The sequence below is a fragment of the Hordeum vulgare genome, chromosome 2H (assembly GCF_904849725.1).
Source record: "Hordeum vulgare subsp. vulgare chromosome 2H, MorexV3_pseudomolecules_assembly, whole genome shotgun sequence".
NCBI lineage: Eukaryota > Viridiplantae > Streptophyta > Magnoliopsida > Poales > Poaceae > Hordeum > Hordeum vulgare.
Genome location: NC_058519.1, coordinates 3,375,161 through 3,499,533, shown reverse-complemented (window position 1 = coordinate 3,499,533; position 124,373 = coordinate 3,375,161). Strand labels below are relative to the sequence as shown.

The 124,373-nt window shown below is 44.0% G+C and overlaps 2 protein-coding genes and 3 pseudogenes across 2 annotated transcripts in view; 1 reads left to right on the top strand and 4 right to left on the bottom strand.

Annotated features, from left to right (window-relative positions):
* Positions 1-66,564: 66,564 nt before the first annotated feature.
* LOC123431496 (sterol 3-beta-glucosyltransferase UGT80A2) lies at positions 66,565-76,047 on the top strand. Its single transcript, XM_045115313.1, has 14 exons — positions 66,565-66,984; positions 68,291-68,472; positions 68,840-69,082; positions 69,224-69,335; positions 69,423-69,593; positions 71,027-71,090; positions 71,179-71,236; positions 72,226-72,403; positions 73,085-73,215; positions 73,780-73,882; positions 73,987-74,063; positions 74,306-74,353; positions 74,809-74,958; positions 75,547-76,047. The coding sequence occupies exons 1-14, from the start codon at positions 66,831-66,833 to the stop codon at positions 75,721-75,723; spliced, it is 1,848 nt and encodes a 615-aa protein (XP_044971248.1). The 5' UTR covers positions 66,565-66,830; the 3' UTR covers positions 75,724-76,047.
* A 408-nt stretch (positions 76,048-76,455) lies between these two features.
* Positions 76,456-79,663, bottom strand: LOC123431495 (annotated as a pseudogene).
* Positions 79,664-93,467: 13,804 nt separating this feature from the next.
* On the bottom strand, positions 93,468-107,332 carry LOC123431408 (annotated as a pseudogene).
* A 6,976-nt stretch (positions 107,333-114,308) lies between these two features.
* LOC123431406 lies at positions 114,309-118,479 on the bottom strand (annotated as a pseudogene).
* Positions 118,480-122,503: 4,024 nt separating this feature from the next.
* LOC123429040 (probable LRR receptor-like serine/threonine-protein kinase At3g47570) overlaps positions 122,504-124,373 on the bottom strand; it is a 3,766-nt gene continuing 1,896 nt past the window's right edge. Inside the window, exons 1-2 of the mRNA XM_045113106.1 lie at positions 123,339-124,373; positions 122,504-123,212 (exon numbers count right to left, since the gene is read on the bottom strand). The exon at positions 123,339-124,373 is cut by the window's right edge and continues 1,896 nt beyond it. Of these exons, the coding sequence (XP_044969041.1) occupies positions 122,827-123,212; positions 123,339-124,373 (1,421 nt within the window). The 3' untranslated portion in view covers positions 122,504-122,826. The remainder of the gene's footprint in view (positions 123,213-123,338) is intronic.

The following is a 124,373-nucleotide window of genomic DNA, read 5'->3' as shown; positions in this document are numbered from 1 at the left end:
ACTAGTCACGTGTATATAGATATAAGATGGGTCTCTACCTCACCTATACAAGGAACTAGGAGGTGGGCCTATGACACAATATGCATGCATATATATATATTCAACACCCCGCAGTCGAAGCGTCGCCAGAGACACAGAGACTTGGAACGAAACTCCTCAAATGTGGAAGTGGGCAGTCCCTTAGTCATCACATCGGCAAACTGTTATGTGGTCGGAACATGAAGAACCCGGATGTGACCAAGGGGAACCTGTTCGCGCACAAATTGGATATCAAGCTCGATGTGCTTTGTCCGGCGATGATGAACGGGGTTGGCAGAAAGATACACAGCAAAGACGTTGTCACAGTAGACAACTGTGGCCTTGGTGACACCATGATGCAACTCGTGTAGAAGCTGTCGAAGCCAGGAACACTCGGCAACTGCGTTAGACACTGCTCAGTACTCGGCTTCCGTGTTAGAGCGCGAGACGGTGGGTTGTCATTTGGACGACCATGAGACGAGCGAAGGGCCAAGATAGACGCAGTAGCCGAACATGGAGCATTGTGTATCAGGACAGCCAGCCCAATCAGCATCAGAATAGGCCACCAGATTCAAAGAGGGAGATGCCGTGAGTGTGAGTCCGAGGGACATCGTGCCACGGATATACCGGAGAATCCGTTTCGCGAGCGTCCAGTGGGAATCACGAGGGGTGTGCATATGGAGGCACACCCTCTACACAACATACTGTAAGTCTGGTCTGGTGAGTGTTAGATACTGAAGAGCACCAACAATGAAGCGATAGAATGGAGCATCCGACGCCAGTAAACCCTCCTTAGCAGAAACCTTGGCTTTCGTGTCAATAGGACTAGCGACGGGATGATAGTTGAGCATACCAGCGCGCTCAAGCAGCTCATGCGCATACTTCTATTGATGGAGAAAGAAGTCGTGAGGTCACCGAATGACCTCAATCCTAAGGAAGTAATGAAGAGCACCCAAATCCTTGATGGCAAACTCTTTACGCAGTCACAGAGTAATCTGCTAAAGAAGACTTGCGGAAGAGGGCGTGAGGATGATGTCATCGACGTATAGTAGCAAGTAGGCAGTCGTGTCGCCGTGGTGGAGAACAAACAAGGAGGCATCTGAGCGAGTAACACAGAAGCCCAGTGTCTGTAGAAAACCTGTGATACGCCGATACCAAGCGTGTAGAGCTTGGTCCAGGTGCGGTTCCGCTGAAGGGCGTCAAACTCTTCCTGCATTGCGGCTAGCCAATGAGTATCACGGAGGGCTGCCCGCACGGAAACAGGAAGTGATGACAGCTCGGAGGTGTATGCTGCAAGAAGGTACTCGTCGCTGGAGTACCGCAGACATGGTCGGTGGACACCGGCCCTAGCCCGCGTCAGGGGGGCGGCTGCCGAGGGGCTGGCTGCTGAGGGGCCGGTGTTGGAAATATGTCCTAGAGGCAATAATAAAATGGTTATTATCATATTTCCTTGTTCATGATAATTGTCTATTGTTCATGATATAATTGTATTAACAGGAAACAGTAATACATGTGTGAATAAATAGATCACAATGTGTCCCTAGCAAGCCTCTAGTTGGCTAGCTCGTTGATCAATAGATGATCATGGTTTCCTGATCATGGGCATTATATGTCATTGATAACGGGATCACATCATTGGGAGAATGATGTGATGGACAAGACCTAATCCTAAGCATAGCACTAGATCGTATTGTTCGTATGCTAAAGCTTTTCTAATGTCAAGTGTCTTTTCCTTCGACCGTGAGATTGTGCAACTCCCGGATACCGTAGGAGTGCTTTGGGTGTATCAAACGTCACAACGTAACTGGGTGACTATAAAGGTGCACTACGGGTACCTCTAAAAGTGTGTGTTGGGTTGGTACAAATCGAGATCGGGATTTGTCACTCCGCGTGACGGAGAGGTATCTCTGGGCCCACTCGGTAGAACATCATCATGAGCTCAATGTGACTAAGAAGTTAGTCACACGATGACGTGCTACGGAACGAGTAAAAAGACTTACCGGTAACGAGATTGAACAAGGTATAGGTATACCGACGATTGAATCTCGGGCAAGTTCTATACCGACAGACAAAGAGAATTGTATACGGGATTGATCGAATCTTTGACATCGTGGTTCATCCGATGAGATCATCGTGGAGCAAGTGGAAGCCACCATGGGTATCCAGACCCCGCTGATGGTTATTGGCCGGAGAGGTGTCTCGGTCATGTCTGCCTGTCTCCCGAACCCGTGGGGTCTACACACTTAAGGTTCGATGACGCTAGGGTTATAGGGAATTGTTATACGAGATTATAGAAAGTTGTTCGGAGTCTCGATGAGATCCCGGACGTTACGAGGAGCTCCGGAATGGTCCGGAGGTAAATATTGATATATAGGATGGATGGTTTTGGACACCGGAAATGTTTCGGGCGTCACCGGTAATGTACCGGGACCACCGGTAATGGTCCCGGGGGTCTACCAGCCCAAGAGGTAGCATGGGCCAAAAGAGGGAGGGCAACCAGCCCAAAGTGGGCTGGTGCGCCTCCCACAAGGAGGCCCAAGGCACAGGAGGTGGAGAGGGGGGGACCCTAGGCGCTGGTGGGCATAAGGCCCACCTAGGGGTGCGCCAACCCCTCCCCGTGCCCTGGCTGCCGCACCTCCCATCTGGGGGGGCTGCCGCACCACCTAGGGTGGGAACCCTAGGGGTGGAACCCCCTCCCCTCCTCCTATATATAGTGGGGGTTTTGGGGCTGTTTTACACACCGTTTTCTATCTCCCTCGGCGCAGCCCTGCCCCCCTTCTTCCTCCTCTCCCACGGTGCTTGGCGAAGCCCTGCCGGGAGACCTCGTTTCTCCATCAACATCATGTTGTCGTGCTGCAGGATATCTTCCCCAACCTCTCCCTCCTCCTTCCTGGATCAAGGTGCGGGAGACGTCACCGGGCTGCACGTGTGTTGAACGCGGAGGCGCCGCGGTTCGGCACTAGATCAGAATCACACCGCAATCTGAATCGCCGCGAGTACGACTCCATCAACCGCGTTCTAGCAACGCTTCCGCTTAGCAATCTTCAAAGGTATGAAGATGCACTCACCCCTCTCTCTTTGCGTAGGAAGATCTGAATATGCGTAGGAAATTTTTTGAATTTATGCTACGTTACCCATCAGTGGCATCCGAGCCAGGTTTTCTATGCGTACATTCTATGCACGAGTAGAACACAAAAGGTTGTGGGCGATGATTTGTCAATTGCTTGCCGCTAATAGTCTTATTCTTTTCCGGCAGTATTGTGGGATGAAGCGGCCCGGACGGACCTTACACGTACGCTTACGTGAGACTGGTTCCACTGACAGACATGCACACCGTGCATAATGGTGGCTGCGGGTGTTTGTCTCTCCTACTCTAGTCGGATTGGATTTGATGAAAAGGGTCCTTATGAAGGGTAAATAGCTTTGGCATATCATCGTTGTGGCTGTCACGTAGGTAAGAAAGCGTTCTTACTAAAAACCCAAATCAGCCACGTAAAACTTGCAACAACAATTAGAGGACGTTTAACTTGTTTTTGCAGGGTTTGACATGTGATGTGATATGGCCAAAGTTGTGATGTTGCATGTATGATGTATGAGATGATCATGTTATTGTAATAGGTTTCACGACTTGCATGTCGATGAGTATGAAAACCGGCACGAGCCATAGGAGTTGTCTTAATTTATTGTATGAGATGCAACGCCATGTGCTTACTACTTTTACTTCATTGCTAATGGTTAGCTATAGTACTAGTGATAGTAGTAGTTGGCGTGACGACTTCACGGAGACACGAAGATGGAGATCATGATGATGGAGATCATGGTGTCACGCCGGTGACAATGATGATCATGCTGTTGGGGAACGTCACATGGGAAACAAAAAAATTCCTACGCGCACGAAGACCTATCATGGTGATGTCCATCTACGAGAGGGGATTTCCGATCTACGTACCCTTGTAGATCGCACAGCAAAAGCGTTAAGAAACGCGGTTGATGTAGTGGAACGTCCTCACGTCCCTTGATCCGCCCCGTGAACCGTCCCACGAACCGTCCCACGATCTGTCCCACGATCCGCTCCGATCTAGTGCCGAACGGACGACACCTCCGCGTTCAGCACACGTACAGCTCGACGATGATCTCAGCCTTCTTGATCCAGCAAGAGAGACGGAGAGTTAGATGAGTTCTTCGGCAGCGTGACAGCGCTCCGGAGGTTGGTGGTGATCTAATATCAGCAGGGCTCCGCCCGAGCTCCGCACAAACGCGATCTAGAGGAAAAACTGTGGAGGTATGTGGTCGGGCTGCCGTGAAAAAGTTGTCTCAAATCAGCCCTAAAACCTCCGTAAATATAGGTGGGAGGGGAGGGGCCTTGCCTTGGGGCTCAAGGAGCCCCAAGGGGTTCGGCCGAACCAAGGGGGAGAGTCCTCCCCTTCCAATCCTAGTCCAACTAGGATTGGAAGGTGGAGTCCTTCTCCACTTTCCCACTTCCCCTTTTTCTCTTTGATTTTTCTTTCTCCTGCACATAGGGCTTCTTGGGCTGTTCCACCAGCCCACTAAGGGCTGGTGTGGCACCCCTAAGGCCTATGGGCTTCCCCCGGGTGGGCTTGCCCCCCCCCACCCCGGTGAACATCCAGAACCCATTCGTCACTCCCGGTACATTCCCGGTAATGCCGAAAACTTTCCCGTAATCAAATGAGGTCATCCTATATATCAATCTTCGTCTTCGGACCATTCCGGAAACCCTCGTGACATCCGTGATCTCATCCGGGACTCCTAACAACATTCGGTAACCAACCATATAACTCAAATACCCATAAAACAATGTCGAACCTTAAGTGTGCAGACCGTGCGGGTTCGAGAACTATGTAGACATGACCCGAGGGATTCCTCGGTCAATATCCAATAGCGGGACCTGGATGCCCATATTGGATCCTACATATTCTACGAAGATCTTACAGTTTGAACCTCAGTGCCAAGGATTCATATAATCCCGTATGTCATTCCCTTTGTCCTTCGGTATGTTACTTGCCCAAGATTCGATCGTCAGTATCCGCATACTTATTTCAATCTCGTTTACTCGCAAGTCTCTTTACTCGTTCCATAATACAACATCCCGTGACTTATACTAAGTCACATTGCTTGCAAGGCTTGTGTGTGATGTTGTATTACCGAGTGGGCCCCGAGATACCTCTCTGTCACACGGAGTGACAAATCCCAGTCTTGATCCATACTAACTCAACGGACACCTTCGGAGATACTTGTAGAGCATCTTTATAGTCACCCAGTTACGTTGTGATGTTTGATACACACAAAGCATTCCTCCGGTGTCAGTAAGTTATATGATCTCATGGTCATAGGAATAAATACTTGACACGCAGAAAACAGTAGCAACAAAATGACACTATCAACATGCTACGTCTATTAGTTTGGGTCTAGTCCATCACATGATTCTCCTAATGATGTGATCCCGTTATCAAGTGACAACACTTGCCTATGGTCAGGAAACCTTGACCATCTTTGATCAACGAGCTAGTCAACTAGAGGCTTACTAGGGACAGTGTTTTGTCTATGTATCCACACAAGTATTGTGTTTCCAATCAATACAATTATAGCATGGATAATAAATGATTATCATGAACAAATAAATATAATAATAACTAATTTATTATGGCCTCTAGGGCATATTTCCAACAGTCTCCCACTTGCACTAGAGTCAATAATCTAGTTCACATCACCATGTGATTTCAACGAATCCAACACCCATATAGTTCTGGGGTCTGATCACGTCTTGCTCGTGAGAGAGGTTTTAGTCAACGATTCTGAAACTTTCAGATCCGTGTGTTCTTTACAAATCTTTATGTCATCTTATAGATGCTGCTACTACGTGCTATTCGGAAATACTCCAAATATCTACTCTACTATACGAATCCGTTTCACTACTCATAGTTATTTGGATTAGTGTCAAAGCTTGTATCGACGTAACCCTTTACGACGAACTCTTTAACAACCTCCATAATCGAGAAAAATTCCTTAGTCCATTTAGTTACTAATGATAACTTTGACCGCTGATCAGTGATTCAATCCTGGATCACTCTCTGTACCTCTTAACAGACTTGCTGCAAGGCACACATCAGGTGCGGTACTCAGCATGACATACTTTAGAGTCTACGGCTAAGGCATAGAAGACGACCTTCGTCTATTTTCTTTATTCTACCGTGGTCGAGTTTTGAGTCTTACTCAAATTCACACCTTACAACACAATCAAGAACTCCTTCTTTGCTGATCTATTTTGAACTCCTTCAAAAACTTGTCAAGGCATGCATCTTGTTGAAACTTCTATTAAGCATTCTGATCTGTCTCCATAGATCTTGATGCTCAACGTTCAAGTAGCTCAATCCAGGTATTCCTTTGAAAAACTCCTTTCAAACAACCTTGTATGCTTTACAGAAATTCTACATTACTTCTGATCAACAATATGTCAACCACATATACTTATCAGAAATTCTATAGTGCTCCCACTCACTTCTTTGGAAATACAAGTTTCTCATAAACCTTGTACAAACCCAAAATCTTTGATCATCTCATCAAAGTGTATATTCCAACTCCGAGATGCTTGCACCAGTCCATTGAAGGATCGCTGGAGCTTGCATACTTGTTAGTATCCTTAGGATCGACAAAACATTCTCATTGTATCACATACAATCTTTCCTCAAGGAAACCGTCGAGGAAACAATGTCCTGACTTCCTATGTGCAATATTTCACAAATAATGCAGCAACTACTAACATAATTCCAACAGACTTTTAGCATCTCTATGAGTGAGAAAGTCACATCACAGTCAACTCTTTGATCTTGTCGAAAACATCTTTGCGACAAGTTGAGCTTTTCTTAATAGTGACTTATCACCATCATCGTCTGTCTTCCTTTTAAAAATCCATCTTTACTTAATAGTCCTACGACCATCAAGTAGTTCTTCCAAAGTCTATACTTTGTTCTCACATATGGATTCTCTCTCGGATTTCATGGCCTCCAGCCATTTTGTCGGAATCCAAGTGTTGGAAATATGCCCTAGAGGCAATAATAAAATGGTTATTATCATATTTCCTTGTTCATGATAATCGTCTATCGTTCATGCTATAATTGTATTAACAGGAAACAGTAATACATGTGTGAATAAATAGATCACAAAGTGTCCCTAGCAAGCCTCTAGTTGGCTAGCTCGTTAGTCAATAGATGATCATGGTTTCCTGATCATGGGCATTAGATGTCATTGATAACGGGATCACATCATTGGGAGAATGATGTGATGGAGAAGACCCAATCCTAAGCATAGCACTAGATCGTATTGTTCGTATGCTAAAGCTTTTCTAATGTCAAGTACCTTTTCCTTCGACCATGAGATTGTGAAACTCCTGGATACCGTAGGAGTGCTTTGGGTGTATCAAACGTCACAACGTAACTGGGTGACTATAAAGGTGCACTACGGGTACCTCCGAAAATGTCTGTTGGGTTGGTACGAATCGAGATCGAGATTTCTCACTCCGTGTGACGAAGAGGTATCTCTGGGCCCACTCGGTAGAACATCATCATGAGCTCAATGTGACTAAGGAGTTAGTCACACGATGACGTGCTACGGAACGAGTAAAGAGACTTACCGGTAACGAGATTGAACAAGGTATTGGTATACCGACGATGGAATCTCGGGCAAGTTCTATACCGACAAAGGGAATTGTATACGGGATTGATTGAATCCTTGACATCGTGGTTCATCCGATGAGATCATCGTGGAGCAAGTGGAAGCCACCATGGGTATCCAGACCCCGCTGATGGTTATTGGCCAGAGAGGTGTCTCGGTCATGTCTGCCTGTCTCCCGAACCTGTAGGGTCTAAACACTTAAGGTTCGGTGACGCTAGGGTTTTAGGGAATTGTTATATGAGGTTACTGAAAGTTGTTCGGAGTCCCGGATGAGATCTCTGACGTCGTGAGGAGCTCCGGAATGGTCCGGAGGTAAAGATTGATATATAGGACGGATGGTTTCGGACACCGGAAGTGTTTCGGGCATCACCGGTAACGTACCGGGACCACCGGAGGTGGCCCCGAGGGTCCACCGAAGGGGGGCAACGACCCCGGGAGGTAAGGTGGGCCAAGTGGGGGAGGGAACCAGCCCCTAGGTGGGCTGGTGCGCCTCCTCACTCAGCCCAATGCGCAGGGGAGAGGGAAGGGGGGGCAAACTCTAGGCACAGGTGGGCCTTAGGCCCACCAGGTGGTGCGCCACCCCCTCCCACCCTAGCCGCCGCCCCCTTTCCCATCTGGTGGCTGCCGCACCACCAAGGGGGTAACCCTAGGGGTGGCGCACCCCCTCCCCCTCCTCCTATAAATAGAGAGGGGGTTTGGCCCTTGGGAGACATACTTCTCCCTTTCCCTCGGCGCATCCGTGCCCTTCTTCCTCCTCCTCTCTGCCGGTGCTTGGCGAAGCCCTGCCGGGAGACCTCGTCTCTCCATCGACACCACGCCGTCGTGCTGCTGGAGTTCTTCTCCAACCTCTCCCTCCTCCTTGCTGGATCAAGGTGCGGGAGACGTCACCGGACTGCACGTGTGTTGAACGTCGAGGTGTCGTAGTTCGGCACTAGATCGGTATCGCTGCGAGTACGACTCCATCAACCACGTTCTAGCAACGCTTCCGCTTAGCGATCTTCAAAGGTATGAAGATGCACTCACCCCTCTCTCGTTGCTGGTCTCTCCATAGGAAGACCTGAATATGCGTAGGAAAATTTTGAATTTATGCTACAAAACCCAAGAGTGGTATCAGAGCCAGATTTTCTATGCGTAGATTCTATGCATGAGTAGAACACAAAAGTTGTGGGCGATGATTTGTCAATTTTCTTGCCGCTACTAGTCTTATTCTTTTCTGACGGTATTGTGGGATGAAGCGTCCCGGACCGACTTTACACGTACGCTTACGTGAGACTAGTTCCACCGACAGACATGCACACCGTGCATAAAGGTGGCTAGCGGGTGTCTGTCTCTCCTACTCTAGTCGGATTGGATTTGATGAAAAGGGTCCTTATGAAGGGTAAATAGCTTTGGCATATCATCATTGTGGCTGTCACGTAGGTAAGAAGGCGTTCTTGCTAGAAACCCAAATCAGCCACGTAAAACTTGCAACTACAATTAGAGGACGTCTATCTTGTTTTTGCAGGGTTTGACATGTGATGTGATATGGCCAAAGTTGTGATGTTGCATGTATGATGTATGAGATGATCATGTTATTGTAATAGGTTTCACGACTTGCATGTCGATGAGTATGACAACCGGCAGGATCCATAGGAGTTGTCTTAATTTATTGTATGAGATGCAACGCCATGTGCTTACTACTTTTACTTCATTGCTAATGGTTAGCTATAGTAGTAGTGATAGTAGTAGTTTGCGTGACGACTTCACGGAGACACGATGATGGATATCATGGTGTCACGCCGGTGACGATGATGATCATGCGATGCCTGAAGATGGAGATCGAAAGAGCAAAGATGATAATGGCCATATCATGTCACTATATGATTGCATTGTGATGTTTATCATGTTTTACATCTTATTGCTTAGAACGACGGTAGCATAATAATATGATCCCTCTTAAAATTTCGAGAACGTATTCCCCTAAGTGTGCACTATTGCGAAGGTTCGTTGTCTCGAAGCACCACGTGATGATCGGGTGTGATAGATTCTAACGTTCGCATACAACGGGTGTAAGCCAGATTTACACATGCGAAACACCTAGGTTGACTCGACGAGCTTAGCATGTACAGACATGACCTCGAATACAAGAGACAGAAAGGTCGAACATGAGTCGTATGGTTGAATACGATCAGCATGAAGTTGCTCACCATGGTGACTAGTCCGTCTCACGTGATGATCGGACACGGGTTAGTCAACATGGATCATGTATCACTTAGATGACTAGAGGGATGTCGATTTATGTGGGAGTTCATACTTAATTTGATTAAATGAACTTAATTTTCATGAACTTAGTCTAAAAGTTGTCTTTATAAATATTGTAGATGGCCAACGTCAACCTCAATTTCAACGCATTCCTAGAGAAACACAAGCTGAAAGATGATGGTAGCAACTATGCGGACTGGGTTCGCAACTTGAAGCTCATCCTTGAAGCAGCTAAAAAGGCTTATGTCCTTGATGCGCCGCTAGGTGACCCTCCCGCTCCCATAGCAGCCCAGGACATTCTGAACGTCTGGCAAACGCGGAGTGATGACTACTCTCTGGTTAGGTGTGGCATGTTATACAGTTTAGAAACGGGGCTCCAAAGGCGTTTTGAGCAACACAGAGCATATGAGATGTTCCAGGAGCTGAAGCTAATTTTTCAAGCTCATGCTTGTGTCAAGAGATATGAAGTCTCCGACAAGTTCTTTAGCTATAAAATGGAGGAGAACAGTTCTGTCAGTGAGCACATACTCAAAATGTCTCGGTTACACGGTCGTCTGACTTCACTCGGAGTCGAACTTCCGGATGATGCTATAATTGACAGAATCATCTAGTCTCTCCTACCAAGCTACAAAGGCTTTGTGCTTAACTACAACATGCAAGGGATGGAAAAGACCATTCCCGAGTTGTACTCGATGCTCAAGTCTGCAGAAGTAGAAATCAAGAAAGAGCATCAAGTGTTGATGGTCAACAGGACCACTAGTTTCAAAAAAGGCAAGGGTAAGAAGAACTTCAAGAAAGACGGCAAAGTTGTTGCCGCGCCCGGTAAGCCAGATGTCGGGAAGAAGAAAAAGAATGGACCCAAGCCTGAGACTGAGTGCTTCTATTGCAAGGGAAAGGGTCACTGGAAGCGGAACTGCCCCAAATACTTAGCGGACAAGAAGGCCGACAACGTTAAAGGTATATGTGATATACATGTTATAGATGTGTACCTTACGAGCGCTCGTAGTAGCTCCTGGGTATTTGATACCGGTGTTGTTGCTCACATTTGCAACTCAAAGCAGGAACTGCGGAATAAGCGGAGACTCGCCAAGGACGAGGTGACGATGCGCCTCGGGAATGGTTCAAAGGTCGATGTGATCACCGTTGGCACGCTACGTCTACATCTATCGTCGGGATTAGTTTTAAACCTTAATAATTGTTATTTAGTACCAGCTTTAAGCATGAACATTGTATCAGGGTCTTGCTTAATGCGAGACGGCTACTCATTTAAGTCAGAGAATAATGGTTGTTCTATTTATATGAGTGATATGTTTTATGGTCATGCTCCGCTGGTGAATGGTTTATTATTGATGAATCTCGATCGTGATGTTACACATATTCATAGTGTGAGTACCAAAAGATCTAAAGTTGATAATGATAGTCCCACATACTTGTGGCACTGCCGCCTTGGTCATATCGGCGTTAAGCGCATGAAGAAGCTCCATACTGATGGACTATTAGAGTCTCTTGATTTTGAATCATTTGACACATGTGAACCGTGCCTCATGGGCAAGATGACTAAGACTCCATTCTCAGGAATAATGGAGAGAGCAACCGACTTATTGGAAATAATACATACTGATGTGTGTGGTCCAATGAACGTTGAAGCTCGCGGTGGCTATCGTTATGTTCTCACTCTCACCGATGATTTGAGTATAGGTATGGGTATATCTAGTTGACGAAACACAAATCTGAGACATTTGAAAAGTTCAAGGAATTTCAGAGTGAGGTCGAGAATCAACGTTACAGAAAAATCAAGTGTCTACGATCTGATCGTGGAGGAGAATATTTGAGTCACGAGTTTGGCACACACCTAAGAAAGTGTGGGATCGTTTCACAACTGACGCCGTCTGGCGCACCGCAACGCAACGGAGTGTCTGAACGTCGTAATCGCACCTTATTAGATATGGTACGATCTATGATGTCTCTTACCGACTTACCGCTATCATTTTGGGGATACGCATTAGAAACTGCAGCATTCACTTTAAATAGGGCACCGTCTAAATCCGTTGAGACGACACCGTATGAACTATGGTTTGGCAAGAAACCTAAGTTGTCGTTTCTTAAAGTTTGGGGTTGCAATGCTTATGTGAAGAAACTTCAACCAGAAAAGCTCGAACCCAAAGCGGAGAAATGCGTATTCATAGGATACCCTAAGGAAACTATTGGGTATACCTTCTATCTTAGATCCGAAGGTAAAACCTTTGTTGCCAAGAAGGGATCCTTTCTAGAGAAAGAGTTTCTCTCGAAAGAAGTAAGTGGGAGGAAGGTAGAACTTGATGAGGTAATTACACCCCCTCTCGAACAGGATAGTAGCACAGCGCGGGAAGTTGTTCCTATGGCGGCTACACCAATTGAAGAGGAAGTTAATGATGATGATCATGAAGCTTCGGATCAAGTTACTACTGAACCGCGAAGGTCCACAAGGGCACGCTCCGCACCAGAGTGGTACGGCAACCCTATGATGGAAATCATGTTGTTAGACAACGGTGAACCTTCGAACTATGAAGAAGCGATGGCGGGCCCGGATTCCAACAAATGGCTTGAAGCTATGAAATCCGAGATAGGATCCATGTATGAGAACAAAGTATGGACTTTGGTGGACATGCCCGATGACCGGCGAGCCATAGAAAATAAATGGATCTTCAAGAAGAAGACTGATGCAAATGGTAATGTAACAGTTTATAAAGCTCGACTTGTTGCAAAGGGTTTTTGACAAATTCAAGGACTTGACTACGAAGAGACTTTCTCTCCCGTAGCGAAGCTGAAATCACTCTGAATCATGTTAGCAATTGCCGCCTTTTATGATTATGAAATTTGGCAAATGGACGTCAAAACAGCGTTCCTTAACGGGAACCTCAAGGAAGAGTTGTATATGATGCAACCAGAAGGTTTTGTCGACCCTAAGGGTCCTAACAAAGTGTGCAAGCTCCAGTGCTCCGTCTATGGGCTGGTGCAAGCATCTCGGAGTTGGAACATTCGCTTTAATGAGGTGATTAAAGCGTTTGGGTTCATACAGGTTTACGGAGAAGCCTGTCTATACAAGAAAGTGAGTGGGAGCTCTGTAGCTTTCCTCATACTGTATATGTGGATGACATATTATTGATGGGGAATAATATAGAGATGTTGGAGAGCATAAAGGCCTATTTGAACAAAAGTTTTTCAATGAAGGACCTTGGAGAAGCTGCATACATATTAGGCATCAAGATCTATAGAGATAGATCAAGACGCCTCATAGGTCTTTCGCAAAGTACATACCTTGACAAGATATTGAAGAAGTTCAATATGGAAAACTCAAAGAAAGGGTTCTCGCCAGTTTTGCAAGGTATGAGATTGAGTAAGACTCAGTCGCCGACCACGGCAGGAGAGAAGATGAGTTATGTCCCCTATGCATCAGCCGTGGGCTCTCTAATGTATGCATGCTGTGTACCAGACCTGATATAAACCATGCCATAAGCTTGGTAGGGAGGTACCAAAGTGACCCCGGTGCAGAACACTGGACAGCGGTCAAGAATATCCTTAAGTACCTGAAAAGGACTAAGGAAATGTTTCTCGTTTATGGAGGTGACGAAGAGCTCGTCGTAAAGGGTTACGTCGACGCTAGCTTCGACACAGATCCGGATGACTCTAAGTCACAAACCGGATACGTATATGTGTTGAATGGTGGGGTAGTGAGCTCGTGCAGCAGCAAGCAAGAAGTCGTGGCAGCATCTACATGTGAAGCGGAGTACATAGCTGCTTCAGAAGCGGCTCATGAAGGAATTTGGATGAAGGAGCTCATCACCGACCTTGGAGTGGTTCCAAGCGCGTCGGGTCCAATGACACTCTTCTGTAATAACACTGGGGCCATTGCCATAGCCAAGGAGCCCAGGTTTCACCAGAAGACGAAGCACATCAAACACCGCTACAACTCCATCCAGGACCATGTCCAGAGTGGAGTGATAGATATTTGTAAAGTACACACGGATCTGAATATTGCAGACCCGTTGACTAAACCTCTTCCACGAGCAAAACATGATCAACACCATAATGCTATGGGTGTTCGATACATCACAATGTAACTAGATTATTGACTCTAGTGCAAGTGAGAGACTGTTGGAAATATGCCCTAGAGGCAATAATAAAATGGTTATTATCATATTTCCTTGTTCATGATAATCGTCTATTGTTCATGCTATAATTGTATTAACAGGAAACAATAATACATGTGTGAATAAATAGATCACAAAGTGTCCCTAGCAAGCCTCTAGTTGGCTAGCTCGTTAGTCAATAGATGATCATAGTTTCCTGATCATGGGCATTAGATGTCATTGATAACGGGATCACATCATTGGGAGAATGATGTGATGGACAAGACCCAACCCTAAGCATAGCACTAGATCGTATTGTTCGTATGCTAAAGCTTTTCTAATGTCAAGTATCTTTTCCTTCGACCGTGATATTGTGCAACTTCCGGATACCGTAGGAGTGCTTTGGGTGTATCAAACGTCACAATGTAACCGGGTGACTATAAAGGTCCACTACGGGTACCTCCGAAAGTGTCTGTTGGGTTGGTACGAATCGAGATCGGAATTTGCCACTCCGTGTGACGGAGAGGTATCTCTGGGCCCACTCGGTAGAACATCATCATGAGCTCAATGTGACTAAGGAGTTAGTCACACGATGACGTGCTACGGAACGAGTAAAGAGACTTAACGGAATGAGGTTGAACAAGGTATTGGTATACCGACGATCGAATCTCGGGCAAGTTCTATACCGACAGACAAAGGGAATTGTATATGGGATTGATTGAATCCTTGACATCGTGGTTCATCCGATGAGATCATCGTGGAGCAAGTGGGAGGCACCATGGGTATCCAGACCCCGCTGATGGTTATTGGCCAAAGAGGTGTCTCGGTCATGTCTGCCTGTCTCCCGAACCCGTAGGGTCTACACACTTAAGGTTCGGTGACGCTAGGGTTATAGGGAATTGTTATATGAGGTTACCAAAAGTCTTTCGGAGTCCCGGATGAGATCCCGGACGTCACAAGGAGCTCCGGAATGGTCTGGGGGTAAAGATTGATATATAGGACGGATGGTTTCGGACACCGGAAGTGTTTCGGGCATCACCGGTAACATACCGGGACCACCGGGACCACCAGAGGTGGCCCCGGGGGTCCATCGAAGGGGGGCAACGACCCTGGGAGGTAAGGTGGGCCAAGTGGGGGAGGAACCAGCCCCTAGGTGGGTTGGTGCGCCTCCCCACTCAGCCCAATGCGCAGGGGAGAGGGAAGGGGGGGCAAACCCTAGGCACAGGTGGGCCTTAGGCCCACCAGGTGGTGCGCCACCCCCTCCCACCCTAGCCGCTGCCCCCTTTCCCATCTGGTGGATGCCGCACCACCTAGGGGGAACCCTAGGGGTGGCGCAGCCCCTCTCCCTCCTCCTATAAATAGAGAGGGGTTTTGGCCCTTGGGAGACAGACTTCTCCCTTTCCCTCGGCGCAGCCCTGCCCTTCTTCCTCCTCCTCTCTGCCGGTGCTTGGCGAAGCCCTGCTCGGAGACCTCGTCTCTCCATCGACACCACGCCGTCGTGCTGCTGGAGTTCTTCCCCAACCTCTTGTTGGAAATATGCCCTAGAGGCAATAATAAATTAGTTATTATTATATTTCTTTGTTCATGATAATCGTTTATTATCCATGCTATAATTGTATTGATTGGAAACACGGTGCATGTGTGGATACATAGACACAACACAGTCCCTAGTAAGCCTCTAGTTGACTAGCTCGTTGATCAAAGGATGGTCAAGGTTTCCTGACCATAGGCAAGTGTTATCACTTGATAAGGGGATCACATCATTAGGAGAATCATGTGATGGACTAGACCCAAACTAATAGACGTAGCATGTTGATCGTGTCATTTTGTTGCTACTGTTTTTTGCGTGTCAAGTATTTGTTCCTATGACCATGAGATCATATAACTCACCGACACTGGAGGAATTCTTTGTGTGTATCAAACGTGGCAACGTAACTGGGTGACTATAAAGATGCTCTACACGTATCTCCGAAGGTGTTCGTTGAGTTAGTATGGATCGAGACTGGGATTTGTCACTCCGTATGACGGAGAGGTATCTCGGGGCCCACTCGGTAATACAACATCACACACAAGCCTTGCAAGCAATGTGACTTAGTGTAAGTTGCGGGATCTTGTATTACGGAACGAGTAAAGTGACTTGCCGGTAAACGAGATTGAAATAGGTATGCGGATACTGACGATCGAATCTCGGGCAAGTCACATACCGAAGGACAAAGGGAATGACATACGGGATTATATGAATCCTTGGCACCGAGGTTCAAATGATAAGATCTTCGTAGAATATGTAGGATCCAATATGGGCATCCAGGTCCCGCTATTGGATATTGACCGAGGAGTCACTCGGGTCATGTCTACATAGTTCTCGAGCCCGCAGGGTGTGCACACTTAAGGTTCGACGTTGTTTTATGCGTATTTGAGTTATATGGTTGGTTACCGAATGTTGTTCGGAGTCCCGGATGAGATCACGGACGTCACGAGGGTTTCCGGAATGGTCCGGAAACAAATATTGATATATAGGATGACCTCATTTGATTACCGGAAGGTTTTTGGAGTTACCGGGAATGTACCCAGAATGACGAATGGGTTCCGGGTGTTCACCGGGGGGGGGGGGGGGCAGCCCATCCCGGGGAAGACCATAGGCCTTGGGGGTGGTGCACCAGCCCTTGGTGGGCTGGTGGGACAGCCCAAGAAGGCCCTATGCGCCATAGATAGAAAATCAAAGAGAAAAGAAAAAAGGAGGTGGGAAGGGAGAGAAGGACTCCACCTTCCAATCCTAGTTGGACTAGGATTGGAGGAGGACTCCTCGTCCCCTTGGTGCGCAGCCCTTGGGGCTCCTTGAGCCTCAAGGCAAGCCTCCCCTCCCTCCTCCTATATATATGGAGCTATTAGGGCTGATTTGAGACAACTTTTTCAAGGCAGCCCGACCACATACCTCCATGGTTTTACCTCTAGATCGCGTTTCTGCGGAGCTCGGGCGGAGCCCTGCTGAGATTAGATCACCACCAACCTCCGGAGCGCCGTCATGCTGCCGGAGAACTCATCTACCTCTCCGTATCTCTTGCTGGATCAAGAAGGCCGAGATCATCGTCGAGCTGTACGTGTGCTGAACGCGGAGGTGCCGTCCGTTCGACACTAGATCGAAGCGGATCGTGGGACGGATCGCGGGACGGTTCGTGGGACGGTTCGCGGGGCGGATCGAGGGACGTGAGGATGTTCCACTACATCAACCGCGTTCACTAACGCTTCTGCTGTGCGATCTACAAGGGTACGTAGATCGGAAATCCCCTCTCGTAGATGGACATCACCATGATAGGTCTTCGTGCGTGTAGGAAATTTTTGTTCCCCATGCGACGTTCCCCAACACCTCTCCCTCCTCCTTGCTGGATCAAGGTGCGGGAGACATCACCGGGCTGCACGTGTGTTGAACGCGGAGGTGCCGTAGTTCGACACTAGATCGGAATCGCTGCGAGTACGACTCCATCAACCGCGTTCTAGCAACGCTTCCGCTTAGCGATCTTCAAAGGTATGAAGATGCACTCACCCCTCTCTCTTTGCTGGTCTCTCCATAGGAAGATCTGAATATGCGTAGGAAAATTTTGAATTTATGCTACGTAAGCCAACACCGAGCCCACCATCGCTTCTCCATAACTCGCAGGTTCTTTGTTGTTCAACAACATGACCTCCAAGACAGGGTTACCGTACCACTCTGTAGTAGTACGTGACCTTTGTCGACCTACGAGGTTTGTAGTAACTTGATCCGAAGCTCTAATGATCACCATCATCAGCTTCTACTTCAATTGGTGTAGGCGCCACAGGAACATCTTCCTGCGCCCTAGGGCATATTTCCAACACATGCGATGCCTGAAGATGGAGATCGAAAGAGCAAAGATGATAATGGCCATATCATGTCACTATATGATTCCATTGAGATGTTTATCATGTTTTTCATCTTATTGCTTAGAACGACGGTAGCATAATAATATGATCCCTCTTAAAATTTCGAGAACGTATTCCCCGAAGTGTGCACCGTTGCGAAGGATCGTTGTCTCGAAGCACCACGTGATGATAGAGTGTGATAGATTCTAACATTCGCATACAACGGGTGTAAGCCAGATTTACACACGCGAAACACCTAGGTTGACTCGACGAGCTTAGCATGTACAGACATGACCTCGAATACAAGAGACCGGAAGGTCGAACATGAGTCGTATGGTTGAATACGATCAGCATGAAGTTGCTCACCATGGTGACTAGCCCGTCTCACGTGATGATCGGACACGGGTTAGTCAACATGGATCATGTAACACTTAGATGATTAGAGGGATGTCGATTTAAGTGGGAGTTCATACTTAATTTGATTAAATGAACTTAATTGTCATGAACTTAGTCTAAAAGTTGTCTTTATAAATATTGTAGATGTCCAACGTCAACCTCAATTTCAACGCATTCCTAGAGAAAAACAAGCTGAAAGATGATGGTAGCAACTATGCGGACTGGGTTCGCAACTTGAAGCTCATCCTTGAAGCAGCTAAAAAGGCTTATGTCCTTGATGCGCCGCTAGGTGACCCTCCCGATCCTGCGGCAGCCCAGGACATTCTGAACGTCTGGCAAACGCGGAGTGATGACTACTCTCTGGTCAGGTGTGGCATGTTATACAATTTAGAAACGGGGCTCCAAAGGCGTTTTGAGCAACACGGGGCATATGAGATGTTCCAGGAGCTGAAGCTAGTTTTTCAAGCTCATGCCCGTGTCGAGAGATATGAAGTCTCCGACAAGTTCTTTAGCTGTAATATGGAGGAGAACAGTTCTGTCAGTGAGCACATACTCAAAATGTCTGGGTTACACGGTCGTCTGACTTCACTTGGAGTCGAACTTACGGATGATGCTATAATTGACAGAATCCTCCAATCTCTCCCACCAAGCTACAAAGGCTTTGTGCTTAACTACAACATGCAAGGGATGGAGAAGACCATTCCCGAGTTGTACTCGATGCTCAAGTCTGCAGAAGTAGAAATCAAGAAAGAGCATCAAGTGTTGATGGTCAACAAGACCACTAGTTTCAAGAAAGGCAAGGGTAAGAAGAACTTCAAGAAAGACGGCAAAGTTGTTGCCGCGCCCGGTAAGCCAGATGCCGGGAAGAAGAAAAAGAACGGACCCAAACCTGAGACTGAGTGCTTCTATTGCAAGGGAAAGGGTCACTGGAAGCGGAACTGCCCCAAATACTTAGCGGACAAGAAGGCCGGCAACGTTAAAGGTATATGTGATATACATGTTATTGATGTGTACCTCACCAGTGCTTGTAGTAGCTCGTGGGTATTTGATACCGGTGTTGTTGCTCACATTTGCAACTCAAAGCAGGAACTGCGCAATAAGCGGAGACTGTCCAAGGACGAGGTGACGATGCGCGTCGGGAATGGCTCCAAGGTCGATGTGATCGCCGTCGGCACGCTACCTCTACATCTACCGTCGGGATTAGTTTTTAACCTTAATAATTGTTATTTAGTACCAGCTTTGAGCATGAATATTGTATCAGGGTCTTGCTTAATGCGAGACGGCTACTCATTTAAGTCAGAGAATAATGGTTGTTCTATTTATATGAGTGATATGTTTTATGGTCTTGCTCCGCTGGTGAATGGTTTATTCTTGATGAATCTCGATCGTGATGTTACACATATTCATAGTGTGAGTACCAAAAGATGTAAAGTTGATAATGATAGTCCCACATACTTGTGGCACTGCCGCCCTGGTCATATCGGTGTTAAGCGCATGAAGAAGCTCCATACTGATGGACTATTAGAGTCTCTTGACTTTGAATCATTTAACACATGCGAACCGTGCCTCATGGGCAAGATGACTAAGACTCCATTCTCAGGAATGATGGAGAGAGCAACCGACTTATTGGAAATAATATATACTAATGTGTGTGGTCCAATGAACGTTGAAGCTCGCGGTGGCTATCATTATGTTCTCACTCTCACCGATGATTTGAGTAGGTATGGGTATATCTACTTGATGAAGCACAAATCTGAGACGTTTGAAAAGTTCAAGGAATTTCAGAGTGAGGTCGAGAATCAACGTGGCAGAAAAATTAAGTGTCTACGATCTGATCATGGAGGAGAATATTTTAGTCACGAGTTTGGCACACACCTAAGGAAGTGTGGAATCGTTTCACAACCGACGCCGCCTGGCACACCGCAACGCAATGGAGTGTCTGAACGTCGTAATCGCACTTTATTAGATATGGTACGATCTATGATGTCTCTTACCGACTTACCACTATCATTTTGGGGATACGCATTAGAAACTGCAACATTCACTTTAAATAGGGCACCGTCTAAATCCGTTGAGACGACACCGTATGAACTATGGTTTGGCAAGAAGCCTAAGTTGTCGTTTCTTAAAGTTTGGGGCTGCGATGCTTATGTGAAGAAACTTCAACCAGAACAGCTCGAACCCAAAGCGGAGAAATGCGTATTCATAGGATACCCTAAGGAAGCTATTGGGTATACCTTCTATCTTAGATCCGATGGTAAAACCTTTGTTGCCAAGAACGGATCCTTTCTAGAGAAAGAGTTTCTCTCGAAAGAAGTACGTGGGAGGAAGGTAGAATTTGATGAGGTAATTACACCCTCTCTCGAATAGGAAAGTAGCGCGGCGCGGGAAGTTGTTCCTGTGGCGCCTGCACCAACTGAAGATGAAGTTAATGATAATGATCATGAAGCTTTGGATCAAGTTACTACTGAACCGCGAAGGTCCACAAGGGCACGCTCCGCACGAGAGTGGTATGGCAACCCTGTGATGGAAATCATGTTGTTAGACAACGGTGAACCTTCGAACTATGAAGAAGCGATGGCGGGCCCGGATTCCAACAAATGGCTTGAAGCTATGAAATCCGAGATAGGATCCATGTATGAGAAAAAAGTATGGACTTTGGTGGACTTGCCCGATGGCCGGCGAGCCATAGAAAATAAATGGATCTTCAAGAAGAAGACTAACGCAAACGGTAATGTAACCGGTTGTAAAGCTCGACCTGTCGCAAAGGGTTTTCGATAAATTCAAGGAATTAACTACGAAGAGACTTTCTCTCCCGTAGCGAAGCTAAAATCAGTCCGAATCATGTTAGCAATTTCCGCCTTTTATGATTATGAAATTTGGCAAATGGACGTCAAAACAGTGTTCCTTAACGGGAACCTTAAGGAAGAGTTGTATATGATGCAACCAGAAGGTTTTGTCGACCCTAAGGGTGCTAACAAAGTGTGCAAGCTCCAGCGCTCCATCTATGTGCTGGTGCAAGCATCTCAGAGTTGGAACATTCGCTTTAATGAGGTGATTAAAGTGTTTGGGTTCATACAGGTTTACGGAGAAGCCTGTCTGTACAAGAAAGTGAGTGGGAGCTTTGTAACTTTCCTCATACTGTATGTGGATGACATATTATTGATGCGGAATAATATAGAGATGTTGGAGAGCATAAAGGCCTATTTGAACAAGAGTTTTTCAATGAAGGACCTTGGAGAAGGTGCATACATATTAGGCATCAAAATCTATAAAGATAGATCGAGGCGCCTCATAGGTCTTTCGCAAAATACATACCTTGACAAGATATTGAAGAAGTTCAATATGGAAAACTCAAAGAAAGGGTTCTTGCCAGTTTTGCAAGGTATGAGATTGAGTAAGACTCAGTCACCGACCACGGCAGCAGATAGAGAGAAGATGAGTAATGTCCCCTACGCTTCAGTCGTAGGCTCTCTAATGTATGCCATGCTGTGTACCAGACTGTTGAGGAACGTCGCATGGGAAACAAAAAATTTCCTACGCGCACGAAGACCTATCATGGTGATGTCCATCTACGAGAGGGGATGTGTGATCTACATACCCTTGTAGACCATACAACAGAAGCGTTAGTGAACGCGGTTGATGTAGTGGAACGTCCTCACGTCCCTCGATCCGCCCCGCGAACTATCCCGCGATCAGTCCCACGATCTAGTGCCGAACGGACGGCACCTCCGCGTTCAACACACGTATAGCTCGACGATGATCTCGGCCTTCTTGATCCAGCAAGAGAGACGAAGAGGTAGAAGAGTTCTCCGGCAGCATGACGGCGCTCCGGAGGTTGGTGATGAACTCGTCAGCAGGGCTCCGCCCGAGCTCCGCAGAAACGCGATCTAGAGGTAAAACCGTGGAGATATGTGGTCAGGCTACCGTGGCCAAGTTGTCTCAAATCAGCCCTAAAACCTCCGTATATATAGGGGGAAGAGGGGGAGCCTTGCCTTGGGGTCCAAGGACCCCTAAGGGCTTCGGCCGAGCCAAGGGGGAAGGTCTCCCCCCCCAAACCGAGTCCTACTTGGTTTGGAAGGTGGAGTCCTTCTTCCCTTTCCCACCACCTCCTTTTTTTCTTTTCTCTTTGATTTTTCTTCCAATGCGCATAGGGCTATTTTTCTTCCAACTCAAATACGCATAAAACAACGTCGAACCTTAAGTGTGCAGACCCTGCGGGTTCGAGAACTATGTAGACATGACCCGAGAGACTCCTCGGTCAATATCCAATAGCGGGACCTGGATGCCCATATTGGATCCTACATATTCTACGAAGATCTTATCGTTTGAACCTCAGTGCCAAGGATTCATATAATCTCGTATGTCATTCCCTTTGTCCTTCGGTATGTTACTTGCCCGAGATTCGATCGTCAGTATCCGCATACCTATTTCAATCTCGTTTACCGGCAAGTCTCTTTACTCGTTCCGTAATACAAGATCCCGCAACTTACACTAAGTCACATTGCTTGCAAGGCTTGTGTGTGATGTTGTATTACCAAGTGGGTCCCGAGATACCTCTCCGTCACACGGAGTGACAAATCCCAGGCTCGATCCATACTAACTCAACGAACACCTTCGGAGATACCTGTAGAGCATCTTTATAGTCACCCAGTTACGTTGCGACGTTTGATACACACAAAGTATTCCTCCGGTGTTAGTGAGTTATATGATCTCATGGTCATAGGAACAAATACTTGACACGCAGAAAACAGTAGCAATAAAATGACACGATCAACATGCTACGTCTATTAGTTTGGGTCTAGTCCATCACGTGATTCTCCTGATGACGTGATCCAGTTATCAAGCAACAACACCTTGTTCATAATCAGAAGACACTGACTATCGTTGATCAACTGGCTAGCCAACTAGAGGCTTGCTAGGGACAGTGTTTTGTCTATGTATCCACACATGTATATAAGTCTTCATTCAATACAATTATAGCATGGATAATAAACGATTATCTTGATACAGGAATTATAATAATAACTATATTTATTATTGCCTCTAGGGCATAATTCCAACACAGACCTGATATAAACCTTGCTATAATTTTGGTAGGGAGGTACCAAAGTGATCCCGGTATGGAACACTGGACAACGGTCAAGAATATCCTCAAGTACCTGAAGAGGACTAATGAGATGCTTCTCGTTTATGGTGGTGACGAAGAGCTCGTCGTAAAGGGTTACGTCGACGCTAGCTTCAACACAGATCCGGATGACTCTAAGTCACAGACCGGATACATATATGTTTTGAATGATGGGGCAATGAGCTGGTGCAGCAACAAGCAAGAAGTCGTGGCAACATCTACATGTGAAGCGGAGTACATAGCTGCTTCAGAAGCGGCTCATGAAGGAATTTGGATGAAGGAGCTCATCACTGACCTTGGAGTGGTTCCAAGCGCGTCGGGTCCAATGACGCTCTTCTGTGATAACACTGGGGCCATTGCCATAGCCAAGGAGCCCAGGTTTCACTGGAAGACCAAGCACATCAAACGCCGCTACAACTCCATCCAGGACCATGTCCAGAGTGGAGTAATAGTGATTTGTAGAGTACATACGGATCTGAATGTCGCAGACCCATTGACTAAACCTCTTCCTCGAGCAAAACATGATCAACACCATAATGCTATGGGTGTTCGATACATCACAATGTAACTAGATTATTGACTCTACTGCAAGTGGGAGACTGTTGGAAATATGCCCTAGAGGCAATAATAAAATGGTTATTATCATATTTCCTTGTTCATGATAATCGTCTATTGTTCATGCTATAATTGTATTAACAGGAAACAGTAATACATGTGTGAATAAATAGATCACAATGTGTCCCTAGCAAGCCTCTAGTTGGTAGCTCGTTGATCAATAGATGATCATGGTTTCCTGATCATGGGCATTAGATGTCATTGATAACGGGATCACATCATTGGGAGAATGATGTGATGGACAAGACCTAATCCTAAGCATAGCACTAGATCGTATTGTTCGTATGCTAAAGCTTTTCTAATGTCAAGTGTCTTTTCCTTCAACCGTGAGATTGTGCAACTCCCGGATACCGTAGGAGTGCTTTGGGTGTATCAAACGTCACAACGTAACTAGGTGACTATAAAGGTGCACTACGGGTACCTCTGAAAGTGTCTGTTGGGTTGGTATGAATCGAGATCGGGATTTGTCATTCCGCGTGACGGAGAGGTATCTCTAGGCCCACTCGGTAGAACATCATCATGAGCTCAATGTGACTAAGAAGTTAGTCACATGATGACGTGCTACGGAACGAGTAAAGAGACTTACCGGCAACGAGATTGAACACGGTATAGGTATACCGATCGAATCTCGGGCAAGTTCTATACCGAAAGACAAAGGGAATTGTATACGAGATTGATTGAATCTTTGACATCATGGTTCATCCGATGAGATCATCGTGGAGCAAATGGGAGCCACCATGGGTATCCAGACCCCGCTGATGGTTATTGGCCGGAGAGGTGTCTCGGTCATGTCTACTTGTCTCCCGAACCCGTGGGGTATACACACTTAAGGTTCGATGACGCTAGGGTTATAGGGAATTGTTATACGAGGTCATCGAAAGTTGTTGGGAGTCCCGGATGAGATCCCGGACGTCACGAGGAGCTCAGGAATGGTCCGGAGGTAAAGATTGATATATAGGATGGATGGTTTTGGACACCGGAAATGTTTCGGGCGTCACCGGTAATGTACCGGGACCATCGGTAATGGTCTCGGGGGTCCACCGGGAGGGCCACCAGCCCCAAGAGGTAGGATGGGCCAAAAGAGGGAGGGCAACCAGCCCAAAGTGGGCTGGTGCGCCTCCCACAAGGAGGCCCAAGGCGCAGGAGGTGGAGAGGGGGGGACCCTAGGCGCTGGTGGGCCTAAGGCCCACCTAGGGGTGCGCCAACCCCTCCCCCTGCCCTGGCCGCCGCACCTCCCATCTGGGGGGCTGCCGCACCACCTAGGGTGGGAACCCTAGGGGTGGCACCCCCTCCCCTCCTCTTATATATAGTGGCGGTTTTGGGGCCGTTTTACACACCGTTTTCTATCTCCCTCGACGCAGCCCTGTCCCCTTCTTCCTCCTCTCCCAGGGTGCTTGGCGAAGCCCTGCCGGGAGACCTCGTCTCTCCATCGACATCACGCCGTCGTGTTGCAGGAGATCTTCCCCAACCTCTCCCTCCTCCTTGTTGGATCAAGGTGCGGGAGACGTCACCGGGCTGCACGTGTGTTGAACGCGGAGGTGTCGTGGTTCTGCACTAGATCGGAATCACACCGCGATCTGAATCGCCGCGAGTACGACTCCATCAACCGCGTTCTAGCAACGCTTCCGCTTAGCGATCTTCAAAGCTATGCAGATGCACTCACCCATCTCTCGTTGCTGGTCTCTCCATAGGAACATCTGAATATGCGTAGGATTTTTTTGAATTTATGCTACGTTACCCATCAGCCGGCTGATGGGTGGCCGACTGCAGAGGGGGTGGCTGATGAGTGGTCGGTCGCAGAAGAACCGGGAGCAGAGGATCCGGCTGCAGAGGGGTCGCGTGGAGACGGACCGGCTGCAGATGTGCCAGCTGCAGAGGGACCGGTCGCAGAGGGGCAGGCTGTAGATGTACCGGCTGTGGAGGAGTCGGCGACAGATGGGCCGACTGCGGAGGAGCCGACCGTGGAGGAGTCGGTTACAGCTCCGGAGGAGCCGGCCGACCCGGAGTCTGAATCCATGGTCGGCAGTCTGGTCCACGACGCGAGTAGCGCCGAAACCTGGCGGTGGTCCAAGGGCCAACCGAGGCCGTCCACCAGAGGAAGGTGTCGAAGGGCCGTCGGTGGCCGACGGTGATGCGACAGCTACAGGTACGTGCTGAAATGGAAACACCTTCTCATCAAAGTAAATGTGCCGCGAGGTGATGACACGGTGGGAAACGGTATCATAACAGTGGTGTCCTTTTGGTGTTGGATGGGTAGCCAAGGAAGATGTAGGCGACGGAGCGAGGGACAAGCTTATGGGGTGCAGTAGAGACGATGCTAGGGTAGCAGAGACATCCGAAGATGCTAGAGAATTAGGTTTGGATTGTGCAACACTCAATATTGATTGTGTGCACTAGGAACGTATATATAGGTACAAGATGGGCCTCTATCTCACCTATAGAAGGAACTAGAAGGTGGGCCTATGACACAATATACATACATAAATATATATTCAACAAAGGCTATTGGTGTGACGGCTTCGACATCTTCTGCTGTGTTGGTTTGTGTCTTGATCCGGTTTTTCTGATCCTCTAAATAAGAAACGCAACTTCAATGACTTTGTGAAGTGAATTCATGCAGCGCCTTACACCCAACATCCACCACTCATTCTACATCCAACGTTCACGATTCATGCAAGTCAAAAAAAACAAACTTAATAGTTTCCGTCTTGCAAGGATGCATGGTGAAAGGATCGATATGGTTGACTAGAGGGGGGAGGGTGAATAGGCAACGACCACTTTTTAATTAATCTTAGCAAGTTAGGGCAAACAACATACGGGTTCACAAATATAACAACAATGGGCTGAACCGTAATGATGCTAACAACGAGAGCTACTAAGACAAGTAAGAGAAAGACAACAACATAAGCATACACAAAGTAAAGGTTAGAGATAACCACAAGTGGAACCAATGAAGACGAGGATGTGTTACCGAAGTTCCTTGCCTTTGACAGGAAGTACGTCTCCGTTGGAGCGGTGTGGAGGCACAATGCTCCCCAATAAGCCACTAAGGCCACCGTATTCTCCTCACGCCCTCACACGATGCAAGGTACCGTGATTCCACTATAGGTGCCCTTTGGAGGCGGAGATCGAACCTTTACAAACAAGGTTGGGGCAAACTCCACACAAAGCTTGGAGTCTCCCAACAAGACCACGAAGCTTCACCACAATGGAATGTGGCTTCGAGGTGACCTCAACCGTCTAGGATGCTCAAACACCCAAGAGTAACAAGATCCGCAAGGGATTGGTGGGGGAATCAACTTTTCTCTTGGCGGAAGTGTGGATCTAGGCTTCTCAACCAATCCCTAAAGAATCAACAAGTTTGATTGGCTAGGGAGAGAGATCGGACACTTTTGAGCTTAGGGAGCAACAATGGAGCTTGGGAGGGTAAGAGATAGGGTTCCACAGCTAGAAGAACCCTTTATATAGTGGAGGAGAAAATCCAACCGTTTTCCCACTCACGGCCCGTGCCTAGCGGTACTACCGCTAGCACTCCAGCGGTACTACCACTCGCTGCAGTGATACTACCGCTGGCTGCAGCGGTAGTACCGCCAAGAAAGTCTTCGCAAAAAGGTCCGTCCACGTACAACCACTAGGCATGCGGTACTAAGCTCCTGGAGCGGTACTACCGCTGGCGGCAGCAGTACTACCGCTAGCACTCCAGCGGTACTACCGCTAGGCCCAGCGGTACTACCGTTGGGGGATCATTTGCAAAGAAGAAAGAAACACCAAGGCGGGAGCCACTCCAAAGTTGCCGGCAAGGGGGAAAAGAGGTGAAGTTTGCGCGTGCAAGATTGATTCCACCCAAACCTTTCCACTACGGTTCCCCTCTTAATAGTACGGCTTTCCTATGACTCAAATAAAGAGAATCGTAGAGAACACCGTGCTTCTGTTCCACGAAAGAGGGGGGGCGAGTCGTCTTGTGTCGTTGACGTGTGTTATCTGAAATCTTAACACACATGATTAGTCCTTTGCGGTACTATCATCAATCACCAAAATTACTTAGGCATAAACTGTGTCCCAACACACGGGACACACCATCCTGAATATGTTCACACAGAAAATATTTGATCACCAGATATAATATGAAACGAAGAACTAAAACGGTTGTAAAATATAAAAACTAATTCCATTAGACAAGGAAAAAATGAACTTCAAGCATTTAAGTATCATCTATAGCATATCACTGGATTTTTTAAAGCATAAAACATTGACATTCTGAACCAACCAAGGAAGGAAAAAATGAACAACGTAACATTGAATTTTACAAACATTCAACATTCAGTGTACAATTTTTGACTGAAATTTTGTAAAGCATCAAATGAGGGCTCTTAAAAATCCTGAGTGTTGGTTGTGGAATGGGTGGTGGATGTTGGGGGCTAAGGCGCAACGTGACTTCACTTCATAAAGTTACTAAAGTTGCGTCCTTAAATAAGTGATGATGGGATGCAAACATGTGTCAGTGTGGGGCGATGCTCCAATGGTTGTTTCAACTTTTTATAGATCTCGTCTCAAGGGAACGGTGGCTATTATTGCCTTTAAAGTGTTCCTTTACTCTTGGGACACTACAATTTTGAATCAGCGACGTCGAAGGTAGAAGAAGACCAATATCCATTTCAATATACTTTTTTACTTTTTACTGATCATTTTACATTCAATTGTCCTATTGTCTTGGAAAATTTTAAGGAGAAGCGCCACATCATAACTCTCTCATGCAGTGCTCGTGCAACCCCGTTGCATTTTACATTCAATTGTCCTATTGTCTTGGAAAATTTTAAGGAGAAGCGCCACATCATAACTCTCTCATGCAGTGCTCGTGCAACCCCGTGCGCATGCAAGAATCTTCCACCTCATGCTTACATCATCGCATTAAATGCTTTAGTGAATTTTAAAAATGATTTATCTCACAGATTAATAATTTGATTCAATATTCGTTTTAACAGTTAGGTTCGTCTCGATGAGACCTTCAAAATAAGATTTCATGTTGACATGTTTCGTTGATTTTTTTTCATCGTTCCTAGTTACCATATTTATGTCATCATAGTTGTTATCTTACGAGTGTATAGTTGTCACAAAAATTATACATAGTTATCAGGACAATATTTTTATACTTTTAAAACATTGGAATGTTATGTCAATCTAAAAAGTGGGTATTAAAGCACTAACAATAGACAAGTGAATGCATGAACCAGCACAAATACAATGAATCAAGTTTTTTAGTGGGGTATATCAACATTCATACACCTGATAATCAAGTTGATTTAATGTCAGAACTATGTGACAAATAATGTGACAAGTGATAGTAATCTGTCAAGTACCGGCGAAAACTAAAGTTATCGTAACATGTCGACATGGGATCTAGTTTTGAAGATTTTGTCGCGAAAAAGTCAGTGTTGAAAGCGGATTATTAATTGAGATAATGGTTTAAGAGATAAATCTTTTTTAAATGCAAAATTAAAGATATATTTAATGACGCCATACTTGTGTAATGTTGCATGCATATAAGGAATGGATAGAAGTGAGCCGTCGCACAAAAAGACTAATATGCGGCGCCACTCCATAGTGAAGTCCTATTGTCTTTTGCTTTTCTAAATATTAATATTTAATGATGTCATACTTGCGTAATGTTGCATGCATATAAGGAATGGATAGAAGTGAGCCGTTGCACGGAAAGACTAATATGTGGCGCCACTCCATACTGAAGTCCTATTGTCTTTTGCTTTTCTAAATATTAATTTGTGTCTCTGTTATGTGCAAACCTGCGCTAGGCACGCAATAGTTGAAAGTAAAAAACCGAATAGGTACACAATTTTTCTTTCTAGTAAAAAGTATCTCATCGAACAAGACTAACACCTAGAGCATGTGTATTAGATGATGTACTTCTACATGAAAAAAAAATTACATTACATCTAGATTTTTGCTACAAGCGATGCACCGTGTTGCTCCTTACGAGCTGCTCGGGCGGACACAAGTGACCCTCGCAACCACACCACAAGCCGTGTTTGATACTAGTGTATTTTAGAAAATTAGTGGGGATTATTTCGGTCAAATTCCTAAATTCACATATATCCCATAACATCATTCGATTCTAGTGTATTTGACATGTTATATCCCCACATTTCCTTACAAATCCTCAAATTCTGATGCATTTTTCTTAATACCTAATACACCACCCCTACCTAATGGATTGGAGATAAATGGGGATTTGAATGGATTGGGTGAAGGTTGGGGTTTCATCAAATCCCTATGGGGATTATTTCCATCAATTCCCTCAAAAACCTAGTACCAAACAAGGCCTCACGGTCGTCAGTTCACGGCTTTCGGGAAAGCCCGCTGGTGGCAGGATCTGCGCAAGTGCTCGAGTGAGCACGTGGTGGTCCTCCCCGAGTGGGCGGTGTCCGGTGGTTGTACATGCGTGTCCACGCTGGAGGATGCGGAAGCGGGTTGTGCTTGTGGGCCCGGGCCATGGCAGCTCGACGGGGTTGAGGTGTCGACGTTGTGCCGTTTCCAGACCCCCTTTTTGTGATCGGGAATGCTACATCTACGTAAGGGTGCTACGTGATTTAATGTAAGAGCCGAGATGACAGTTTCTGTTTGGATGAAATTAGGGCGGGGGGTCCACTCCACTGAAATCAGGGGGGCGATGAGATTAGTTATGTGAAGATTACGTAAGGATTAGTAAAGCTTTACGTAGATGTAGCATTTTTGTTTTGTGATCGTTGATTTGCTCGCCCAGGCAGGGGTGGTGTTTGGCTGTTGTGTCAACGTCATGTATGGTGATGTGGAGCAGTGATGGTGGTGGTCACCAAAGGGGTGCCGCTCGGATGGAGTTTGTGATGGACGACATGTGTCGCATCGGTGTCGTCGAATCCAAGGGCGTGAGTGACACGTGATACGTATTAATAATTTATAAAGTATTCATGCCGTGTTTGTCTATATTTACAATGTTTTTATATGGTTTTGATGCATTTTATATGATTTATTTAGAAATAACCCGGACTGACGCTGTTTTCAGCAGAATTACCGTGGTGTTGTTTTTTTGCACAAGATGAAAGTTCTCGAAATCCTCCGAAACTTTTATATAATTTTTCTGGAGGAAATAAGCATTATTGGAGTGAATAACCATCGAAGGGGAGCCACCACTGGGCCACAAGCCAACAACCCCCCTAGGTCGTGGTGTGATGGCTTATGGGGCTCACGTGGATCCGTTTGGCGTGATTCCAACGCTGAAAAATCCTATATATACTAGAAACTCCAGAAATAAAGAGAGACCTTTCGCTTCACCGTCACAACTCTCTGTATCGACGAAAATCTAACTTGAAGAGAAAACAGTCGCAAAAACAGGAGAGAAATAGAGAGAGATCCAATCTCGGAGGGGCTCTTGCCCCTCCGGGATCCATGGTGGCCAAGGACCAGAGGGGAGGCTCTCTCCCCTCTCTTCCAGCGACGCCATAGTGTCGTCGGAGGAACCATCGTCGCGGTGATCGTCTTCATCAACATCACCGTCTCCGTCACCTTCCCTCATCTATCTATGGTGGTCCAATCTCCCGCACCCCGATGTAATCCCTTACTCGAACATGGTGTTTCATGCCACATATTATTAATCAATGATGTGTTGTCATCTGCTACAGCAACAAAAGACCTTCCAACAGCGTCAGAAACAGTGCTTACGGTAGACTGTTCTTTACTCCTCAGCAACGGCACCAGAAATCCTTCTGCTACGGCTACGCCTTTAGGGACTTCCTAGGCAAATATGCAAAGGATTTCCCCGCGGCCTTGGAGCCTTGCGTTGGTGTTCCCTCGAAGCGCAAAGGGTGATGTAGCGCAACGGTGGTAAGTATATCCCTTAGTTTTGAGAACCAAGGTATCGATCCAGTGAAGAAGTATCACAAGTGCCTGCACAAACACAAAGAGCTTGCTCCCAACACTATGAAGGGGTTGTCAATCCCTTATAGATTGTTTGTCAACTGAGAACTGAAATCAACAAAGTAACAAAGCAAAGTAAAAGCAAAAGTGGAAACGATAGGTGTGAATAGACCCGGGGGCCGTAGTGTTCACTAGTGGCTTCTCTCATGAAAGCAAGTAGACAGTGGGTGAATGAATTACTGTCGAGCAATTGATAGAACCGCGCAAAGTCGTGACAATATCTATGGCAATCATTATATCTATAGGCATCACATCCAAAACAAGTAGACCGATACTTTCTTCATCTACTACTATTACTCCACATGTCGACCGCTATCCAGCATGCATCTAGTGTATTAAGTCCAAAAGAACAGAGTAAAGCCTTAAGCAAGATGACATGATGTAGATGGACAATCTCATATCTACGACAAAGCCCATCTTGTTACCATTGATGGCAACTACACGATGTGTGTCTTGCTGCCCCTACTGTCACTAGGAAAGGTCACCACATGGTAAGAACCCAAAACCAAGCACTTCTCCCATTGCAAGAATCATAGATCTAGTTGTCCAAACAAAACCCAAGACTCGGAGAGACTTACAAGGATATCAAATCATGCATATAAGAAATCAGCAAAGACTCAAATATATATCATAGATAATCTGATCACAAATCCACAATTCATCGGATCTCGACAAACACACCGCCAAGGAGAATTACATCGGATATATCTCCATGAAGATCATGGAGAACTTTGTATTGAAGATCCAAGAGAGAGAAGAAGCCATCTAGCTACTAACTATGGAGCCGTAGGTCTGAAGTGAACTACTCACAGGTCATTGGAGGGGCGATGATGTTGATGAAGAAGCCCTCCAACTCCAAAGTCCCCTCCGGCAGGGCACCGGGAAGGGTCTCCAAATGAGATCTCGCGGAAACGGAAGCTTGCGGCGGCGGAAAAGTGTTTTCGTGGACGCCCTGATTTTTTCTGGATTTTTAGGGAATTTATAGGCCAAAGACCTAGGGCAGGGGGGCGCCAGGGAGGCCACAAGCTTGGTTGCTGCGGCCTCCCCCTGGCCGCGACAAGACAGCTTGTGGGCTCCCTGTGGGCCCACTTGCTTGGCCCTCAAGCCTCCCGATCTTCTTCCGTTCTGGAAAAAATCATTTTGGGGATTTTATTCCGTTTGGACTCCGTTCCAAAATCAGATCTGAAAAGAGTCAAAAACACTTAGTTAATAAGTTAGTCCCAAAAAAGATATAAAAGGTAAACAAAACATCCAAAGTTGACAAGATAACAGCGTGAAACCATCAAAAATTATAGATACGTTTGAGACGTATCAAGCATCCCCAAGCTTAACTTCTGCTCGTCCTCGAGTAGGGAAGTGATAAAGAATTAATTTTTGATGCTTTCATGCTACCTAGCATAGATGTCCTTTGTAACTCCTCTTATGTGACGTGAATGTTCAGATCCATTAGATTCAAAACAATAGTTTGCTATTAATGTGGAGACAATAATACTTCAAGCAAACTAGCAAAGTAATCATGAACTTTCAAAATAACAAGGCCAAAAGAAAGTTATCCCTACAAAATCATATAGTCTGGCTATGCTCTATCATCATTGCACAACAAATTTAAATCATGCACAACCCCTATATTGGCCAAGTAATTGTTTTCACACCTTTCTTTCTCAAACTTTTTCAACCCTCACGCAATACATGAGCGTGAGCCATGATTTGAGCACTATAAGTGGTGTGGAGTGTGGTGGAGGTTGCAAGAAAAACAAGGAGAAGATGGTCACATTAACTAGGCATATCAATGAGCTGTGGAGATGCTCATCAATAGATATCAATGTGAATGAGTAGGGATTGCCATACAAATGATGCACTAGAGCTAAGAGTATGTTAAAGCTCTTAAAAAAACTAGTGGGTGTGCATCCAACTTGCTTACTCACGAAGACCTAAGGCAAATTTGAGGAAGCCTATCATTGGAATATACAAGCCAAGTTATATAATGAAAATTTCCCACTAGCTTAATGGTGGTGACAAAATGAGAGACTCTCAATCATGAAGATCATGGTGCTTAATATGCACAAGTGTGGAAAAGTGGTAGCATTGTCCCTTCTCTCTTTTTCTCTCATTTTTTTGGATGGGCTCTTTGGCCTCTTTTTTATTTTTATTTTTTTTATTTTGGTGGGAATATTTGGCCTCTTTTATTTCCTCACATGATACAATGCTCCATCAATGATGATCATCACACTTACAACTCAAAACTTAGAGCAACAATGACTCTATATGGAATGCCTTCGGTAGTGTACCGTGACAATGATCTAGCATGGCATGGACATTAATGGAAACATCATGCTAGCTATATTACGATCATGCAATGGCAATGTAGACGTGGTAGCACATGTCATGGTGGTAGTTGCATGGCAATATATCTCGGAATGACTTTGAAAAAGCCATAGTAGGTAGGTATGGTAGCTGTTTTGAGGGAGGCTAATGGTGGGTTTTGTGCACCGGCGAAAGTTGCACGACACTAAAGAAGATAGTGATGGTGGAAGGTGAAAGTGCATCTAAACCATGGACTCAACATTAGTCATGAAGAACTCATATACTTGTTGCAAAAGTTTTATTAGTAATCGAAACAAAGCATTCAACGCATACTCCTAGGGGAAGGGTTGGTAGGTATAAACCATCGCGCGATCCCGACCGCCACACAAAGGATGACAATCAATAGACTAATCATGCTCAGACTTCATCACATAGCGGTTCACCATACGTGCATGCTACGGGAATCACTAACTTCAACACAAGTATTTCTAGATCCACAACACCTTACTAGCATAGCTTCAATATTACCATAACCACAGCTCAAAACTAGTTGAGATGAATCAAACTTCTCTAACTATTCAATGCACATGAAGGTGGACGTTTTCGTATCCCTTTGGATAACTACCCCTTTTGAGACTACTTTCAAAGCATAGATCAACTACAAAGCCACGCACCGCCGTGCTCTAAAAGATATAAGTGAAGCACATAGAGCAAAATCAACTAGCTCAAAAGATATAAGTGAAGCACATGTGAGCTGAATTGTCTAACCAAAGGATATAAGTGAAGCTCGACAAAATCACGGTGAGTGCATGTCTCTCTCTCTAGGTGTGCAGTAAGGATGATTGTGACGCAACAAAAATAAAAGACTCCTACGATACAAGACGCTCCAAGCAAGACACATAACATGTGGTGAATAAAAATATAGCCCCAAGTAACGTTACCGATGGATTGAAGACGAAAGAGGGGATGCCTTCCCGGGCATCCCCAAGCTTAGGCTTTTACGGCATCCTCGAATCATCTTGGGTTGCCTTGGGCATCCCCAAGCTTGATCTATTGCCACTCTTTATCTTTTTGTCCATAAGAACTTCACCCAAAACTTGAAAACTTCACAACACGAAACTTAAACAGAAAATCGTGATAACATTAGTATAAGAAAGCAAACCACCACTTCCTTACGTACTGTAGCAAACTTGAATTCTACTTATGTTGATGTTGGGTTACTGTATTTTCAATCTTCCATGGCTAATACCCCCGATACTATCCATAGTTTCATCAAAATAAGCAACCAACACAAAAAAAAAAACAGAATCTGTTAACAGCAGACTAGTCTGTAGCATTCTGTATACTTCGTATACTTCTGGTACTTCACAAATTCTGAAAACTTACGACAGCCTGAAGAATTTACTTAGCAATCAGCAGCAAAAATAATCAACTCAAAATCTCTTACAGAAAAAAAAAATTAAAATTCGTTTCGTGAGCAGAAAGTTTGTGTCTTTTCCAGCATGACCAAACGATCATCCCCAAGACTAATCATAACGGTTTTGCTTGGCACAAACGCAAAAAGAAACACAAAAAACACAATCATAACAGAATTATGAAAGTGTGGAAAACACAAAATAGAAATAAAAATGATAGATTCGTTGGGTTTCCTCCCAACAAGTGCTAATGTTTAACGCCCTTAGCTAGGCAAAAGGTGATGGAATCACGTATAGTCATCTTTGGTGCTCAAACCATAAGTAGCCCTCATCATAGATTCATAAGGCAATCTTATTTTCTTTCTAGGAAAGTGCTCCATGCCCTTCTTTAGGGGAAATTGAAATCTAATATTCCCTTCCTTCATATCGATGATAGCACCAATAGTCCTTAGGAAAGGTCTACCAAGAATAATGGGACATGAAGTATTGCAATCTATGTCAAATACAATGAAATCCACGGGTACATAGTTCTTATTTGCAACAATAAGAACATCATCAATCCTTCCCATGGGTTTCTTGACAGTACAATCCGCAAGATGCAAATTAAGAGAACACTCTTCAATCTCATGAAAACCAAGAATATCACATAAAGATTTTGGAATCGCGGAAACACTAGCACCCAAATCACACAAAGCATTGCACTCATAGTTTTTGATCTTGATTTTGATAGTAGGTTTCAAATCATCATGAAGTTTCCTAGGTATAGAGACTTCTAGTTTGAGCTTCTCTTCAAGAGATTTCATCATAGCGTCTACGATATGCGCGGTAAAGGCTTTGCTTTGGCTATAAGGATGTGGAGAGTTTGCAATGGATTGCGTCAAAGAGATGCATTCAAACAAGGAGCAATTATCATAATTGAATTCCTTGAAATCCAAAGTGGGAGTTTCATTACTACCCAAAATTTTGATTTCTTCTACTCCACTCTCCACACCTCTATCATCAAGATAGGTGGACTCCGAATCATTGGGGCGTTTTTCAACCAAAGTGGATTCATATCCAGCCCCTCCATCAATAGGTTTGACACGCGAAAACAAAGATTCAAGAGGAGACACACCAAGCACTTTAAGATCTTCGTGATTTGCATCACAAATTTCAGGTTTAGCTGCCATCTTATTGACTAAGGTAGCCTGCTTGTCAGAAATTTGGCCCACCAATTTTTTAAGGTGAGCAAGCTGAGAATTTAGTGCAAGGAAATCTTTGGCCATATCATCAACTTCTTTAGTCAAACAGACCAAAAAGGAATTTTGCTCTTTTAATTCCCTACGGAAGTAACTATTTTGGTCAAACTGAGAAGACATGAAACCTTTGACATTAGTTTCAATCTCCTCCAATTTTCTGAAATAGTTTGGTTTGGCCATGAGGAAAGGTCTCTCACAAACAAGCCTAGGAGCAGGCGAGGAAAACGGGCGAACGGAAACGGCAAAAACGCAAAAGGCAAAAGAAAACGGCAAAGGAGAAAGGCAAAAGAAAACGACAAATGTGAAGTGGAGGAGAGGAAAATGAGAGGCAACTGGCAAAAAAAGTAAATGCAAGAGATGAGTTTGTGAGACCTACTTGGATAGATCTCTCCTTCCCCGTCAACGGTGCCAGAAATTCTTCTTGCTACGGCAACAAAAGGCCTTCCAACGGCGCCAGAAATAATGCTGACGGGAGACTGTTCTTTACTCCTCAGCAACGGCACCAGGAATCCTTCTGCTACGGCTACGCCTTTAGGGACTTCCTAGGAAAATATGCAAAGGATTTCCCCGCGGCCTTGGAGCCTTGCGTTGGTGTTCCCTCGAAGCGGAAAGGGTGATGTAGCGCAGCGGTGGTAAGTATTTCCCTCAGTTTTGAGAACCAAGGTATCGATCCGGTGAAGGAGTATCACAAGTGCCTGCACAAACACAAAGAGCTTGCTCCCAACGCTATGAAGGGGTTGTCAATCCCTTATAGATTGTTTGCCAAGTGAGAACTGAAAGCAACAAAGTAACAAAGCAAAGTAAAAGCGAAAGTGGAAACGATAGGTGTGAATAGACCCCGGGGCCGTAGTGTTCACTAGTGGCTTCTCTCATGAAAGCAAGTAGACGGTGGGTGAACGAATTACTGTCGAGCAATTGATAGAACCGCGCAAAGTCGTGACGATATCTATGGCAATCATTATATCTATAGGCATCACGTCCAAAACAAGTAGACCGATACTATCTGCATCTACTACTATTACTCCACACGTCGACCGCTATCCAGCATGCATCTAGTGTATTAAGTCCAAAAGAATAGAGTAACGCCTTAAGCAAGATGACATGATGTAGATGGACAATCTCATATCTACGACAAAGCCCATCTTGTTACCCTTGATGGCAACTACACGATGTGTGTCTTGCTGCCCCTACTGTCACTAGGAAAGGTCACCACATGGTAAGAACCCAAAACCAAGCACTTCTCCCATTGCAAGAATCATAGATCTAGTTGTCCAAACAAAACCCAAGACTCGGAGAGACTTACAAGGATATCAAACCATGCATATAAGAAATCAGCAAAGACTCAAATATATATCGTAGATAATCTGATCACAAATCCACAATTCATCGGATCTCGACAAACACACCGCCAAGGAGAATTACATCGGATATATCTCCATGAAGATCATGGAGAACTTTGTATTGAAGATCCAAGAGAGAGAAGAAGCCATCTAGCTACTAACTATGGACCCGTAGGTCTGAAGTGAACTACTCACAGGTCATTGGAGGGGCGATGATGTTGATGAAGAAGCCCTCCAACTCCAAAGTCCCCTCCGGCAGGGCACCTGGAAGGGTCTCCAAATGAGATCTCGCGGAAACGGAAGCTTGCGGCGGTGGAAAAGTGTTTTCGTGGACGCCATGATTTTTTCTGGATTTTTAGGGAATTTATAGGCCAAAGACCTAGGGCATGGGGGCGCCAGGGAGGCCACAAGCTTGGTTGCCACAGCCTCCCCCCTGGCCGCGGCAACACGGCTTGTGGGCTCCCTGTGGGCTGATGTCAGCTGTGCTTCCCCCGCAACGGCGACAGGAATAGTCGCGTCGACGGTACCAGGAATCCTTCTGCTACGGCTATGGACCCTTGCGTTGGTGTTCCCTCGAAGCGGAAAGGGTGATATAGCACATTGGTGGTAAATATTTCCCTCAGTTTGAGAACCAAGGTATTAATCCAGTGGAGGAGTATCACAAGATCCTGCACAAACACAAAAAACCTGCTCCCAACGCTATGAAGGGGTTGTCAATCCCTTATAGATTGTTCGCCATGTGAGAACTGAAAGCAACAAAGTAACAAAGCAAAGTAAAAGCGGAGGTGTAAACGATAGATGTGAATAGACCCGGGGGCCGTAGTGTTTACTAGTGGCTTCTCTCGTGAAAGCAAGTAGACGGTGGGTGAACAAATTACTGTCGAGCAATTGATAGAACCGCGCAAAGTCGTGACGATATCTATGGCAATGATTATATCTATAGGCATCACGTCCAAAACAAGTAGACTGATATTGTCTACATCTACTACTATTACTCCACACGTCGACCGCTATCCAGCATGCATCTAGTGTATTAAGTCCAAAAGAACATAGTAACGCCTTAAGCAAGGTGACATGATGTAGATGGACAATCTCATATCAACGACAGAGCCCATCTTGTTACCCTTGATGGCAACTACTTAATGCGTGCCTTGCTGCCTCTACTGTCACTGGTAAAGGTCACCACATGGTAGAACCCAAAACCAAGCACTTCTCCCATTGCAAGAATCATAGATCTAGTTGGCCAAACAAAACCCAAGACTCGGAGAGACTTACAAGGATATCAAATCATGCATATAAGAATTCAGCAAAGACTCAAATATATATCATAGATAATCTGATCACAAATCCACAATTCATCGGATCTCGACAAACACACCGCCAAAGAAGATTACATCGGATAGATCTCCATGAAGATCATGGAGAACTTTGTATTGAAGATCCAAGAGAGAGAAGAAGCCATCTAGCTACTAACTATGGACCCGTAGGTCTGAAGTGAACCAATCATGGGTCATTGGAGGGGCGATGATGACGATGAAGAAGCCCTCCAACTCCAAAGTCCCCTCCGGCAGGGCACCGGGAAGGGTCTCCAGATGAGATCTTGCGAAAACGGAAGCTTGCGGCGGCGGAAAAGTATTTTCGTGGCTCCCCTGATTTTTTGCTGTATTTTAGGGAATATATAGGACAAGGATCTAGGTCAGGGAGCGGCCAGGGAGGCCACAAGCCCTGCCACCGCCGCCTCCCCCTGGTGGCGGAGTGGGGGCTTGTGGGCTCCCAGGAGCCCTCATGGCTTGGCCCACAGGCCCCCTGATCTTCTTTAGTTCGGGAAAAAAATAATTTCGGGGATTTTATTCTGTTTGGACTCTGTTCCAAAATCAAATCTGAAAAGAGCAATAAACACAGAAAAAACAGGAACTGACACTTGGCACTGAATCAATAAGTTAGTCCCAAAAAAGATATAAAAGGTACATACAACATCCAAAGATGACAAAATAACAACATGAAACCATCAAAAGTTATAGATACATTTGATACGTATCAAGCATCCCCAAGCTTAACTCATGCTCGTCCTCGAGTAGGGAAGTGATAAAGAATGAATTTTTGATGCTTTCATGCTACCTAGCATAGATGTCCTTTGTAACTCCTCTTATATGACGTGAATGTTCAGATCCATTAGATTCAAAACAATAGTTTGCTATTGACGTGGAAACAATAATAATTCAAGCAAACTAGCAAGGTAATCATGAACTTTCAAAATAACAAGGCCAAAAGAAAGTTATCCCTACAAAAGCATATAGTCTGGCTATGCTCTATCATCATTGCACAACGAATTTAAATCATGCACAACCCCGGTATTGCCCAAGTAATTGTTTCACACGTTTACTTTCTCAAACCTTTTCAACTCTCACGCAATACATGAGCGTGAGCCATGGTTATAGCACTATAGATGGTGTGGAGTGTGGTGGATGTTGCAAGACAAAAAAGGAGAAGATATCAATGTGAATGAGTAGGGATTGCCATACAAATGATGCACTAGAGCTAGGAGTATATGAAAGCTCTTGAAGAAAACTAGTGGGTGTGCATCCAACTTGCTTGCTCACAAAGACCTAAGGCAATTTTGAGGAAGCCTATCATTGGAATATACAAGCCAAGTTATATAATGAAAATTTCCCACTAGCTATATGGTGGTGACAAAACGAGAGACTCTCAATCATGAAGATCATGGTTCTTAATATGCACAAGTGTGGAAAAAGTGGTAGCATTGTCCCTTCTCTCTTTTTCTCTCTTTTTTTGGTGGGCTCTTTGGCCTCTCTTTTTTGGTGGGCTTCTTTGGCCTCTTTTATTTCCTCACATGGCACAATGCTCCATTAATGATGATCATCACACTTTCAACTCAAAACTTAGAGCAACAATGACTCTATATGGAATGCCTTCGGTAGTGTACCGTGACAATGATCTAGCATGGCATAGACATTAATGGAAACATCATGCTAGCTATCTTACGATCATGAATGGCAATGTAGAGGTGATGGCACATGTCATGGTGGTAGTTGCATGGCAATATATCTCGGAATGAATTTGAAAAAGCCATAGTAGGTAGGTATGGTGGCTGTTTTGAGGGAGGCTAATGGTGGGTTTTGTGCACCGGTGAAAGTTGCACGACACTAAGAAGATAGTGATGGTGGAAGGTGAAAGTGCATCTAAACCATGGACTCAACGCTAGTCATGAAGAACTCATATACTTGTTGCAAAAAATTTATTAGTAATCGAAACAAAGCATTCAACGCATACTCCTAGGGGAAGGGTTGGTAGGTATAAACCATCGTGCGATCCCGACCGCCACGCAAAGGATAACAATCAATAGACTAATCATGCTCAGATTTCATCACATAGCGGTTCACCACACGTGCATGCTATGGGAATCACTAACTTCAACACAAGTATTTCTAGATCCACAACACCTTACTAGCATGACTTCAATATTACCATAACCACAACTCAAAACTAATTGAGATGAATCAAACTTCTCTAACTATTCAATGCACATGAAGGTGGAAGTTTTTGTATCCCTTTGGATAACTACCCCTTTTGAGACTACTTTCAAAGCATAGATCAACTACCAAGCCATGCACCGCTGTGCTCTAAAAGATATAAGTGAAGCACACAGAGCAAAAGTATCTAGCTCAAAAGATATAAGTGAAGCACATGTGAGCTGAATTGTCTACCAAAGGATATAAGTGAAGCTCGACAAAATCACGGTGGGTGCATGTCTCTCTCTAGGTGTGCAACAAGGATTATTGTGACACAACAAAAATAAAAGACTCCTACGATACAAGACGCTCCAAGCCAAAACACATAACATGTGGTGAATAAAAATATAGCCCCAAGTAACGTTACCGATGGATTGAAGACGAGAGAGGGGATGCCTTCCCGGGGCATCCCCAAGCTTAGGCTTTTACGGCATCCTTGAATCTCTTGGGGGTCCTTGGGCATCCCCAAGCTTGAGCTCTTGCCACTCTTTATCTCTTTGTCCATAAGAACTTCACCCAAAACTTGAAAACTTCACAACACAAAACTTAAACAGAAACTCGTGATAACATTAGTATGAGAAAGCAAACCACCACTTCCTTAGGTACTGTAGCAAACTTAAATTCTACTTATGCTGATGTTGGGTTACTGTATTTTCAATCTTCCATGGCTAATACCCCCGATACTATCCATAGTTTCATCAAAATAAGCAACCAACAAAAAAAAACAGAATCTGTTAACAACAGACCAGTCTGTAGCAATCTGTATATTTCGTATACCTCTGGTACTTCCAAAATTCTGAACAACTACGACAGTCTGAAGAATTTGCATAGCAATCAGCTGCAAAAAGAATCAACTCAAAAGCTCGTACAGAAAAAAATGACAATTCTTTTCGTGAGCAGAAAGTTTCTGTCTTTTCCAGCATGACCAAACGATCATCCCCAAGACTAATCATAACGGTTTTGCTTGGCACAAACGCATAAATAAACACAAAAAACACAATCATAACAGAATTATTAAAGTGTGGAAAACACAAAACAGAAAGAAAAAGGATAGATTCGTTTGGTTGCCTCCCAACAAGCGCTTTTGTTTAACGCCCTTAGCTAGGCAAAAGGTGATGTAATCACGTATAGTCATCTTTGGTGTTCAAACCATAAGTAACCCTCATCATAGATTCATAAGGCAATCTTATTTTCTTTCTAGGAAAGTTCTCCATGCCCTTCTTCAAAGGAAATTGAAATATAATATTCCCTTCCTTCATATCGATGATAGCACCAATAGTCCTTAGGAAAGGTCTACCAAGAATAATGGGACATGAAGGATTGCAATCTATGTCAAGTACAATGAAATCCATGGGTACATAGTTCTTATTTGCAACAATAAGAACATCATCGATCCTTCCCATGGGTTTCTTGACAGTAGAATCCGCAAGATGCAAATTAAGAGAACACGCTTCAATCTCATGAAAACCAAGAATATCACATAAAGACTTTGGAATCGCAGAAACACTAGCACCCAAATCACACAAAGCATTGCGCTCATAGTTTTTTATCTTGATTTTGATAGTAGGTTCCCACTCATCATGAAGTTTTCTAGGTATAGAGACTTCTAGTTCGAGCTTCTCTTCAAGAGATTTCATCATAGCGTCTACGATATGCGCGGTAAAGGCTTTGCTTTGGCTATAAGGATGTGGAGAGTTTGCAATGGATTGCGTCAAAGAGATGCATTCAAACAAGGAGCAATTATCATAATTGAATTCCTTGAAATCCAAAGTGGGAGTTTCATTACTACCCAAAATTTTGACTTCTTCTACTCCACTCTCCACACCTTTATCATCACGATGGGTGGACTCCGAAACATTGGGGCGTTTTTCAACCAAAGTGGATTCATATCCAGCCCCTCCATAAATAGGTTTGACATGCGAAAACAAAGATTCAAGAGGAGACACACCAAACACTTTAAGATCCTCGTGATTTGCATCACCAGAACGCACCCTTTTAAACCATTCATGTATAGCGCGAATTTGGGCGGTTCTTTCTTTGCTCTCATTCATGGAGATACGCATAGCTTTCAAAGTTTCATCCAGGTTGACCTTGGGAGGAGCGCATCTAACTTTCAAAGCATCAATATCACAATACATCCTTTCAACACTCTTAGCCAAATCGTGAATTTTGAGTAGTTTTTCCTCTATGGACGCATTGAAAATCTTTTGAGAGTTAATGAACTCTTTGATATTACTCTCTAAATCAGAGGGTAATTTGTTGTGATTTCCATAAGTGTTGTTGTAGGAATTTCCATAATTGTTAGAGGAGTTACTAGGAAAAGGCCTAGGAACATATTTTCCTCTAAAAGCATTGTTGTTGCCAAAATTATTCCTACCAACAAAATTCACGTATAAACTAGCGTTGCTACTCTCAATCAAAGAAGATAGTGGCATGTCATTAGGATCTACGGTAGCGTTTCTACTAGCAACCAAATTCATCAACTCGTCCATCTTAGCACTAAGCGAGTTAATTTCTTCTATAGCGTGCACCTTTTTGCTAGCAGGTGACCTTTCAGTGTGCCACTGAGAGTAGTTGGTCATGATATTGTCTAGGAGTTTTGTAGCGTCTCCTAACGTGATTTCCATGAACGTTCCACCTGAGGTGGAGTCCAAGATATTGCGAGAAGCGAAATTCAAGCCAGCGTAAAAGATTTGTATAATCATCCACAAACTCAAGCCATGAGCGGGACAATTTCTAATCATAAGCTTCATCCTCTCCCAAGATTGTGCAACGTGTTCATGATCAAGTTGCTTGAAATTCATGATATCGTTACGTAAGGAGATGATCTTAGCCGGCAGAAAATACTTGGATATGTAAGCATCTTTGCACTTATCCCAAGAATCGATACTATTTTTAGGCAAAGAAGAAAACCAAGTTTTTGCGCGATCTCGCAACGAGAAAGGAAAAAGTTTCAACTTAATCACGTCATTATCCACATCTCTTTTCTTTTGCATATCACAAAGCTCAATGGAGGTATTGAGATGGGATGCGGCATCTTCACTAGGAAGGCCAGAGAATTGCTCTTTCATAACAAGATTCAGCAAAGCTGCGTTGATTTCATACGATTCCGCACTAGTGGCGGGAGCAATCGGAGTACTAATAAAATCATTATTATTAGTGCTCGAGAAGTCGCAAAGTTTGGTGTTTTCAGACATGACGACTTCAACAAACAAACAAGCACACAAGCAAGCAAGAAAACCGGCAAAGGGAAACGGCAAAGGAAAAAGGCAAATGAAAACGGCAAATGTGAAGTGGGGGAGAGCAAAACGAGAGGCAACTGGCAACAAAATTAAATGCAGGAGATGAGTTTGTGAGACCTACTTGGATAGATCTTGATCTCTCCTCCCCGGCAACGGCGCCAGAAATACTTCTGATGTCAACTGTGCTTCTCCGGCAACGGCGACAGGAATAGCCGTGTCGACGGCACCAGGAATCCTTCTGCTACGGCTATGGAGCCTTGGGTTGGTGTTCCCTCGAAGCGGAAAGGGTGATATAGCACAGCGGTGGTAAGTATTTCCTCAATTTGAGAACCAAGATATCAATCCAGTGGAAGAGTATCACAAGATCCTGCACAAACACAAAAAACTTGCTCCCAACGCTATGAAGGGGTTGTCAATCCCTTATAGATTGTTCGCCAAGTGAGAACTGAAAGCAACAAAGTAACAAAGCAAAGTAAAAGCGGAGGTGTAAACGATAGATGTGAATAGACCCCGGGGTCGTAGTGTTTACTAGTGGCTTCTCTCATGAAAGCAAGTAGACGGTGGGTGAACAAATTACTGTCGAGCAATTGATAGAACCGTGCAAAGTCGTGACGATATCTATGGCAATGATTATTGTTGGGTAACGTAGCATAAATTCAAAATTTTCCTACGCATATTCAGATCTTCCTATGGAGAGACCAGCAACGAGAGAGGGGTAAGAGCATCTTCATACCTTTGAAGATCGCTAAGCTGAAGCGTTGCTAGAACGTGGTTGATGGAGTCGTACTCGCAGCGATTCCGATCTAGTGCCGAACTACTTCACCTCCGCGTTCAACACACGTGCAGCCCGGTGACGTCTCCCGCACCTTGATACAGCAAGGAGGAGGGAGAGGTTGGGGAAGAACTCCAGCAACACGATGGCGTGGTGTCGATGGAGAGACGAGGTCTCCCGGCAGGGCTTCGCCAAGCACCGGCAGAGAGGAGGAGGGAGAGGAGCAGGGCTGCGCCGAGAGAGAGGAAAAAACCGTGTGTCTCAATGGCCAAAAGTGCCCGATGTATATAGGGGGAGGGGAGAGGGGGTGCCACCCCTAGTGTTCCCACCCTAGGGGGTGCGGCAGCCCCCCCAGATGGGAGGTGCGGCGGCCAGAGGGGGAGGAGGGGGGTGGCGCACCAACTGGTGGGCCTTAGGCCCACCTGGCTTAGGGTTTGCCCCCCCCCCTTTTCTCTCCCCTGCGCATTGGGCTAAGTGGGGAGGCGCACCAGCCCATATAGGGGCTGGTTCCCACCCCCACTTGGCCCACCTTATCTCCCGGGGTCATTGCCCCCCCTTCGGTGGTCCCCCGGGGCCACCTCCGGTGGTCCCGGTGGTCCCGGTACGTTACCGTTGACGCCCGAAACACTTCCAGTGTCCGAAACCATCCGTCCTATATATCAATATTTACCTCCGGACCATTCCGGAGCTCCTCGTGACGTCCGGGATCTCATCCGGGACTCCGAACAACTTTCGGTAACCTCGTATAACAATTACCTATAACCCTAGCGTCATCGAACCTTAAGTGTGTAGACCCTACGGGTTCGGGAGACAGGCAGACATGACCGAGACACCTCTCTGGCCAATAACCATCAGCGGGGTCTGGATACCCATGGTGGCTCCCACTAGCTCCACGACGATCTCATCGGATGAACCACGATGTCAAGGATTCAATCAATCCCGTATACGATTCCCTTTGTCTGTCGGTATAGAACTTGCCCGAGATTCGATCGTCGGTATACCTATACCTTGTTCAATCTCGTTACCGGTAAGTCTCTTTACTCATTCCGTAGCACGTCATCGTGTGACTAACTCCTTAGTCACATTGAGCTCATGATGATGTTCTACCGAGTGGGCCTAGAGATACCTCTCCGTCACACAGAGTGACAAATACCGATCTTGATTCGTACCAACCCAACAGACACTTTCGGAGGTACCCGTAGTGCACCTTTATAGTCACCCAGTTACATTGTGACGTCTGATACACCCAAAGCACTCCTACGGTATCCGGGAGTTGCACAATCTCACGGTCGAAGGAAAAGACACTTGACATTAGAAAAGCTTTAGCATACGAACAATACGATCTAGTGCTATGCTTAGGATTGGGTCTTGTCCATCACATCATTCTCCCAATGATGTGATCCTGTTATCAGTGACATCCAATGCCCATGATCAGGAAACCATGATCATCTATTGACTAACGAGCTAGCCAACTAGAGGCTTGCTAGGGACACATTGTGATCTATTTATCCACACATGTATTATTGTTTCCTGTTAATACAATTATAGCATGAACAATAGACGATTATCATGAACAAGGAAATATGATAATAACCATTTTATTATTGCCTCTAGGGCATATTTCCAATAGTCTCCCACTTGCACTAAAGTCAATAATATAGTTACATTGTGATGTATCGAACACCCATAGCATTATGGTGTTGATCATGTTTTGCTCGTGGAAGAGGTTTATTCAACGAATCTGCAATATTCAGATCTATGTGTACTTTACAAATATCTATCACTCCACTCTGGACATGATCCTGGATGGAGTTGTAGCGGCGTTTGATGTGATTCGTCTTCCGGTGAAACCTGGGCTCCTTGGCTATGGCAATGGCTCCAATGTTATCACAGAAGAGTGTCATAGGACCCGACGCGCTTGGAACCACTCCAAGGTCGGTGATGAGCTCCTTCATCCAAATTCCTTCATGAGCCGCTTCCGAAGCAGCTATGTACTCCGCCTCACATGTAGATGCTGCCACGACTTCTTGCTTGCTGCTGCACCAGCTCACTGCCCCACCATTCAACACATATACGTATCCGGTTTGTGACTTTGAGTCATCCGGATCTGTGTCGAAGCTAGCGTCGACGTAACCCTTTACGACGAGCTCTTCGTCACCTCCATAAACGAGAAACATTTCCTTAGTCCTTTTCAGGTACTTGAGGACATTCTTGACCGCTGTCCAGTGTTCCATACCTGGATCACTTTGGTACCTCCCTACCAAACTTATGGCAAGGTTTATATCAGGTCTGGTACACAACATGGCATACATTAGAGAGCCCACGGCTGAAGCGTAGGGGACAGAACTCATCTTCTCTCTATCTGCTGCCGTGGTCGGCGACTGAGTCTTACTCAATCTCATACCTTGCAAAACTGGCAAGAATCCTTTCTTTGAGTTTTCCATATTGAACTTTTTCAATATCTTGCCAAGGTATGTACTTTGCGAAAGACCTATGAGGCGTCTCGATCTATCTCTAGAGATCTTGATGCCTAATATGTATGCAGCTTCTCCAAGGTCCTTCATTGAAAAACTCTTGTTCAAATAGGCCTTTATGCTCTCCAACATCTCTATATTATTCCCCATCAATAATATGTCATCCACATACAGTATGAGGAAAGCTACAGAGTTCCCACTCACTTTCTTGTACAGACAGGCTTCTCCGTAAACCTGTATGAACCCAAACGCTTTAATTACCTCATTAAAGCGAATGTTCCAACTCCGAGATGCTTGCACCAGCCCATAGATGGAGCGCTGGAGCTTGCACACTTTGTTAGCACCCTTAGGGTCGACAAAACCTTCTAGTTGCATCATATACAACTCTTCCTTAAGGTTCCCGTTAAGGAACGCTGTTTTGACGTCCATTTGCCAAATTTCATAATCATAAAAGGCGGCAATTGCTAACATGTTTCGGACTGATTTCAGCTTTGCTACGGGAGAGAAAGTCTCTTCGTAGTCAACTCCTTGAATTTGTCGAAAACCCTTTGCGACAAGTCGAGCTTTGTAAACGGTTACATTACCGTTTGCATCAGTCTTCTTCTTGAAGATCCATTTATTTTCTATGGCTCGCCGGTCATCGGGCAAGTCCACCAAAGTCCATACTTTGTTCTCATACATGGATCCTATCTCGGATTTCATAGCCTCAAGCCATTTGTTGGAATCCGGGCCCGCCATCGCTTCTTCATAGTTCGAAGGTTCACCGTTGTCTAACAACATGATTTCCATCACAGGGTTGCCGTACCACTCTGGTGCGGAGCGTGCCCTTGTGGACCTTCGTGGTTCAGTAGTAACTTGATCCGAAGCTTCATGATCATCATCATTAACTTCCTCTACAGTTGGTGTAGGCGCCACAAGAACAACTTCCCACGCTGTGCTACTATCCTGTTCGAGAGGGGGTGTAATTACCTCATCAAGTTCTACCTTCCTCCCACTTACTTCTTTCGAGAGAAACTCTTTCTCTAGAAAGGATCCGTTCTTGGCAAAAAAGGTTTTACCTTCGGATCTAAGATAGAAGGTATACCCAATAGTTTCCTTAGGGTATCCTATGAATACGCATTTCTCCGCTTTGGATTCGAGCTTTTCTGGTTGAAGTTTCTTCACATAAGCATCGCAGACCCAAACTTTAAGAAACGACAACTTAGGTTTCTTGCCAAACCATAGTTCATACGGTGTCGTCTCAACGGATTTAGACGGTGCCCTATTTAAAGTGAATGTTGCAGTTTCTAATGCGTATCCCCAAAATGATAGCAGTAAGTCGGTAAGAGACATCATAGATCGTACCATATCTAAAAAAGTGTGATTACGACGTTCAGACACTCCGTTACGCTGTGGTGTGCCAGGCGGCGTCAGTTGTGAAACGATTCCACACTTCCTTAGGTGTGTGCCAAACTCGTGACTCAAATATTCTCCTCCACGATCAGATCGTAGACATTTAATTTTTCTGTCACGGTTATTCTTAACCTCACTCTGAAATTCCTTGAACTTTTCAAACGTCTCAGATTTGTGCTTCATCAAGTAGATATACCCATACCTACTCAAATCATCGGTGAGAGTGAGAACATAACGATAACCATCGCGAGCTTCAACGTTCATTGGACCACACACATCAATATGTATTATTTCCAATAAGTCGGTTGCTCTCTCCATTATTCCTGAGAATGGAGTCTTAGTCATCTTGCCCATGAGGCATGGTTCGCATGTGTCAAATGATTCAAAGTCAAGATACACTAATAGTCCATCAGTATGGAGCTTCTTCATGCGCTTAACGCCGATATGACCAAGGCGGCAGTGCCACAAGTATGTGGGACTATCATTATCAACTTTGCATCTTTTGGTACTCACACTATGAATATGTGTAACATCACGATCGAGATTCATCAAGAATAAACCATTCACCAGCGGAGCATGACCATAAAACATATCACTCATATAAATAGAACAACCATTATTCTCTGACTTAAATGAGTAGCTGTCTCGCATTAAGCAAGACCCCGATACAATGCTCATGCTCAAAGCTGGTACTAAATAACAATTATTAAGGTTTAAAACTAATCCCGACGGTAGATGTAGAGGTAGCGTGCCGACGGCGATCACATCGACCTTGGAGCCATTCCCGACGCGCATCGTCACCTCGTCCTTGGCCAGTCTCCGCTTATTCCGCAGTTCCTGCTTTGAGTTGCAAATGTGAGCAACAACATCGGTATCAAATACCCAGGAGCTACTACGAGCGCTGGTAAGGTACACATCAATAACATGTATATCACATATACCTTTAAGGTTGCCGGCCTTCTTGTCCGCTAAGTATTTGGGGCAGTTCTGCTTCCAGTGACCCTTTCCCTTGCAATAGAAGCACTCAGTCTTAGGTTTGGGTCCGTTCTTTTTCTTCTTCCCGGCATCTGGCTTACCGGGCGCGGCAACAGCTTTGCCGTCTTTCTTGAAGTTCTTCTTACCCTTGCCTTTCTTGAAACTAGTGGTCTTGTTGACCATCAACACTTGATGCTCTTTCTTGATTTCTACTTCTGCAGACTTGAGCATCGAGTACAACTCGGGAATGGTCTTCTCCATCCCTTGCATGTTGTAGTTAAGCACAAAGCCTTTGTAGCTTGGTGGGAGAGATTGGAGGATTCTGTCAATTATAGCATCATCCGTAAGTTCGACTCCAAGTGAAGTCAGACGACCGTGTAACCCAGACATTTTGAGTATGTGCTCACTGACAGAACTGTTCTCCTCCATCTTATAGCTAAAGAACTTGTCGGAGACTTCATATCTCTCGACACGGGCATGAGCTTGAAAAACTAGCTTCAGCTCCTGGAACATCTCATATGCCCCGTGTTGCTCAAAACGCCTTTGGAGCCCCGTTTCTAAATTGTATAACATGCCACACCTGACCAGAGAGTAGTCATCACTCCGCGTTTGCCAAACGTTCAGAATGTCCTGGGCTGCCGCGGGATCAGGAGGGTCACCTAGCGGCGCATCAAGGACATAAGCCTTTTTAGCTGCTTCAAGGATGAGCTTCAAGTTGCGAACCCAGTCCGCATAGTTGCTACCATCATCTTTCAGCTTGTTTTTCTCTAGGAATGCGTTGAAATTGAGGTTGACGTTGGACATCTACAATATTTATAAAGACAACTTTTAGACTAAGTTCATGACAATTAAGTTCATTTAATCAAATTAAGTATGAACTCCCACTTAAATCGACATCCCTCTAATCATCTAAGTGTTACATGATCCATGTTGACTAACCCGTGTCCGATCATCACGTGAGACGGGCTAGTCACCATGGTGAGCAACTTCATGCTGATCGTATTCAACCATACGACTCATGTTCGACCTTCCGGTCTCTTGTATTCGAGGTCATGTCTGTACATGCTAAGCTCGTCGAGTCAACCTAGGTGTTTCGCGTGTGTAAATCTGGCTTACACCCGTTGTATGCGAACGTTAGAATCTATCACACCCGATCATCACGTGGTGCTTCGAGACAACGAACCTTCGCAACGGTGCACACTTAGGGGAATACGTTCTCGAAATTTTAAGAGGGATCAACTTATTGTGCTACCGTCGTTCTAAGCAATAAGATGTAAAACATGATAAACATCACAATGCAATCATATAGTGACATGATATGGCCATTATCATCTTTGCTCTTTCGATCTCCATCTTCAGGCATCGCATGATCATCATCGTCACCGGCGTGACACCATGATATCCATCATCATGATCTCCATCATCCTGTCTCCGTGAGGTCATCACGCCAACTACTACTATCACTACTACTATAGCTAACCGTTAGCAATGAAGTAAAAGTAGTAAGCACATGGCGTTGCATCTCATACCATAAATTTAAGACAACTCCTATGGCTCCTGCCGGTTGTCATACTCATCGACATGCATGTCGTGAAACCTATTACAATAACATGATCATCTCATACATCATACATGCAACATCACAACTTTGGCCATATCACATCACATGTCAAACCCTGCAAAAACAAGTTAGACGTCCTCTAATTGTTGTTGCAAGTTTTACGTGGCTGATTTGGGTTTCTAGCAAGAACGCCTTCTTACCTACTTGACAGCCACAACGATGATATGCCAAAGCTATTTACCCTTCATAAGGACCCTTTTCATCAAATCCAATCTGACTAGAGTAGGAGAGACAGACACCCGCTAGCCACCTTTATGCACGGTGTGCATGTCTGTCGGTGGAACCAGTCTCACGTAAGCGTACGTGTAAAGTAGGTCCGGGCCGCTTCATCCCACAATACCGCCGGAAAAGAATAAGACTAGTAACGGCAAGCAAATTGACAAATCGTCACCCACAACTTTTGTGTTCTACTCGTGCATAGAATCTACGCATAGAAAACCTGGCTCTGATACCACTGTTGGGTAACGTAGCATAAATTCAAAATTTTCCTACGCATATTCAGATCTTCCTATGGAGAGACCAGCAACGAGAGAGGGGTAAGAGCATCTTCATACCTTTGAAGATCGCTAAGCGGAAGCGTTGCTAGAACGCGGTTGATGGAGTCGTGCTCGCAGCGATTCCGATCTAGTGCCGAACTACGGCACCTCCGTGTTCAACACACGTGCAGCCCGGTGACGTCTCCCGCACCTTGATCCAGCAAGGAGGAGGGAGAGGTTGGGGAAGAACTCCAGCAACACGACGGCGTGGTGTCGATGGAGAGACGAGGTCTCCCGGCAGGGCTTCGCCAAGCAACGGCAAAGAGGAGGAGGGAGAGGAGCAGGGCTGCGCCGAGAGAGAGGAAAAAACCGTGTGTCTCAATGGCCAAAAGTACCCGATATATATAGGGGGAGGGGAGAGGTGGTGCCACCCCTAGGGTTCCCACCCTAGGGGGTGCGGCAGCCCCCCCCCCCCAGATGGGAGGTGCGGCGGCCAGAGGGGGAGGAGGGGGGTGGCGCACCAACTGGTGGGCCTTAGGCCCACCTGGCTTAGGGTTTGCCCCCCCCCTTTTCTCTCCCCTGCGCATTGGGCTGAGTGGGGAGGCGCACCAGCCCATATAGGGGCTGGTTCCCACCCCCACTTGACCCACCTTATCTCCCGGGGTCGTTGCCCCCCCTTCGGCGGTCCCCCGGGGCCACCTTCGGTGGTCCCGGTAAGTTACCGATGACGCCCGAAACACTTTCGGTGTCCGAAACCATCCGTCCTATATATCAATCTTTACCTCCAGACCATTCCGGAGCTCCTCGTGACGTCCGGGATCTCATCCGGGACTCCGAACAACTTTCGGTAACCTCGTATAACAATTCCCTATAACCATAGCGTCATCGAACCTTAAGTGTGTAGACCCTACGGGTTCGGGAGACACGCAGACATGACCGAGACACCTCTCTGGCCAATAACCATCAGCGGGGTCTGGATACCCATGGTGGCTCCCACTATCTCCACGATGATCTCATCGGATGAACCACGATGTCAAGGATTCAATCAATCTCGTATACGATTCCCTTTGTCTGTCGGTATAGAACTTGCCCGAGATTCGATCGTCGGTATACCTATACCTTGTTCAATCTCGTTACCGGTAAGTCTCTTTACTCGTTCCGTAGCACATCATCGTGTGACTAACTCCTTAGTCACATTGAGCTCATGATGATGTTCTACCGAGTGGGCCCAGAGATACCTCTCCGTCACACGGAGTGACAAATCCCGATCTTGATTCGTACCAACCCAACAGACACTTTCGGAGGTACCCGTAGTGCACCTTTATAGTCACCCAGTTACATTGTGACGTCTGATACACCCAAAGCACTCCTACGGTATCTGGGAGCTGCACAATCTCACGGACGAAGGAAAAGACACTTGACATTAGAAAAGCTTTAGCATACGAACAATACGATCTAGTGCTATGCTTAGGATTGGGTCTTGTCCATCACATCATTCTCCCAATGATGTGATCCCGTTATCAATGACATCCAATGCCCATGATCAGGAAACCATGATCATCTATTGACTAACGAGCTAGACAACTAGAGGCTTGCTAGGGACACATTGTGATCTATTTATCCACACATGTATTACTGTTTCCTGTTAATACAATTATAGCATGAACAATAGACGATTATCATGAACAAGGAAATATGATAATAACCATTTTTATTATTGCCTCTAGGGCATATTTCCAACAATTATATCTATAGGCATCACGTCCAAAACAAGTAGACCAATACTGTTTTGATCTACTACTATTACTCCACACGTCGACCGCTATCCAGCATGCATCTAGTGTATTAAGTCCAAAAGAATAGAGTAATGTGATATGTCTCCATCGTATCTACTTTTCCAAACTTTTTTGCCCTTGTTTTGGACTATAATTTGCATGATTTGAATGGAACTAACCTGGACTGACGCTGTTTTCAGCAGAATTGCCTTGGTGTTATTTTTGTGCACAAATCAAAGTTCTCCAAACGTCCTGAAAATTTACGGGGAGCAGTTTTGGAAAATATCAAAAATATCTCCGCCAAGTTCCACCTCAGGGGGTGGGACAGTAGGCCACAAGCCCATGCTCCGCCACCACCCCCTGGTGGCGGTGGGCAGGCTTGTGGGGCCCACAGGCACCTGCCGCCCCCAACTCCAGCTCTATAAGTTGCCTTTCGTCCCAGAAAAAATAAAAAGAGAAGTTTTCGTCGCGTTTTCGATACGGAGGCGCTGCCACCTCCTGTTCTTCATCTGGAGGGCAGATATGGAGTCCGTCTTGGGCTCCGGAGAGGGGAAATCATCGCCATCGTCATCATCAACCTTCTTCCCTCTCCAATTCCATGAAGCTCATCGTCGTTACTGGGGAGTGCTTTCAGCATTCTTCTGGTGCCGTTGCACGAGAAGGTTTGTTGTCATAAGTGAAAAGGACGTGGATGTCGCCTAGAGGGGGGGGTGAATAGGCGCTTTAAAATAGTTAAGGTTTAGGCTTGAACAAATGCGGAATAAAACTAATCGTTTAATATGTCAAGCACAAAACCTACAAACAACTAGGCTCACCTATGTGCACCAACAACTTATGCTAAGCAAGATAAACAACTAAGTGATAGCAAGATATATTACAATAAAGAATATGTCTATCACAAAGTAAAGTGCATAAGTAAAGGGTTCGGGTAAGAGATAACCGAGGCACGGGGAGACGATGATGTATCCCGAAGTTCACACCCTTGCGGATGCTAATCTCCGTTAGAGCGGTGTGGAGGCACAATGCTCCCCAAGATGCCACTAAGGCCACCGTAATCTCCTCACGCCCTCGCACAATGCAAGATGCCGTGATTCCACTAAGGGACCCTTGAGGGCGGTCACCGAACCCGTACAAATGGCAACCCTTGGGGGCGGTCACCGAACCCGTACACGTGACAACCCTTGGGGGCGGTTACCGGTACCCGTACAAATTGCTCGGGGCAATCTCCACAACCTAATTGGAGACCCCGACGCTTCCCGGAGCTTCACACCACACTGATTGAGCTCCGAGACACCACCAAGCTTCTAGGACGCCAAAGCATCCACGAAGAACAATATCAAGGGTACTAAGTACCAAAGGTAGTAAGCTTCTCAACTTCTCACTTCCACGTATCACCGTGGAGAACTCAAACCGATGCAACTAATGCAATGGCAAGAACACACGAAGTGGTCAAGTCCCTCACACTCAAATCCCTCCACAACAACAAAAGCTATGGAGAAATATGAGAGGAAGAACAAGGAGCTCACAAAGAACTCCAAGATCAAGATCCAAGGGGTTCCCCTCACATAGAGGAGAAAGTGATTGGTGGAGATGTGGATCTAGATCTCCTCTCTCTTTTCCCTCAAGAACAAGCAAGAATCATTGGAGGGATAGAGAGTAATCAAGCTCTAAGAATGTCAACAATGGAGATAGAACAAGAGCTCAACGGATGGATGAGACCAAGGGGAAAGAAGACCCCCTTTATATAGTGGGGGAAGGAATCAGACCGTTACCCCCACTTTCTGCCCGAGCTGCAGCGGTACTACCGCTAGCACTCCAGCGGTACTACCGCCAGCTAGCGGTACTACCGCTGGCTGCAGCGGTACTACCGCTGGCACTCCAGCGGTACTACCGCTGGGCCCCTGGTAGTGCAACGGCACTACCACCGCCAAGAAAGTCTTCGCAAAAAGGTCCGTCCACGAACAACCGCTAGGCAAGCGGTACTAAGCTCATGGAGCGGTACTACCGCTGACCAGGGGCGGTACTACCGCCATCCAGCGGTACTACCGCTTGGGCCAGCGGTACTACCGCCAACTCTAGCGGTACTACCGCTAGGTCCAGCGGTACTACCGCTCGCCACTGAAACAGCCATAACTTTCGCATACGAGCTCCGAATCGAGCAAACCCAAGCTTGTTGGATTCAGGACGACAAGGGCTATCCAAGGGAAATCTTAAGACCATGCGGTTATGAATATGCCAAAGATATAGAGATGTGAGATCTCTATGAATGAAGAACCGGCAAAAACTCCAACATCGAAAACATCATAGTAGATGCATATGGACTCCGTTTTCGATGAACTCGAGCTTGTCACGAAGATGACCATAAGCTCTAAAACTCACAAAGAGAAACACCAAACAAGAACCAAGAAGTATGATGCAAGGATGCAAATGGTTTGAGCTCTCAACGAACGATACGATCAAGCTACTCACTTGAGAGCCCCCCTTGATAGAACAGCAATCTATCCTAACCAGAAAACCTATCAAGGGCAAACCTATACCTTGCACCTCGTCCTCTTGAGCTAGATGATGATGATCTTGGCTTCCTCAAGATGGACCACCTTTCTTGATTGTGTTGGCTTGATGAAGACTAGTTGATTGCTCCCCCATACTCACTATGGGTGAGCCACTCTTCAGCATATCTTTACAAGTCCATTGCCACCATAATGGACGGCAAGCTTCAAGCATGCTATCTTCGTGCTGATCCACTTGAACTTGCACATCGCAATCTTGATGACGATCACAACTTGACGTCATACTCCATGGGTTGTATGAGATCTTCCCTTTGACGCAAGCCCATGGAAACACACCTAACCCCCACATAGAACTCTCACGAAGACCATGGGTTAGTACACAAACACGTAATGGACAATGCTTACCATACCATGGGATCACTTGATCCCTCTCGGTACATCTTGTACGCTTTGTGTGTTGATCATCTTGGTTTACTCTTTGTCTGAGATCTTGATCAACCATTGATGATGATCACAACTTGACGTCATACTCCATGGGTTGTATGAGATCTTCCCTTTGACACAAGCCCATGTAAACACACCTAACCCCCACATAGAACTCTCACGAAGACCATGGGTTAGTACACAAACACGTAATGGACAATGCTAACCATACCATGGGATCACTTGATCCCTCTCGGTACATCTTGTACGCTTTGTGTGTTGATCATCTTGATTTACTCTTTGTCTGAGATCTTGATCAACCATGTGTCTCTATGACCATTCTTTGGATAATACCTTGAATACCATCTTGGTCATCATATAAACTCCTTGAACCCAACAGATGGACTTCAAGAAGTGCCTATGGACAAATCCATACCATGGGATCACTTGATCCCTCTCGGTACATCTTGTATGCTCTGTGTGTTGATCATCTTGGTTTACTCTTTGTCTGAGATCTTGATCAACCATGTGTCTCTATGACCATTCTTTGGATAATACCTTGAATACCATCTTGGTCATCATATAAACTCCTTGAACCCAACAGATGGACTTCAAGAAGTGCCTATGGACAAATCCTATAAATGTAACTTAAGGCAACCATTAGTCCATAGGAATTGTCATCAAGTACCAAAACCACATATGGAGATATATGCTCCAACAATAAGCATTCGTCTAGCTAACGCTAGAGATTGCAGGATCATAACGCCTTAAGCAAGATGACATGATGTAGATGGATAATCTCATATCAACGACAGAGCCCATCTTGTTACCCTTGATGGCAACTACTTAATGTGTGCTTTGCTGCCCCTACTGTCACTGGGAAAGGTCACCACATGGTAGAACCCAAAACCAAGCACTTCTCCCATTGCAAGGATCATAGATCTAGTTGGCCAAAACAAAACCCAAGACTCGAAGAGACTTATAAGGATATCAAATCATGCATATAAGAAATCAGCAAAGACTCAAATATATATCATAGATAATCTGATCACAAATCCACAATTCATCGGATCTCGACAAACACACCGCCAAAGAAGATTACATCGGATAGATCTCCATGAAGATCATGGAGAACTTTGTATTGAAGATCCAAGAGAGAGAAGAAGCCATCTAGCTACTAACTACGGACCCGTAGGTCTGAAGTGAACTACTCACGAGTCATTGGAGGGGCGATGATGATGATGAAGAAGCCCTCCAACTCCAAAGTCCCCTCCGGCAGGGCACCGGGAAGGGTCTCCAGATGAGATCCCGCGGAAACGGAAGCTTGCGGCGGCGGAAGAGTATTTTCATGGCTCCCCTGATTTTTTGATGTATTTTAGGGAATATGTAGGCCAAAGATCTAGGTCAGGGGGCGGCCAGGGAGGCCACAAGCCCTGCCACCGCTGCCTCCCCTGGTGGCGGAGTGGGGGCTTGTGGGCTCCCAGGAGCCCTCCTGGCTTGGCCCACATGCCCCCTGATCTTCTTTAGTTCAGGAAAAAATCATTTCGGGGATTTTATTCCGTTTGGACTCCGTTCCAAAATCAGATCTGAAAAGAGCCAAAAACACAGAAAAAACAGGAACTGTCACTTGACACTGAATCAATAAGTTAGTCCCAAAAAAGCTATAAAAGGTACATAAAACATCCAAAGATGACAAGATAACAACATGAAACCATCAAAAATTATAAATACGTTTGAGACGTATCATGGGCCCACTTGCTTGGCCCTCAAGCCTCCCGGTCTTCTTCCGTTCTCGAAAAAAATCATTTTGGGGATTTTATTTCGTTTGGACTCCGTATCAGAATCAGATCTGAACAGAGTCAAAAACACAGAAAAAACAGGAACTGGCACTTGGCGCTGAGTTAATAATTTAGTCCCAAAAAAGATATAAAAGGTAAACAAAACATCCAAAGATGACAAGATAACAGCGTGAAACCATCAAAAATTATAGATACGTTTGAGACGTATCATCATCCTATGATGTTTGAGTAGAGTTATGTTGTCACTTGGGTTGATTGATGATCTTGATTAATTTGAGTGTATGTTTTATTTTGGCGCTGTCCTAAGGTGTCTTCCGTGAGGCGCACACATGACGTATACGCTGGAGTTGTTGCAATATATTTATGATTCACTTATAGTGGGTGGCTAGAGTGACAGAAGCTTACACCCGAGTAAGGGGTTTGTTTACGTATGGGAGTAAAGGGGACTTGATGTTTAATGTTATGGTTGGGTTTACCTTAATGATTTCTAGTAGTTGCGGATGCTTGCTAGAGATCCAATCATAAGTTTATATGATCCAAGTACTAAAGTATGTTAGCTCATGCCTCTCCCTCATATACAATTGCAAGAATGTTTACCGATCCTGTTATCAATTGCCTAGGATGATTCTGCACTCCATACCATCGTTATTCCACACTCGCTATTTGTAATATATTGTAATATATTCTTGTTGGGGAACTTCACATGGGAAACAAAAAATTTCCTACGCGCACGAAGACCTATCATGGTGATGTCCATCTACGAGTGGGGATGAGTGATCTGCGTACCCTTGTAGATCGTACAGCAGAAGCGTTAGTGAACGCGGTTGATGTAGTGGAACATCCTCACGTCCCTCGATCCGCCCCGCGAACAATCCCGCGATCAGTCCCACGATCTAGTACCGAACGGACGGCACCTCCGCGTTCAGCACACGTACAGCTCGACGATGATCTCGGCCTTCTTGATCCAGCAAGAGAGACGGAGAGGTAGAAGAGTTCTCCGGCAGCGTGACGGCGCTCCGGAGGTTGGTGATGACCTTGTCTCAGCAGGGCTTCGCCCGAGCTCCGCAGAAACGCGATCTAGAGGAAAAACCGTGGAGGTATGTGGTCGGGCTGCCGTGGAAAAGTCGTCTCAAATCAGCCCCAAAACCTCCGTATATATAGGTGGGAGGGAGGGGACCTTGCCTTGGGGCTCAAGGAGCCCATAGGGGGTCGGCCGAGTCCAAGGGGGGAGGACTCCCCCCCCAAACCGAGTTGGACTTGGTTTGGTGGGTGGGAGTCCTTCCCTTCCTTCCCACCTCCCTTTTTTTTTTCTTTCTCTTTGATTTTTATCTCTATGGCGCATAGGGCCCTTTTGGGCTGTCCCACCAGCCCACTAAGGGCTGGTGCGCCACCCTTATGGCCTATGGGCTTCCCCGGGGTGGGTTGCCCCCCCCCCCGGTGAACTCCCGGAACCCATTCGTCATTCCCGGTACATTCCCGGTAACTCCGAAAAACCTTCCGGTAATCAAATGAGGTCATCCTATATATCAATCTTCGTTTCCGGACCATTCCGGAAACCCTCGTGACATCCGTGATCTCATTCGGGACTCCGAACTACATTCGGTAACCAACCATATAACTCAAATATGCATAAAACAACGTCGAACCTTAAGTGTGCAGACCCTGCGGGTTCGAGAACTATGTAGACATGACCCGAGAGACTTCTCGGTCAATATCCAATAGCGGGACCTGGATGCCCATATTGGATCCTACACATTCTACGAAGATCTCATCGTTTGAACCTCAGTGCCAAGGATTCATATAATCCCGTATGTCATTCCCTTTGTCCTTCGGTATGTTACTTGCCCGAGATTCGATCGTCAGTATCTGTATACCTATTTCAATCTCGTTTACCGGCAAGTCTCTTTACTCGTTCCGTAATACAAGATCCCGCAACTTACACTAAGTTGCATTGCTTGCAAGGCTTGTGTGTGATATTGTATTGCCGAGTGGGCCCCGAGATACCTCTCCGTCACACGGAGTGACAAATCCCAGTCTTGATCCATACTAACTTAACTAACACCTTCGGAGATACTTGTAGAGCATCTTTATAGTCACCCAGTTACGTTGCGACGTTTGATACACACAAAGCATTCCTCCGGTGTCAGTGAGTTATATGATCTCATGGTCATAGGAATAAATACTTGACACGCAGAAAACAGTAGCAACAAAATGACACGATCAACATGCTACGTCTATTAGTTTGGGTCTAGTCCATCACGTGATTCTCCTAATGATGTGATCCAGTTATCAAGCAACAACACCTTGTTCATAATCAGAAGACACTGACTATCTTTGATCAACTGGCTAGCCAACTGGAGGCTTGCTAGGGATGGTGTTTTGTCTATGTATCCACACATGTAAATGAGTCTTCATTCAATACAATTATAGCATGGATAATAAACGATTATCTTGATACAGGAATTATAATAATAACTATATTTATTATTGCCTCTAGGGCATAATTCCAACAATTCTAACTCTATTTAGTGCATCAACTATTTTTATATTTTAGTTCTCCAATATCATGCAAAGCTATCATCTTTGTACCTACGACGTTTTATTTCTCGTTACTAGATAAAAGCAAATGTTCGGTGTATGTAGAGTCGTATCGGTGGCAGATAGAACTTGAGAGAATATTGATCTTACCTTTATCTCCTTGTGGGTTCGACACTCCATATTTACCACTTCCATCTTTGGAAAGTGCTATGATGATTCCTTGAACTTGGGGATTATCAACACGCTACAACGAATATGGTGGGGGTTTGGTTAATCGGGAGCTCTCCCAATATGGCGTTGTCCTAGTCTTCGGCGAGGGCACAAGGAGCCTCGTGTGACGACCCCATGTTGTGAATGTTGGCATGGCAATGTCTCCGGTGGTGTGAGGTGCTCTGATAATCCCCAAGTTCAAGGAATCATCATAGCAATTTCCAAAGATGGTGTTGGGGAACATTTCATGGGAAACAAAAAAAATCCTACGTGCAGCCAAGATCTATCTATGAAGATGTATAACTACAAGAGGGGGAATGCATATACATACCCTTGTACTCCCACTGTTCCTAAATACTTGTTGTTGTGGATAACTAGACTAGTTCTCTCCAATAAAAAGTATTATGGCACAGAGGGAGTAGATCTCTAAGCGGGAGCGTTAAGAAACGATGTTGATGTAGTTGAACGTCTTCGCGATCCAATCACGACACGTCCCGATCTAATGTCGAACGCACGACACCTCTGCGTTTAGCACACGTATAGCTCAATGACATCTCCTCCTCCTAGATCCAGAGAGCAAGGGCGAAGTGGTAGATGAGTTCTCCCGCAGCATGATGACGTGGTGACGGTGGTGGTGGAGCGATCTAAGCAGGGCTTCGCCAAGCGCTGCTGCAGATGTGATTGGAGGAGAAAACGGGATAGGGAGAGAGGGAGGGTGCCGCCGAAGTCTTGGTGTGTTGGCTGCCTCCCTCTCCCTCTCTATTTATAGGAGTAAGGGGTAGGTAGGGCGCAACCTGATACGTCTCCATCGTATCTACTTTTCCAAACTCTTTTGCCCTTGTTTTGGTCTCTAATTTGCATGATTTGAATGGAACTAACCCGAACTGACGCTGTTTTCAACAGAATTGCCATGGTGTTGTTTTTGCGCAGAAATAAAAGTTCCCGGAATGACCTAGAAATTTACGATGATTTTTTGTGGAATATATAAAAAAATATTGGCGCAAGAATCAACTAGAAGGACGGAGCCAGGAGCTCACAAGCCCACCAGGCGCGCCCCCCCTGGCCGGGCCTGTCAGGCTTGTGAGCCTCTCGTGGCTCCGCCGCCTCCAATTCCAGCTCTATATATTCTCCTTCGACCGAGAAAAAATCAAGGAGAAGAGTTCATCACGTTTTACGATACGGAGGCGCCGCCACCACCCGTTCTTCCTCTGGAGGGTAGATCTGGAGTCCGTTCTGGGCTCCGGAGAGGGGAGATCGTCGTCGTCGTCATCATCAACCATCCTTCATCGCCAATTCCATGATGCTCTTCACCGTTCGTGAGTAATCTCAACGTAGGCTTGTTGGGCGGTGATGGGTTGGATGAGATCTATCATGTAATCGAGTTAGTTTTGATGGGGATTGATCCCTAGTATCCACTATGTTCTGAGGTTGATGTTGCTACTACTTTGCCATGCTTAATGCTTGTCACTAGGGCCCGAGTGCCATGCTTTCAGATCTGAACCTATTATGTTTTCATCAATATATGTGTGTTCTTGATCCTATCTTGCAAGTTGTAGTCACCTACTACGTGGTATGACCCGAACACCCCGGAGTGACAATAGCCGGAACCACTCCCGGAGATGACCATAGTATGAGGAGTTCATGTATTCACTATGTGCTAATGCTTTGTTCCGGTTCTCTATTAAAAGGAGAACCTTAATATCCCTTAGTTTCCATTAGGACCCCGTTGCCACGGGAGGGATGGACAATAGATGCCATGCAAGTTCTTTTCCATAAGCACGTATGACTATATACAGAATGCATGCCTACATTACATTGACGAACTGGAGGTAGTTACATATCTCCCCATGTTATAACTGTTACATGATGAATGTCATCCGTCATAATTATCCATCACCGATCCAATGCCTACGAGCTTTTCCTACTGGTCCTTGCTATGTTACTTTACCACTACTGCTGTCACTGCTGCTACTATTGCTGCTACTACCGTTGCTATCACACTACTTTGCTACTGAAACTTTGCTGCAGATACTAAGTCTTTCAGGTGTGGTGGAATTGACAACTCAACTGCTAATACTCGAGAATATTCTTTTGCTTCCCCTTGTGTCGAATCAACAAATTTGGGTTGAATACTCTACCCTCGAAAACTGTTGCGATCCCCTATACTTGTGGGTTATCACAACCTTGTCCCCTCCTTCAAGGGAGGGTTGGATGGCCAATTAGGGAGGAGTCCACCTCCCACAAGGGAGGTGGGCGAAGTCCCTCCTCCCTAAGGCACCTCCCCCACCTACCACCAGCCGCATGAGCCTTTAGGGGTGGGGTACCCAGCCCATCAGGGTTGGTGTGCCTCACTCTTCAGTCCATGTGGGCCCCCGGGGTGGGTGGACCCCTGGAACCCTTTCGGCACTCCCCGTACTATACCGGAAAACCCCAAAACTTTTTTGGAACCTGAATACCACTTTCCTATATATAAATCTTTACCTCCACATCATTCCAGAACTCCTCGTGACGTCCAGGGCCTCATCCGGGACTTCAAACAACATTTGGTCACCAACATATATAACTCAACAATGTTATATCGTTATCGAATGTTAAGCGTGCGGACCCTGCGGGTTCGAGAACTATGCAGACATGATCGAGACACTTCTACGGTCAATAACCAATAGCGGGACCTAGATGCTCATATTGGTTCCTACATATTCCATGAAGATCTTTATCGGTCGAACAATGATGCCAAGGATTCAATCAATCCCGTATGCAATTCCCTTTGTCAAGCGGTATATTCGATCGTCGGTATCTCCATACCTAGTTCAATCTCGTTACTGTCAAGTCTCTTTACTCGTTCCGTAATACAAGATCTCGTGACTAACTCCTTAGTCACATTGCTTGCAAGCTTCTTGTTATGTTGTATTACCGACTGGGCCCAGAGACACCTCTCCGTCATAGGGAGTGACAAATTCCAGTCTCGATCCATGCCAACCCAACAGACACCCTCGTAGATACTTGTAGAGCATCTTTATGATCACCCACTTACGTTGTAATGTTTGATACACACAAGACATTCCTCCGGTGTCAGGGAGTTGCATGATCTCATGGTCTTAGAAGCAGATACTTGACATGCATAAAGCAAGAGGTAAAGGTAAAGATAAAGATACTATCTCTAGAATAAAATTGTACTAAGGTTTATATTTTTTTGGACAGAGGAAGTATAATTTCGCTGAGTCAGCAGGGACACAAATATAATAATATAAAAAGCAAGAGGCTGAAACGCCGCATGGCGAGCCGACGGCCCGTCGGCGAGTGAGGCCACCCACTTCACCTTCACCAGCTGCGCTTTGTGCGGATGTGTTGGAGCACCGGAACATGGTAGAGTAGAGTGCATGCCCTTTGTGCGGATGCGAGGACTCTTGGCGACACACGCTCTTGTCATGCACCATGTCAAGATACATCTGGGCTTTATCTGAAAAATCTTTGGTGGCAAAAATGACAGAGAATATGGAGCCAAGGGCTAGGAACTGGGCCTTTGACATGCAGGAGACGTTATCACATGTGAGTTTCACTCGTATGGTGGTCACGCTTTGGTCGATTCGGTATGCTCGGCGAAAGGCTATATATGAAGGTATTTTTCAGAGCCCACAACAAACTATCTCCTTTGTGAACTCTTTCCTGGAAGAGTTGGGGCAATCAACGCCGTCGTCGCGTGCGATACCAAATGTTAGGGCATCTTCGCCCGGACCTCAACGGCGGATCGCCCCACCGACTGGAATGATGAAGGTTAATGTCGATGGAGCAGTTTCGGCGAACAGGTAGGGTGGAGCAGCAGTTGCTATATGAAGAGACGGGGCTCGTAATTATCTTGGCTCTTCAGCTATTGTTTTGCAAGGAACGAACGATCCAACTATCCTGGAAACTCTTGCTTGTCGAGAGGGACTGGCTTTGGCAGAGGACCTGGGCATTCAACATCTTGTGCTAGCATCGGACTGCTTGATAGTTGTCAAGGATATCAACGAGGGGACTGGAGGCCCTCATGCAGCTATTGTCTTTGAAATACAAGCTCGTAGGAATAGTTTTTCTTACTCTTTTCTTCACGAATGTAGAAACTATAATTTCAAGGCTCATAATCTCGCCAAATATGCTTGTAATTTGGGTGTAGGGAGACATGCATGGTTTGAAAATCCGCATGATCCTTCTCTTGTAATACTACCTATGAACTTGCTTCAGCATCAATAAAGAGTGACGAGTCTTTCTCAAAAAAAAAATAAATACCAGGTGCGCTTCCCTTCCACGTTCCACCCCGCGACGTGCCGGCCCTACGCACAGGCAGGCACGGATTTCCTCCTGCTCCGGTTCCGGGATCCATTTCCATTCGGCCCCGCAACAAAAATAATACATATCTGTACAGTGCGAGTAGTAATCAATCTGCTAATTACCCGGTTTCGAACACACTACAGTAGTAGGATTATATTAGTATTAGTAGAGGCCTTAACTAACAAAATTCCTTTCCTGATTCTCTTGTCGCTCACAGCTCGCTCAGGTCGACTCTGATTCGCTGGTGGAAAAGCGCAGCCAGCAAATTGGTTGCTCCCCTTCCCCTTCCCCGAATCCATACATCCATCCGCCGCAACGCAGCAGGGGTCGGAGTCCTTCCCCTCCCGCCGCGAATCCCATCCATCCATCCGCCGCAACGCAACGCAGCAGGGGTCGCAGCCGCCGCAAGCCTCGAATCTCCCGACCCCACTCACCGGGGCGGGGGCTACAAATGGCCGCCGCCGAGCCGACCGGAGCCGGCAAGGGCCTGGAGGAGATAAGACAGGGAGGAGGGGACGGGGCCGCGCCGACGGCGGACGCCCACAACGGGGACCGCCCCACCGACCACCACCACGCCCCCGGCCCGTCCACGTCTTCCGCCTCAGGTAAAGGCCTCCCGTCTCCTCTCCTCTCCTAGGGTCTAGGGCGGGCGCGGCCCCTTCTCCAGCCGCGATCTCCCGTCGCCTCGGACCCAAGACCACGGGGGGACGAAATAAGACACGGATAGACAGAGAAATTGGATTACCGAATTTTCCGAGGGGAACAACACCCGGCCCTCCTCAACCAGGGGAGGCTGGGTTGCTAATTTAGGCCAGGCCACATGGGGGACGCTCTGCATTGCCCTTGCTATTTTCCATACGACCATTTCCGCCGGAATTTTTTCATTCTTACATCTGGTGTTATTACTGCGGAAACGCGAAAAAGAGATTCTGAAACGTACTCGTCGCGATTCTGGTTCCCTGAACGAGCATTTTGGCTACACTCGCTCGGGGTAATTGTAGTTGGCGCCTCATTGCGGTGTATGGGAGCGTGACACAATTCAACACCCTAGGCTGAGTTAGGACTTTATGACACAATATATGGCTTGTGTATTTTGCCGGTCTGCACCATTTGTCGTTTCTCCTTCGCCTCTATGTATTCTTGCTCCATCTCCTTGCTAATTTAGGACAGGCCACATGCGGGATGTTCTGCATTGTCCTCTACATTTTCCATCCAAGAATTTCCGCCTGGATTTTTTTCCACCAACCATTCTTACATCTAGAGTTACTTACCGTGGGAACCTGCTGAAAAAAAAAACATCAACACGACACTGAATCTGAAACGTACTCGTCGCAGTTTTGGTTCCCCTGCCAAACGGCGTTGCACTATTCTGGATCCGCTCACTCACGGTAACCGTCGTTGGCTCGTCACGGTGTAGGGGAGCGTGACACAGTTCAACACCCTAAGCCGAATTGGGCTTTATGACGCTATATATGACTTGTGGATTGTGCCGGCCTGAACCATTTGTCGTTTCTCCTTTGCCCCCGTCTATTCTTGTCCCATCTCTTTGCTACACACTTTTTTACATTGCAAGTTTCTGCATGTAGTAGTGCTGGCTATTCTAAGGAAATTGCTTGTTCGCATTGTCAGAGGACGCTAGTTGGTACATTTATTTATTTTTGTATACTTTTACCCAAACCGAATGTTTCTGAACTTTTTCTGTGGTTGTGCTCAGTTTATCCCATGACTGTAAAAAAAAAGTGTATCACGCCGACACACAGTAAGAGGATGTGATAAGAAAATTGTTCAGTTGTTTTCTGCTCGTACAATTTATGCCCAGTTTCTTCTATTTATCTTGTGATAATGTGACTTGGAAAGTATAATTGTCATCATTTCCTTTTAATTCAACAGTCAATTCATCCTTCCTTGCAGATAACGGAAACCTCCATAGGTCAAGCACTATGCCGGGGGTGATCAAGGATACCGAGATAACTGCTGAAACTACGGGTCCATCAAATCTGGAAAGGTCAAAAACTGAGAGGCGCAAACAAAATAACCCAGCTGATGATCCTGCTAAACAGTTATTGGATGATAAGATTTCCATAAGGAAAAAGGTGTGTATACCTGGCCCTCTTATCTTCCTTAGTATGATGAAATGTAGCTTCTTCTTGACGCGGTCCGTGTGCTGGTTATGGAAATGTAGGAGGTATTGAATTGTGATTATGTTAGCTTCTGTATGAAGATTGTCATTAATATGTTTGGGAGATAGTTTTTATATGTAATTGCATCTCTATAGAAGTTGGGGCTGATGAAATTGCAAGTGCTTTAGTGGGTTGGAACAACATAGCATATAAAAATTTGTAAGTTTTGACATACTGCAGTGCATTGCATGGAAGCTTGAAACATGGCCAGATTTACTACTTTGTGTCTGGTGCTGGATTTTTCTCTCTTCTAATCTTCTGCAAATTTAACTTCATACAGCTCAAAATGTTAAATCGAATCGCTACAGTGAAGGATGATGGAACTGTGGTTGTTAATGTACCAAGTACACTAGAAGCGACTCCAATTGACGTTGGAGCAGTGGATGGCTATGAGGATGTTGTTGTTGAAGAGTCATTAGATGGATCAGATATACCATACAAGCCTCCGATACAGATTGTTATACTTATTGTGGGTACAAGGGGAGATGTTCAGCCATTTGTTGCTATAGGAAAACGGTTACAGGTTAGCCTAAACTAACATTGTTATTAATCGCACATTTTTGTTTGCTAACTCCTATTGGTTTCATGGGCTTCTCTTCTAGCTTAATGTCACTGTATTTGTGTTTTTTAGTATGACAAGGATCAATTATGACTTTTATTGTAGGATTATGGACACCGCGTAAGATTAGCCACTCATGCCAATTACAAAGAGTTCATACTCACAGCTGGGCTGGAGTTTTTTCCACTTGGTGGAGATCCAAAAGTACTTGCTGAATGTATGTTTTTCAGTGATTTAATTGTTTCTTCTTAACTTCTATATTATATGAAGATTAATATCTTTGGTATGTTAACACTCTGAGCAGACATGGTGAAGAATAAAGGATTTCTACCTTCAGGTCCATCAGAAATTCCTATTCAAAGAAAACAAATGAAAGAAATTATATTTTCCTTATATCCTGCATGCAAGGATCCTGATCCTGACACCGGTATTCCTTTCAAAGTGGACGCAATTATTGCCAACCCACCAGCATATGGTCAGTATACCTTGTTACCTGAAATTAATTTCTTATGACTGAAACACAAAGCTCATTTATTTGTAATGAACAACCTTAGTAGGAAACAGTAGGATGAGTATCCTCTTATGTTGGTAGCTCGAAATCTTTGGTTATGGTGATTACAAGGTGCAGAATACCATCTACATGGTTCTTATATATGAGATTGGGTTTGAATTCTGCCACAGGATAATAAGATTCTCTAACATTGTTTTAATCTTATCAATTAACCTCGCTCATGCACAATTTATTCTACAACATTCAGTTTGGTTACTTTTCTGATTTGAGATTAGTTTCATTCAAGACCAGTTCTTTTGCAGATAGATCAATTTACTATTTATGCTTTAGCATGTTGGTGGTGTGCGTTCTCTTGCCATTAATAAACAGCTTTGCTTAGCATGTAGACTCATAGAGTTCTCTTTTCATCTCATCTTGTCTCATCTCGCTTGTGCCAGGGCACATGCTTGGTTAATCCATGTTGTCTTCTGTTTTCAGAATTCAAGAATTAAGAATGGTAAAAAAACAAAGAACAAAGAGGAACAGTCCTAATTCGAATGAACTGCAGTTCATGGCTTCATGCATAAAATTGATATATACGACAAAAATCAGACAAATTCTCTTTTTGTCGAGATTACTATATCTTCTGACAAATAAATACTCACCCAGTTCATCCTTAAAAATAAAAAAATTCACCCAGTTTCTCTGTATGTGGAAATCTTCAAAAGGACATTTTGCACCTTGACACGACTACTGTAAACCTACTAGCATGGTGAAATCATCCTAAAAACCAGATCCATGTTATAATTTGACCTGCTTAAGTCGAGGGCGTTAAATGCTGGTTAATGTAGAGAGTGTTATACAGAGCTATCCACAAAGTAGGTGGTGGTGGTATGGACCTTTTCCTCCTTCCAAATAGGGTGTGGCAATTGTTAGGAGATGAAATGATACTAAAGCTTTGTTGTTTTAGCTATTTGATTTGACTGGTGGTTCAACCACAATGTAGTGGCTCTCCTTCCAACTTGTAGTTTTTAAATGTGACGATTTTGGTCCATGCCGAATGGTATGGTTTTCCTCCCGCGTCCATATGATGAGGTGGTGTTGTGTCGCTTATGTGTTCATGTGTGCCTTCCTATCACTTTATTTCATTTTTGCATATTTTCCCCTTTTATGACCTACTTCCTCCGTTCCTAAATATAAGTCTTTTTAGAGGTTTCACTAGGGAACTACATACGGATTTATATAGACATACTTTAGAGTGTAGATTCACTCATTTTGCTCCCTATGTTGTCCCCTAGTGGAATCTCTAGAAAGACTTATATTTAGGAATGGAGGGAGTAGATAAGCATGTTAATTTACTTGTTACCATATTTTATAATTACAACTGCGTGATCCTGCTGACCTCAATGTTTATTCAGGACATACACATGTGGCAGAGGCACTAAAAGTACCCATTCATATATTCTTTACCATGCCATGGACGTGAGTTACTGTTGTTCTGCCTCAGCTTTGAAGACAAATTGCTGATGAATACTGTCATTTTGAGATCTAACATATGCTGCTTGTTCAGGCCAACTAGTGAATTTCCTCATCCTCTTTCTCGCGTGAAAACATCAGCTGGATATCGAGTGAGTTCATGTTGTATCTACTTATTTGTTCAGGGTATCGAGTGACTATTGTGAACTCTTTCTAAATCATTGCAAATTTCATGAAGAGGAACAAAAAATAGTTACATATGGAAATTATTTAAGGAAAAAAAAAACTTTGCCATCTGATCTGTCTATGAATGAGTTAAAATTTGGTCCATTAGAGTAGTACACCACTAGGATGTTTTCTTTTTTTGCTGTAGTGAATCCCAGTTGAGTAGTTCACCCACATATGCCTGAAGCTTGGTTATATATGAAATATTGAATTCTATAGTTGATCACCTGGTTTCATGCTATAAAAATTAGGAAAACCTACAGTATTAATACTTCTGAAGCATTGAGGCAAGGCTGGTTTTTAATTCGTCATTTTTCAATGAAGTGAAAGCAATATTGTAAAACATAGACTGATCCCTATACTTCTTTCATCCATAAAATTTGTTCTGTTTATAGGTAACAGCTTGTTGCGGATGTATGTTCTCTTGCTATTTACATCTTCAGTTTTCAACTTCTCATAAATGACGAGGAGTTTGTTCCTTGTAATTGCATTCAAATAGATTCTTTTCAACAATTTAATTTTTCTATTCTTGGCGCTGCCTTCAGGACCTGTAAGCATTGAGTATGTTTTGAGAGCAACTATTTTATCTCGGGGTGTGCAATGAAAACTTGGTATATTGATTATATGACCAACTAAAATATATCTATGCTTGACTAGTTGATGGGCCCCAGTAATGGTTGAAGCCATACCCAATCGAAAAAGGATATTATCCAAGCACATTTCAACTAATTGTAGTAAAACCTGGCCTGTTGACATTTTTTTTGCATCATTTACTTGTTATCTGTAGCCCAACCTAACTGTCCGCAAGCATCTTTTTGAACATCCACTTGAACTGGATCCCCTAGTTGTTATTTCTTGAAATAGAATTATTTCCTCATCTGATCTGATACCTTCTAATGTTTGTCTGCATTTGCAGCTTTCTTACCAAATTGTCGACTCTATGATTTGGCTTGGGATACGTGATATGATAAACGAATTCAGGAAAAAGAAGTTGAAGCTGCGTCCAGTAACATACCTAAGTGGTGCACAGGGTTCTGGAAGTGACATTCCTCATGGATACATCTGGAGTCCTCATCTTGTCCCAAAACCGAAAGGTGCTTGATTCATATTAATTTGAGCTGAAACTAGTTCATGCTTAACCTTGTTATTCTTAATTGTGTCGATTCCCATTTGCCAAAGTTAAAAGATATTAATGTGGTCGAATGGTCTTGTTTCTATCCCATTTTACAAAACACAGTGTAGGCAAAGTCAAGACAGTACCAGATCCATTTGGTCTTATCTTGCGTTTCTCCATTCTTTACTTTATTCGTATGATTCCATCCTTTTGCTAGTATTTATAATTATTGAATCTGGTAAGTTGCTAATGGTTATGACACCAGTGATGTTGCATACTCGAGTTTTGCAGCACTCCTTCAAAATTGTCAATATATTATGGTAAGCTTAAAATTGTGGGTGCAACTAGTTGAGCAGTTGCATCTCAATTGCCTCTTTACTGCAAGCTAGCAGATTGAAATTTCAGGAAATGCTGTTATTTAAAATTTGACATTAGAAGTGCTTGGTACTTGCCAAATCTGTGCACGTCTTACCGCTGCTAATTATTTAAGGACCTTCTATAATTCGTGTTGAGATTATAACTGCAGTTGTGAATTGTGGAGTAGTTTATTGAGTAATCTTTAGCATTTGAATTTTCAGATGGCTTTTATCCTCAACTCAGTATTTTGTTGTTGTGAATGGGTTGTAGCTCAATGTTGAAGTTGTCATCTATTTGAATGCAGACTGGGGCCCCAAGATCGATGTTGTTGGATTTTGCTTTCTTGATCTTGCTTCTGATTACGTACCTCCAGAAGAACTTGTGAAATGGCTTGAAGCTGGTGACAAGCCAATTTATGTTGGTTTTGGTAGCCTTGTAAGATCAGTTTGACCTTTCTTATATTTGCTGCATGTCGCTTTTATGTTCCATTTTTCCAATTCTGATATGGTGCATTATTTGACCTACTGTGTTTAACTTATTGTACTGCCTGGCAAGATAGGGTTAGTTACTTAGTTGCAAAGTGAATCTTTCTTAATTACCCTGATGTCATTGGCAGTGAATGCACTTTGTGGATTAATGGAACTTTCCATGTTTTACAGCAGAAAGCGGCTTTGTACATGTTTTTCCCCACTACTTATGGTAGTAATAAGAAACTGGTTTGCCACTTGGAATCTTTGCAGCATCTCATAGCAGAAGTTTTTTGTGTGCTTTAGGTAGAGGGTAGTTTAGCTCTATAGTTTATTAGCTCTACTAGTTAGTTAGGGGAATTGTTACAATTCAAATAGGGGGTTTGCAATGCTAGGTGTCAATTGTTACATTACATCTGAAAAAGAGTCTCAACTAACTATGAAATTTAATAAAAAAATAAATGCTAGGTGCTTCTGAAAAGCCACCATAATACCTTACCTAATTCTTTACAATTTTTTCCTGATACACTAGCCAGTTCAAGATCCAGCAAAGATGACTGAAACCATTGTCAAAGCACTCGAAATGACTGGACAGAGAGGTATCATCAACAAAGGTTGGGGTGGCCTTGGAACATGTAAGTTCATCTTGTGATTTGTGGGAATGTTGCACTATTTGGTTGTGGGCATATATTTTGAGTCTATCCTGACTCCTGAGTCTTGAACCTTTGGGCTTTTGCAGTGGCAGAACCAAAAGATTCCATATATGTACTTGACAACTGCCCTCATGACTGGCTTTTCCTGCAGTGTAAGGCAGTGGTAAGTCTTTGCTACTTGTTACTCTGGGTGGCTTGGTGTATTTATCTTCTATTCATATAGTATTTTTAGTGACCATCAATCAATTCCAAATGTTTCCTATTTTTGTGTAAAACTAATTAACGAACAATTTCCATGGGGCATACTTAAGAAAATCTGGTGAAAGAATTCCACTGTGGCCACGGTGCTAATAGTGTCTGCTTATTCTGTTGAGATGAGGACTCACACTTTTTTGTACCTCACAGGTACACCATGGTGGTGCTGGAACGACGGCTGCTGGCCTGAAAGCAGCGGTACTCTCTCTCTCTCTCAGTTGCATTACGTTACGAGCTATTCATCACGATGTCACATGACTTCCACAGTTCCACACTACTAAAGCAGTAACAATTAATATGGATCAAAGGGAGTATAATTTTTTAAGCCAATTATTGTTAGGTAGAGTTAGAACCAGCTGAAAATATTCCTGATCAGTGCATTCCTACAGTTGCCAATGAGTCAACTTTTATTAGCAGCATTTTCTCTGTAATTTTTTTGAGGGAAACAGCAGGACTCTGCTGCGTATTTTTATTGATTTTAAATAAATGGTACAGGCAAGTGTTTTACAAAAGCATAAGAAGAAAATAAAGACTATACAGCACTCTTATAACTAGCTAAGCAACTGGCAACAAGCACCTGGTCATAATGTTTGCTATTTTGGACCAGTTCTTAGGTTTAGTTTAGTTCTAACCCACTGTTTTGGTGATTTTAGTGTCCTACAACTATTGTACCTTTCTTTGGCGACCAACCTTTCTGGGGAGAGCGGGTGCATGCTAGAGGGGTAGGGCCTTCGCCTATACCTGTTGATCAATTCAGTTTGCAGAAGTTGGTTGATGCTATAAACTTCATGTTAGATCCAGAGGTAACTCTACAAATCTTTTGCACTTGGGCATATGTTACTTTTCCTTTTGTTTCATATCGCAAAATAGATGACAAGAATATGGACACAAATGTGCATAGGTAGGCTGCAGGTAATATTACAGATTTGGTTATGAATTATGATATACTTGCATACAAAATTACTAGATTGTCACCTTGATACTTACGGAGTAGAAATTTAGAACCTTACATCCACACCATTTAAGACCTAGACCGTTTTTACATGAAGACTTCATCCGAATATACTTTGTCTTAGTGGTTCCTCTCTGAATGACCATTTACTTGAGTTTTTGAAAGATTCTGTCATCGTCGGCGAGTTACCGGTGCATTGGTAGTTTGGTACCCAGCGGGGTTCCAAAAACCAGGAACCGACTGGTTACTGCCCAAGAAATAGGAACCTGTCTGGTTCCATTCCCTTGAATTGGATCTTTAGAATGTTCAAATTCAGATCCTAAGTTCTCAAATTGGACCAGCTTTGGGACTTACATATACACAAACCAGTGCTGAACTAGGTTTGTATGATCTCCTGTTAGTAAAATTACAGCATAAATAACTTCCCATGTGATTTCAGGTGAAAGAAAAAGCCGTGGAGCTTGCAAAGGCCATGGAATCTGAAGACGGCGTAACGGGCGCAGTTAGGGCATTCCTCAAACATTTGCCTTGTAAAACAGATGAAAATTCACCCCCGCCGACGCATGGCTTTCTAGAGTTCCTTGGCCCAGTAAGTAAATGTTTGGGGTGCTCTTAGGTGCTGGTCAGATGCAGGTATACCATTCCTCCCTGCTGAAAGAAGAGTGTAAAAAAAGGCTCTTGGGTGACCGCTATGCCATTGTGTGCGATAAGAATGTGGAAGCCAAATGTTAGAAGTTGATGTACATGCGGCCAGGAATGCGTGATTTATCATTTTGCTTTCTTTTTGTATGTGTGTTGTGTAAAGAGTACTTGTCTGGTGATTTCATACATCATTTTGGTGTGGTTGCAACCTTGGCGTGCGGCAACCGATGATCTCTCATGTATGACCAGGCAACTTGTGTATATGGAAAACTTGAAAGAGGGCAGATTAGTTCAGTTACTCCTTTTGCAGTTTACGATGTGGTTTGATTTGAAACTGCTAGACATGTCATGGTTATAATTATGTTTCATGTTTTTCCTAGTTCTACAGGTCTTCATTCTAAGATAAGGCACAGACTTGTGACCTTATGCACAGGGAAAAGTAATTCTGTCACCCCGGTACATTTTACCAGAAAGAAAATATCAAGAAGTTCCCAGTAGAAATCCATAATTATATGGCAAAGGGATCTTCATTAATGTATGAAAAAATTATCAGAAAATCTTGTCGAGACATTGAGAATGTATGTAGCCAAATTATTACAGGGAGTCAAACATATTGGCTTACTGAAAAGGAAAAGAAGATAGCAACATATTGTCATGCCATCGCCGGAGCAGCGAGCTTCATCTTCATCGACCGCCTTTGCCTTAGTTATGTAAGGTTATTGCTTCAGTTGTCCATAGAAAAAAAATGCCTCTTTTACTTCAGTTACTTCTATGTAGATATCATGCATCGCTGGGCGATCCTTCGGTGATTCCGCAGAACATAACAAGCCAAGTTTAAGGAGCCGGAGAGCACATATATCCTTCAACGCAAATGTGTTGTATTCTTGCAAGTCTGGGATATGATCGACACGCTGATCTCCTGTCTCCGAAGTAAGACCGGGGTGAAGAATGTCTTGGGTTCGTGAAAGTGATGCATCTACGTACTTGGGGAGCGTCAAACCATCACTGAACTCTTCATTAGTAGGTCGTTTCCGTGTTAGCATTTCTAAAAGAATAATGCCATAGCTGTAGACATCTCCCTCGGTTGAGATTTCACTGCCCATGCCATACTCTGCAATAATGTTTTGAAACAAAAAATTCTTCAGCGGAGAACAAAAGTGAAACATGCTAGTATTAATAAAAAACAAACTAGCAACTAATATAGTTAGTCATACCACATTTCCTTAACATTATTTCAGAATGGGCTTGTAAAATATACTCACCATGAGGTATGTACCCAATAGACCCCCTTGGTCCAACTATGCTTGTTGTGTCACTCTGTCCTCCCGATGAACATGCATGAATTAGCCTTGCTAGGCCAAAGTCACAGACACGTGCAATATCATCGTTGTCGAAAAGTATGTTGCTTGGTTTCAGATCGCAGTGAACAACCGGTGGGATGCACTGGTTATGGAGGTATTCAAGAGCACAAGAAATGTCAACTGATTTGCATATCACTGCGCCTAAACTTAAATCACCACACCGGCGGTTATGAAGTCGTTCTTCAAGGCTACCTTTGGCCATATACTCAAAGACTAGAGCCCTGAACTCATTTCCCACTGGGTCATAAGTGGAGCATGCAGTTATAACCTTCACGAGGTTCCGGTGTCGGATGTGTTGCAATGCTTTGCACTCAGCAATAAAGCTATGCAATGCGCCATGCTGATAGAGTTTGAAGACTTTAACAGCAACCATATCATCTTCCGCGTCGAACCAACCTTTGTAGACAGTCCCAAATTGTCCGGAGCCGACTACATTGGCCAGAGAAAGACTATCTGTTGCTTTGATTACGTCACCATATGTTATCCTTTTTAACTCCATGTATGAATGTCCAATTCTTTCACTGGATTCGTATCTCCTTCTCAACCAAAATTTGAACACCCCCAAGATCAAAGCAAGTGCAATGAGAGCTGATAGAGCTATGAGCATCGGAATGATGAACTTGTGTTTTTTTGTGGATGCCGAAGCAAAGCATCTAGGAAACTCTCCTAGTGCACCATTTGAACAAAGGTGTGGATTTCCTTGGACAAAAATACCACTTCTGTTAGCAAACACTCCACCTATCGGAATCGGTCCTTCCAAGTTGTTGAAGGACATATTCAGATATTGCAACGAGGTGAAGGAGTCGAGGAACTCCGGAATTGTACCAGATAGGTTGTTATGGGAGAAATCTAATATCTGGATGCCTTTCAAGTTTTCTAGCGATTGTGGGATGTTTCCTTGGAGGAGGTTCCCTTCTACACGAAGCGCTTCCAACCGGACACATGCCCCGAGTGTGGACGGTATTCTACCTGTGAGATTGTTGTGAGAGATGTTCAAGGACCCAAGGTTTATCAAGTTACCCATCTCTACCGGTATGGACATTGCGAGTTGGTTGTGTGATAAATCAAGTAGCCAACTCAATGAATTCAACCTGGCCAACATGTGCCCGCTTATGATTCCACCAAGGGTATTACTGGAAAGGTTTAATGCTAACAAGTTATGGCAGCCGCCTAAACTTTCAGGTATGCTTCCACTCAACTGATTTTCTTGCAAGTAAAGCTCTTCTAGTTGATTTAGGCTGCCAATGGAAGGAGGTATTTCCCCGAAAAAATTGTTTTTTGAGAGGCTAAGCACAATCAGATTGCTTAGCTGGCCAAGGGTAGAAGGTATATGTCCCATGAAAAGATTTGTATCAAGACAGAGCATGGACAGTTTTGATAGGTTTCCAATCCCCATTGGAATAGTGCCAGAGATGTTGTTTGAATTTAGAGATAGAGCGGTCAAGCTCTTGGGCAGATTCACTATGGAATTTGCTGGTAAATCGCCACGCAAGTTGTTTGTGTCCACGTTCAATTTTTGCAGTTGTGTACAATTTGCCAAGGAGGAGAAGAATGTCCAGTCTCCAGCCTCTAGCTGGTTTGAGTACAACATCACATACTTCAAGTTAGGCATGGAGCCGAAGGAAGGAATCACCCCAGTCAGATAGTTGTTGCTTAGATGGATAAACGTCATGCATGAGGCATTTTGTAGTGAGGCAGGGATGTCTCCCTCAAAATGATTGTCAGACATCATCAACATTTCGATGTTAGGAAGTGTGTTACCCATGTCAGAAGGCAGTGTTCCTCCAAGATTATTGTTGGCCAGCCCAAGAAAGAACAACGCAGACAAATTGTAAATTGAGCGTGGCACTGTACCCGATAGGTTATTATAGGAGAGATCAAGGATCTCTAGGCCTGAAAGTTTACCAAAATCTGGAATGAATCCTTGCAGCTGGTTTTGGCCTAGCAAGAGTGTTGTAAGGGATGAGGAACTATTTGCCAACGATTGCGGGATTTCTCCGACGAGAAGATTGCTGGAGAGACTCACGTATTCTAGAGCCGTTGACCTCCCAAGGAGCGGCAGAATCTCACCGGAAAGTCTATTGTTGCGTAAGTCTAGAGAAGAAAGGTTGTGAATCGTCCCAATGCTGAACGGGATGGTGCCACTTAGGGTGTTGAAGCTGAGGTTGAGGTACTGGAGTCTAGAGAGCCGGCCAAGTTCCGGTGGGATATGACCGGAGAGGGTGTTGTTCGGCAAGTGGATTCTTACCAAAGAAGTGAGGTTGGAGATGCAAGATGGGATCTCACCGGAGAGGCCTTCTGCCTCCATATCCAAGGCCACCACAAGAGGCGCTGGCCTTGGTTCCTTGTGCATGAGACACCGTGCCAAGTGCAGAAATCTGGCGAGGTAGTGTTATTCCATGTGGCCAAAGCTCGGGTGCGACCGTTGAGGCTGGACTTGAGACAGAGCAGAGCATCTCTGTTGGTCTGGATGCTATCTGCTAGTGTTGCAGCAGATGACAAGAGGTTGAAAGCTGATGAGAGGAGGAGGATGGCTAACAGAGGACATGCCATGTTGTTGGTATGTAACATGGTGGGCATGCATGAATTTCCAACGGTGTTGCCTTTGATAGTCTTAGATACAGGTATGTGTTGCTTTTATAGGCTTGAGCTGCATGCAGAGCTCAAGTTGGCACTACTTCTTAGTGAGTGATTCTTTAATGGGACATAATCTGCAAGACGACCAGCGACTCTAATCTTTCTCGAAGCAGTTTAATTCTCGCCAAGTGCAGTGGGCTTGCCTCCACTTTATCTGTAAAAAAATGTTTTTGATCAATAATGCATTGGTCATGGCCAAAATGTGTACAACGAGCACTACTATCTCTGGACCTTCTGCGTACCGGAGCTGAAGTGGCTCAGCATGTGCATTTTAAAACCGAACCGAAAAATCATACCAAATATAAACGAAACCAAACCAATTTTACGGTTTTTTTTGGTTTCATATGGTATGAACTTTTCATACCGTTTTGAATTTTGGTTTTATTGGTATATAACAAAAAAACGAACGGTTAACCAAATAAACCAAAATATCTTGGGGCAAACAACCATACAAGTAGTTATTTTTGGTAAAGAAGCTAGATTTCCTGTTAAGCACATATACATTTTTCTTGTAACGTAGTCACATTTCTCTTCAAAAGAATTCTAAGGACGTCCAAAACCATCGATTGAATCCATGCATGCATATACACTTGCATATACTTCCTCTGTTCCTAAATATTGTAGTTGGGCTGAACTAGACTAGTTCACCCCAACTATAATTATGTAGAAACAGAGGGAATAGTTATGTACTCTTTGTATACATAGATATGTGTATTGAGTCAAAAATTTGTAAACTATTATGTTTCATTTTCAAATTCGCTAAACTTCGGTTTTTATGGTATATATTGAAATCATACCGAAATAATATTCTATATACCAAAACCGAACCGTATCTAAATTCCATACTATATTTACCGAAGTATTAATACCATAGAAACGGAAAAACCATATAAACCGAACGATGTAAAATGAATAAACCGAACGCACAGTGACAAGAGTGACACATCATGGACTAGCTACTTCTTGGGTAGTGAGTGATTCCTTAACGTATGCAAGACGACCTAGCAACCCTTTAACCTGTCACAAAGCAGTAAATTGCGAGCCAAGTGCAGCGGGCTTGCCTCCACTTCGAGTAAAAGAAGGATTTCGATCGATGGATCGATCGATCATGCATTGGCCGGTAATGGTCCAAGTCTTCAACAAAATCTTTACCGCTGGACGCTCTGCGTACCTCCTAGCGAGTCTTCAACAAAATGGTCAGTCATGGGAATTGAATCTGCAAGACGACCGGCGACTCTCTAACTCCCTCGAAGCAGTAAAATTCACGCCAAGTGTAGCGGTTTGTCTCCACTTTCTTTAAAAGATGGTTTCTATCCGATAATGCATTTGTCACGGCCAAAAGTCTTCACTGACACATAGGCCTCCATTATCGCAAAGAATGAAGTGACGTGCACTGCCACTTGAGAAACCAATTAATAGCAAGCTCTTTTTTAAAAATCTGGTCCTTGGGCCTATCGGAAGTACGTCTTGATCTTGGGGCACTCGACCAAGATCTTGCAGTACGTAAAACCTCCGAAAACTGGTACGTGATCTGACCTTATAGTCTTGCGAATCATATGTTTTATAGATCCATTATAATTTCTAATCAGTTAAGTCACTAGATAAATATTTTCTTTATTGAGAAGAAAATATAAACCGTGCTTGGGGTTTAAAATAATCATTGAAACAATTGAGTTTTTTTCCCTGAGACGTTAGTAAAGAAATTAACCTCAAAAGTTATATGAAAATTTCCATACTTATACTCTACCAATGTGTTCTAGGTTCAAATTTTTTATTTGTATTGAGGATAACAAAATAAAATAAATATTTGGTTGATATGTCAAAATAAAACCGAAATTCATGTATCGAAAGAAATAATAAAACAAATGAAAGTTAACAATATAAGTTCTTCTTTTTTGTGTCTCGTTCTTGCAGGAGATCCTTGTAATAACAACAGTCATTGTTCTCCATGTCTTTTCCACACCCGTACCGATTGTGGATGTCGTATCTGGTCGGACGATTAAGAATGCGTATGTGTTGTTCCTCGGTCATTGCTGCCTTCAAAGCATACAAAAGAAGTATGTGTACCGCGTTGCCAAGACTGGCGTTAACAGTTTTACGATTGAATTTCGGTTATGTACGTGTTTTCTTAGATAAGCGGAGGCTTATTACGTGTTTTTATGTTTATATATGATGTATCCACCAATTTTTACTAGTTGCGAATCAATCTGCTGTCGGATGGTTATGGTTAGGTGGACAATGGAATCCCTAGCTCATGATTCAAGTCGTGGTGCTTGCATTTATTTCAGCATTTTCGACGATGCGTGTTCGGTGAGAAGAGTGGTTTATGAGGTACCTCCACTCTTTTTGACACTTTATTGTAGGAATATAAAATTGAATGACACCTTTGTCATCAGTAAACGTATGTGGCATATTTGCAATGAGTTGCAAATATGTGATTCTAAACTTCTAGTTCAGATTCTTTGAATACGTGGATATAAGAACCGAATGCCAATAACATTTCTAATTTATTTCTTGGCATTCTTTGTGGTACTTATCTCCCTCTAATGCCGGAAATGTCCTTATTGCTGATGCAATCAGCATACGGGCCATGAATAATTTTTATTGACGGGTAAATTGTTATTCGTCACATAGATCCATAATTTTCTGTGAGAGCCCATTGATGTATGCTGGAGTGGTGATATCGGTATGTAACCAGATTATCGCAGATAGGAAATACTTTGTTGGTTTCCACGTAATTACTCCAAGGGAAAAGTCGTATGCTATGCAGTTAGTATGATTTATATCATACTTACGGTGTGTAAGACCGTATGTTACCAGCAAGAGGCTGGTAAATCTACAATTCTTTAAGATTGGTCATGTAAGTAATTTCACTATCTTTGATAAGATATTGAATTAAACCATTATAGGTATATATATAAAGTATTATATATAATCAGACATTGCTTGTGAAATGAGTTCAACGAAGTTGTCCATTCGAATGAATTTATCCCTTTTTAGGATAATTTTCTCTTACTTTGAGAAGTTGAGCAATTAGTTTAGTTATATCATTCATGGTTTTGTGACAAGAGACATACTTGAAATCATTTTATAAATGTTTCTATGAGAACCATGAAGTACCTATATAATACAAATAATGGTTGAGTAATCCACATATCTTCTGAATGTCTTCAAGAAAGAATAAGTGGCACAATTTATTTTTTTAAGGGGAGAGAGCCTTAAAACTTATTTCCCCTATGGCACATGCGGTGCACATAAAATCTGTTGACTTGGGAAATATTATAACTTCAAAAGTTATAACCAATAGAATTGCCAATAATTTTTCTAATCAATCCCAAACCAGGATTGTAAGGCTTAAAGCCAAATATTTTGTAAGATTTAGAAAATTATTTTGTATGCAACAAAATTGAGTATGAATTGATTCATACATTCAAATTTTTCTCAAATATAATGTGCAAAAAATAAGATATTGGACATTTTACTACATGTAGTAGTACAAATATAGGCAAACAATATTTTGGGAATAATCAAGATACTACATGAGGTCTCCCATATTATTGAAAAATAAATTATGCAAACATATCATAGACGCAAAAGAATTGATCATTCTTTTATTACACTATATTTTTGGTTCTCCTTCTAATGAAGATTTAAGAACATCATTTGCAATAGTTTCTGATTGTATGTTTGTAAATTTTCAAATATCCCAATGAACTTTGAAGGTAGTCGTCTTGTTAGTGACAAAATGTAGATCTTGCAGTAGTGGTGAATAATCTGCAAATGGTGCAGTAGATGCCACCAGTACCTTATGAACCACAAATAAAATTTTGGTTAGTCATACTAAGTATGACATATTATCATTCTTGTTTGAATGTATGTCAATATTTGCAAGAAATATAATTTCTATTGCAAAATTATAGTTGTTGTCTCCAAATCACATGTCATAGGGAATATTTGCAGTAAAGACATGATATGATGTCTTAAATTCCAAAGGAATGGGATCTTGAATGTAAGAAAATATTCTGTTGCAATAGTATTACTTAGACAATGCATATGAATGAAATTTATGAAATGCATGGAGATATCGAGTAACCGTCGTCGCTGCCGATGAGTCGAGGCTGCTATGCGCACTAGCCATTGGCTGGAGTAAACTGCGTCGCGCCACATGCGTGAAGGCGAAGTCTCGTTTGTACTGGGTGACAGTCGCGCTGTGGCTTATGAGCCCGTCGTTACGTGTCGACCGTTTCTTGCTGGTGTTGGATACAAACATCGTTGTGCTGCACGCCTGAGGAAAACGGTGATGTGTGCCGCAAACAGAAGCAGTGTTGTATGTAGAAGGCTGTTGGAGGGCGCCACTGCGTCGTGCGCCAAAAACGGCGCTTCGATCGTAAGAGTTGCGTTCTTATGGTTGAAGCGGTTGCCGCTAATCGGATTGCACATCGCCATTTTTTTTATTCGAAATGCTTACTGATTCAGGGAAAAATACAATCGATCAATGAATGAGTGATGCTAATCTTGAATAGACAGTCAAGTTGGCTTTCTCCCGATGGATTTCTGGATGCATGGATCGATGCATGCTCGCGTTTTCCATGGATGTTGTGCTAGAGCAGGCCAATGGCCAGGAGCAGGCTGCGTGCCGACCGTGAGTCGGGACTCGGGACATGGCAAAGGGCCATGCCAGGTTATCTTGTTTGCCTCGGTTATCGTGAGGGCGAGTGCGCCGCGCTGACGGCTGCATCGCCACGGTAGTTGAAGGCTGCATCCCCACGGTAGTTGCTGTCGAGGACGTTGCCATGTGACGGAGACTGACGCTGTGGGCTGCTGTTGCGCTGTTTCAAGTCCTGGTGCTTGCATTTATTATTTTGGATGATGGATGTTCGGTGAAAGTTGGCGTTTTCGTCGACTTTGATGTGCCTACAGTGACTTTGTAAAATCTCAGTCTCTTAAAAGTTTTCATAGGGATAGGATATGTGTTCATAAGAATGGATGTATGTACGTATATATGAGCGCTTGCATCTGCATTGCGTTCATAAGAATGGATGTATGTATGTATGTATATATGAGGGTTTGCAAGTCTGGCGTCGCTGCCTCCGTTGCAATAGATAATTCGCCTATGACCTACTCTGTTTTAGCCTATCTCTCTAATGTAGATCAAAGTGTATGATAACGTGTTAGAGTAAAACCAGATTGATTGAAAGTGAATGGATAATTAGTCCTGTTTCTATTGATTCTCAAGTATATGTACATCTAAAAGAGGTGGGAAGAAGAGGTGTTTGTTCGGAGGCATTCCTCCAGATGTCTGTTGACAATAAAGAGACAAGAGATATGACCCATTATGTAGTTAGCCCGTCTACGTTGTATCTGGTGATTGTACAAGAACAATAGAAACCTCGTGAGTTTGCGCATGTTCACAATGTTTTGCAGATTTATCGTTTTTGTGAAGGGAATAGTTGGCAACGGTAGTTGAAGACTGTGTGTATCAATTATTTAGCTGAGTGCAATGCCCACAATTGAGAAGAAAATATAAAACGTTCTAATCAATTAATTTATCTGACCTTATAGTCTTGTGAGTCATATGTTCTATAGATCCATTATAATTTCTAATCAGTTAAGTCACTAGATAAATATTTTCTTTATTGAGAAGAAAATATAAAACGTGCTTAGGGGTTTAAAATAATCATTGAAATAATTGAGTTTGTTTCCCCTGAGACGTTAGTAAAGAAATTAACCTCAAAAGTTATATGAAAATTTCCATACTTATACTCTACCAATGTGTTCTAGGTTCAAACTTTTTATTTGTATTGAGGATAACAAAATAAAATAAATATTTGGTTGATATGTCAAAATAAAACCGAAATTCATGTATCGAAAGAAATAATAAAACAAATGAAAGTTAACAATATAAGTTCTTCTTTTTTGTGTCTCGTTCTTGTAGGAGATCCTTGTAATAACAACAGTCATTGTTCTCCATGTCTTTTCCACACCCATACCGATTGTGGATGTCGTGTCGGGTCGGACGATTAAGAATGCGTATGTGTCCGTTCCTCGGACATTGCTGCCTTCAAAGCATACAAAAGAAGTCTGTGTACGGCGTTGCCAAGACTGGCGTTGACAGTTTTACGACTGAATTTCGGTTATGTACGTGTTTTCTTAGATAAGCGGAGGCTTATTACGTGTTTTGATGTTTATATATGATGTATCCACCAATTTTTACTAGTTGCGAATCAATTTGCTGTCGGATGGTTATGGTTAGGTGGACAATGGAATTCCTAGCTCATCAGGATTCAAGTCCTCATGCTTGCTTTTATTTCAGCATTTTCGACGATGCGTGTTCGGTGAGAAGAGTGGTTTATCAGGTACCTCCACTCTTTTTGACACTTTATCACAGGAATATAAAATTAAGTGACACTTTTGTCATCAGTAAACGTATGTGGCAGATTTGCAATGAGTTTCAAATATGTGATTCTAAACTTCTAGTTCATATTCTTTGAGTACGTGGATATAAGGACTGAATGTCAAAAACATTTCTAATTTATTTCTCGGCATTCTTTGTGGTACTAATCTCCCCCTAATGCCGGAAATGTCCTTATTGCTGATGCAATCAACATACGGGCCATGAATAATTTTGATTGACGGATTAATTGTTATTCCTCACATAGATCCATATTTTTTTTGAGAGCCCATTGATGTATGCTGGAGTGGTGATATCGGTATGTAACCGAATTATCGCAGATAGGAAATACTTTATTGGTTTCCACGTAATTATTACAAGGGGAAAGTCATATGCTATGCAGTTGGTATGATTTATATCATACTTACGGTGTGTAAGACCGTTTGTTCCCAGCAAGAGGTGGTAAATTTAAAATTCTTTAAGATAGCTCATGTAACTAATTTTACTATCTTTGATAAAATATTGAATTAAACCATTATGGGTACTCCATACCTTTCATAAATCAGGAACATCATGCCAAATAGGTTCAAACTATTCTGGTAACTAAGGTGTTCTTTATGTAGCAACTAGTACACTGTAGTGACAACTAGAATAATTTTTCTATGGAAGCTAGATTGGAAGCAGAGACCAATTACCTGGTAACTAGTAATGTTACACAATGATGCTTTTTCGAACAGCATGACAATCAAACCAGAAATTATTGGGGGAGATGGGGTGTAAAGTACCAGCAGCAAAAAACTGAGACTCCATTTATGCAAAAGTATGCAAAAGGTTCCCTGAAATGGAAAACATAACAGCTAACATGTTTTTTTTCTTTTGTGTTTGACAGATGGAAAACAATATCAGCCACTCTGAAGAAAAAGCTACGGAGAGTCATGGCAAAGTAGGTGAACAAGATTTCTGTACCGATTTAGCAAGCAAAAACTTTCAGGAGCTTTCGTTGGCATTTTGACATCCATTTAGTCAACAAATACCATGAAAACCTTTAATTTTCTGTGACAATTTGATGCACATGCAGTCCACAACGACCATGTATTTTTTGAGCACATGTTTGTAAGGGAGATGTGCTACATCATACCTGTGTAAAATACTTTTGATCAGATTTTCTTTTTTGATTTGAGCTTGATCAGGCCATGAATAGTTGGGAGCAAAGGTCTTTTCTGCTATTCCTGTTGGTGATCTTGTGTATTTTTGGTTTGTGCTCGTTGTGATGCCCTGTGTAGGACTTTGGTGTCTGTGTTTGATGTGAATGGGATGATAGCGACAGGGAAAAGTGGGGGTACCGGTTGGGGCGGGTTGGTCCAGCGGGCAGCTTTTTTTGGCGCCTAGGAATGAGGTGTCAGCCATGCGTGATATAAAAAGAGTGATTGGCGTCGCCGCACCGCAAGTCCTATATGCGGCGCCGCTATACAGTGACGTCCATCAAAGATACTACTACAAGTTTTCCATTTTTTCGTTTTGGCATATTATTGAATGTTCCTCATATTCTTCGGATAAATCATACGATTTGCACATCATAAATCATTCTTGCGGGTAACGGTGGACAACGTCCCCCATGTGTTTGCTACAGGGTATATAGTTGTAGGTGTGAATAATGGCATGTCAGAATGCATAGGAGTGTGTACTCAAGAAAAAAGAAGGATACATATGGGTGACACTGAAAAAAAAAAGAATACATATGGGTGTTCATTGTGTTTGGCGTGTTGAAGTTAGTGATGGAATAGTTTTAAATCACATTTAGTTTGTCTTGTGTTCCAAGTTTTCTCCTTGCATTGTACTCCCTATGTATTCCATACGAGATCAAGATCAAAATAACGGAAATATTCTTGGCGTCGGCACTCTAACGTTACTAGATCCTTGGTCATCCACTACTTTAGCAGTGTGCCGTCACTGCTAGATTAATCTCCTCTCCCTGGGGGCTCGACTGTAAGCACCGATCACGCACACACAAACAAGAACACAAGTACAGAGGTGATTTTGTAATTTTTATGTTTTCCTCACTCTTCTTATTCTGTTACAGGGAGAAAGAGACCATAAACAGCCCGTGAAAAAGGCCCGTGTCGAACTTGGTCAATCGTGGCATCCCTCGATCCAGCTCTTACGGGTGTACACTAGTTCTTGAAAAGAAAACATCCTAACAAGCTTATGCAGGAAGGGACAAATCCCGACCTATTCACCTATCAGATATCTATACGTATGTTTACCTAATAATAAAGAGGCTATCGCTTCCGTCGGAAAACTCACCGAGGTGATTTTACAAAAAAACCCTTACTGTTTATGACATTAAACTCGTAATATATATTAAATGTTTTTTAAAATACTCATATCTTTTAAACCGTAACTCTAAATTTAACATATTATATATGAAATTTGATTAGAAAAATATGTAGAATTTAAATATGATATTATTTTATCTGTTAAACGTTTAATAAAAATACTATCTAGGGTGCAATCTTAATAAATAAGTCATTATTCGTCTTTCTTTCATACCGGTACTCATCCGGATTGGGGATGAACACGTCAACAAAATCAGGATTAGAGATGAAACTGAAGGTCACTTGACTGATTCTTTGTATGTATTAAACCTACATGCAAGCCGTGTTAAAATAGAAGACCTGTGAAATTTTCAACTGCATTTTTGTAGGATAAGATTATCTTTATTTGTGTCGTAACTACAAATTCTCAGATTATAGACCATTTTTTATAAATTAAGAGCGTGTGGTATTTTTTTCTCCCGTTGCAACGCATGGGCCCTTTTGCTAGTAATAATAAAGAGGCTATTGCTTCCGTCGAAAAACCCACCGCGGCATTTTTATAAAAAAAAACTGTATTTTTTGTTATTCAGCCCGCGCTCCATCATTTATCTGCAACACAAAAGGAAAAAACGATTCGCTGCAAAAATTATACCCGTACGCATCGCCTCCTCCCGTCGACCTTGGGCCACCCTGGCCTTTGCCCAGGCCGCCGCCACACCACTCGCCGCCACGGTCGACCTCAACCGCCACCGCTGCCGATCTCAACCCACCCGCCTCCGCGGCCGTACCTCTCCGCGCTCACTGCCCCCGTTGCGGCGCTCGAGCGCATCGCGTCGACCCTGGTCCACCCTGGCGTGTGCCCAGGCCGCTACCACACCACTCGCCGACACGGCCGACCTCAACCACCACCGTTGTCGATCTCAACGCACCCGCCTCCGCGGCCGTACCTCTGCTCGCTTGCTGTCCCCGTCTCGGTGCTCGAGCATAGCTTCTGGATCAAATCAACGCGACAGCTACAGTGACTGGGGATGATGCGTCTGCTCGATGCAGAACGGCGGCGGCGCGGCGGAGCGAAGTACTTGCAGGTGGAGGCGGGCCTCCATGGCTCACACGGAGAACTCCGAGGTTATGGCGCGGCAACGACGACTCCTTATGGCTAGATAGAGGCGCCTAACCCTTGCTCCCCTCATCGTATCCCCTCCTCCGGAAGGAACTCATCATCTGGTGAGATCCCCTCCCCATGCCTCCAACCGTGTGCCAAGCACCGGCAAGAAATTTTGTTTTGTGGGGATTTGTTTGGTGATGAATGAATGTATTGAATGTAAGATTGTATTGTTGCAGAGACAGAGAATGGAATACCACCTTCAGTTTGTCATCTGATCTCACATTCTCTACCCCATGAGTGAAATAAGATAATAGTCCATTGATTAATTCATGTAGCCTCTTTGTTTTGCTTTGCTTGTCCCGCTCAATTTCTCATCATGGTGAAATTAACAATGGACGGGTTGATTTCTCAACAAAATATGATAGAACTGACTACATTAGTTAGTTAGCTTATTATTTTATTAAATCAAAATGATTATAAAAAGATTAAAAGCGTGTGGTATTTTTTTCCCGTTGCAACGCACGGGACCTTTTGCTAGTCTATACCTAATAATAAAGCGGCTATTGCTTTTTTCGGAAAACCCATCACGACATTTTTATAAAAAAAACCTGTAATTTTTTTTATTCAACCCGCACTCCATCATTCATCTACAACGCAAAAGGAAAAAATGATTCGCTGCAAAAATTATACCCGTACGCATCGCCTCCTCCCGTCGACCCTGGGCCACACTGGCCTGTGCCCAGGCCGCCGCCACACCACTCGTCGCCGCGGCCGACCTCAACCTCCACCGCTGCCGATCTCGACCCACCCGCCTCCGCGGCTGTACATCTCCCCGCTCACTGCCCCCATTGCGGCGCTCGAGCGCATTGCGTCGACCCTGGTCCACCCTAGCCTGTGCCCAGACCGCTGCCACACCACTTGCCGCCGCGGCCGACCTCAACCAGCACTGTTGTCGATCTCAACCCACCCGCCTCCGCGGTCGTACCTCTGCCCGCTTGCCGCCCCTGTTTCGGTGCTCGAGCGCAGCTTCTGGATCAAATCAACGCGACAGCTACAGTGACTTGGGATGATGCGTCTGCTCGATGCAGAACGGCGGCGGCGCGCGGATAAGGCGCGGCGGAGCGAGGTACTTGCAGGTGGAGGCGGGCCTCCATGGCTCACACGGGGAACTCCAAGGTTATGGCGCGGCAACGGCGACTCCTTATGGCCAGATAGAGGCGCCTAACCCTTGCTCCCCTCATCGTATCCCCTCCTCCGGCAAGAACTCATCATCAGGTGAGATTCCCTCCCCATGCCTCCAACCGTGTGCCAAGCACCAGCAAGAAATCTTGTTTTGTGGGAATTTGTTTGCTCACGAATGAATGTATTGAATGTAAGATTGCATTGTTGTAGAGAGAGGATGGAACACCACCTTCAGTTTGTCATCTGATCCCACATTCTCTACCCCATGAGTGAAATAAGATAACAGTCCATTGATCAATTCACGTAGCCTCTTTGTTTTGCTTTGCTTGTCCCGCTCAATTTCTCATCATGGTGGAATTAAATGGACGGGTAGATTTCTCAACAAAATAGGATAGGACAGACTACATTAGTTAGTTACCTTATTATTTTAATAAATCAAAATGTTTATAAAAAGATTAAAAGCGTGTGGTATTTTTTTCTCCCGTTGCAACGCACGGGCCCTTTTGCTAGTATTAGCAAAGGGCGAGGAGGGGGGGGGCGTCCCCAGCCCTCCCCCACCCCTTTCCCTCCCCCGCTGCCGCCGGGCAAAGCCCGTCCGGCGTCGGTGGCGGCTTGGCCTACCTTCCCTTCCTCTCGGCGGGTGCTGGCGCGGGACAGCCACTTCGGGCGGAGACGCGGACGGCCGCGGGTCAGGTGAGGCGTGTCTGCGCAGGGACACGGGGGTGCGCTCGATCCAGATCTGGATCTGAGGCTCCTCCGACGGGCTGCCTGCAGGCGGCGCGGGCCGAGTCAGCGTGGGCCTGCCGTCGTCGGTGGCCTCGGCTGCTGGTGGGGGTTGGCGCGGGTTCGGGCCGGCGGGGTGGTTCTGTCGCGGATCTAGCATGACGGCGCGGGTCCGACAAGGTGGTTCTGCTCGGGGTCCTCCGCACGGTGTTGCTCGGCTTGGCGGCGGCCACCGGTGGCGTGCGTGGTTGCGGCGTTGCTCTTTGGCGACAGGGCAGAGTGGTGGCACGGGGTGGCTGGCGACGCGTCCCCGGTCAAGATCTGGGCCCTGCGGGCCCCATATGGGTTCTAGCGGGCCGGCCCTCGGTGCGGCTGCGATGTCCTCTGCGTGGTGAGGAGGAAGGGCAGCTTGGACGGGTGGTGGTGACGCCGATGGCGTGCCTGTTGCAGCGCGGTGGCAGGAGCTTCACGGGCTTTGAGGTCCCGACCGGGCCTATGGGCCCACGGGCCTGGTTTGCTTCTCCTACTGTGTCCGGTCGGCGACCGCCGTTGGCGGTGGAGGTTGAGCCCTCCCGCATGCCGACGGTGATGCTACCCCTTGTCCCGACCCATTCTTCGTCGTTGTGGAGGCCTCACCTTGTAGTGCCGTGGTGAGACGGCGTGGAGGCCTCAAGGCCGTGTTGGCGCAGGGTGGAGGTTGGCTTGATGGCAGGCTTCGGAGTGGCCGAGGTGCAGGTTGGGATTGGGGGAAACCCTTGTCGGCTTGGCTGACACCGTCGCGGTGGCGCCTGTGGGTGCCGCCGATATCCTTCCTGGAGGGCGGCGGGGCTACCTTTCCTTGTGCCTCTTTGCGTACCGGGGGAAACCCTTGACAACAGCGTCGTCATCGTCGCGGTCCTTCGTGGAGGTGTTCATTGGTACCGGCGCTTCGGAGTCTTGGAGCTTGATGGGAGATCCCTGGTGGGCGCAGCGGTCGCGAGGCTTCTTCGTTTTTGTCGATCTGCCGGTGTCGGCATTTGTTTCTTTTGTTTTTTTTTGTTTTTTTGGGCGTGACTGTGCTGCTTCCATCCCAGCACCTATCGTTGGCTGTATCGGTTGATCGCTTTATAATACAAAAGCGGGAGGAAACCTTTTTCAGGAACAAGCTTATGCACCCAGTTGAAACAAACCAACCGTTATTTCTGCTATAAGTCTAAAACAGTTATCGTGGAAGCAAAACAGCGATCCCTATCATGGTAGAGAAACGGGGCACACGAGGTTTAAGTCATCATTCACCCACTAAACCTTGTGAGCCTCGTTGATCTCCACTACCCAGTATTTGCACGTTGCTCTTTAAGCTTGACCCGTCCTAGTGCTTTGGTAAGCACCTCAACAAGTTGCTCCTCTCACCGAGCGGATTCGATCTGGATCTTCCGTGAATGAAATGATATCGAATTTCAATGTGTTTGTTTCGGTCATGGAAGGCAAAGTTCTTACTCAAAGAGATAGCTGATTTGTTGTCGACGTTGAGCACCGCTGCCCTTTGATATTCATCGTTGATCTCCCCGAGCAGCCATGCAAGCCAAGTACCTTGATACGCCGCCATGGTGCCTGGCGTATACTCAGAATATCCATGAAGAGAGAGACACCACTCTTTGTTTCTGTGGTTGCCAACTGATCAGGTTGCTACCAAGGAAGAACATGACCCGAGTAGTGCTCATGCAGTTGTCCACGTCGTCTCCCAGATCACTGTTGCTGTAGCCGATCGGAGGCGTGCCATGGTCACCGCGGGTGTACCGCAATCCCAATGCTGGGTTCTCGCAATGTAGCGAAGGATGTGCTTCTAAACCGTCATGTGCTCGATTGTGGGGTCCTGCATGAACCTTGAGATGTAACCTAAGGACAAGGAGAGATCCGGCCTAGTGTGGACGAGGTAGCAGAGCATGCCGACGACGCTCCTATACTCAGTCGGATCCAACGGTTGCATCGAGCTCACCCTGCTCACCTTAAAGCGGGGCTCCATGGCTATATGGCACTCATTTCATCCCTCCATGCCTGCCTTGTCGAGAAAACCTCCGTCCGTTCTACCTCACTCCCGAGCCGCCTTGCAATCCCCTCCTCATTGACAACCCTGCTCAGCCATCCAAGGTCACAGCCGAATGTCATCGTACAACACAACCGCCTGTAGAGAAAAATGCCTATCTTAGTTACTTCTTTGTAGACATCATGCATTACTGTGCGATCCTTCGGCGATTCCGTAGAGTATAACAATCCAAGTTTAAGGAGCCGGAGAGGACATATACTGTGCGATCCTTCAGTGCAAATGTATTGTATTCTTGCAAGTTTGGGATATGATCGACACGCTGATCTCCCGTTTCTGAAGTAAGACCAGGGTGAAGACTGTCTTGGGTTCGTGAAAGTGATGCATCTACATACTTGCGGAGCGTCAAACCATCATTGAACTCTTCATCAATGGATCGTTTCCGTGTTAACATTTACAAAAGAACTATGCCATAGCTATAGACGTCTCCCTTGGTTGACATTTCATTGCCCATGCCATACTCTGCAATAATGTTTTAAAACAAAAAGTTCTTCACCGGAGAACAAAAGTGAAACATGCTAGTATTAATAAAAAAGACACTAGCAACTGACATAATTAGTCATACTACATTTTTTTAACATTATTCAAAATGGGCTTGCAAAACATACTCACCAGGAGGTATGTATCCAGTAGACCCCTTGATCTAACTATGCTTGTTTTGCCACTCCTCCCTCACGATCAACATCCATGAATTAGCCTTGCTAGACCAAAATCACAGACACGTACTGTATCGTCGTTGTGGAAAAGTATGTTGCTTGGTTTCAGATAGTAATGAACAACCGGTGGGATGCACAGGTTAAGGGGGTATTCAAGATCACAAGGAATATCAACTGATATGCATATCGCCGAAGGATCACCCAGATCAAAGCAAGTGCAATGAGAGCTCATAGAGCTATGAGCATAGTAACAACGAACTTGTGTTTTTTTGTGGATGCCGAAGCAAAGCATCTAGCAAACTCTCCTAGCGCATCATTTGCACAAAGGTGTGGGTTTCCTTTGACAAAAGTACAACTTATTTTTGAAAACACTCCACCTATCGGAACCGGTCCTTCCAAGTTGTTGAAGGAAATATTTAGATAGTGCAACGAGGTGAAGGTCTCAAGGAACTCCGGAGTTGTACCAGATAGTTTGTTGTGGAAAAAAATCTAATACTTGGATGCCTTTGAGGCTTGATAGTGATTGTGGACTTCTTCCTTGCAAGAGGTTCCCTTCTAAACAAAGTAATTCCAACAGGACACATTCTCCAAGAATGAACGGGATTCTACCCGTGTAATTATTGTGAGAGATGTTCAAGGAACCAAGGTTTATCAAATTAAACATCTCTTGTGGTATGGACATTGCGAGTTGGTTGTGTGATAAACGCAGGTTGTTTGAATCCACGTTTATATTTTGCAGTTGTGTACAATTCGTCAAGGAGGAGAAGAATGTCTAGTCTCCAGCATCTAGCTGATTTGAGTACAACATCACGTATTCCAAATATGGCAACGAGATGAAAGAAGGAATTACCCCAGTCAAAAGGTTATTTCCAAGATAGATAAACGTCATAACGGAGGCATTTTGTAGCGAGTTAGGATTATCTCCCTCAAAATGATTGACAGACATTATCAACATTTGGATGTTTGGAAGTGTGTTACCCATATCAAGAGGCAGTGTTCCTCTACGATTATTGTTGGCTAGCCCAAGAAAGTTCAATGAAGTTCAATTTTAAATGGAGCGTGGAACTGTTCCTAATAAATTGTTGTAGGAAAAATCGAGAATTTGTAGGCTGGTCAGTTTACACAAATCTGGAATGCATCCTTGCAACTGGTTGTTGGCAAGCAAGAGTGTGGTAAGAGATGAGAGGTTTGCTATCGACGGCGGCATGACTCCAGTGAGGCTATTCCCAGTGAGACTTAAGAATGTGAGGTTCGCATGGAACATGATGAAATGTGGAATTGTACCAGAAAGATTGTTGCGTAGAAGGTGTATTTCGGTGATGGTTGAACTGTTGAAGAGGGATGGAGGGATCACACCATCAATGATATTAATTTCCATGGAAAGGTAACGGAGCGAGGATCTATTCACTAAGGACTGTGGGATCTCCCCATGGAGAAGATTCTTGGAGAGACTAACAAACTCTAGAGCCGGTGAGCTCCCGAGGAGCAACAGACTCTCACCATGAAGTTGATTGTTGCCTAAGTCTAGAGAAAACATGTTTCGAAGGGTACCAAGGCTGAACGGGATGGTACCATTTAACGCCGCGTTGAAGCTGAGGTTGAGGTACCGGAGTCCGGAGAGATAGCCAAATTCCAACAAGACATGGCCGAAGAGGTTGTTGATGGGCAAGGAGAAGTGAGGTTGGAGATACATGGCAGGATCTCACCGGTGAGGCCTTCGGCCTCCATATCCAAGGCCACCACCAACGATTTACTCATCCTTGTCGCGCATGCCACACCGTGCCAAGTGCAGAAATCGGGTGTGGTGTTGTTGTTCCATGTCATGAAAGCTTGGGTTGGACTGTGGAGGTGGGACTTGAGGCACAGAAGAGCATCTTGGTTGGTGTGAGTGCTATTAGCTAGTGTTGCAGCAGACGAAGCATCACCTCTTAGTGAGTGATGTAGTCTCTAACGTCTGCCACAGGACTAATGTTCCACGCAAAGTCAAGAAACTTTCTATGGATAATGCATGATCATGGTCATTGGGCCTATTGGACATCTTGATCATGTGGCACTCGACCACGGACGAGAATAATGCTCAACTCTTGTCATGATGAGGTTTTTCCATAACAGGTAGTGGCCTCCATTGTCACAAAGAATCAACTAATGTGTGCTGACAGCTGAGACATCAGTACGTGGCCATTTCCTTCAGCCTTTTGGACATCTTGTAGCACTGGACAGTGCACCGGGACAATGTTCAATTCTTCCCTGATGTATTAATACGGTGAAGATGGATCCATGACTTGCTAATATAATAAAGGCCCTGTTTGGATCCTAGGGTTAGAGTTAGAGTGGGTTAGATTTGAGCCATCTAACCCTCAAAGATCCAAATAGGTGGGTTAGAGTTGGTTAGATGCATCTAACCCATCCAAAAACTCTAACCCATCCAAGGAAAATTTCTGGATCTCAGTAGTGTGCTTTTTTGGGTTAGAGTAGGTAGGGTCCAGGGAAAGAGAGAGGTCTAAAGTAGCCAAATGATTGAGAAAGAGCATTTATTGTCCATCTAACCATCCCATCCAAACACCTTTAAAGTTAGAGTTAGTTCAGGTTAGTTCAAGGGTTAGAATCTAACTCTAACTCTCACCAGGTTAGAGTATCCAAACAGGGCCAAAGATGGATGGAGGGTAAAACAATCTTTTAGGACTGTACACTTTGAAGGATTAATATTTTGCTTCTTATACCTATAAGTATTGCTATGTTAATGTTTATTAATTTATCGTTTATCAATGAGCATGCATTCATAAGGTTACACCATGGATAACATGTTACATCAGAAATTGTGCTTTTATCATTTACCTCGAGGACGAGCAGGAATTAAGCTTGGGGATGCTTGATACGTCTCTAATGTATTTATAAGTTTTTATTGTTTCATGCTAATATATTATCGTTTTAGAATACTTTTGGGGTATTTATTTACCAATTTATATTATTTTTGAGTACTAAGCTATTGACACAGTGCCCACTGCCAGTTGTTATTTTTGCGTGTTTTGCACTTTGCAGTTTTCCATACCAAAGAGGTCCAATTTCCCTAAAACTTTTTGATGATTTTTTCTGCACCAAAAGAAGACCAACGAGCATCGGAACAAAGCTGGAGGCCTCACGAGGGGCCCACAAGCTATCAAGGCGCGGCCTCGGGGGGCCGCGACCTGATAACTTGTGCCCCCTCAAGGGTAACCTGACTCCATTCTTCAGCTTATAAATTCATATTTACCCTAAAAACCCCAGAAGGAGTCCCAAAACACTTTTTACGCCGCCGCAAGTCTGTGTTTCTACGGAAGGCCATTGGAGCTCCGTTCCGGCACCCTGTCGGAGGGGGGATCGATCATAGAGGACCTCTTCATCAACTTTGCTGCCCACACAATGATGTGTGAGTAGTTCACCACAGACCTACGTCATGTCAGTACCTAGATGGGAATCTCTCCCTTCGAACTTTAATACAATGATCATCGCATCTTCACTTTGATCCATATGATATAATTCCTTTTATGTTGTGCGTTTGTTGGGATCCGATGAATTGTGGGTTTATGTTCAGATTATTCATGATAAATATTTGAGTCACTTTTGAATACTTATGATAGGTTCGTAATTCTCTTCGATCTATTTAAATAGTTTGGCCAACTAGGTGGTATTTCTTCGGTGAGAGAGGTGCGTTGTGGTAGGTTCAGTCTGGCGAGTTTCTATATCCCAGTGACAGAAGGGGACAAGTTGCGTCTTTGTGTTGCTGCTACTAAGGATAAATCGATGGGGTTTATTCATATTGCTTGAGTTTACTTTGTTTACATCATGTCATCTTACTCCATGCATTACTTCGTTTGTCACGAACTTAATACGTAGAAAGGCAAGCATAAAAACACTCTTGAAGTGAAGTAATAGTAACGGGTGCATGCAGGAGTCGGTCTATTTGTTTATGGATGTGATGGCTATATACACACGATCATTGTGCTGGATAGCACATAACTATCCGCTTTTCTATCAATTGCGCAACAATAATTTGTTTACCCACCGTATTTTATTTTTCCATGAGAGATGGCATTAGGGAAAGCTATGGCCCTCGGGTCTATTCACAACATATTAATAAAACCTTCATTATCATGCGGCCATTTACATATTTTTATCTTACTATGTACAATTATCTACACACCTCACTTGCTTGCAAAAATAAGACAACAGGATTGACAACCCTCTTGCCCGTTTTGGGTGCATGTCGTTTTTTCTTTTGTTGCAGCCGCTGAAGACGGTTGTGGTTGATATTCCTATTGGTTCGATAAACCTTTATCTCATAAATGAGGGAAATACTTACCCACTTTGTGCTGCGATAACCTGTTCCTCTTCACCAAGAACCCAACACGGATCACAAGTATCACCGCCTTACCCACGTGGCCGCCGTCCATCGTCCCTCCCCCTGACATGAGGACCCATCCCATCCCGTCCGTCCACCGCCGCCACAGGTAGCCTCCCGTCCACCACAGGTACCCCCCCTTGCTCTCTACCTCTCTTCTTCTTTGCTCTAATTGATAGAACTTGCTTCTAGAATGTAGTTTTTCTTGTAATGAATAGGCAATTTTAGGTATAAAATTTCCTACGAATTCACTAAGAAATGTATTGGAATGGTATATGAGAAATGTTTAGCTATCAAATGTCCTAGGAATTCACTAATATAAATTTGTAGTAAAAATAATAGGTCTAGAAATTTTTAGTAAAAAAAATTAGCTCTAGAAATATTTAGTAAAAAATTAGGTCTATTTGAACATGTGTGTATGTTATTGTAGGGAACAGCTCAGAGTGACCTATGTTTTGACGGAATGTTGATTTATTTCCGTTTCGGTAAATTTCAGGCGCTCGATATGTCTTGTTTTTAGAAAAGGTCATGTCAAAATTTTGGCATGACTTGTGCTAGAAAGTAGGAAATATCGAGTGCCCATGTACGTGACTTGGCAAAATGTAGGCCATTCAGAGGATTCATTTTCATTTTCACATTTTTATTTTCAATTTCACTTGGATGACTAATGCTTATAGGGTTGATTTTCACTCTGTCGAAGCTCTTTGTGTGACCTTTAGTATGTTTTTGATGGAGGGATACCGACTGTTGCCGTGGGGGTCGTTTCCTCTTCTTCTCTTCTTGCGATATATACCTGATACAATGCGCAAGGAGAGAAGAAAAGGTGCGACCATCACCGATGGTCGAAATAATAGTGTGAGGGAGAGAAGAAGAGGAGGAAGTGACCAATATCGACGGTCGAAATATCAGAGGAAGAATCCCAACTATTGTCGTGGGGGTCGCTTCCTCCTTCGTTCCCGTGTGCTAGAAATTTTGGTAATGCACACGGGAACGAAGGGAGGAGTGGTCATGTCCGATGGTCGAAATAGTAGTGTGAGGGAGTGTCCACCAACATACAACATCATATCAGTGTGAGAGAGTGTGCACCATACACACCATGAGATATGAAAGTTTTTCAAGGAAGCCTCCATAGACCGAAACTCAGCCCATGCAGATTTTTCATATATACACACTAATAGTTGTTGTCGATTTTTAATCTTTGAATCATGAAAACAGGAAATGTCGTCTGACGATGAGGGGATACCTGAGCATGATTATTGCGACGACGATCGGGGACTATGCGAATGGCTTCACCTGTGAAACGACATGTTCTTCACCATCAAGCTTGACGAGATTTTTTGATGTTTTTACGGTACACAACGATGACCACTATTTTTGCTTGTTTGTTTTGTGTTTATTTGCTTCAATGTGTAATATCTGCTTTTTACAATTCGACTAGTGCATCCCCTGCCATGCAAGACGGTATATCTTGGAGAAGCTATGTTTCCAAGAAATGGAGAATATGGAGACGAGGAGAGCTCCCCTAAAGACTAAACATGGTTTCAAATTTTTGGTTAAACTATAAAATGCAGTTAATCACTCGCATTTAGGCTGCTCAACTTGGGAAGCTCTAGGCAAGGCATATGGATTTCAGAAGGAGATGAAAATAACCTTCGATATTCGTCTTGAAAATGGTATTGACGGTAATATCAACATTTGGGTGGATGTCGATTTGCTTCCAGTTTTACTTCTATGTGAGTTTGTCAACCATACTTGTTAAGTAATTTGCATTGTCAACCATATCGATTTGCATTGTTAATCCCTACTTAACTTGTTTATTTTTAGTTGACAGCTTATTTCACTAGTAGAAAATAGACCTTACGTTTGGATTATTAGTCCCGATTTGATTTTGAACCCGGACTAATGTGACCATTAGTCCCAGTTCGTGAGGAATGCTTTTAGTCCTGGTTTATTAGTAACCTCTACTCCCGGTTTGTGCTAAGAACCGGGACTAAATAGGCGGTGGCACGGTTTTGTCAGGCTGGGGCCCCTGCTAGTCCCAGTTGGTAATACAAACCGGGACTAGAGACATATATTTAGTCCCGATTTGTATCACCAACCGGGACTAAAAGTATCACTATAAATAGTGCTTCGTCTAGCCCGAACCCCAGCTCTCTATTTTCCCCTTTCTCTCCTCAATTTTCTTCCCTTCCTCGAGTTCATCATCCATTTCCCCCAGATTTGTCAAGATTTGAGGCACCCTATTCAATCCAAGTGTTCACAAAGGTTAGCAAGTTTGTGCTTTGATCTCTCATTGCTAAATGCTCCATAATTATATAGTGATTTGTGGGTTTTAGTTTGGGAGTAATTATGTGGGAGTTTATTTCATTTATATGCAATTTGGGCTCAAATTAACTTCTTAGTTTGCATATGTGTAGGTGTGGTTTACTTAGTGCCTTCCCATCTCCGTCCTAACCACCGTCGATCGCTCGCACCATCTCGTCACCGGCACGACCTTGGCGATCCTCTTGTTCTTATCCTTTTTATTCCAAAAAATCTTATTTTTGTATGATTTAGATAGTTTTCTTACCTGTATGATTTTGTTATACATAGTGCCATGGTGTTGATATCCGTCCCCGTCGGCCCTCGTCCGGTTTATGATTCAGATGTGGTATATTCTCTTTTATAACTATTTGTTACATTTCTCATTTATATGACAATTATGTCCATCAAGTTGAAATAGATACTTTTATCTAGGAGGTATGTGAAGTGGAAATTGCAACCGACCCTCTTGTCAACAAGTTAAATTTAGTTGAAAAAGAAAATGAGTATTTGAAAGAAAAATTGAAAAGAATTGAATAAGACAAGATGAAATTGGAGTTGTATGTTGCCGATGTCGTTGATGATCACAAGATCAAGATGGATGCAATGCGCTTGAAGATTAGAAGGATTAGAAAATATGCACTTAATAAAGAGGCTTGATATCACTATGATGTTGGATCAATTTTTACGTTAGTTGCGATCTTGATCGCATTTGTTGTTGCATTTAAATGCTTTAGCTAGAAACTCTTGTATGTTGTTTTATGAGAATAAGTGTGTATGAACCTTATGTGTGAACCTGTATTAATTTGGTCTTTTTAGTCTTGTGTAATGAAGATGAACTGGTAATGAATGTACGACGACCGACGCTCTCCCCAGTTCAGTAATGGCTTGTAGAGTTTTGTGCGTACGGCTGAGGCAAACCAGCGGGATGGTTTTATGTGTTGTCCATGTGCTGGCTGTAAGAATGATAAAACTTACTCTAAGTCAAGAGTCATTCACGTCCACCTGTTTACGTCCGGTTTCATGTCCGACTATAACTGTTGGACCAAGCACGGAGAAAGAGGGGTTCTAATGGAAGAGAATGAAGAAGAAGAGAATGATGATGGCTATTCTTCATTCCCTGAATGTGATGCTACTACAATGGGGGAAGAAGCTGAAGTAGAGGCACCAGATGAGCCCGTTGATGATCTTGGTCGGGCCATTGTTGATGCAAAGAGAAACTACACAGGTGAAAAGGAGAAGCTAAAGTTGCAGCGCATGTTAGAGGATCACAAGAAATTGTTGTATCCAAATTGCGAAGATGACAAGAAGAAGCTGGGTACCACACTGGAATTGCTGCAATGGAAGGCGGAGAATGGTGTATCTCACAAGGGTTTTGAAAAGTTGCTGAAATTGTTAAAGAAGATGCTTCCAAAGGACAACAAATTGCCCGACAGTACGTATGAAGCAAAGAAGGCTATCTGCCCTCTAGGATTAGAGGTGCAGAAGATACATGCATGCCCTAATGACTGCATCTTGTACCGCGGTGAGGAGTACGAGAATTTGAATGCATGCCCGGTATGATGTGTCGAGCGCTATAAGATCGGCCGCGATGACCCTGGTGACGATGTTGACGTCCAGCGTCCCAGGAAGAGGATTCCTGCCAAGGTGATGTGGTATACTCCTACAATACCACGGTTGAAACGTTTGTTCCAAAACAAAGAACATGCCAAGTTGATGTGATGGCACAAAGACGACCTTAAGAAAGACGGGAAGTTGAGAGTACCCGCAGAAATGGTCAAAGTGGAGAAAAATCGAGAGATAGCAGCCGGACTTTGCAAATGACCCAAGGAACTGTTGGTTTGGTTTAAGTGCAGATGGAATTAATCCTTTTGGGGAGAAGAGCAGCAATCATAACACCTGGCCCGTGACTCTATGTATCTATAACCTTCCTCATTGGTTGTGGATGAAACAGAAGTTCATTATGATGCCAGTGCTCATCCAAGTCCCCAAGCAACCGGCAAACATCATTGATGTGTACCTAAGGCCATTAGTTGAAGAACTTTTATAACTGTGGGATATCAAAGGTGTACATATGTGGGATGAGCACAAACAGCTGGAATTTGATCTACGAGCGTTGTTGTTTGGAACCATCAATGATTGGCCTGCTCTTAGTAATCTTTCAGCATAGTCAAACAAGGGATACCACACATGCACACATTGTTTAGATGTCACCGAAAGTACATGCTTGGATAAGTGTAAGAAGAATGTGTACCTACGACATCGTCGATTTCTTCCGATCAAGCATCTCTTAAGAAAAGAAGGCAAACATTTCAAAGGTGAGGCCGGAAGAAGCCTGGCCACCGTACTGGTGATCATATACTTCATATGGTCAAGGATTTTAAAGTAATTTTTGGAAAGGGTTGTGGCGGACAATCGGTTCCTAATGACGTTGAGGGACACACACCTATGTGGAAGAAGAAATCTATATTTTGGGACCTGCCTTAGTGGAAAGTCCTAGAGGTCCGCTCTGCAATAGACATGATGCACGTGACCAAGAATCTTTGCGTGAACTTGCTGGGCTTCTTGGGCGTGTATGGAAGACGAAAGATACACGGGAGGCACGGGAGTACCCGCAACGTATGCATGATAAAGACGACATGCATCCAAAGCAGTGTGAAGGTCCTGCAAGCTACGCTCTTACCAAAGAAGAGACTGAAACCTTCTTTGAATGCCTGCTCAGTATGAAGGCCCCATATTGCTACTCGTCGAATATAAAGGGAATAATAAATATGACAGAGAAAAAATTCCATAACCTAAGTTCTCGTGACCGCCACGTGATTATGACGCAATTGCTTCTGGTTTCATTGAGGGGGGCTTCTATCAAAAAATGTCCGATCAGGCATTGTGAATCTATGTGCATTCCTCAATGCAATCTCTCAGAAGGTAATCGATCCAGAAATCCTACCAAGGTTACATAATGATTTGGTACAATGTCTTGTCAGTTTCGAGTTGGTGTTCTCACCATCCTTATTCAATATCATGACGCACGTCCTAGTTTACCTAGTCGAATAGATTGCCATTCTGGGCCATATATTTCTACACAATATGTTCCCCTTCTAGAGGTTCATTGGAGTCTTAAAGAAATATGTTCACAACCATGCTAGGCCAAAAGGAAGCATCTCCAAGGGCCATGAAACAGAGGAGGTCATTGAGTTGTGTGTTGACTTTATTCCTGATATTAAGTTGATTGGTCTTCCTGAATCGCGACATGAGGGCAGACTGGGTGAAAAAGGCATGCTAGGAAAGGATTCAGTAATATGTACAAACGGGCATTCTTGGGCACAAGCATACTACACAGTTCTATAAAATTCCACCTTGATGGCTCCGTATATCGAGGAACATATGGATATTGTACGCTCCAAGAACCCGGAGCACTCTGATCCCTGGATCAAACGTACACACATGGCGTCATTCGGCAGTTTGTTGCAAAAACGTCTCATGCATGACCCTGAAGTTGGAGATGACCTGGACTTGCTGGCAAGTCACCATCTTTGACTATATCGACTTTCAAAGGGTACGAGATAAATGGAAATATATTTTACAGGATCGTCCAAGATAAAAAAAGCACTAACCCAAAAAGTATCAGGGTTTTGGAAGAATACTCATCTCTTACAAAGACATTTCATCTTTTTTTTAACTTATTTCAACTCCAGACTTTTTTTGTGCTCAATATGCATCATTCAAAGCCACATCATCAATTTTCAACCATTTGTCACCTCATTTGCTATTTTTCATGCATTTAATGATTTTTGAGCTAAACGACCCTAAATGGAAAAGCGCTACAAATTAACTCTGAAAGGGCTGAAACTTGGCATGATATCATCATTTCACCCACATAGCATGTGCTAAAAAGTTGAGAGGGTTAGGCAAAAACTGGATGCACTTCGTGTATAAATTAGACAATCTTTTTTAAAGTAGCAGGGTTTCGGACGAATACTCATCTCTTACAAAGGCATTTAATTTTTTGAATAACCTAAAAATTATAAAATTTAATATAATGATAAAAAACAGTAATACTAAACATCAGAAAAAATAATGACTAAAAATCTATTTTTAAAGTAAAGTTATTCACAAACTCGTGATTCACAGAAATTTCAAAAAAATACTATGTAAATTTGAAAATTACTAGCACTAACAGAAATTTTATTGGTTTTTACCTATACCAAAAAGATTCATTAAAAAACAATAAATATTCTAGCAGTTATTCCAAATCTAAAAATAGAAACTGTCCTCTCTAGAAAAACAAAACAAACCAAAAAAGAGAAAATAAACCTTTAGTTCCGGCTGGATCCACCAACCGGGACTAAAGGTCCCTTCCCGCGTGGATTTGGGCCGCCGAATATAGACCTTTAGTCCCGTTGGTGGCTACAACTGGGGCTAAAGGTGCCTGCCAGTGTGTCAGGCACCCACCTTTAGTCCCGGTTGAAACCATCAACCAGGACTAAAGACCCTTTATAAAGTGAGTATCGTTCTCCATTTTCTAAGTGAGCTATCGACATAATGATCATTTATTTTTTGCAATCCCCACTTTGTATACAAGAGAAATTGAATTGCTGCACTGTTCTTTAGATGGGCTCCCATTCCTGATAACTTCTTCTAGATTGGTGACCGTTGGGTGAAGTTGTTCCACTGTGAGAATTGAGCTTAAACTTGTAGTATAACTCTGCTGCAGTATCACTATATCAGCCCTTTTAAGATGATCTTTTTATGATTAAGCATTCCAGACCCTTGATCGATTAGAGTACTTTCTGTAGTAGAAAGTACGGTAATAAACATGAGAAAACAAGTATATATGCAACACTTGTGGTTAAAGTTTATATTAACTGTCTTAATGGTTCTTTACCCACTATGTTGAATCGGTGTGCTGTGTGCATAAGTATATATTCGGAATTACTAGTTGTGAATAAATATATTATATATAGTATGTATTGCTGAGTGTGCATAAGTATATATTCTGTATTGCTAGTTGTGAATAAATATATTGTATATATATAGTCTGTATTGCTGTGTGCATAGAATTTCTAGAACTGGTTATGAGCAAAAATTACAAATGTTAATTATTTTATCTGTATGTTGCCTGATCTGCTGCTCATGGGCAGATTCTTGTTATACCAAGATTGTCCTGATTATTCTAAGATTGTAGTTTATTTTTCTCTTGAAGCTAGGTTTCTTTTCAAGCATGTCTAACATCTACATGTCATTCTTGAGATAAATAATATAAGGATATTTTTTGTGTTACATGTGCCCGAACCTATAATCGTTATTATCCGTTGACCTTTTTTTAATTATACGTGGCTCGTTGTCTACAAGCTTATCTATGCATTAGTATTTGATGCTCTATCATGTTAGTTTCCTAGGTCCGCTTTCTGAGCCTTACCATCATTTTATTCTTGCAGGCGGCAATGGCAGGAGTGGCATATTGTGCAAAGGAAGAGGATGAGAAGAAACTTGTGCTTCTCATCCAATCTTTGTATAACTCTCTTGATGTGCGTTTGTGCACTTGTTGGATCTTTTTTCTTTGCACTTGTAGAAGTATTCTGTTGTGCACATGTAAAATTATTTTGATGTGCACTTGTTAGGCGTTGAACCTTGATGTGTAGAGGAGTCGGTGGATGATGTATTGTATTTCATTTGATGTGCTATTGAAATGAAATATATAGTTTATTTGTAATCTTTTATTTTGTTGTATTTGTCTTTTAATGGGTCTATCCTGAGATATGTGTGCTTTTGCAAAATAATGCATCAATCCAAACAAATCAAACATTTTCAACAGTAAAATAAGTATTGGGCCAGGCCCATGTAGGCTAGATTGGTGGACTTGGCTTTGAATTTATGATGATTTCATTTGGTCACTAGCAATGCCACGTCAGCTTCGTCACGTCAGATCCTACGTGTCTCACACAAATGAGTAATGACCAAACCAAAATATTGGTCGATAGAGACCTACGACCAAAATTTTAGGAAGGTCATGTTTGTTCATTCTTGACGGCCAACTATTGACGTTGTAAATTTGGTCAAAAAAGTCAATAAACAACAACAATGACGAATCAATGACCAATATAGGGAGTCATAATTGACCTTATTTCTTGTAGTGTTAGTACCGGTTCGTAGCTCCAACCGGGATCAAAGGTTCCTCCATATAAATCCCCGCGCCCATTTCGGGCCCAAACTCTCCCATTCGACCCCCTGACTCAAATGCCACCCTGCTCGACGCCGCCAGGCTGCCGAATCTCTCCTCGTCGTCGCCACCCCGAAGCCGGACGCTAGCGTTAACTCCACGCGTCCCTCCTACCCGCCGACAAGCCCCTGTTGCACCCGTTCCTCTCACGGCGAGCTCCGCCGGCCTCCTCCCCCTCTCTTTTTTCGATCGCCCCGGCCCCTCGCCGTGCCCGATCGAGCACGGCGGCGCCATGGCCGCCAACCTGCCCGAGCGCTGCGGTGGGGCGCCATGGCTATCATGTCTAATGCTTAGTTGCATGAATATTATGAAATACATTTTCAATAATTATCGTATAATTAGTTCAACATATGATTGTCTATGGGTATAATTTTCTATATCCATAAGACAAATTGTATATTACTTGCACATATATATTCCGGTTATGTACCAAAATTAGTGCATGAGTATCTCACATTCCTTGCTTAAGGTTTTACCTACCATGTGAATTTTCATGAAAGATAGAAACATAATTTAATTAATAATGACATTTAGAAAATAATGGTCAGATATGAAGGTTTAGGACCTTGTCAATTTCTACAAAGGCATAGTGTCACGGTATGACATTTAGAAAATAATGGTCAAATATGAAGGTTTTTACCTACCATTCGATCCCACCCTATTTCCCCTCACAAATTGTTGCCATAGCGTTAGGTAGTACGATGTTCATGTAGATGTTTTGAAATTGTTGCCATAGTGTTAGGTAGTGCAATATTCATAGTGTTAGGTAGTATGATGTTCATAGTGTTCGGTAGTATGATGTTCATAGTGTGATTGCTAGTGAGATTGATGAATTTTGTGATATGTTAGCAAGCAGTTTGTCTCAGTTTGGCACCTTTCTACTCTGATATGAACCTTGCTTCTTAACTAAATCAGGAATAGAAAACATAGGATATTGAGTTTGTTTGGTTACATGGCATGGAAAACAAATGGTTTTTTCCAAGAGGTTAGAGTGGATGCTAGATTCTATATGAAATTATGTTTATATATAGATGTTCAATTCTTTAGATATAGTGTTACGGTTGTTGTTTACGCATTTACAAACATGTTCCATGGATTAGAAGTGAAATTACCACATTAAAACAGGAAATGTCTGACGATGATTACTGAGAGTGTGAATATTGCGGCAACTATCGGGGTTTGTGCGACAGGCCTCACCTGTGAGACGACAGGTTCTTCAGCATCAAGCTTGACGAGACCTTTGAAGTTTCTATGGTACGCAACAATGACAAGTTTTTTTTCCTAATTAAGCATGACTTATGTTTCTTTGCTTCAACGTGTAATTTCTGTTTTATAGAATTCGACTAGTTCCTCTCTTGCCATGCAAGAAAATATGTGTTGGAGAGGCTCGGTTTCTAATACCACGAGAGTATGGAGACGAGGAGAGCTAACCTGAGGACTATACATGGTCACACATTTCTGATCAAAGTAATGAATGCAGTTTATAACACAGAAATAGGGTGCCCAAATTGGGAGGATCTTTGAAGGCATATGGATTTCAGGAGGGTATGGAAATAACTTTCGAACTTCGTCCTGAAGATAATATGCCAGGTAACATAGACATTTGAATGGATGTCGATATGCTTCCAGTTTTACCTCCATGTAAGTTTGTCAACCATGCATATTTGTCAAGTAATTTGCATTCTATATTTAAAAATAGTTGGTGTCCATCCACATACTAAATTGTTAAATTACAATTTATACCTTTCGTTTCTTCGAGTGAATTACGGAAATTAATTGACACGACACACTGCACGTATGGATGACATCTAACTTGGGAGAAGAAGGATGTTTTTATCTACTTTCTTGTTGGTGTCCTGGTTGGTAGGGAGAAATTCCCGTATAATTTGGGAACTGGCCCAAATTATACATTATACATGTCACTAGTGCATAGGTTGAGGGCGGATGACATTCGCCGAAATATCTTGGTAAGAGTTTTCTAATTAAGTATGCTCTATTATTGCATAAATTGTATTGATTACATTGCTAATTAGGTTATTATTATGTTCTTCAACAACAACTCCCTAATGATGTAGTGCCTCTGTTGATGCACCTCAAAGGTCATATGAAAATTAAAAGCCCACCGAGGGCTGAGTTCGATGCTCCATACTCGACTGACCGCAAATAAAAAAGGCTCCAAATTGAAGCATGGAGAGAAATAAATAAGGATCGCAAGCCACAAGTTGGAGACTGTTGGATCTCTGTGCTTCATCATGGAGACATAGGTGTTATTATGTTTTATGACATTATACCTAGGAGCAAGGACTAGGCACTACAAGGAATATGCTAGTACACGCCGCCATTTTTTCGTCGCTACATCATCACGGTTTTTCATTTACGACGATCGCACGACGAAAAACCAAGCGTCGAAAACGGAGCGTCAGAAATGAACAGCAACGACGTTTTGGTCAAAATCGTCGTAACTTGTTGGGACCCCGATCCTAAGCCATAGGAATCTAGCCTGTAACACATCGCATCCCTTTGTGGTCTCACGCACGGTTAACTACACGGCTGCAGCCTTACCTTAGCCAGGACCGTTTGCGTCTTTTGACTCACGTATGCGATAGTGTCGCTAGCAATCCAATGTCAAAGAACCCGGATCGACATGTCTAGTCATAAACCAAAGTGGCAGTTCCGCACAAGGACAGACATACATGACCCAACAAAGCAGGTGTCGGTCATCAACGAACGTAGACGAGTCGTAGCAAGCTACAAGGACTCCATTACGTCGCGTGACATTTCCCCAAAGGGGACAGACACAACAGCTAAGAAGGACACATGCCGGTCAACCAATGTGTCCGGAGCAGTAGCGAACTACCAAGGCTCGTTGGATCACAAAGGGGCATTTCCTTGTAAGGAGTGCTACTAAAGTTCACGACTAGGTATTCGAACCCCATACATATCAAGTAAGACACACGTACGCATGGCATACCGATATGTATAGATACATCGATGGCATCACAACATAACCATAACCATACAAGCTTTATTTAAGAGGCTCGGAAGAGCCACACACATAATATTACACAGTAAGGGTCTCACGACCCATAATAGCAGTCATACAATACAAGCCAGCGGAAGAGTTATAAACTGTCTGGGTACAGACAGGGCAACTAGTAGGCACGTGGCCTGACTATACTACAGAGCCGACGTAGGGCCAGATCGTAGCTGGGACACCAGCTACTCGTCGTCGTCGATGTCTATGAAGAACCCTCCATTAGGGTCATTAGCAACCTCTGCAACATTTATTAAGCAAACAAGAGTATGAAGGTACTCAGCAAGACTTTAGGAGATCTAACTACTCATGCAAGGTATCAAAGAGTATTGTGGGGTTTCATGCGGGAAGCCAACATTTGACTCGTGGCTAGACAACTTGCATTTTTTTTTAAAATTTGACAACTTGATTTCTCGCACACGAGTCCACTAACACCACAACAATACACTATCGTGGAATCATTCCGTCTCCATACGGAAATGCCGTCCACGACACTCACGCTTATCTTGACAATTTTATGAGTAGCCATTGAAGTTATCTATGAACAACATATGTCTCCAAGTAGTCCATATCCGCGGACGCGGCTATTCGAATAGATCATAACCCTGCAGGGGTGTACTTCGTCACACACGCTCCCGCCACTTATCGCCATGTGCACGTCATGCACCTCGGCAACCTTCAAGCGGAAGCCCAGCGAGGGAGTCGGCCACGACCGTTAACCACACTAGTACCTAGTCCAGGTTTATCGCCTATCTGAGAGTAACCCGTACGGAAGTCCGGCCGAGGTTTCCGCCACGGCCTCAAACGATGTGCGCAGGGTTCCCAAGCCCACCATCCGGGTGCCACTTGGTACACCGTGCCACTGCCTACCGCATCACGGTCCACCTCTCAGGTCAGCACCATGCACGGCCTCCAGCATTACTATAAACACCAGAAACTACTTGCAACTCCTGGACCGAGTACTACGCGATTAATAGGCCGAGCGGGGTCATATTTCAGGGCCCAGCATGTGGTAGTATCTAGTCTTGGATTACATACACGGAACTCAGTTCCTAAGGACGGTTCCAATGAAACAACCCGCCATGTACTCCTACACAGCCTTTCACCGGTACCTTTACCAAATGAAGTTCAACACACAACCTTTGCTCACCGAACACATTCCACATTTCTGTTCATCTCCCAGATGACAGACCATACACAACTCTAAGCATAGCATGCATAGCAGGATAAGGCACATCATAGCTCAAGCAACTACCATGTATGCTAGGTTGCAAGGTTCGGCTATTTACTGTGACAAGGTTAAGTCATGCAAAGGAAGTGGGTCCAACTATCATGGCAAAAGCAGTTGAAGCATTTGATCCTAATGCAATAAATAGGTGAAGGAGCAAGAACATAGGAGTTATCGGGATGATCAAAAGGGTTGCTTGCCTTGTTGCTCAGAGGAGGAACGATATCCGTCAGACGGATATTCGGTGGAATCCGGGGGTGCAGAGCCTACCGAAATGAATGGCAACATTCAATAACAATCATATGCACTCAAAATGATGCATGAGCATGGCATGAGAATGCAAGGTGATAAGTTATTATTTTCAGCATGTAATAGGTTTAGAGTTGATTTGAATCACATTCGAATAGCAATTCAAACGGGGTATTCTCGGATACCGGTTTAATTGATTCGACCTGATGCTCAGATCAACTTGATGTTAACATGCATGAAATGTCATGTTATGGTACTGATTTGTAATTAGGGCAGTGTGTGATCATTGCATATATAATGAAATTTGAATATTTTTGCAAATTCCATTTATAAAGTGATTAAAAGAATTGAATTATTCCTTATTTCAGAATTTAGGGTTCTGTAACTTTTTCAAACATAGTTGAAAATAGCATAATCAGAATCCTTGAATTTTTATGATACTTTTTCGTATATAAATTATTTTCATTGGAGTTATAGATTAATTTCTATGTTTTTTACAAATTTTAGCAATTTCCTGAATTAGTTTTAAACTGGAAATTCCATTTATTGCATCAGGCTGACGTCAGCAGGTCAGCCGACCTGTTCAGGTCAAACCTGACAGGGGGGCCCCACTGGTCAGCTTCTCTGGGACTAATCCCGCGCTGACCAGCCCTAACTGAGGTTTGACTTGGCCTTGGGCCCACTTGTCAGCGAGTGATTAAGTCACTAATCGGCTGGGTTAGCTTGCCACGTCGACCTCCACCGGCGGCGAGGTCGTCCTCGCCGGCGGGAAGCCTCCGGCGACCACCAGCATGGCGGAGGGGCTCGGGAACGGCGCACAGGGGGCCAAATGCTGCGCGGAGAGCACCAGAGGAACGACACGTCTCCCGCAGCTTCATTTCTGCGCCTAGCCGGGGCTGATCTGGCCGGAGATGACGCCGGCGACGAGCTTGGCGGCGGCCAAGGCTCGGGCGTCATCGGGGTCTTTGAATCAGAGGGATCTACGCTCGATTCTTAGCTGCTACGGCATCTACGCGTCGTCCTGGAGCTGTTGGTGCCCTCGGAAGGACGAGCTGGACATCGGAGGGCTACCGGCGACGAGCGGCAGCGGCGGTCCTCGTCGGGCTCCGGTGAAACTAGGGCTAGAGGAGGGGATCGACGGGGAAAACTTAGGGGAAACGACCGCATGCTCACAGGGAGTGCAGAGCAGAGCTTAGACGGCTCGGGGAAGGCCTGGGGGCGACGAATCGACGGGAAAGGTCCGGCGGCCGGAGGAGGAAGACGACGGCGTTGCGGGCGTTGCAGGGCTCGAGGAGGCTTCGGCTTCTGCAGAGACGACCAGGGCGACGAGGCGGAGCTAATGGCGTGCTTTGGGAGGGGATCCTATGGCCAGGGGCACGGGCAGCTCGAGCTCGAGCTCGGCTCTAATGGGGGCAGCAGGGAGAAGGAGGGGATCTGGGAGGAGGGGAAGAACCGAGGCGGGGAATGGATAGGGGAAGCTCTGGGGAGCTTATCCCCGTCGTCGCCAGCGCGAACCGGCGGCCAGGCAGGCACGCAGGTGCGTGGCCGCGCCGGAGGAGGCGGCGGCCACCTCCTGCTGCCTACTGGCGCGAGGGAGGGGACGATCGGGGAGATGGGCCGGGCCAGGCTTGGGCGACAGGTAAGTCTTTTTTTCATTTCCTCTGTTTTTGTTTTTCTGTTTTGCTAATTATTGTATTGCTAATTAATTCAGCTTCAAAACAAAAAGTAAAAACTATTTTAGACCTCCTGAAATATTTGTTACAATATCCCCACTCATTTCCAAGGTTTTCAACATTTTTGGAAAATTATAGTTTCTGATTTCAATTTTTAAATTTGAAACCAGTAGCTTTTGCATTTATTTAAAATTCTTAAAGTGTCAAGAAAATAGTTTTCTCCAATGCTCATTTACTTTCATGATTTATCAGAAAGTTTGAACATTTCTTGAGGCCATTTTGGGTTCATTGATTTTGAACTAGTTGAAATTTCCTTTAATTGAAATGGTGGCTAGGGTTTTGAGTTTTTCCTTTGCCACTTTGTTGTTTTTGTTGAAACTTCTTAGATGCAATTGCAAAGAAGACATGAGCACAATGCTATCTTGCTTAAGGGTTAGGGATGTGACATAACTTTACGACGATTCCTGGATTGTCGTAACCTTTACGACGATCCTAAATCATCGCTGACAATCAAACACAGTCCTACGTGGCAAAATTACGACGAAATCAAAACGTCATGGCTGAAATCAGCCCAACCCATTTCAATTGATCACATGGGCTCGTTTTATTTTTTTTGGGCTTTTCTTATTGGGCTTCTTTTGGGACTTGGCCTATTTTCAGCCACTTTAGTTTTTTTTCGAATTTTTTTATCATTCTAATTTGGGCTTGCCTTGGACTTTTCATGCCCAAATACATTTGATCCATTTTCAGTTTTGGGCTTTTTTCATTTTTGAATTCAACAACTTTTTTTCCAGAACTTGGTTTCACTTCTATTTGTTGGGCCTTTTTCAACAAATTATTTGTCCAATATTGAATGCAACACTATTTCATATTCAAATCAAGAAAACTCCAAGTCGAATTAAAATCATCCATCATATAACATCACATAATACATCTCCCAGGTTTACATAACACAATAACTCATCTGATTCACAGTTGACAATCAGATACCAATTTTCACAGCTCAAGGATCAACCCAGAAGAATCTCAAAAGATAATACAGAAATTAGCACTCGCTGTGAAGAAGTCATCCTGCTCTTGCTTCCCCACTCCTAGTTTTGCATCCCTGATACCAGCTTTTATGGGCTCTAGTATACCTGCATCCAAACAAAGTAATGTATTGTTGAGGCACAGGAACTAGATGGCAATGCTAAATTGTAAATCGTCTTTCGAAGAACAAAATATCATCTCAGGTGAAACTGTAGTTTAAGTTTAAACAAAATATGAGGCAGAAATAAAAGAAAATGTTCACATGTTCAGTAATATGAAGTAACAAATATACTCTCGTTACCAATGTTGGCGAGAAAACTGCTGCAGATTAATCTTCTCTGGGTTCTTTTAGAGTAGAATAAAGCTACAGTATGTGTTGTGAGCCTGTGATGGTGGCAGCATACTTATGTACTTCGGAGCATTAAAAAAGACAGAGACACTCTGACTGGAACTTGCTTTACATTACCACCACCGCACGAGATCGCAACTCACCACCGAACTGGACTATAGGACATGCATGAACTATAGAGTATGCGTACACAACAGCACTACACCAATTAATTTGTAAGCATTGTCTGCTATTGGATCGATAGCCACTATTAACAAGTCAAAATCCCTCCCAGCATAAGTATATAACACGAACCATTACCAAACCGTGTAGCATGCAGTGATAAAAAAGGCCCAACACAGAGTTGCAAGAGACCAAAATCATCCACATGATATATCAGTCGTCGTTCATTCACAAAAGAAAAAATTGAGATTACGGCAGGCACCATCACCACAGCCCCAAACCCAACCCAAGAAATTTCCATGGCACGATGGCCAGTATACAATTACCACAGCTCGATGGCTGTGGACGAGAGTAAGCATGCATAGGAAAGGAAGCGAGTGGCTCACCTAGGCCGTAGTCAGAGAAGAAGTATTCACCGGAGGCGTCGGAGGAGGAAGGGGGCTCCAAGGAGAGCAGGAGTGATTTTGCACCAGCTCCCAACTCCGATACGGCCTAGCAAATAATAGAAATTGTTGAGCTACATTTGATCAGGTAGCATAGCAAAATAAAAGAAGTGCACATTTTTAAGCTAGGATAGCAAACAACTGACAACCAAACATAGAGCAAGACTGCAATACTTGTTGTTTCTGACAAAACAGAAAGACATTTAAACAGAGAAGAGATGTAGCAGGGAGCCATCACATGCATATATAATATATACTCCCTCCATCGCATAATGTAAGACGTTTTTTGACACTACACTAGTATCAAAAACATCTTACATTATGGGATGGAGGGCGTAGGGGATAAATAAATGAGCTAAGAGTCAACATATAACTTGGTAGCAAGTGATTTGGTGCGCTCTCTAAGTAAAGAGCATGAAACTAAGAGAGGACACCAAACTTGTGAGCAATCTTATCCATAAAAATATAAGATCCAACTACTGGCGCCAACACGTCAGCCAACTACCAGCGCCAACACAACCAAGAAACGTGAAATAATATCAAATCGCTTCCATGTGAAAGAAAAGGGACCGATCTATGCATTGCCGATCGATCTATGCATTGTCGATCGATCTCTGCACCTTAAGAATTATTATCATCCTACAGAATCATATCCCTTTGTTCCGCCAAAACTAGAGCAATCACGAACTATATTATATGCAAACAAAGAATAAACAATCAAATAGCCAGATCTTCTAGTTACCAGTAGACTGATATGCACATATCGTTAGGTACTCTCACAGTTTATAAATTTGTGCATTATTCCAGAATATATCACCTCTACTCCGAGCAGAATACAATATGATTGCTGGCATCCATCCACAATCCCCTTGATGACCTATGAAAGTACAAAACAAAGTTACAGTCAAAGACAGATAGATATCATCCTCCATGGGCAGAAGATAGATAAAATGAGCAAGAGCAAGAACTACTGTGTTAAATTTAGCATTACCAAGCCAATTTTGAGGGAAAATGGTGTAATAATGCTAGTAGGCAGTAGTACATGAATTAGTATTACTGCAGTATTACTGCAGAATTTCCTTTGTTAGCAATAACTAACCTTTTTAATGATCTTCAGTCAAGCTGTGTATGTATAATACTTCTGTAGCCTTCCTTCTGTAGACACACAGTAAAAGTAAGAGCTTAGTTTTGGCGAGATGATTGGCGACCAGTTGAAACTAATCAGAATCAACTAGGAACAATGTTGCGAAGATTTTTAAAGCACGATTTGGGTTTTGAGTTTTGACTCCTAATTAAAGAACATACTGTGTATTTTGTTTCTGGCTTTCCCCAGCCACTCATGTCAGGGCGTTACCTTCCAAGTGTATGTGCGCCGGACAATGCAACAATTTCCTGCACAAACACCTCAAGTTATCAATAACACAAGCGAGCAGACATGATTTTTTTATAAATTCCTCTGCATCATCCCACACCTTGTCATCAAGGCCCATCCTATAGAATACATCCCTAAGGTGTTCAGCAGGTATGCGTGGACCAACGTCTGCATAACATTCATAGTTGAAATCAGCCAATTTATTCACCTTGATAAGTACTCTCTCAAATTATGAATTCAGACATTTAAACGCACAAGAAGACATCGCTGTTAAAATGATGAATTTGTCAGAAGCACTAACCAGGAAGCCTCCCCTCAGGTGGACACTGCTCCGGTGTTGTGATATCTACCCGCCCATACTTCATGGGAAGTTTTGGGCCATCGGCTTCCTGGAATGAGATTGACAAAACAAATTAGCACATTCATATAACCTGCTGGTCATCTGTCAGAATGACCAAGAAGATAATTCAGCAGAGAAAAGGCAGAAACCTCAATTTCTGTAGCACTCGCCAACTGGAACAAATCCGCATAAGTGATACCTGGGTATTTGTCCTTGATTGGTTGAATAAGCTTTAAAGCATTAGTAAGACCTGGCAACAAGACATCCAAGTATGTTAGCTAGTACTCTACAGCCTACACACTTGCGAGGGTACAAGGTTTGAGGCTCATAATTAGTCTGACAAAATACCAGCATTGGCTCCATGACTCAACTCGGGATCAAATCTTAAGCTTCCGTCGGCTCCACCTCTCTGTGGCCACTCCTCGATATTTTTGTCATAAGTACCTGAATCATGCCATCCCAAACGGACCTGGAACATAACAGAAAGTTTTAACACCTGCATATGATGTGTGACGACATGTATATATGATGATCGGAATTTTTAGGTTTGTGTCCTAGAATTGACGATATCCTCCGTTCACTCATTTTTTTCTTTTGCAAGAAGAGACTTGTTTCATATCATTTGATGCATCACAATTATGCCTGTACATGAGCTCATCTTCATCAGGTATCAATCAATGGCATTGCACCCTTCACTCGTGTAAGTCAGTAAGTGTTAGGGAGCCTCTCCTCGATTCCTACTGGGATGTTGTTTGCAGTCTCAGTGGGCTCAGCAAAATTAGTAAATTACTCCGAGGAGGCAGTGGGCACGACATCGAGGAAAATGAGGTTAGCCAGTGTTTTTCGTGGCCTTCACACATTAATTAGTTGTTTTTACTAAAGAGAAAACAGGCTGCGCTTGGACGCACACGAGACATTGCTTGGTGGCGACAACGGCCAATTGATCCAAGGCGAGCACACTAATCCATGATTCCGAGCATTGACCATGTGGCCATTAGCTATGTGAACCACTCATCTCAACTCCTTTTGATAGCAGCTTCGATGATGCCAAGATTCCAAGAAGCAAAACACACACAGGCCAACCTCGTGCTCCATCCAAAAGACACTGGCACGGGTGGCTGCGGCGTGGTGCACCAACTGTTTTCATCGTCGTCACCCGTCCGTTGGATCAATGCGAGGCGGCAGCCGGAGACCATCACAATGCCCAGTCTCACCGGCAGCAGCGGACGAGCGTGTCACTGCTTTTGCGCTCATAAAACGGCAAGTGAAGAGAACTTTGGAGCGGTACAGATGAAATTTTTGATGCGGTCAAGCTTTATTCAGTTTGTTAGCAGGAAAGGAATACGATGATGGATTTGCAACCTGGAGGTAGTGCTGAAAGCATGTATATGTAGAGAGAGAGAGCGAGGAGGTACCAGGATGGGGTGGCAGTAGGTGGTTTTGAGGATCTCCTTGATGTCCTCCCGCGCGCTCTTGAGCTGTGCGGCATCCGACGCCGCCATGCATCGGAGCACCCGCAGCCGCGGCACCACCCCGGCGGCGCCACCGCACGCTCTCCTCGCAGCCTTCCTTGCGCAGTTGAATAGAACCAGGTAAGGAAGCAGCTCGGTATGGGTAGGGTCCAATCGAACCGGATGTGCATGAAGAGAACCGACCTGTGAGAAGCGCGATGGCGACGGGCAGAGGCGGAGACCCACGGAGGCGACGGCGACGGACGAAGCGGAGGGGCAGGCGGGAGGAGCTGGCGGCGGCAGGAGCTGACCTCTATCTGGCCACAGGATCTGACCCCGTTTTTCTTCGGGGCGATGCCCTCCTCGGCGCCAATGCCGATCGTCTCGAGGGCGCAGTGGCCATCATGCCACCGACGTCGTTGCCCTCCTGGGCGACGGCCTCCACACGGGCGGCGCAATCACTCTACGGGGTACTCCTCTCCGCGTCGCCGTCGCGGCCGCCCCGGGTCAGATCACGGCGGCGGCTAGGGTTGGGCGATCCGTATCGGGTGGGAGGGAAGCAGATGGGAGAGGGAATGAAGGGGCGGAGGGGCGGCGGCAGACGGACCTGTCGATCTAGATCGGGGGAGAGAGGGAGGCGGCGGCTAGGGTTCGCGTAGACAGAGGAAGAGGAGGGCACGATGGGTTGGATGAGGTTTGCTGCGGGTGGATGGATGGATGGATGGGTGGATGGATGGATGGATGGATGGATGTGTGGATGTTTGCCATGTCAGCGATCCATGTCAAAACTCATTCCACCAATCACACTTAAGCTTGTACAATTTTTTCTTTTTCTTTTGTTTTTCTTATATTTTTCATCCTCTTATTCAGGGTAAACATATAGTTTGTCATAATTAACCAATATTATGCATATGTGTCTACTTTGGGATGACAAACAATGTGATTTGGGATATTTTCGATTTCTTATAATTTTTGTGAAAACAGTTTGTCAGAATTCAACTTTTTGTGAAGAACCTACCAAATCTTTCTTATAAATTTGAACCGCACCATTTTTCAAAAATATTAGACCATAATTTATGCGCAATTGGCCAAATGGTTACATGTCAAAAGTGAGTTTTCATTTTCTTTCGGAAAAAAAATTCATTTTTCATTTTTCGGGTGCCGAAAAATGATTAATCTTATGGTCAAATTAATGGCATAGTTTGTTCAAATGATGTGATATTCTTTGGATGGAAAATTCATTTTTCATTTTCTCTGGACACAAATTTTATTTTCCATTTTTGGAGTATCCAAAATGAGTTTTTTTGTAAAGGACCTACCATATATTTGTTGCAAAATTGGACCAACCCAATTTTCTAAAATACTAGGCCACATTTAGTATATTTTGAACAAAATAGGAAAATGAATATTGCTGAATTATTTTTGAACCATGGAAGGAAGGGTTTTCATATATTTGAGGAATATATGACCCAAAGTATTTATGAGAATTTTTTGAGATTTTCTCAAATGATAGAATAGTAGGTTGCTTCACAAACTAGGGTGAGGTGGGATGGACTGGACCCACGAGTGACATGTCAACATAGTTAGAACATGTTACGACATTTTTATAATCGTCGTAAAAGTTATGACGATCTCATCTTATGCGGTTACGACATTTTTGACTCACATCGTCGTAATTTATATGTAGATTTGATCCCCTCAAGGTTTACGACAATCTCGGATGAAATCGTCATAGATTTATGACGAATTCATCAACGACATCTTAAAAAACGTCATGTATGAGCATATTTCTTGTAGTGAGGTCTTATGAGAGACAAGTTTTTCTTGTTTATATTAACTTGGCATGATCGATTAGGATGCATGATGACTATTATGATGTTTTTCTGCTTTATGAGATTTTAACTTGGTATATGATTAAGATGATGATGAGTTGTTAGATGAGTACGTAAGGTGATGATGAGTTATATGACATAATATTTGATTAAAGTGGATGGATGCTCGTGATCGATATATGAAACCCCTAAACCCCTCCTTTCAGAAAAAAATAAACACCCAACGTAAGGCTGCATTTTAGTCCCGGTTGGTTTGGTGCACCCAATCAGCCACATGGAAGGGTATTAGTCCCGGTTCATGGCAAACCGGGACTAAAGGGGGGGGGTCTTTAGTCCCAAGTTAACAGTCCCGGTTGGTGAACCGGGACTATAGTCCCTTACCAACCGGGACTATAGCCCCGTTTTCTACTAGTGTTTCCTTTCTTCGAGTGAAACACGGAAGATAGTAGACATGACACACTACACTTATGGATCATATCTAACTTGGGAGGAGAAGGATTCTCTTGTCACCTTTGTTAATGGTTGCCTGTCTACTAGGGACAACATGCATTATCGAACTGGCCCAAATTATACATTATACACATGCCACTAGTGCATAGGTTGAGGGCTGATGACATTCGCGCAAATATCTTGGTAAGAGTTGCTAACTATACTGTTATTACATAAATTACATTGCCAATTATGCTAATATTATGTAAATTGCATTGCTAACGAGGCTACTATTATGTTTTTAATAGAAACCGTGAAATGATGTGCCTTCGTTGATGCATGGTGAAGGTGAGATAGAAATTACAAGTCGTACATGCGCCCCGTTCGTTTTTAAATACTCGACTAAGCGCAAACCACGAGGAAAACTCCAAATTGAAGCACGAAGAGAAATAGTGAAAAATCGCAAGTCACAAGTTGTAGAACGTTGGATATCTTTACTTCATCAATGATACTTAAATGTTTTTCTGTTTTATGATATTTTACCTAGGAGAGAGGACTAGGTCCTATGAGAGAGTAGTTTTTCTGTTTTATATGATATATATTAACTTGGCATGATTAATTAGGATGATGATTATTATGGTGTTTTTCTGTTTTATGACATTTTATCTTGGTATGATTAAAATGATGATGAGTTGTTAGATGATTAAGAGGATGATGAGTTCTTAGATGATCAAGATGATGATGAGTTGTCAGATGATTAAGAGGATAATAAGTAATATGATAGATATTAGATTAAAGTGGATGGATGCGAGTGACCAAGTTGAATTGGAGGAAAGTATGATGTTATAATTCGCAACACCATATTTTTCCTCTAACCCAACTTGATTACTTGCACCCATCTACTTCAATCCAAATGTTGTTTTTACACAATTATTATTGTTGTTGTATATTAATATGTATAACCACGTGTAAATACAATATAAATATAAAAAAGAAATATGCGCGATTAGTAGTGACGCGGGTTAAAAAAAGCACGCTACTGCTAACTCAACTATCAGTAGCGTTGGGCAACCGGCGGTACTGCTAAGAGTTAGCTATAGCGCTGGGCAACTGACGGTACTGCTAAAAGTTAGGTGTAACACCGTAGCAGTAGTGTGGCTGCCCGCGCTATTACTAGGCTCTTGACCCACGCTGTTCATAGGGTTTTTCCTAGTAGTGCATTGTGATGTGGTTGCAACCTTGGCCCACAGCAATTGGTGATCTCACATGCATGACCAGGCACCACCTGTGTATATGGAAAACTTGGAAGAGGGCTGACTAGTTTAGTTATCCTTTTGCAGTTTACGATATGATTTAATTTGAAATGGCTAAACATGTCATGGTTATATTCGTTTGTTTCAAGTTGTTCCTAGTTCTTCTACAAGTCTTCATTTTAAGCTAAAGTAGGGACATGTGGTCTCATGCAGGAGGAAATAATTTTGGTAACTAGTTGAAATACTTCATGACTGTATATCAAACTATATTTAGTGCATTTGCAAAACCCTTTAAATAAATGACTTCTTGTAATTTGAACAAATAGACAACTCCATGGCTATATAATTCGAGGGCTTTTCATTTATGCCTTAAGAAGTTTTTTGTCTAGGTCTCGAAATGAAAACATTCTTTGATTTTTTTTTTTTTTTTTGCAATTTCGTGGCTGTAGGTGAAGCGGAAAATTATTTTCCCAGTTCCAGATGGAATTTCCATTGAATATTTGTTTACATAGGCACTGCATACAATGTTATTTTTGCTTTTAGGGTCTAGGCTGCCTCTGATTCAAGATATGTGTCGATGTACTACAACCATCATGACACTTATTTTGGAATGGAAGGGTTTTTCCAGTGAAGAAATATCGAATGTCCTCTGTAGAAACCCACCATTATAAGACAAAGGGCTCTTTATTAAAGTCTGACAAGATACACCAGTGCGATGTACAAAATTCTTGTCGAGACATTGACAACATATGCAAAAAAATTATTACAGCGAGCCGAACAAATTGTCTTACGGAAAATAAAAAACATAATATTGTAATCCCGTGTTTAGAGCCACCAGTTTCATGTGTATCCACCGTGTTTGTTTGTATCGTAAAGTGTTTGCTTCATTTATTCACAGAGAAAAATGCTTCTTTTACTTCAGCTACTTCACGGTAAACATCATGCATTGTTGGGCGATCTTTTGGCGATTCCGCGGAGCATAGCAAGCCGAGTTTAAGGAGCCGGTGAGCGCAACTATCCTTCAGTGTAAATACGTTGTATTCTTGGAAGTTTGGGATATGACCGACATGCCGATCTCTCATTTTTGATATAAGGCTGGGGTGAAGAATATCTTCGGTTTGTGAAATTGATGCATCTACGTACTTGTGGAGCGTGAAACCATCAGTGAAATCCTCATGGGTAGGTCGTTTCCATGTTAGCATTTCCAAAAGGACGATACCATAACTATAGACATCGCCTTTGGTTGAGATTTCATTGCCCATGCCATACTCTGCAACAATGTTTTGTAACAAAAATCCATCAAAGGAGCATAAAGATGAAAGATGCTAGCATTGCCTAGTATAAATAATGCTAGCAAACAAGTAATTAATATAATTTATGGTGCCGAAGAACTCACCAGGTGGTATGTACCCAATAGACCCCCTTGGTCCAACTTTGCTTGTTGTGCCGCTCTGCCCTCCAGACAAACATCCATGCATTAGCCTTGCTAGACCAAAGTCGCAGACGCGCGCGGTATCGTCGTCATCAAACAATATATTGCTTGGCTTCAGATCGCAGTGAACAACCGGCGGGATGCACTGGTTATGGAGGTATTCAACAGCAGAAGCAATGTCAACTGATATGCATATTACTGCCCCAAAACTCAGATCACCACACTGGTTATGAAGTCGGTTTTCAAGGTTGCCGTTGGCCATATACTCAAAGACTAGAGCTTTGAAGTCATTTCCCGCCGAGTCATTAGTTGAGCATGCAGTTATCACCTTCACAAGATTCCGGTGGCGGATGTGTTGTAATGCTTTGCATTCAGCACTGAAGCTCTTTAATGAACCATGTTGATTGAGCTTGAAGACTTTCACTGCAACCACGCCATCTTGTGCGCCAAACCATCCTTTGTAGACTATGCCGAATTGTCCAGAGCCAACTACATTGTCTACAGAAAAACTATTGGTTGCTTTATTGACATCTCTGTATGTTATCCTTTTCAGCTCCATGTATGAATGGACAGTGTTCTCATTGGATTTGTACCCCCTCTTAGACCAGAAAATGAACACCCCCAAGATCAAAGCTAGTGCAGCAAGAGCTGATAGAGCTATCAACACTGGAATGACAAACTTGTGTTTTTTCATAGATGCCGAAGCAATGCATCTAGGAAGCTCTCGTACCGCAACATTTGCACAAAGGTGTGGATTTCCTTGGACAAAAATACCACTTGTGTTAGAAAACACTCCACTAGTGGGAATTGGTCCTTCCAAGTCATTGAAGGACACATTCAAATACTGCAACGAGGTGAAGGTCTCGAGGAAGTCCGGTATTGTACCAGATAGATTGTTGTGGGAGAAATCCAACACTTGGATGCCTTTGAGGCTTGCTAGTGATTGTGGAATGCTTCCTTGCAGGAGGTTCCCTTCTAAACGAAGCGATTCCAACCGAA

Bases quoted from the DNA above. Each gene is read 5' to 3' on its own strand.
- LOC123431496 (XM_045115313.1), top strand. From the start codon at position 66,831: ATGGCCGCCGCCGAGCCGACCGGAGCCGGCAAGGGCCTGGAGGAGATA. The intron at 66,985-68,290 runs GTAAAGGCCTCC...CCTTCCTTGCAG, and splicing joins GTCCACGTCTTCCGCCTCAG to ATAACGGAAACCTCCATAGG. The intron at 69,594-71,026 runs GTCAGTATACCT...ATGTTTATTCAG, and splicing joins TGCCAACCCACCAGCATATG to GACATACACATGTGGCAGAG.